This window comes from Anabas testudineus, chromosome 6 (assembly GCF_900324465.2).
Source record: "Anabas testudineus chromosome 6, fAnaTes1.2, whole genome shotgun sequence".
NCBI lineage: Eukaryota > Metazoa > Chordata > Actinopteri > Anabantiformes > Anabantidae > Anabas > Anabas testudineus.
Genome location: NC_046615.1, coordinates 22,318,487 through 22,443,642, shown reverse-complemented (window position 1 = coordinate 22,443,642; position 125,156 = coordinate 22,318,487). Strand labels below are relative to the sequence as shown.

The window sequence follows — 125,156 nt, the reverse complement described above, 5'->3', positions numbered from 1 at the left end:
TGTCTCTCTCTCTGTCTCTCTGTCTCTCTCTCTGTCTCTCTGTCTCTCTCTCTGTCTCTCTGTCTCTCTCTCTCTGTCTCTCTCTCCGACTGACGTCGCATCAGTTTCAATAACGTGTCTCCCGGTAAATCTGTCCACAGGCGAAACGGGGAAAGATGAAGGTGTGTGTGTGTGTGTGTGTGTGTGTGTGTGTGTGTGTGTGTGTGTGTGTGTGTGTGTGTGTGTGTGTGTGTGTGTGTGTGGTCCTCTATGACTCTCCTCATTCACCAACCTTGGACTGATGGTCCAGCAGCGGACGGTCTTGAGGTCACGGAGAGGATGTTCACTGAACTCTAAGGTCCAGTGAAGTGTGTTCAGGTTCAACCCTGGAGCTCAACACTGAAGGTTGAATGTTGAACCCTGAGGGAACATTTGTTATTACTATTAATCTTTTTTAAATCTACTGCTCAGACCAGAAGTCTGAGTGTTGTTAGATGACGACTCTGTAAGATTTGAGTTCATGCCTTAAAGCACTGCCTAAGTAGTCTAAATATAGACACCGAACATACAGACACTAGACGAGCTGGTGAACACTGTAAAACATTACGCAGCTAATGATCCAGATAGATTCATAAGGAGGAGAACAAAGTCCAAAGAACCAACTGGCTGTTGATGGAGACGTCGGAGGATGACAGCAGCAGCAGTGTGTCAGCTCTGCAGCCCCCTGCTCTCCTCTCTGAATGAATCCATCCGGCTGATTGATCGTTCAGCTTCAGAGGCTCCAGGTTATGTTCAGACTCTTATCAAAGCTCTCAGCAGCTCTCCATCCGTCAGATAGACTCCATCACCACTGCCCTATTGCTCTGATGTGGATCTGTCTCCGTCAGGTCATGCTCTCTGGGCCTGTGGCGGCGGTGATTATTGCTGATGTTTTCCTGCCATTGATTAGCTTTCCACAGAGCCGTCAGTCAGCGGCCGGAGGCGTCGTGTGGGACGAGTCTTCAGAGAGAGATCAACACAAACACTGTCAGGACTCATCTGGTGTCTGCACCAGCACAGGAAATGAAAACTGTCCATTTGACGGGATTGAGAGTCGGGGTGAAGACAGTTCAGTCCGAACAGACAGAGTCTGAAATCGACACCTGACAAATAACTGTGACCAAACTCTCAACACACAGAGGAAGCTGAATCCAAAAGTCAGTTTGTTACTGTCTGAAGTTAATGTAAAGCAGCCGTCTGGATCTCTGTGGGTCCAGGACATGTTTAGTCTGGATTAGAACCTTTACTGACCACATCTGGTCAAAAGCTGCAAAGTCATAGTTGCTTTACCAGGATTAAGCAGTATACAGAGGTAATGTTCTCCATGATTTATATTAGTATTTCACAAACAGACACACACTGGCAGTTTTGTCAGAGGACGGCGTTCATATCCCACCAACAAGTAAATCACACTCACTGGCACAAGTCCCAGTGCATTGTGTGTGAGCATATGGAGCAGGTCGTAAATGCAGATAGAAGAGTATTAAAACAGACATACGACACAAAATCATGTCCCATTTAGTTTGTGATGAATGACGATGATGGTATTTTGGATCTTTGTCAAACAACTAGCTCAGACACAACATGTAGTGTCTGAGCTGGTGTAGTGCGTTTCTGCTTTTTGCTGGCCTTGTATACAACATGTTGCTGACGGTAGGCTGCAGCAGGAGGACAATCCTGCAACATGCATGTTATTGCATAAAGATGTTCCTTAATCCCCTGTGAAGGTTGGTAGGTGATGGGTCTGTTGTTTCTCCTCCAGTGTAGTTGGAAGACAAACGTGATGATTGATCGAGTAAATAAAATAGAATCCTGCCTGTGTGAAAGGACTAAATGTCACAAGTCAGGGTGTTAAACTAAGTTCCACTAATCCGTATAGTAAGTAACGACAAGTTCTATGACTTGATATTTAACCAACTGATGACGTTTGATGTTTGGTAGAGTTTGTAAGTTGCATGTACTAAAGTTTTCGCAGCACAACCAGTCGAGGAAACAAATGTGAATGAAGTAACCGTAATGACATTAACACCATTACTGTACAGCTTCTCACTGGTTTTCAGACAATTGATTTCTCCTCCTCATTCTGCTGTTTGCAGAACAAACACTTTGTTTTTTTTTCCAAACATGCATGAATGGAGAGAAGTGTCTCGACTTTCTCTGGTGAAGTGTAAACCCCATTAAAATCCCTCTGGGGGTCCGTGTGTTTATTTCATGGAAATCAGCTCCATGCGTTCATTGCCATCAAAACTCCTTCAGATTGTGTAACAATGATTTTCAGCAGGCGTGAAGGAAGCAGAGGAAACACTTCAATCAGCATGAAACAGATGCAAATTGACAAACACACACAAAGAAAAGTGCAGACAATCAACAGGAACGACACGGCTGACTGTCTCCACTCTGAGCCTACCTGCTGTCAGACGTCTGCCTGAAGCTTCTGCATGTTTCTCTCTCAACGTGTTTGATTGATTTCAGCAGTAAATGTGAAGATGAAGCTTCTGACGTGGAGGTGGTCCTTTAGAAATGTTAGTCACATGTAAAGTCACTATTCTGCCATGGAGACTCTGCAGTCACACAGACCTGTTTATCTCGTTCTAAAAACCTTCACATGCCTGTTCATCTGTTTCGAACTATCTTTGGTAAAGATTTACTGAAATGAGCATGTTTCTGGACACTTTGACATTAAAGATCATTGTTCACATCCAGTCTGGTCTCTTTTAAACGGACTTTAACCACAGAGGTGGAAACACTTTTGGTTATTCAGTTGTAAGGTAGAGAGTACGGTATTTGGGGCATCTGTGGTTCCAGGCGTTTTTCCCAGAACTTTCCCACAAGAGATCAGAGTTCGACTAGTTTAAACCAATCATCTGTTGCTGTTATGAAAACCAGTCACACAACAAAGGCCGTGTGAAGTCATATTTAAAGCAGAAAAGCTGTTCTATCCATGTTTATTCTGCTAACCCAGATTAGTGATTCATCCCAGTCAAATCACCAGCTGCCATTTCTGTACCATTGTACAAGACAACAGCCACCATGACACCAAAAGGGGGCAATTTCAAGAGATGCCTTCATATGTGGGGCAGATTTAAAACCAATGTTGGGCTGAGAAAAATCAGCTATAGACGGTTGAGTTATTAATAAAAGCATGAACAGCTGTTTGCTAAAAAGTGAGGAAAGTTGACGGTTAAAGAAGTTGTTGAAGCGTTTAGTGAAAGACAAAGAAAAGAAACATGCAGCGAAGTTTGAGCTCCTTCAGATACTTAATGTGGTGCCTTGAGAGACTCTGTGCTCTGCATAGCAATGACAAGAACAGAAAGTAAATATCAGAATGAATGTGGATGAAATGTGCTCAGGGCTGACATTAGGCCAGTTTCATTCAGTGCATGTTTCTCATTTATAGGAACATTAAACTTATTTCTGCTCTCTCTCTCTCTGTCACCACTAATGGAGCAACTGAAGCGGTCGACAGTCTTGTTCTCGTCCACATGTTGTTTAAGTCCTAGCTTCGTTTTACAGCCGTAATACGAGCCTGTTGAATTCACTGCGTGTTTTCAGATAGTTTGTTAAAAATACCATCTCTCATCTTTACTGCAGGCAGAACTGGAAATGAACCATTTAACGCACAGTTAAGTTTCTCTGCAGAAGACAGAAAGGTCACAAGAATAAAAGAGTTTAATTTTAACTGCGTCTTCAGTAGATACAGGGTGAGAGAAAACACTTATTACTTTTTCTGGAGTCAGTCATCTCTCCACATGTGGCTGCGCTGCAGTTTGCACATGTCATTTCATAATTTCTCTGTCAACCAAAAAAAAATATTTCATCTGCAGATCATTTCTCTGAGTGTGCAGATTATTTAGTCTGCTGTGATTCTCATACACTGTCATAAAATGTGTCACTCTGCCGTCATGTTTAATCACTGATATTTAAGTTTTTACTGCTGCTGTCGGAGGCTCGTTTGTCACTCACACACACTAACAGCTGCCCAATATTGATATAATGCTTCTTAACTACAGAAAATGAAATCGTCAGCCAATATAAGTATTGCTGGTTATGATCGGTGTAAGATAGGTTTGCTTTTTATATTAATAAATAAGTATTACCAAACACAGCAAACCTTTGGACCACAGGACTTATATTTGCTGATGATGCTCTTCTGTTTATATGTATTACTATACTATTACTATAACATTATTACCTGGACTTTGTATCAAGGGGTTTGTTTAATAAAGTCTGTCTGACCAGGATATTTGCGTTCTAATATGCAGCTCATGTCTATACATATCTATGTCTAGATATGTATAGATATCTATAGATATGTATAGGTTCCAGTGCACATCTGAAAGCAGCTACAGGTTAACCTTAGCAGTTAAAGGAAGCCCCTCTGCCCACCTCCTGACCCTGCCCCTCTGCTGCGTCCCTTCTTATTAGCTAATCACCACATTATTCAGCCAGTGTCTCTTAAGGTTCTGCTGCTGCTGGATTTATGGTCTGGCTTTAAGTCAGAGGTAGTGCAGCACATTAGGCTGATCACAGCGGCCTGTGTGGAATTATTACACTCACTTTACTGCACAGTAGGAGGATTAATTAAAGGGAACACAGAGGTGCTACATCACCAGGCCGTCACTTCATTTCCCACAGCAGGAACAGAGGATACACAACACTGTGTGAGGCTGCTGCCCTCACTATACATAAAGTACCACAAACAATACGCTTTACTGCAATTCCACTATGGTTTCAAACGTCAGAATTCATATTTCAGTACAGTTCTGCTGAATGGTATAACACATCTGCCTTAGTGCAATATGTTAAACATAAAAGTAAAAGTCAGATGTATTTTTATGCAGACAGAAGTGGTAAATAAGCCACTTAATGAAAACATTAGGTCAACGGTTGTTAAAATCTCTTCTACAATAATAGGACATAATAATAATCAGGTGTTCTTTCTTTTCGTAGTGGTCATAAAGAGATTGCTTCCTAAATCCTTTCAGTGAAAGTGATGGGGCCTCTACAGTCCTTCTGCACAGAAATAAATTAATATTTATAGAAAGCAATCTCTTCATGGCCACATCTGCAGCCTTTGACACAGTCAACCACCAGATTCATTCTACAGTTTTTGATTTGAGCATCACTGGTGCAGCTCTGGCCTGGCCTACTTGTCTGGACGCACCTTCAAGGTTTCTGGACAGGGGCAGGGTTCTAACTCTCACTGCCTCTCCACTGGCATGCCGCAGGGCTCAGTTCTTGGTCCTCTACTCTTTCCCATCTATACTACATCCCTAGGATCCATCATCCAGTCGCATTTTCCTATCATTCCAACACACAGTTCTTCCTGTCATTTCCACCAGATGACTCCACAGTCTCACTACGCATCTCTGCATGCCTTACATCGCTGCCTGGATAAGAGAGAGGCATCTTTCTATCACATAACATGTAATCACCCATATGAGGATGGGTTCCCTGTTGAGTCTGGTTCCTCTCAAGGTTTCTTCCTGTTGCCTTCTCTGGGAGTTTTTCTTGCCACCGTCGCCCTCGGCTTGCTCATCAGGGACAATCTGATTGTTATGATTCATACACATTCACTGTTCATGTAAACTTCCATAGTTTCTTTGGTTGTGTAAAGCTGCTTTGCGACAGTGTCAATTTTAAAAAGCTCTTTACAAATAAAATTGAATTTTGCGCACACACATTTTTGTCGTCCAAGCCAAAATAAAATTACTGACGAGGTTACCAGCTGCATCATCAAATCCTTCCAGATGATCCAAAATGCAGCAGCACGTCTCATTTTTATTTTTCAGCCAAAAAGGAAACACGTTACACCACTTTTCAGATCTTTATAATTATCTTCAGATTTTTAATTAGCTCCACCTTTTCTGTCTTGTTATTAATCAGTGGACAAAAACCTGCTACAGTAGAGAAAAACAATGCTGATGAGAGTTGATTTTGCTGCATCACATGTTGGATAAACAATTATTCTCGATCCATCTGTTGAAAATATTGAAAGTCCAAACAATTCAGTGAACTATAATATCAGTTTAAATAGAAACTGTTCACAAACCATCTGGAAACTAAATATTAATGGGTTGATGTTGTGTAATGTTGCAGATCAGATCATCTGAGCAATATGAAGAACTCTTTGACTCTAGACTTCACTGCCTCTTTTATTGACCCCCACCACAGCTCTTGTATTCAAAAACAGATGTGTTGCATTAATCTCCAGAAAGAATTATTATTGGTGTGAGAGAGAGACATCTTCATAGCTCTGATGGGTAATGAGCTGTTCTGTTCCACAGAGTCTTTTTCTTTGATTTGTAAAAACTCATTTTGTTTATTAGAATTGATCCAGAAACACTTGTATTAAAAATTAAAAAATAAATACTAAAGAAATCACATTTCACTTCATGTGATTTCTTAGGATCTCCATCATAAACACTCCACTGTCTGCTCCTGTGTCAAAGTGTCGTCCAGCAGCTGAAGCAGTTCTGTGCAGATGTGATCACCAGTGACCAGTTTTCTGTCCAGCTTGATCTCGACTTGTGCTGATCTGAGACTTACATAGTGAACAATAGCAGATTTAGGAGCCAGGTGCTGCAGTGTCACGTGATCTAAGATCTGATTGGTTCTGGACCCTTTGTCAAATGAGACGCGGAGTTTCTTAAAATAACATCTGCACAGATGTGGAACCCTGACAGAATATAAATATCATGAACATGAATATCTAGTCCCATTCTGATTGTTTTACACTTAGTTTCACTCTCTATCAAATAAATAACAGATTTATTTAATGTGTTTGACATCACAACTAGATTGTTCTCATGGTGGACAATGGGTTTAAAGTACCTGAAAGTCCAGGTGTAAAAAACTTGTACATCACGTCCAGCAAAGCACAGAGTCAGCAAACGTGTTCATTCTTTCACACACTGGGGGTCATGCTCACATCCACGTGTTAACATATATCTTCACTCTGCAGCTTTTTTTTCCCTGCAGGATGTTAGATGACGCTCCCTGGCAGCTCAATCATCAGAAGACGAGCAGTAAACAAAAGAGCAATAAGAACCCTGCTGTGATAAGACTTTGATTCATCCTGTTCTCTTATCGCCTGCTTTTCCGAATCACCTACAGGCCTTATTTTCACCAACACACATCGACACTTCCTCATTCCAGTTATCTGACAGAGTTTACAGACAATGCAGAAGGGAAGACTGGAACAGGTGGTGCATCACGTGGATTAAAGACACACTTCACATTACACATGCTGCATGGAAACAATAAGGCCCAGTTGGAAATCAGGTAAAAACAGCAATAGAAGAACTGTTTTCACATTAAGGTGCACGTGAAAAGGGATAAAAATAAACTTTGAAAGATACCCACTTGATGTAGCATAGCGGGACTAAGTTTTATAAGATTCTCAGATGAACTTTGCACAGAACAATGGCTGTAGACTGTGGCCCAGATTTCACACAGTGTACTGTGGGTGAAATCTGAAAAGCCGTGTTTAATGAAAAGAGGGAGCTGGAGCAACCAAGAGCTACTGTGACGGTTACAGTGCATTAAAACCTCAGTGTCAAAATAAGAGCAGCTATATCTTTTTTATTTATTTTTTATTTTGTTATGTGCTTTTGTAAGAGTTCAACACAGGAGGAAAGGATGACTCAGTCAAACTGTGTGAATCTTGATTAAATAAAGATACAAAATCTATTTATTATAATTAAATAAATGCCTAAATATATTACCTGTATCTGTTTCTTTCATGTTTAGTGACTTTCTTTTTTATTTCAAAGGTCTCATATCATTTTCCTTTTACCATGTGATTTGTCCGACAGGTCTCCTGAATGTGTTTATTAGTTTTTAGATAATTTTCCCATACGTTTCATAATTAAAGTGTCTCTATTTTAACTTATTGCAAAACTCAAAGTGACACTAAATGAAAGTGCCAGTGTCGTTCTTGTTTCTTGGTACTGTGCTCCCACTCTCTGAAGATGCCTGGGATTCTGCGGCACAGGAACAACCCCCCCTCCCATTTCATTTTAGCAACATTAAATATTTAGGCATCAATATTTCCTCCAGACTGTCTGAGCTTTTCAGTCTCAACTACAGACAAAAAACTGACAGACAATGACACAGTATGTGACTTTGGACCAAACGTCCACTTTCACTCATGGGACACATCGCTACAGTTCTCTCGTCTATTTCTGACTCTGACAGAGGAAAGAGGTGTAAAGTCAAACCAAATCACCATTAACACCATGTAGACACACCCCAATCTGGTACCTTTAAAACTTCACACGGCTGCACATCAGAAATCTTAAAACATGTAACATATGTCACTGGACAAATCTTCCTACATAATACACAACTGTATAGAAACTAGCTACTACACACAAAAGTAGTGAACAGTATCAGCTTTCAGTGACTGTCTACATAAACCAGCTGCATGAACCTGCACCGTGGTTTTACAGACTCGTCTTAGATTTAATCAGCTGCAGCCTCATATTTCTTCAGCACAGAAAGTGCAGCTCATTACACAGATTAATTCATAGGAAGGTTACAAATGAGCTATATTTTTTATTTCTAAATGAAGACAGCTATTCAAAATTCAAAAAATGAATCCTGCAGTACACCTGCAGGTTAAAAAGCTAAAAGATAATTCTTCTTTTAAACGACAGCTTCATCACTGCAAAACAATAAAGCACATTTACAGAATCCAGAATTCAAAGCTACGACCTACAGGTTAAATAGAAATTCTTGATTCTTGATTCTTGATTTTTTGTATGTTTTTTTTTTTTTTTTTAAATTGGAACGTTTAAGAAAAGTGTCACCAATACGAAAAGGGGGGGGGCAAAATATATAGAACAATGGAAGCACAAACACCATGGAAAATATTTACCATAACAACATTACTGTTTAAATGTTATATATATTGCATATTATAAGTTATTATGTGTGATATTTTATTTAGAATGAATTTAACAATTTACATGTAATGTATGCTGTATTATGTATTGTATGTGTTTTTATCATGTGGACAGCTCGACTTGTATCTGGATGATGATTTATGTTTATCTATGTATAGATTGTTTAAACTGTGTTAACTAATTTCCTCAGTAAAATGTGATAAATAACATTATAACATTTGGTTAGTATAGCACACTTGGCTTCCACCTCCACTCTTTCAGCAAATTGACTTCAATTAACCAAATTTTTCTTTTTAATTTTAGTTTTATACATAAAAATTATACTAATGTAAGATGGAAATAAATCGAAATATGACCAGTGTACGAAGTGAAAAACAGTGAATTAAGACACAGTATGATCTGAGAATAAAAGCTCCTGCTGTTATAGCTGTTGTTCTCTGAGTTTCAGGACAAACTCGGCTTCATTTTCTCAATATAACTTGTCAGTTACCTGCTGCTGCTGTTCCTGCTGTTTCTGATCCTCCGCAGTCTGACCACAGTTGGTGGATCTGTGGTAGTCGCTGCTTTCGACTTGTTTCTCAGCCAGAGTCAGGTGATAGAGACGAGATACTGTCAGCACACAAAGTCTTTGTATGAATCCAGTCTGCTAAACAACAGCAACAATTTTATTTAATGTTATTTACAGTCAGGAAACTCCTGGTGTTGATTCTGATTGAGAGAACTGCTCATATGTGCACTGCTTCCTCCAAACATTCACCCCTGACCTCAAACTGTTCAAATTCCTGCTTTAATAAGATATCAGAACAAATGTCAGCGTGGATTAACTCATATAAGATCAGAACTGAAGAAGGCAGAAGGCAAAGTTTACGTGAGTGAGGCAGAAAATAAAGTTCAACAAAAGAAAAAAACATGGAGTGATAAACAGTCAGACTGATGAATAAATAACGTCATGAATCCAGATGTTTGCTGCTGGATTGTTAAAGACAAACACTCGTAACAGCAGCAGTGAACAAAGCAGCGAGCGCTTGTTTAGCTTTTGCTTCACTCTGCACAGCTGCTGTTAGTTTCCTCTTTACTTGTTTTCTCCAGGTTCTCTGATTTATTCTGTATTTGAATTAAAGAGGTTTGAAAACATCTTAATTTTCCTGAAATGTTATTTTTACATTAATTTACATTTATCATTATTTTTCAGGCTCAATGTTCTGTTTATACTTGGCCACAAATGACCTCAACTAAGAACCTCAATGAACCTGCATCACTTGTGATGTGAAGACAGGAAATGTCTAATCAAACAGTTAAATGTGAAAACATTGGAACATGATGAGAATAAAACATGGAACAAAATAAAAGTAATGACCATGAAATACAGAAACAAACATAACATATATACATCAACAAATGACCCCAGTGCATGCTGGGATGTACCTAAACTGGGTAAATTAGGATTAAAAATGGGATCATGGTGTTCAAATGAGGATATTATCTGATGTCATGTCAGTGATCAAGAAATAATAGTGTGGATCTAAATGTTTTTAGAAGCTAATGTAGAAAATTTCACATTTCTGTTCCAATAAAATAATTAAACTCAAAAACTCAGTAGACAGAATAATCTTAAAGTACGCAGTGATGGAGAGTGATGTGTGGCGCTCACACTGATTTCTACTGTAGTTGAACCAACCTGGATTTGAACCCAAAACAGCTGATTGAAAACACGTCATTTAATCAGTTGAGCTATCAGGAAGTGTGAATATGAGCCTTTTAAATAAATATTCATTAAATATTTAGCAGAAATCATCAGACGTAAATTATGGGACTTTCCGAATTTCCAAATTCTCAAACTAGAACTTAACTAACTATAAATGTTGTCGTATAAATAATCTGATCTAATCTAATAAATCTAATAATCTAATAAATTGTGTCTTTTTCTGAAAGATAAAAACAACTCAAGATTTGAAGACACCACCTCAGCTTCATCAAACCACTGAACCACAGCTACTTGTTTGAGTAGAGGAAGAAGAGGAGGAGCTGATCAGAATGAACCTCCAGTCTGAGTTTGTCAGTGTGAATCTGAGTTCTTTTCTCGTCTGAACTTTCTGCTCCTTCAGTCTGATCTTCTTTCTCTCTCTGCTCATTTCTCAGCGCTGAAGATGGTCCCGCGGGGAAGGACACCGACCAGCAACATGGAGACGTGGGATCAAACCTCGTCTGGGATGAACAGAGGTAGGTGAAGATGTGTGAGTGTGATGAGTGAATGTGACTTAAAAAACCCGGCATTTCCGCGATTTCGTCAACTCGCTTGCGTACGCTTCGTTCAACGCGTGAATTTCCATCGTGGACCAATTTCAATCAACAATCATCTGGACGACACTGAACTTCAAGAAGTAAGAGGTGGTAAGAAAAAGCTAGTTGGCTCAACAAACCACCTAGCTTTTACTTTACTGACCAAGCTTTCTTTTTCTGCTGTAGTAAGTTACCCACTGAACCCAAGCTGTTCAGGCTGTGGGTCTGTTCACCTTACACCTTTGAAAGTCTCTGTAGACCTGTAGAGTGTCCAGTGGGGACACCGACCAGCAACAAGCAGACGTGAGACAAACAGAGGTATGTGACGTGAAGTGTGATGAGTGAACATGACTGAAAAACATTTACGCTATTTCTCCAACTTGCTTGCGTACATTTAATTTAAGGTGTAAATTACAATCATCATTCATCAGGAGGCAACTGAGCTTCAAGGACAGGACAAGAAGAGCTGGCTCAGCAGTTAACAACAATTTTCTCTTAACTTGCTGTGATGTAGTAGTGTTTCAAGGTCCAAACGTAAATGTTAATTTACTCATATAAATAGTTAATGATGATGTTTATGTGTTGGCTGGATGTTAAATTACTTGATAAGGTGATAACATGTCACATGTTGTGTTTACAGACTGTTCCCACGTTGATTCATTCAACGCAGGTTCAGGATAAATCCATTCCTGATCAAAATCCTGGATGTACTTCGTCTATCTTTTTCCTGGATTCAGGCTTTCTGCCTCCCTGCTGAGCAGCTGCAGGAGCTTCTAAAAGCTGCAGAAATCCCCACAGAAAAACAAAAAGCAGGAAGACGAGACATGGACCACTTCTCAAATTCACATTAATCACAGAAGGAGGGAATGGTGCTCCAAATACTGATAAGTCGCTCTGTGCGTCAGTACACGAGCCTGTTTTAACATGTAACCTTGATAAAAATGTATCATTAGAGATGGCACTATCTGTAATTTCACTTAGTTTCACTTTTCAGATAATCAGATGATCCTGTAGGATCAGTTTGATGATGCAACTGCACCAGCACCAGTGTTTACCAGCAGAGCTCCAAAGATCCATCACTGATACTGACTGATTGGTCTGCCGTGTCGCCTCCTGGCGCTCTAAACAGCAGCTTCCAGCAGTCAGATAACAACCGTCATCGTCTCAGGAGCAGCAGCAGAAATAGCAGAGCCATTATCCTGCTGTGTGTTATCAGGGATGGATGAGGAGGCAGGATATCAGCTCCTAATCTCCCCCTGCCGCTGTCTGTCGTATGCACCGCCGAAGAAAATGGATTCTTCACACTCACCGCCAAAACATTCCTCCTCCATCTTTCTCTCCTGGCTAACAGTTTGCTGAAAAATTAAACATTGGCAGGAAAGAGAAAGAGTGGAGTTCTCTGACCACAAACAAACAATCAGTCTGACTTTTAATTAAATGAAACAAATTCCTCTGCTTGCAGGAGGAGAAGGAGTTTCAAATGATGCACGGGTCTGTCAACGAGCCGCACACACAGTACGAGCTTCATCAAGGGGAGTTCAATCTAACTGTAGTATATAAAGGTAAGGAGAGGGCTGTCAAGTGAAGTAAAAAAGAAATGTTTCATAGCTCGCAGGAATGAGCAAAACAGAAGCAGGACAGAAGGAGGTGGTGTTCTTCTAACTGGTCAAAGTGGCAGCAACATCAAGAAGAAGTTGAAGCAGGTGAAGGTTGAAAAGGTTCCAGTGGTGGAAGGAGCAGCGCCAGCAGATCCCAGGAACAACAGAAGAACGCCCTGTCCATAAGAGTGCAGAACAACTGCACAGAACCCTCACACTCCCAGGTCTTGATGGAGCATCTGAGACTGAGGAAGAGATGTACAGCACCCATAGAGCAGTTAGACATTTAAATGAATTCCAGTAACTCATTAAACATGGTTTATAATTTCAGTAAAAAAAACTTTTCATAAATTTCTTTCTGAAAGAAACTAATTTAAAAACAGACTTCAAATGCTGCCAAGGATGAAATGAACGAACGAATCATTGGTGTGTGAACTGTTTTGTCATCCTGCAGGTTCGGATCCATAAATGCTGAAAACTGGAGAAAAGAAAGCCGAGAGAAGAGACTGTGTGCAGGTGATGTGAGGGGTCGTCCACAGAGGTTTATAGAAATGTCAAAGAGGAGGAGACGCGCGAGGTGAAGATAACCAACAAAGACACAGATGGCAGCAGGTTTGTGACCTTTGAACGCTTCAGAGAACGTCAGAGTGAAGATGTGAGAGTCTCTGTAAAGCTTTAAGTGTTGTCTTTATCAGCACATCAGTCCAAAACACTTTTCTTTTCTCTCTGCTGACTTTGTGCTGGAGCTGAAGAGTTAAGGAACTCAGCAGCATCTCACCACATCTGATCACGTAGAGTTTAATGTGCTCTGCTGAGCAACGAAAGAATCAACTAGTCTGCAAACTAATGTGATCAGTGCACCTTTCCAAGATGGTTGAAGGATGATGTTCATTCTTAAATTAGAGAAAGAAAAAACGACTGAGCTTTTTCATAGACTGTCTTTACCTGCACACCTGTCTCCTATCTCCTTATTATCCAGCTCTCACACCTTCAGCCATCTCACCTGTTTCCTGTTCACTAATCAACCTCACAAATTCCCAAACAGCCTGTTTAATCTTATTATCTATTCTCCTGCCTGATGTTGAACTTTACTTTCTTCTTTACTTTTTACTTTACTTTTACCTTTTACTCATCTGTTTGGTTGAGCACCATCCTCTGACCTCACCTATTATTCCTGCCTGTTCATAATAGGTCTTCTTGTGTTTATTTTAATGAACATAGCATTACATGTCTCCTCAGCCTATGAACAGTGAACTATATCTAACATATTCAACTAAATAAAAACTAAAGACATACCTCATACACGTCTCTCTATTTTGGTTTCTGATACTCTTTAGAACCTGATAACAATGATTTACACATCAAAAGGCTTATTGTTCCTGTTATTTTTATTATTTAATTTCAAAAGTGAATTTTCTGAACTCATTAACTTGGTCAGAGCTTTTTTAGCACAGATTGTTGCAGCATGGTGTAGCCTGTTGGGGCTTTATTGAAGACCTGGCTGCTTTGTGCTTGTTCTCTTTCCTTTTCCTTTCTCTTTTTGTTTGCTAGCTCTCGACTCCTTGTGCAGCTCTCCCAGGTTCTTAAATTTGCTTAGCTTGACGGACTTCTTAAGGCTGAGGTCATCGCTGTTGCTTGTCCACATTTTCTTCCCATAGTTTTCCTTTCTAGTCAACTTTACACATAAGGCAGGAGTCATCATCTGTCCTGCTGTTCAGTCACACTGATTTTATTAAAATGCATTTTTCTTCAATTGGAAACTAGAATTGGTCAAAACTGAAACTATATGTTCAAAACTCTTTACAGTCTGCATTTCAAACATGTATTTCAGCTAAACATCAAGTCTTTCTCACCAACAAACCACGTCACACATCAAGCACTGATACTCTCAGTACACTGAACTACAAAATACTAACAACAGAGAGCATTACACAAAAAGATCTGTACTAAATCATTTTACATGTCTGTTATATTCTGTAAGTTCTTAAACTTTAGAAAATAAAGTGTGTTGAGATGACTCCTGTTGTGATTCGGTGCTATTTAAAGAAACTGCAGTTAATTAAATTCTGTTTTGATAGTGCTTTAAACTGTTTTTAACAAAGTATATTAGAATTTGAACAATGTGCTGCTGACTGAGAAAGGAGCTCATGAATTTTGGTAAAAAGCAACGAAAAGCGACACACATACAGTTTGCTCTACATGAACTTCTGTTTTCTGACTGTGTGAAGAGTTTTGACCAATGTTTGTTAGCTACTGAAAAAAACTAATTAGTTAATTGAATATTAAATATTCCTTTCAGGAGGAAAACTGATTTTGTATTTTGAATGAGTGGAAAGTGAATCAGCTTTCTACAGTTTCAAGTTAGGATGATCTATGTGAACTTCACTGGACTGGGTGTGGATGGGACTCTGTAGGAGTAACAGTCTGTCTGCCTGTTTGCAGCTTTGATGATTTTATTTATGAGGTTTCAAGTCGTGAAGAGCACATGAAAATCAACAGTGTGTGTGTGATGGAAACTAACAGAAAGGATCAATTATAAAAGACTGAGTGAGCGCCTCGCTCACACATCCACAAGACTTTTCCTCCCTCCAGTTTAGTTTATTGACCTCAGTGTGGTGAACTCCTCATTGATCCATCACTTCTTACACACCTCCTCCTCCTACACCTCCTTCTTCTTTTTCTTCTCTGTCCCAGGATGAAAGAGCAGCATGTACATAAGTATTTAATGTTCATTTCAAAATGAAATCCTCCTGACAGAAGCTGCAGTAAAGGCAGTTTGACTGATGCAAACTGAATAATGCACAGACACACTTTCTATTATCCGTCCTCTCCCCTTCACTTTGCTCTGTTTAAATAAAGAGCGTGTGATGAAGATGATGGGCCTCAGCACCACTGTCAATGTTATCAAGCTATTTGGTGGCTGTTCTCACTTGTTATTAGGACAGTAGATGCCTGTTACTATGGTTACTATAATAAATGTGAAGTTTACCAGGTTCATAAAGTGGCAGCTGAGTGTACTGTGTCTGTACATTCAAGAGTCTACAGAGACGGAGTGGATGAATTGGACAAACAGGCAGCAACATGCAGCCTCAAAAGTATTAAAATGACTGTACTGTTTAGATCTATATATACAAGTATGAGTTAGTTATCAGACAAAATGAACCTGCACACCTCTGTATTGATCCTGCTCTTACCACCATCAGTCATATCATCTGTAAAGATTAGCGAGCTTCTGGCCCAGTCCATGACCCTACCTCCACCATACTTCACATATGAGCTTCTGTGGTTTGGATCATGAGCACATGATGGCCTTTCAATCACTTTGAGGTTAGTCTTAGTCTCATGAATCCACAAAGGTTTTGTGGCTCATTTCCAACTTTGCTTTCTGATTATTCCTGCATTTTTCGATATGACTTATTTTTCTCTTAGTTTTTCATTTGTTGTTTGATTCTTTTTTTTACATTAAACATGGTCGTGACAAGTTAAACTCAAAATGTCTACACTGTACAACAAAATAAAATACTAAAAAACTTATACAATACTTATTTTTTTCTTAAATCTGTAATGTTTTTGCTGTTTCAAACCCTCTGAGTGTGCATGATAAGCTCAGCTGATTTTCCAATCTTTGTTACCAGTTGTGGAATTATTACTGAGATCATTTCCTTAAATACAGTAATAGTAATCTAAAAATACTCCACTTCACCAGGGAGAAAAGCAGCAGTTTAGAAAAGCAGTTCAGAGTCTGTGGCTCAACTGTGTAAATTCTTTCATTTTAGTTTTTTTTTTGTTTGTTTGTTTGTTTTGTTTTTTCCGGTGTTAATTTATTATTATTATGAACTATTTCCAAATAGCCTAATTACACAAAGTTTTGAACTCCACTAGAGACTAAATGAAACACAGTTGCTTCCACTCTAAACTAGGCTAATTACCTCTCACCATGACTAGATGCAGCCACTGCCTTAATTATGTAGGATAAACTAAATCTTGTTAGTATTATGTCACCAAAACTGATATTTCAGTTTTAGGAAATGGCTTCTAAATATAAAAATCAAAAAGTATTTTGTTATACATATACTACATACATATACATATACTATATACTGTATATACTACGACCTAATGGTGCCTCCTGAGTTTTAGTGTTTGGATTAGCTTGTTTGTTGTATATATTCTACTGCTGTAGATTAAGGATAGCACTCATTTTATCTTCTTTATAAACTGTTGTTGGTCGCAGCGCTCTGTCAAGTCTCCTATTTATTTCTGCAGAGGGACTTTTGTAACTGCAATGGTCCAATTAGACTGAAAGTCAGAGGAGATGTATTATGTCAGTCTTTTCAACGATAACTCCTTTATGGCAGCCCTTCTTCTTTTTGTTGAGAATTTCACACAGAGTCAGAGGTCAGCAGGTAGAGTGCTTTTAAAGGGATTACATGTAGCAGGATGTTACTTCTGACCTCCAACAGAGACGAACATGAAGATTTCTTTCCGCTGTCTGGCCTGAAAAACTGTCTCAGAGCTCTTCACCACCGGCTGCCTGACCTTGACGACAAAAACCTTCCACTACTACTGCTACCTGGAGAAAAGGCCGCCTCTCACCCACAGAGCGCTCTTGGCGCTGATGGTAATTGGATCCTGGTCTTCCTCTGCCCCCCCCTCCCTCGTTCCTCTCTGTTCTCACTGCTGGAGGTGTCATCATCAGCACTCTAATAAGGCGAAGGCCACGAGCGCCTTCAGCGCATCATTATTCACACTAATGACTTCCTGTAGGTCTGAACACACTCTGCTCTTCGCTTACAGGACGAGTTGTATCTGCACACATGGAGCAGGGCCACGTTTAAAAGACTCCGGTCATCAGACACTAACAAAGTCCCAGTTCTGCCGTCCAGCGACGAAACGCAGCCACAGCACGGGTGATTATTTACAACACTGGAGAAGTATTTTTATGTAGACAAACAGAAATGATTCAGAAACCCTGTTGTTACAGGGTTTTGATGGAGGTGATGTAAAATGACCACATTAACATTAAGTTACTGTATGTCTTTAATTTATTTACTGTAATAGTTTTGTCCTGTTTTTACCTATTTTTGATGTCGAGCAAATAGCTTATTTATAACATATACAATTAATTTCACAATATTGTATTTTTATTTTTGGTATATTTATTGATATTCATTTTTTTATATATAGCCATGTACCTACCTGTGCCTTTTTTGTATCTACTTTTTGTGTTTTGACATCTGATGTTGCTCCATTCAGCGTAGTGCAACATCTTACTTTAGCATGTTAAGATGCTAATATTTACTAATTATGGATCAACGTTAGTAGAATGGGAAGAATTTATAAGAACATAATCACAGCCCAGATAATTAGGTACTTTTGATGTGTTTTTTAAATTAGCTAATTACATCAGAGCCAATCAGATAGTGAACACTTCACAGAAGTAAATCTACTGTACGAGACTTTCACTTAATCAGAAAACACCACTTAGAGTTGCTTTTTTATTTTTCAAATCATTCAGCCCTTGTTTCTGTAGTAGAGGTGTTTTAGGTTCGTTCTTGTATTTCATATTCAATTGTATGTCCTCAGCGTATAAACTGAGTCTGGGTCTGATGCTGTGAACCAGAATCTCTCCTCCATCAGTATCACGTTGTCGAGCTTCAGACAGTCTGTCAGTAAATCACTGCTGTTTGAAACAAGCCGCTCTGTTCTGTGTCAAACTGTCTGTCGAGTGTTTCCTCCACAAAGCGCAAGTAGCACAGCTTGAATATGAAGTGGAGAAGACCCACTGATGTCTTAAAGAGCAGTTTTCTGTCAGAGAGGAAGAGGAGATGCTCAGCGGGAGTCTGACGACTCTCCAGAGACTGACAGATGTCTTCATTTCAGAAACCAAGAAGAACTCATGTTGTTAAATTCACACTTCGACGTGACAGGAAAACTGGGAGGTCGCCTGATGCAGAGGATGAATTCATTTCATTCTTTTCATTACGCTCTGCAGAGGTGGAGGTTTCCATCCAGACATTGTGCAAATGTTTAACAGATTTCTGGAAAATCTGCAAGAGAAAATACAAATGAATGTTTGTGTCCATGCACAACAATGATGCAGATAATAGATTTATGAGGACGACCTGAACCGTGACTAGAAAGCCACGTGGAAAAGCTAATGAAAGGCAAAATCCAAGCTAGTTTCAGCTATTACTTGAGGACGATTACCTCCTTGATCCACACAGATGGGACGTTTTTGATTCTTGCACCAAAGCTGGAGCATGTTGCTCTCAACTTCACGAGGTTACACTGGTAACCAAACACAACTGGTCCATCAGGTGTGTGTTTCCTGTTGTGAAGGATCATCAAATAATAGACGTATATAAAAAAACGGTGCAGTGGAAAACGTGCTGACAGTGGGATGTTAAACATGTCTGAGAGAAACTCTGAAACATCTTGTGAAAGTGGCAGTTGACGTCTTTTTCCTCTCTGCGTTTTGTGTCCTTGCTCGTTTACTGACATCAGGATGTATGTGTTTAGAAAGGAGCACAGACTGGGTGCAATCTCAGCCCGTCATCTTGAATTCGCTGTCGGCCTATTTCCTCTCCTCAATACCGTCTGACCGACACTATCTAACCTGTCAACACACACACACACACACACTCAGAGATATATACATTAAAATCAGTTTATCAAATGGTACTTTACCATTTGTAGCTGTGATCAGATGAGAAGACAGAAAAAGAAGATGCTGATGGTTGGTTGAGGATACATTTAAAGTGATTTCATATCATTCCTGTAGACAGCTGCCATTTTAAGTGCCTCTTGTCCAGTTACAACACAGATGTGATAAAATCCACTTCTGTTTACAACCAGAACACATGTTCTCCTCTTTCTTTAACAACAGCTCCCTTATACCCACAAATTTGATAAAACTTTCTCACCCTAAGAAGGACTGTCCAAGCTTAGCAGGCTGTCACAATCCAATTTGGTTTGCTGCATTCAGGGACAGTAGAGTATGGCGCATCTGTGTTGTGAGGCTTTCAGGGCGAGGAAAGTGTGTAGGACATCTGTGTTTTAAAAAGCCACCATCTCTGAAAACATTTAAAAAAGCCAAGTTGTTAGTTTTGCTCTGTCCTCTAGTTCTGTTTGTGTCTCTACTTCCAGTTTTGTAGTTTGACATTTCCTCATTTTCTGTTTTCCGTTTTCTTTTGGAACCATTGTTGCCCCAATCTAAAAAAAGTTATTTCTCTATGGCCTCCTTTTCTCTGGTCTGCAATGAGTCCACCATTTTGAGATTAGAGTATTTCTGCACAATTTACACAAATCAGCATCACGGTAAATGTGCCGTAAGGGCAGTTTTTTAACCGTTGCCCCTCAGCCAAATGTGAAATTAGCCACTGAAACAGAATCAAAAACAATAAAACCCAGAACATACAGGAAAGGGCAAACAAAAACATGACACAGTCAAACAGAGCAAAAGATTGAGTCGATTGATCACATTTAAAACTAGTGGAGTTCCTCTCGGCAGCATCAGTGGAGGACGACTGCAGGACGAGCTCTTATGTGTGTTCAAGCATCTCATTGTCTCGCTGCATTGTTCCTGAGCTGCGACGCCTCGTCGACACACATACAGTGTGTTTAATCATGCAGAGTGTTTAATCAGAGCGTGTGCTGTCTATTTATAATTCATCCTCGATGTCTGTTTGAGAATTCATGCCGGCTTGTTTCTGCTTTAACATTTGCTGTAATGTCACAGGTTTAATACAGGGGCCAAACTGAGGCAGTTAGCATGTGCCAGTGCAGGTTTGAGTCATCTTCCATTATTTACCCATTCATAAGGAGAAAAGCATGTTCCCCTCTTCACAGCTGTCACGTTGCATTTAACTTTTGGTTTCTTCATGTCTGTTTCCTCCAAAGTCATCTCGTCTGCACTGTGAGTTGGAAACGGAACAGATTCCCACAGAGCCCCCAGCAGCACCTGGAGAGTGAAACGATGCTCAGTGAGTGTTTTTATGTGAATATTCAGAGGAAAGACAGTCTGAACATGTCTGAGAGATTAAATCTGTTCAGCTGCTGAGCTGATAAAACAGAAAAAAGTGCTATAGCAGGGTTACAGCTCCTATAAAACAATTACAGTGGCAAGAAAAAGTATGTGAACCTTTTTCAAATGTCATGGTTTTCTGCATTAATTTCTCATAAAACATGATCTCAACTTCATCTAAGTCAAGAGTACTAACAAATATATTGTATCTAAAGTAATAACATTACATCACAAATCATCTTCCCCTCAATCACTGCCCCCTGCTAGTTCAGTGTTTTACCTACTGTAGATTCATGAACACAGGTGTTAGCCAGTTTTAATGATGCCTTCAAATTGTTGTCTGTCATTCTGGGTTGTTTCTTTACCTCATTGATGAGTGTTTGTTGTGCTCTTGGGGTCATTTTGACTGGCCACCTACTTTTTGGTAGATTCCCAAAGTGTCTCCATTTGTAGATTGTTTAACTGTAGACTGCGGAAAGTATTTGACATCACTTTGTAACCCCAGTTTTATCTTATATCTTCACACATCAGCTGAAAATCCATTTCATTCAAACCTGCACTCTGCAGAACGTTCTACCTGTTACTGTGTTTTAAAGGTGCTGATGTCTACATTTCATTGCCCCCTCGTTACAGACTCTAAAACTGCTTGTTTGCTTCATTAAAACCTTCCCTGCTGTGTGTTTGGGTCCTCTGCCCTTTTGACTTGTACCCTGAAAAATTGCAACTTAAAGTTAAAGTTGGACTCAGCTTCATGTTGAAATCTGAATTCATGACTAATTTAAAAACACTTCTGTGTGTCAGTGTCGCACCTTGTTACTAGACAAGTAAGAAGAAAGGGGCAGAATCAGGTGAAAGCAAACAATCACTACCAACGTAGAGGAGTGCAGTGACAGGACAGGATACAGTGACCACTGGACTGCACTCTGACCAGTCTGCAGCTGCTCAGCCCCATACACAGCGAGCTGTGACACACTGTGTACCCAACACTAAATGTTTCCCACGCTGACCCTTGTCCAGGTGGTGTTAGTGTGGTGGCTGGTTGGTGCATAGACCGAGTGCCTGATAAGCTGACTTGGTCATGTGACAGTGGTGATGGGAAAGTGTCTGCAATCACAGATGATCAGTGCCAGAGGGTAAATTAACACTAAAATACTTTAGAAAAACCAAACCAGGACCTGCCATCTTTGCCCCACAGCTTCAGGTTCACAGTGTACAGGTCACTAAGCTCCTTTAGTGTCTGCAGCCGTATGTTGAGGCCTGTTATCAACTTATTCCATGTTGTCGTCTTACTGAGTTACAGGTTTTACACTGACATGGAATCAAACACTACACTGCAGGTACTGTAGGTGGTAACAGCTCAACAAAGAGGTGCAAATGAAGCCTGATTTTCTTTTTTCACATGTTTTCAGCCGCTGTGTTGCTTGTCCTCATGCTGCTGGACTTTCAGCCTGTAACTGACCATAGGTTCCTGTGAAACATGTTCCTTTGAATTTTTAGGTCTTTTCCAGTTTTGCCATGTAATTAACATCTTTACCTGTTACATGGAGATTTTAAATTGTTGCACTTGGGCCACATTTTTTGCATGTAGGTCTAGTTTTAGCTGAGATTGTCCACACATAGTCACTGACATAGTGACATTTCAGTGATCAACAACATCAGTGGTGATGTTGTTGCTGAAGTGTTTCAGTGAATCTGATCTGTCACTGTTGTTGGTATGTGTCATCCAACGGCCTCTGTCTCCGTCAGACTGAGACCAAACAGCTTTTATATTCTTTCTCCCAACCGCATCCTCATTAGTGCTTCATATAGGAGTCCTGTTGGCAAGGTCACCGTTGTCACGGCAACGCTTCGCTGACAGGACGATGCTGAGAAGACAGAGTCGAGACCTATCACAGCAACATCAGCAACGTCAGGAGATAAAAAAAATCCACTGAGAGAGAAAACAACTTCATGTTGAGAAGATTGCAGCCCTGAGGGGAGGAGGAGCGAGATTCGAGGGGTGGTGGTGGTTTCTGGAGGGTGGAGGGTGGAGGGTGGTTACAGTGTTTAGATCCATGTCCTGTTTTATCAGTCTCAGCAGTTTGAGTCTGAACTTTATCACACAGTGTCTCTGCACACTGAGCAGAGCTGTGCAGACGTCCTGTGGATGACGTTCTGTGGAACTCCTGTGGAACCTGGTTCAGGTCTCATTATGACTGTTTCTTATCATTTGTGATCATTTCCTGTCTAATTATGTCTTTGACTAGTTTTCACATCTTTCTAGGAGTTCCACTCTCTGTGGTTGTGCAGCTCTTTGTAGTTATTCTGGGTCAACTCTGCTAACAGTCTTTACAAACTCTAAAAACCTTCTGAATTATTGATCAGCACCCAGTGTTTTTCCCCGTCAGCTGTGGTTTCGACTTATATCAGATCAATATATTTCAGACCACACAGTCACTCAGCTGCAGCATGGCCAAACTCAGCTGCTCAGTGATTTATCACAGGGCTTCACCTGTGAAGTTCACAGCAGGTACTTTTATATTTTAGATCTTTATTCAGGGGGTGTAGCTGCAGATCCATAGTTCAAGTGTTGGCAGGAGTGGAAAGAGCTGCTGTTAAAGCGTTTTAACCCACTCTTTATTATTACAGAAACAAATGACAAACAGTTATGACAGATAATAATAATAATAAACCCACTCACAGCAAGGTTCTGGGCTTAAACCTTACACAGTCCAAAGACTCTAAATTGCTCATTCATTTATTGGAAAACAGCTCAACCCTTTCAAAATAATTATTAGCCGCTCATTAACATAAACAGTTGGCAACCGCAGCAGAAAACTGCTTTTTCTGCTTACTTTCCTTTCAAAGGAGAGATGTTGTGGATATTAAGATGTAGGAACTGAACACAGACCGACTCCAAATGTTCATGTGTTGTTTCATGTGCTGTTTGATTCATGCTCTGCAGACAGACAGGAAGTTCACTGTGTGTTTCTGTGGCGGCGGCGCACAGGGGAAGCCTGGCGTCCTTAAGTGGGGAGTGTCAGAGTCATCATGTGTGATGTGAGATGGTTTGTCACATATTCATTTGTGCTTACTTGTTACCATCATATCAAACATTGATGAAACACAAAGGATGATGGGAAAGGAGAAAGACCGCTTAACACTACTGGATCAGATGGAAGTGACGACAATGATGGCGACTAGGAAGAGGCAGAGAAGACACGATGATGATGACAGAGCTGAAGAGATGCAGTGAGAGAGAGACTGAGTTGGTTCATATCAGTTCAGTTCATTTATATAATGTCAAATCACAACTAAAGTCGCCTCAATACACTTTACACAGTAAGTTTAAGACCCAGCAAATCCACCTCGAGCATCACTAGGCGACAGTGGAGAGGAGAAGGAAACCAGCAAACCAGGCTCATGGTGCGCTGCCTTCTGCCTCGACCAGCGACAACAGTTGGTCTAATTCAGCTTTATCAAGACTCCTTTTATTGTTTCCTATAGTATGTAATATAATATTTTGGTAAACAACGCAATGATGCAAAACTACAAGACACAATAAGCAACAAAAATGATTAAAGAGGGCTTCAAAAAACTACAAAGAGAAGCAAAAAGATGAAAAAGACATGCAAACAACTACAAATAGACTCATAGGAACAAAATGACTATGAGACACATGTCACCACTACAAAGAGAAGCACAACCACTACAAATAGACACAAACACTGAAGAGCTACTGTAAAAAGACAATAACAAAGATTTGTGTCTCTTTCAGTCTGTGTCCACATGATGCATCATGTGGGTGAATTTAGTCTTGGTTTAAACCCGACTGTCAGAAGATGTTAACGTAGTAATTTCTCTGCTGTGGATTAGGAACACAAACATGCTGACAGTCATTACTCCCTGTTTCTTTTTAAACATTCAAATATTAATGCTACTACATTATCATCAAAGCTTTTAAAGGTTGCTACAGTGGGGAATCTGAAACCTACCAAAGCTACTCACCTGTTGTTGCTGTGGCTGATGTGCAGACTGTAATTTGTCCTGTATGATTGACTTTTGTTGCATGTGCAGATGTTTTCATTGACAACATCTGGGACAAAGCGATCAGCCCGACAGCCGCTGCAGAAATTTATGATGCTCATCATCCAGTCAGCAGCAGAAAACACATCACTTTTATGCGGGGTGCCATTAATATGACTGTTATTCAGGGATTTATGGGTCCATCTTGCAGCGGCTGTTTGTCGCTGCACGTCGTAAAACATACCTCAGTGTAATAACCTGCATAAGATGTTTAACAGCACACAGTAAAACCCTACACGTGTTTGAGATGCTATTTTCAGGCATCCATCTTCTGAGTGTCTGACAGAATACATGGGAGTTTTTCATCAATAAGGCTCTAACAGCTCCTGCTACAGTACCAGGGGCACTTTCACGCTTCTAGTCTGTTTTCTGCGTCAGTCAACACTCTACTTTAAAACAGAGTAAACTACTGTTGGATGGTTTTAAAACAGGACATACTGGTTTAATTAGGTTTGGATGTAGGTGACTGACATTTATATGATAGTTTATGGGACAACAGAGGAGGAAATGTGAGTGAGGGGACTTTAACTTGGCTACTGAGTTCAATTATAAAGCAACAGAGCTAATTATAAAAGGCATTTTATATAATACGATGTTTATTATGTATAATAAGGGTGTTGGTCACCTTCTGAACTGGCACTGGTCTTCCTGTTGTTAATCATGTGTTGATGTGACTCAGGTAAATATCTGCAAGCTATCCACTGACTGAGAGCAGGAACCTGGATCCGATTGTTGGACGCTAACTCAGGATCCAATTCAGAAACTACTGAGCTCATTTACAGGTGCAGATGTCTGCAGGGTCCGACTGCAGCACTCATCGATGCGTTATATTAGGATGGAAAACGCTACCCGATGGGTCACAGGAAACACTTTTCTCATCACCATCTCTCTGTTTTCATGGCTCCCAGTGTAAAAACCTGTTAGGAGAACATGCTTACAATGACTAAGTGTTGCATGAATGAGATTTAGACCAGGATTCATTTGGGTTAAACTGAGTTTAGGCAAACTTGGAAGGGATTTCTGTCAGATTAGACTCAGTCCAGACCCGGTTTAGTACAGGTTGGACTATGTTTCTATGAGGTTAAACTAGATTTGGGCCCAATTAGACTGAGTCTTGGTTTGATTAGACCAGTTTAATGTTGTCTTAAACAACATTAAACTGTTTAACAACCGGGTTTAGACAATATTAGACGGGGTTTATGAAAAATAAGAATTAGTCCAGGTTAAACTGAATTATATCCCAGATTAAAATGGGTGTGCACCAGATTAGAGTTTATTCAAACTATTGCAGACTGGTTTTAAGGCAGATAAGATTGGGTTTAACTCACTTTGGACTAGGTTTACACCAGGTTTAGCTGGATTTGGACACATCTTTAAACACATTACACTGGGTTTAGATCAAGTTAGGGTAGTGTTAAACCACATTGGACTGTTTTAAGATGACAGCAGACTGACTTTAGATCACATTACACAGTTAATTATACTAAACTAGTCTGGATTTGAACAGGTTAGAGTGGGTATACACCTGATTAGACTAGGTTTAGAGCAGGTTAAATTGGATTAGGTCACATTAAAGTAATTATAAACCACAGCAGCCTGGTTTTACACCAGATTAGACTGGGTTCAGACCAAGTTACGCTGGATTTACACCCAAGTAGACTGGAATTGCACCAGGTTTATATCAGAGGTTTGCACCAGGTTAAGTAGACTGAGTTTTGGCTGGTTTACTGTTGTAAAGTCTTAAACCTTCTTGAACTATTTGTTGATCATATTAAACAGGGTTTAAACCAAATTAGCCTGGGTTTAGAACAGGTTGGAAGGGTTTACTGAATTTGGTTCTAGTGCTGGAAAACAGAAAAATGTCTCATTCCATCTTTTCACATATTCTGATCAGGGAACTCACGAGGAATAACTCCACGGCCGTCTCTGTGTAACCAAGCAACTCTGTGTTTTTGAAAAGTTCAAGTGAAACACGTTGGAGGGATCAGTATTTATTAAAAATCTGATTCTGTCTGTCAAATGGAATGACTTCATTTGTTCAGCAGAGTGTGGGTTTGAGAACACAGAGTTCAGTCCAACTTTAAAAAGTGTAGAAGTCCATGTTTTGTCTTTCAGATGTTGTTGGCTACCCGTCTCTCATTATGGACGCTGAAGGACGTGTAAGTGACCTGAACATTAATCACTAATAACTGGAGACATATTAATTACAGACAGACAAAATGTTCCTGAATCACAGAGAGAGTCAAACACACCTTATTTCTCTTTGTTTTTTCATCTCAGACAGCATTTAGTGTTTGGAGGATCTGTGTGTGTGCTGGAAGCTGCTGAACACGTCCCGCGTGGCAGCGATCACACTGAAGCATTACTAGAAATGTCGGTTTGAATAATAAACTCTGACAGATGTTGTTTGGGGTTTCGGAGGTCTGTGTGCACCTAACAACAGGGACTAAACTGCTTTTAGACATTCATTCATCTGTCTGTTGCCACTAGTGTTTATTTAAATATCAGTTATCTCTTGGATTTAAAAAAAAAGGTGAAATTGATGCTGTCAAATGTAAAACATGTTATTTTCTGTGTTCCACATTTGTTGTGATGAAATATTTTCATTTAATATGTTACATAGTACATATATGTGTAGAAGCATAAATACACACACACACACACACACACACATTTTAAAGTAGTCTAAACCCTAGCCAAAGTCTACTTTGGCCTAAATTAGTCTTAATCTTACATGAACTAAATTCAAGTTATTATTTATATCCAATCTGATCTGGACTAAATTCAGTTTAACCTGATGTGCATCTTATCTAAAGTGGTTGAAACCCACTATAACCTGTTACAAACCCAATCTAATGTTGTTTTAATTTGTGTTAATCTTGACTAAACAGTTCAACCTGGTCTAATCTAGAATATGGTCACAACTGAATTTAATCCAGCCGGAGCCCACTGTAATTTGGATTTATCCAATTTACCCTGGTATAAACCAAATCTCATCTAAACCTATCTGACAGTAGTGATTTCTAAATGCTGCTCTAAACCCTGGTTAATCTTTATCAAAACCCAGTTAAACTTGGTCTAAATACGGTCTAATGGGACCAAAACTCAATCCAGTTTGGCCTAAACCAAATTTATCCAGATTTAATTCCAGTCTAAATTTAATTTAATTTGTCTAAACCTACTCTAATAATCCCGTAAACCCAGTCTCGAATCGAACCACTCACCCTGGGACTCGTAGACAACTGCTCTACCACCTGAGCTACTGCCGCCCCACAGTTTCTAAGTTTGCTGCTCTCAGCTGCCAAACTCTGAGGTGGAGACAATTCATTTTAAAGTGGAGCAGAAACTCTTTGATCCAATAAATCACAGTGTGAACTAAATGTTTCATGTGATGGTTTTCAACATGTTGCACTGCAATCAGAGCTGTGGCCTTGAAGAAACTTTCAAAAGCACAAGGTGTTTTATTGCAGGTGGAGGACGCAGCGTCTCCAGGCAGCGCACACGTCCCCGTGAAAAGATTCTGATAGAAATGTCAATGTTCGCCTTCACTGCTCCACCTTCAATCTGTGTCTGGACACCACGCCGATATCACCGCCTCGGCTCGGCTGTCTATCACACCTGGCAGGGATATTATTGTTCTGACGTAGGTGGAGAGCAGTCGTTGTGATGACAGATGAGGCGCTGTGATCAGAGGAAAAAAATCAGGCCTGGAGAAATGAAAGGCTGCACTGTGTGCATGTCAGAGATGAACAACTGTCTGCTGCAAGACGCTTCACAACAGTTAAGAGGAAGGTTTGAACTCAAACTGCAGAAACACAGTTTGAAATGTCGGCATAAGAACTGTCAGACTTTAAACAGAACTTTTCACCTCAACAACACAGACAGACAGTTGAGAGCAAACTCGTGTAAAGGTCCTTTAAGGCCGTCTGACAAGCTGCTTAACACACCTTTCCAATGTGGTAATGCAGATTTAATAAGAATCAGAAGCAATGCATGTTCACCCGATCTATCCGGGATATCTGTCAATACGAGCTCAAACCTTTTTATTTTTCACGTCACAGCATATAAACATGCATCAACTTTACACTTTTAAGTCTCATATTTATTTACTGTGACACTTTGCACACAGTGTTTGTGTCTGTTCAGTTTCTATGTGAAGGGAGACGGTGTGGGGATGTGGTGGAGGTGAGTTGGGTGCTCGGACAGGTGAGGTTAGAGTGTTTCAGAAGACAAACGAGGCCTTTGTGGAATCTGCTGAGTGGTGCATTTCCAGGGTTGACCTCTGAACCCAAGCATCCATCCCATAAATACATCCCTGCACGTCCTCTCTTTCTGCTGTTGACTCCTACAGATGAACAATCAGAAATGTTAAATGCATTCCTGTTACATGAATAGGTGCATTATGAAATACTGTTATTATTAATTAGTAACAGTAGTAGTAGTAGTAGTAGTAGTAGTAGTAGTAGTACATGTTTGTGTGAACACTTGTGTTGTTTTGTCATCTAAAAACTCTCCTTCATCAAGGTCGTCCCAAAAACTTGCTGCAATCATCATCACTAACAAACTGCTTCAATTTCAATAAATAAATAAATATTAAAAAATAAAAAAAACAGCTTTGTCTGCATAAAAATAACATGATATTAAACTTAAACGGCTGAACCCAGAATAGACTCACACACACCAACACTCCAACACACACCTTCTCTGGCTGTTAGCAGTAAATAAATAAAGGAAATGAGCACAGAGAGCTCATTAATATCAGTGAAGGTGAGCAGCTAACAGCCCCTGGAGGCTGCTGCTGTTTATACAGGAAATAAATGGAGAGCGTTGACAAAGTGCACGGCTGTAACATTACACTATAGTATATAGTAAACCTACACTGGAGCTCTTCCACCTGCATGGATAGAGGCCTTCACCCCCAGCAGCAGGACTGCTCTGACGCTCCAGGTGCTGACAGAGGATTTAAGCCAATCGTTATATCACTTTCACTGCTTGAGGTTTGTGTGAGTGCGTCCACTGGGCGTTGAGTCTCATACGGACTGAACTCACAACCTCAAAACCTCCAAACAGGCCTGGAACACCTTTGAGCTGCTCGCTATTAGACCCTTATTTCCTAAAACCTCATTTCCATGTTGCACAGAATTCCTGCAAGGCCTTGAACCTCCAGAGCAGTTCTCTCTCGCCATGAGACATCTGAAGTGGCTCCGGTGACATCTGACTCTTGGACATCAAACCCTGCAGCGTCCAACTCCCAGAACTAACTTACCACCAAATGCTCAGTCTGTTCCTGATGAAACACAATTCAGAGTGTTTGAATTCAGGTGAGGACATTTTAAGTATAAAAACTTGACTGAGGATCAAAACCCCAACTTCAGGGCTTTTTTCCTGTCATTCCACAGCTTCACAGAGTCGATCCACTGAGCCAACATGACCCAACAAAGGCAGCCTGGAGAGCACCAAAAGGAAAGAGTGATTAAAAACTGTAACACTTTAATATAGACTTCCATTCTCTGCATAGTAAAATCTCTTTAAGTTATTGTTCTCCTTCACGTCAGCTTACATTTCAAGCTTTTAACACTTTACTTTGGACAGTGAAGCATTTCTTTGAAACTCAAATTGAGTTGAACCAATTATATAAGAAATTCAAGGGTGGTATCAGACAGTATCAGTCAGCGGACCAATCCTGAGAGATAACTTCAGCTTTTTTTAACCTGCTGTATTTTACTTTAAAGTGGGTCTGGAAACTCTGTGCTAGTGTTAATTCAATGTACAGCCACATGCAGTAAGTGCAGTGTCCTGCGTTCAAACTGAAAGGGGACCTATGCTGCACGCCGTAACGCTTCTCTTCTGCTTCTTCATTATGATCTGTCAAATAAAGGATGCAAATTTAAAAATGCCCTAAAACACAGACTTTTGAGGTTTTTGGTTCAATCCATAGTAAATTTTGAAGGTGAAAGATTCAAGGCCCCTAACAAAGGTGTCTCTGAGCAAAGAGTACACTCTGAACATGTTGGCAGTCTATACTATATAATAAAACCACAGTAAAACTACAAACACACATACAAAAGACAGAGAAGGAGGGAAAAACACTGAATTTGGACAGTATTTCTAGTCTGGACTGACTCGGAGCACAGGTCTGATGCTACACTTTATTCATCTGAGGGATCCACACTGAGCTGAGCTGATCCCGCATAAGTCTGGATGTAACCTCAGTGCCACAGCTTTGATCTGCCTCCATCCCAGCTGGGAGTGCTTCAGCATGGCTGTGAGCAATGCTGACAAGGAGATCATGTGTTAAAATCCAGTTAAATGCACATTCAGTGTAGAAGTTACTGTTACTGGTGTTAAATAACGTATGTGCATAAGGTCAATGCATCAATAATGCAAATGTTGATCAAATGTCAGAAAACGGTAATAATCATAATCTGCATGTTCTCATCTAAAATCTAAATAATGGATCTAAAATGATTTGATGTATGTGGGTTTTCTTAACCAATTCAAAGAGAGATTATTAAAGTTTTAAACAAGCCTTCTCATCCAGATCGAAAATGACATGATGCATTTTAATTCTGATTAATCTGTTATTTTGATTGAAGGAATAAAATAATCTTAATGAGAATAAAATAGCAGCAGCTTTCATTGTCAGTATGCAGGTATGTTTGTTACATCATTGTAAACTCGGGATTCGTGTGTAACTGTGATGAAGAACAATACAGCAGGAGTAGTGGGAAAACTGTTAACAGAGCATCAAAGAGCCAAGTTTGTGTCACACTCAGTCACTCGTTAATCAGTTCTGACTTGCAGATTGTGTTAGAGTCAATACTCGAGGCGTAATTACCTCTGAGAAATGGATTTCTTTGAAAACTCAGGCCTGACTTTCACAATGTTTGCATTGTGCTCCAAAAAATGAAAAGATGAAAACCTCAGGAACTCAAACAAACACAGACGCCTCCCGTCAGCCTCGAGTCAGTTTTAGTGTTCAATAGAGTATTTCAACAACTGTGAGGTGTTTGCTCTTTGGTGCAGAGCTTCTCGACTGACTTCACTGCATCTCCAATTATCCAGAAAAAAAGAACCAGTGGTCTGAGACTATGCTAATTAGTTTATTGAGCGGTGTGTGATCAATAAGCAGCTCCACCATCCCCCTCATCTGTTTTAATTAGAGAGAGAAGAGAATACACAAAGGAAAAACAAAAATATCCTTCTAGGAACTTCATGGTTGTTTTTGTTCTGTTGAAGAATCATTACCAAACGATATCAGTGCTAACTGTGTATGTGCAGCGGTTTTAGTACAAGCTTCCTTCCTGTTGATGCTACATGTTTCCTTCCAGCTTCTAGCTCAGGGAAACACAAAGAAGCACTTTAATTCAAAAACACGTCTTATCTTTAGATACACTTTGATTTTTATCACCTCTTCTAGTGTAATCATGTCTCCTACAAATTGTGTTTCTATAAAACTAAATTGCAAATATTTCTTTTTATTGACAATTAACTTTAAGAGAAGTTGCAAATATTTTAAAACTGAATTATTTAATGTTAGTTTCACCTCACAGTGAGTTTTTTGTGACTATACTGTGTTTGTTATGGTTATTTTTAGGTTAAGGTCAGGGAACGATGGAGGTCTGGTTAAAAAATAACTAGTGGTGTCATAAGATAAGTGATCGCAAATGAGAAGATGCTTTTTCTGTGTCATGTGAATGTGAAAGTCGTGATACTCGCTGTGGCCACTGTGCCAAAAATTGTTTGTTGAGTCCAACTTTGTTCCTGCCGCTTTCCGATATTTTACTGCCACTCTCTCTGTTCTGGGACATACTGTATGACCTTTGACCTTCAGTGTGAGTGGTGCAGTATCAGAGCCAGAGTCGAGGTTTATCTCAGATCAGTCGCTGGACGGTATTTTGGTGCCACGCAGGGACAGCTGCTCTCCACCTCCATCGTCCATTTTAGCTGACATCACCTGAGTGGACACAGCTGGAGAGCCTGTGTCATCATGCATCACAGTGAGGATTGTTTTCTATATATAATCCTGACCTCCACCCTCCTCCTCCTCCTCCACCTCCTCCTCGCCATCGAGCCTCCTCGTTCCCTCACCACAGCCTGAGCATCATAGGCAGCAGCATCCATCACGGGCCGGAGAGGAGCTTCCTGTCGGACTCATCTGTCTCTGCTCATCATCTCTCTGGGGAGGAGAGGACGACTGTTGGCTGGGCCACCTCAAACCCAGGGGTCACAGGGTCAAACTCAACAACAGAGGTGGCAGACATACACACACCCAACACTCAAAAAGTGCACGTATTCGTCTAAAAAACAATTCCACTACAAGTTGTTTACACAAGTTCGAGTACCTAGTACATCCTCTAAAATGCCAGCTGCCACTGAAATCAACAACTGGGCGGCACAGGGGTGTAGTGGTACTGTCACCTCACAGCAAGAAGGGTCAAGGGTCAAATCAACGAGTTCTTTCTATGTGGAGTTTCCATGTTTTCGATGTGTCTGTGTAGGTTTTAGACATGGGGTTAAGGTCGGGGTTAGGGAAAGGCTTATTAGTGTCAGCTGTGTGATAGACGGGTGACCAGTCCAGGGTGTACCCCATCTGGGATAGCCCCCAGCACCCCTGTGACCCCTAACAGGAAAAGCTGTTACGATGATGAAAGGATGAATGGACTAAAATAAATGTGAAAATAGAGTTCAGATTTCTTTGACAATGTAATTGTAATTGATAAAATAAATAAATAAATGATAAAGGACAATAATAGAAAAATAATAGGAAAAAGTAACTAAAGCTATAAAAATAAATGTAGTGTAGTAAAAGTAACATAAAATGGAAAGTGACTTAAACTCGTACTCAAGTACTTTACCTACTTACTGCCTCTGCTCAACAGGACCTTCAAAATAAAAGTCTTTAACAATCTTCACTGATTAACTTTAGTCTCGGTCCCAGTGAGGACTTTATTCTAGTCCGGTTCAGAAAACCAGTGGATTTCTTTTTACAACCAAATACATTCAACCAAACACAGAGTGTGTTTTACAAGTTTTTACTATTTATTATTTTGCCCTTGGCAAAGACAAAGACACTTCTGTGTCTGTTCACTGGAGGTTTAATGTTTGGAAGAGAACTTATAGAGTAAAATTACACTCAAAGAAAATCTGGTCGGCAGCATCAGAGAGTCGAACAGGAAGTCCAGTTGAATCAGGACAAAGACAGACCACAGACAAACAGGCTGAATGTCAAGGGTTGTGTTTGTCGAGGCAGAAAATTACATTTCTAACAATGCAGAAACACAGAGAGAGAGTCTTTTGAGGTTTTTACATTAAATGAATCCCATTCAGAGCAAAAAATACTCATCTGCTTTTCATATCATGTCAGTAATCATCATGCTGAAACCTGGATCAGGATCAGCATATAAACCTTGATTCAGTGTTTTCCTGCCTCCTGCAATAACACAAAAACGATGGGTTTAATTAAATAAACCTGGCAGAAAATCAGCACAATTGGATTAGGTTTGCTGGGTTCAGATCCAGTTAAAGGTTAGAAAACAGTTTGTATTAGTCCAAATTAAACCTACAACACTAAAACATCAATTTATTTCAAAGTAAAAATGAATCAGATCTGAAGCTCCACACACATAGAGCACGGTGTGTGCAGCAGCAGCTCCCCCTTCTGTCTCTGAATCCAGTTAAAGTGAAGTAGGAGCGGGAACAGCTCATAGTGGACAGTAAAAAGGTGTTTCACTGCCGTTTGAGGACATTTTTAATGGGTCACTTTGTAATTGTGATTGTATTTGTTACTATTTTTAGATGTTACAAAGCAATTAACTACTTCATAAATCAAATCAAATAATGACAGGATTAATCCACAAGCAAAAATAATATTTTTTTGCAGTTTTATATAGTATATAAAGTAAATTAAATTAGTGCCATATCAACCCACACCAGTAAAATGCAGTTCCCACATGACTGCATCAGTGATTATAATCTAAGCGTTTCATGCATGATAGTTTAACAGTCACAGGGGACATTATGGAGCACAGCCCCGAGAGTTACATAAGAAAACATATGCAAATAGACAAAAGACAGGCAAATTTAAAAAAACATATTACAATAAAACAACACAGGCACAACATTTAGGAAAATGAAGCAGATACAGAAAACACAAGCAAATACAGAAATGTGCTGCAAAAGAGAAAACATACGTGTTTTAGCCCTGCTGTTTTTTCTAAATGGTGGAAAAATGTTTCTTAATTTAACTTTTACTTTCAACAGAGAATTTCAATATGGTATTAGCAATTTTATTAATGTAAAGAATCTGAATACGTTCTCATCTATGACTCTTTTACAGTGTTGATAATGAAAATGCAGGATCACTACACTCATCAGGATTCAGCCTCTGTGCATCTTGGACGGTAAAAACATAAAATGACACGATAAGACATAAAACTGCTCCGTGATCAGCCCTCATTTAATCACAGGTGAGAACTAATTAACCCCCAAACAATAACTAATTACACAGAGGAGGAGGAGCCCAGGGATCTGGGCTCCTCCTCCTCCTCTGTGACGCCATCACGTACACAGCGGCAGACGTCACAGATTCCTGATGCTTTCAGGATCAATAGAAAAATAGAATAAAATAGACAGCTCAATCCATTAAATGTCTGGTATGGTTGTATAAAGCAGGGTAGTAAAATACTCTACATACTACGTAAGAAATGTCATAAGTAAGAAGTAGTAAGAAGTGCAGTAATTAATTAAAACATTTTTTCCCAAAATAGTGATATTAAGACATGTAGAATATTCGACGCTTACTGGCGGCACCTGAAGGCCTCCTTTGGCCCCTCCTACATCCGGTAAGAAACCGCTATCCGTCCTCGGAGCTCCGGACGAACCGCTACACGGACCCGCTCACAAACCTCCGCGGGGTTGTCGACGCTTGTTTTCGGGGTTTGTGGGCCGTCGGTAAACTCGGGGAGAACATGCCCGGGCAGAGGTAACCGTCCCCGCGCTACTGCTGCCTCCTCAGCCGGCTGAAGGACATAGCGGGACGGAGAGCCGCAGATGGAGAGGCCGGGCAGGCTGCTGCTGGTGTCCGAGCTCCGCGTCAGAAACGCCGCGTACAATGTGAGCCTGAGCCGGTCCCTGCTCACCTGGAAGAGACGCGTTTCCAGCCCGGTGTACCACCCGTTCAGACCCAGTAAGACCCGGGGAATGTGTCTGTCCGCCTCCGCCTGTGTGTCTGTGTCTGTCTGTTTGTCTGTGTGCGTGTACGTCGGCCTTGAACGCACCGCGGCAGCCCGTGTGATAAACAAAGGACAGAAGTGAGACTGAGGTGAAGTTGGTCTGAATCAGTCTGAGGTCGATTAGTTAGATAATGAACTGTGAATGTTCAGGACAGGACATCATATGGGCTTTAATAATAATAATAATATGATAATGATATGATATGTCAACTGTCGGACTCACAACATGTGGAGGTCACCGTGAGGCTGCAGGCAGAAGAAAAGGCACGAACCAAACCTCATGCAATTTTCTGACAAGTCTGGAAAAGACATTTCCTGCTCATTAAAAGTTTTATATTTCATCTGCTGTACAAAGCTACTACAGAATGTCCTGTCTGGCCTGTTGGTTGTAGTTATAGTCAACTCGTTTGGATGTTTTTAGGAAGCTTGTGTCTATTTAACAGCAGTATTTCCTGTTTTTCATTAGGGTCCAGTCGTGGACAGATTATTAGACAACACTGGACATACACATGTGAAAACGTCTCCCTCCCCACAAAACAACTCCAAACACTGCATTTGTATTGTTTGTGCCTCTTTGTGGCTGTAGTCCTATTCACTCTGGGCATTTTGTCGTGAATCTCTGTGGTTGTTCTGAGTCATGTTACAGTGATTTGCTCGTTTGGTCTCTTTGCAGTGGTCTTATTTGGTTCTTTGTGGTATGTTTGAGTCTCTGTGGTGGCTTTTTGGATCTTTGTCGTGCATGCCTTTGTGAGTTTTTGTAGTATTGTCTCTTTGGTTTCTCTTAAAAATCTCATTATGACCTTTGCAGCTGTTTTATTCTCTGTGTCCTCGTTGTCTCTGTGCTTCTTTTGCGTCTTTGTGGTGGTTTGCATGTTTGGCATCTCTTTCTCTTTGTGGTTGTTCATCGTCTCGTGTTTGTGGTTCTGTGTCTTTTTGCAGTGGTTTATGTGGCTCTTTAGTTTGTCTTTAGTTTTGTAACTTATATGTTTATGTAGTTTCAGTATTCGGCCATTTTGCTTCAGTTCATCGTCTGTTTCTCTGACACAAACCGCTCCCTGCACCAGCCAGTGGCAGAAAATAACAGTTTTGATTCAACTACTATAATTTAACCAGCTATAATCAACATTTTTTTAACTATGGCTACTTTTATGTGAAATTCCTTGCAGCTGTGTGGAGCTTTTTCTGTTTGCTCTGTGTTTTCCATCCACCTTAGTGTTTGCACATTCATGTCTTAAGCAGAAGTGAGCGGCTTTGCTTCCATTTCATAAATGACTTTAATACTGTACACTACCTGACAAAGTTAGAGCGTAGCTGGTAAAGAAAGGAAAGAAAGAATTGAATTGAATTGAATTAAAGAAAGTGGAACATTTAGCAGCTAAAAAATGACTGTTGTCAATGACTGAATGTTTTTGCTTTGGAGGCACTAAAGAGTTCAAAGAAGTGAATTTATGCACTTAACATTAATCAGGTGAGCACAGCTCAGTTCATGTTCCTCTGTGTGAAGTCAGCAGTTTGTTCAGCTGTTTTTACCATTACCTTGTAATTTCTGTCGTGTGTTTCAGTGATCATTCAGTTCGGACAGACATTCAATTAGTCTTTACTTCTATTCCCACAGTGGACCTGTATCAGTCACTGTACTCCTCCTGTTTGTGTACCAGCAACAGAGAAACCCAGCAGCTGCTCATACCAAGCTTTTGTATCCTCCGTCTGCCATGTCACAATGAAAACTAACTCTGTTTGCATCTGATCATCACTGGAGCACATGTTGAATATAAACCAGTGTGATCCTGCTGCTGTGGTCCTGGACAAACTCAGCTTCATTAAGTTTTTCCTTTTAAAAACATTCATTTGTGACTAAATTGTGTTGTTAGAAATCAAGCAGGCCGGCATGTTTACATCCCCAAACCTCAGTATGTGGATTAAGATCGAGTGAAAAATGTGCGACAGACTTAGTATTAGTAGTTATTTCAATGTACAAAGTCACATTAAACGTTCTGCTGCATGGTTTGTCTTCATCTTTAGACTGTACAACAACTGTAGAGTAAAACACATGCTGGGGACGCGTTGTCCTGCCCCATCACATGTCATTTGTTTAGGACGCCCTGGCCCTGGTGCATTCAGTCCACAGTTGCAGGTCTGGTGATTAAACAGTTCATGTGCAGGTGTGTGTGTGAGCTGTGTTCAGGAAATGAAGAAACATGATTTGAATATTCAAAGCAGCAGAGCAGAGACAAGAGATCACACAGACGCTTTAATCTTTAATCTTTAGATCATGAGATCACAGTTTGTTGGAACAACAGCATTTGAACGTCTATCTTGGGGATTTTAGTTGTGTTCCTGAATATCTTCACCTGTTTTCTGTTATATTTTGAAACACACTTCATCTCTTCTTGCATTAATGAATCATCACCTAACATTGCCTTTGTGAACCACAACACCTGAGATTATGTTGTTGTGGGGTGTGAGCAGGTTGAAGCTTCTTTCTGTTTCCCCTGGTTACAGTTGTTAATTACCTTCATAGCTTTGTTTTTCTGTTCTCATGGTCAAAACAGAAATACCTCCTTGGTGTGTAAACCTACAACAGAGAGCAGAGTGGGTTTGTTTTGTGTGTAATTGTGTTTAAGTTCTGCGTCTCTACCGTCCAAAGACATATTCACATCACAGGGTGTTGCTGCCACAGGTCTGTCTCTGGACTTTACATTAAGAAAGTAGCACTGTGTTCATATCGAAGGCAAAGCATGAGTTGACAGCGCTAATGAAGCATTTGGGGACAGTACAGAGTGTAGGTCATCTGTGTTGTGAGGCATTCAGGGCAGCGATCAGAACCCAGTGTTGTTTTAGTGTTGTTTTAGTGTTGTTTAAATAAAACTAGCACCAAAAAGCAAAACGCGTCTTATTATTTAAGTGTTAAGTTGAATTCTTACTCATCTGAGGAACCTTTACTGCAATTTGTTTTGTTCTGGGGTTTCGAACTATGGAGGAGTTTTATAAAACTGACAGTATTCAACACTCTGGGGTTAAGTAGAGCCGGAGCCCGTGAGAGCTGAGCTCCATCGTCTGAAGTAACACAGTCTTGCCCACTGTGTGTGTGTGTGTAGACATTCTTTCATACTGACTAAACAAAGCTTCTTTTTTTGACTGTATCAAATTACTGCATCCGTCACATAGCAGCAGGATCAATTTGTGTCTTCAAACTGTGCACAAATTATGCGACTGGCACAGCAGTGTTAACATGATTTATTATTTAAACTTTGTGCTGTGACTTACTGTGTGAATCTGCAACACTAAAACATCATTGTCACTAGTCAACTACACTGTACTGAAGAAATAAAACCTAAAAAACTGTAGTTGGTGATCTTCCTCTCAGCCTCTCTGGATAAGGACCTAACTCCCAGTAAATCCTAATTTAACCCCTGGAAATGCTGAGTACAATGCAGATGTTTCCTCCTCTGCTCTGTGCAGTGTTTGGTAACTGTCTGGTTCTCCTGCAGGGTTTTGTGTTCCTTCCTTCTCTCGTCGACCAGACTCAGGTAGGAGTCATGTTTCCCCACAATGCATTGTGCCACCTCCACCTGCTGACTGCAGGTGTAGTGATTGTGTTTCTGTGTTTAATGGCTGAACCATGACCTCTGTGTGCTTTGAGACCCAGCCATGCGTTTTGTTCCAAAATGATGAAAATGTATAAGTTGAGCCTCAAGAATCAACAGGTGTACCTGTCCCTGTCCAAATTCCAGACTACTGTCATACTTCTACCATTATTTTCAATTTCATAAAAAGAAAAAAACATATTTTGGAATAAAACCTGTTTGTGAGACGTCAGTAGACTTGGTTTAGTCTGTCCTCTTCTTCGTTCCTGGTCCGGTGTTTGATGTGTCGTTTGGCTTTGAGCAGCTCGTGCTGCTGCTGCTATTACTCTTTGTCAGGTGAACATCTCATGTCTCTGTGTTAAATATGCAGCTGGAGATGTGATGTTGTTGGACTAGTGTTGGACTAGCTTAGCACAGCTCCAGTAGCAAACTCTCCTAAAACCTGAGCCCAGCTAGGAAGGATAGCTAAGCTAATGTTAGACCATAGCTGTTGTGCTGAGCACGTGGGCGACCTTTGAGTTGAAAAGAGTCAAAATACATATACAACAGTGTCGTCTGCATAAAAGTGGATCTTACAAGTTTGTGTAGAGTGTAAATAGTCGTGCCCAGCACTCACGTTTCGGGGACTGTTGAAACACGCCATGCCAGCCGTCTGACCTGATTCAGCCTCTGTGATGCCTTCAGGTGTAAACAGAGCAGCAGGAAAGTGATGATGGTTGTCGTCATCACAGCTTCACAGTCCAGGTGTCGCATTATGTGTCATGTTTCATCTGCATTGAAAGTTGATCTGCACGTCGGTTTTCTCTCAGGGTTAACTCTGTGACACAGGTGTGAGAATCATGTGCTGAACAGGTAACTGATGGAGAGAGTAACATTATTGAACTGAATTTACATGATAAATAAAAATTTACATGATAAATAAAAAACTTTATTTGACAACTTTTTCAAAAGATAAAAAGGTACTAGCAATTGTCATGAAGTTTTTTTTATTTAAGCGTCTGCGGACAGTGTAGGAAACTTATTATTTATTACATTGCAAATGCCTTAAAAATCATAATATGTTATCCGTGACTCCTACACAAGTAAAATCCTAATGGATCTTTTTTCTGTAGTTGATAAATCAGTTTGGCTGTGTGAGTTGTGGTGATTTCTTTACCCTATGTTTTAGCTCAGACATTCAAAACCAGAAACTACTCAACTCAATCCACCCATATGGAACCCATTGGTTATAAATTCATGTCTTATTTTTCAGACAACTGCTGGTTTCACTTCATTTCTTTCTAATGTCATGTGAAATCTTCTGCGTCACATAAAGGTGGTTTTATTGTAGTCACATTGACAAAAACCTGAAACTGTAAGAAAACTGACTGGACAGTGCACAAGAGGCAGCAGCTGCATTGTAAAGCTAACAAACTGTATTGATGTGTGTTGTTCAGGTGTGTGTCACAGTGTGTCAGTGTCAGAGATCATCTCTGTCAGAGAAGAGGATGAGGAGAACAGCAGCAGAGGAAGAGACGATGGCAGTTGGAAAAAGATCAAGGAGAGAGAAGGAAAGAACTGCAGGCAGGCCTTCACAGGTAAACAACCAGCAGCTCCTTAATACACCTGAACAGGCAGTTAACGCACCTGAAACTACTTGTAAAGGTAAAAATGAAGAGATGTAGTAAACGACAAAAAAAACAACAAAAAACATCTGTTAACACATCTGGGAAAACCCACACATTAATCACATTTTGAAAAACATCTGGAGATCAGTGAACACACCTTTTTAAAACACCTGGAAATATATTAAACACACATCAAAACAGACCTGCAAAAAAACACTTTATTTATTAAGAGCTTAAAAAAGTCTGTGAACTCACTTTGAAAAACACCTGGAAATATAATAAACACACCTCAAAACAGACCTGGAAACGGAGTCAACACTATTTATTTATTGATTTACAACTTTAAAAAGTCTGTGAACACACCTTTAAAACACCTGGAAATACACTAATGACTGAATTAATAATTCACTTAAATTATCACTTAACATATGTGAAACACTTCCTGTACTTCTTCACAATAAAAGCATTCCATTGGCTCCTGTGGGAAACGACTAATCAATCGGTTTATGATTCACTCTTTATTACCTCATAAATCAATTATCAAGTGATCAATTTGACGTGTGTGTGTTTGTTTCAGTGATGTATGTGGAGAGGTGTCGGCAGCACCGCTGGCGGTGTGCCGAGGTCACCTTCACGTGTTCGGACGTAGCACTGTGTCAACGCTGGGTCAGCAGCATCAGAGAGCAGCTCGTCACAATCAGTATGACTTCACAACAACACACACTAACCAACACACGTCATTACAGGAAACTGTGATTAACGCTGTTATTGCTGTTTGCAGCCAGCAGACCCAAACACCTGCTGGTCTACATCAATCCGTACGGGGGGAAGCGTCAGGGCAAACGCATCTACGAGCAGAAGGTGGCTCCACTTTTCGCCCAGGCTGGCATCTCCACAGACGTCATCGGTAAATCTGTCAAAATTCACCTCTTGCTCTCCAAATTCCTGTGTCTGGAATTCTACATCTAAAATGTGTTGGTGTGTGTGTTGGGACAGTGACGGAGTATGCCAATCATGCGAGGGATCACCTGAGGACGGAGGCAGAGCTGAAAAATTTTGATGGGTGAGTTTTAATTTTCTGTTATTATTCACTGTTCCACACATTCAGGAAATCCTACAGGTTAGTCAGCTCCTGCTAACATTTCACTTTGACCTCTGCTCAGCGTGGTGTGTGTCGGAGGAGACGGTATGTTCAGTGAGATCATCCATGGGCTGATCTGGAGGACGCAGATCGACGACGGCGTAGATACAAACTGTCCAGATGAGACGCTGTTGCCCTGCTCACTCCGCATTGGGATCATTCCTGCAGGTCAGAAACACTGATGACTCCGAGGTCTTTAAGCAGGTTGTGGAGCTCCTCGAGAGAAGCGTCAGTCATCCATCCATCCGTCCTGTTGCCATTGTTACCTATATTCATTAATTTTGTTGACTGTCTGTGTTTATCCAGCACTTTTAAACTGCTCTTACCACACATACTTATATTGTACATATATTTATTTTAGGGCAAACACGGCTAAAGGTTTAAAAATGTTTTTAGCATTTTCAAAGAAAATATAAATATAATAAATACGTTATATATCATAGAAAAGCTGAACACAGCTCAGATTTCCAGGTTATTGTATTGATATTTAATTGAATCAGGGAGTATTAATATTCAGGAGACGCCACACAACAGTTTATTCACTGGACATATAGACTCACAAAGGTTAATATAGCTTCAGGTGTGACTTTAATAGACTCATAGGGGACGACAGAATGGAGAGCTGTATTCTTGTAAATGCAGGTCCTGACTGTGTCCTCATTTCTCAGTTTGTTCAGTTTGTCTGTGTCCTTTGTGTTTTCTGTTGTTCTGCTTAAATGCTCTATAAATACATGCAGTCATCAGGGTGACATTAATTCTCTGTGCAGCAGTGGAGAGGCAGCGGCTCACCTGGTTAATTAATGACTACCCTGATTGCTGCAGGTGTTAGTATGTATGTGATGAATGTGTAATTTCCAAATGTTGTATTTGAACAGAAAACGTTTCTGAACATAAATATAATAGTTTTCTCAGGAATATAAGTTCGACCTCACTTGAATCTTTCTGCACTATTAAACATAAGTCGTTCTAAATGAGTGAATGTTTGTTTGTTTCAGGTTCAACTGACTGTATCTGCTTCGCCACTGTGGGCACCAACGACCCTGTAACCTCTGCACTGCACATCATAGTGGGTCAGTCATATGTTCTCACTACAAATCAGTAATAACAGGAATCATTTCAGGAGTGGAACAGGGTATACAAAGGACACGCTTGTGAATAAAGGAATTGTGTTTGTGCTTCGATGGTGAGATTTACAATTTGACAGGTTGCTAATACAAGGAAGAAGGACAAAATAAAACAACCCAGTTCCATCATAACGGAAACTTTAAAATGTGTAGATTACAAATAATATTTAATTATGAATACGTTTGGATTTGCACGGTTGTTCTAACAAAACATAAGGAATCACATGTTTCATCACTCTGTTTAATTATGGCTCCTTTAAGAACTTATAGAAAAACATCTCTTGTCATCAGCAGATTGTCAAAAGCTTCCAACAGTAGGTGGCACTGCAACACAGTTTTCAGGATGATATTATTCACATCGTTGTTTGTTTAATTATATTGTTCAGGAGATTCTCAGCCAATAGACGTTTGCTCCGTCCATCATAACAACACGTTTCTGCGATACTCCGTCTCCCTGCTGGGATACGGCTTCTACGGTGATGTGTTAACTGACAGTGAGAGGAAAAGATGGATGGGACCGGCCAGATATGACTTCTCAGGTAGAAAAACAGACATATGAGTGCATTCTAATACTGAAGAACACTTTGAAACCTGGTGAAAATCATCTTTTCTGTTTTAAGTTTAATTATGAACTTTTACTTGCGATGAATCAGAGATAATGTTGATCACTCAGTCAGCCCCATTTATTTATCATGTGTCATGTGTGAACTACTGAACTTTCACGTGGATGTTTTGTGTTCTCCAGGTGTGAAGATGTTTCTGACTCATCATTACTATGAAGGAACAGTGTCCTACTTGCCAGCCAGAGGCATCGTGGGAACCCCGCGAGATGCCACCAGATGTCGATCAGGGTGAGACAGCGGCTGTGCAGATGTTACAGTGTGTTTTTTAGAAAGGGAAAAAGCTAATGGTTCAAAACTAAAACTTTTGAGTGTGTTCTTTCAATTTAGTTAGTAAGAATAGCTAGGTTTGTAGGATTATGGTAGCTATATAAACTAGAGATAGATAAACTTGCTCGATTAAGGTTAACTAACATGTTAGTCAGACAAGGTTAATCTGAATGAGTTTCTTTCCCGTTTACTTTAGCAACTGCAACTATGTTCAGCTAATGGTTCTGTGTTGCAGCTAAAACATCTGGTTCTGGTTAAACTTTTTGTTTGTTTTCTGTAAATTTCCAGCTGTGTGGTTTGTCAGCACAACGGGCAGCTATATTCAGAGAGAGACGAGCAGAATGAGATGGATGAAGCATCAGACAGTGGTGAGTCCAACAAACCATCATCCAGCTCTAACAAGCCAGAGTCAAGTCAAATGTTTAAGTGATTCAGTATGTTCTGTGATGGAAGTTAAATTTCTTGTCTCTCATTGCCCAGCGTTTCCTTTCCTTAATGGTCTGTGATCGGTCTATGCTCCTATAGCCAGATACTGCTGGATGTACTGGAGTGTATTCATAGTTGTGGTCTCAATATCAACGTTTTCATCAGTGAAAGCCAAACTCCTCAAAGAGGGAAAAGTTTGGCAGCAGAAAGAGAGAGAGGTCAGATCTGTCTTTTTGTTTCAGAGAATGACAGCGAGTGGAGGACAGTTCGAGGGAAGTTCCTGGCTATAAATGCTGCAAGTATGAGCTGTGCTTGTCCTCGCAGCCCCAAAGGCCTCTCACCTGCTGCTCACCTGGCCAACGGCACCACTGACCTCATCCTGGTCCGAAAATGTTCCCGCTTTGACTTCCTCAGGCACCTCCTCCGACACACCAGCAAAGACGACCAGGTGTGACACAGGGCAAGGATGCTAAACGAGTTGGTGCTGCAACTTGTTATTGTCGTGACTGTGATTAATTTCTTTGCTGATTTCTGATTTCTCATTTCCTGTTCGACCAGTTTGACCTGACCTTTGTTGAGGTGCACCGCGTGCGGCGTTTCCGCTTCACTCCACGTCACTGCCAGAGCGACTCAGACCTGGAGTTGGACCTGCAGGAGAGCAGCAAACGGCAGATCTTCAGCCAGATCTGTCGAGACCACCCGGCTTGTGGTTGCACTCCCACCTACAGCAGCTGGAACTGCGACGGCGAGATCCTGACGCACACAGCTATCGACGTCAGGTACCAGTCTCTGACAGTCTTTTATTTTGTTATTATCAACTATTGACTCTGGTAAAATGTATTTTACACCTTCTCCTTCTTGTCTTCCCCAGAGTGCACTGCCAGTTGATCAAGCTATTTGCACGAGGCATTGAAGAGCCAGCAGTGTTCGAGGATGTCGCCAACCCGTGTGCAATATAGGCCCACTCCTCCATTCATCCCTATCACACACTGGAGTCTTCCTGTTTCCAGCCGCCGTCTACATCACTGCTGTCATCACTGTCATGCAACACTCATTGAATTCTTCATGAGACTTGACAGGATCTGCTGTGAAAAACCTTCGGGTTCTGGTTTCTAAAAGTCTGAAACATTGTCCCCTGAAAAACGGCTTTTAATGTTTGTAGAATCAGGAAATTACAGATTCACCCTCAGATTTTGGAATTGTTGTGGAGGACGCTGTCGGTGTTTTGGTGTGAACAGCGGAGTGGTTGTGAGGTGTCTGGCACCTGGTTTAGTTTTAACATTTAGTTCCCGTCTTGAATCGGAGACCCTGTGTTGTTAAATAATCCTCTGATCTTGCCCTAATTCTCCTGAGGTTAAAAATGTTGCCTGAAATAACCACACGATGTGTGACCCAGCAGCTGCTGTAGGAGAAAAGGGGCAGAGACATTGTCTGCTATGCTCTTTGTGTGAATGGGCTGCAGGCTTAATATCAGACTTCCTTTGGAACATGTGAGTGTTTTGACCAGACCAGAGGACTGTGGACATCTAGACTGTCTCATTGCTGTTTGAACTGTGACTCAGTCACACTAGTGTGTGAACTTGTCTCAGTCTTGTAGGTGCCTGCATTTGGACTTTTTCCTTCTCCTGAGTTGATCTTATTGTCTGTCTTGATCTTATGAGCATATTTTACGTGCATAAACTTGTGTGAGTGTTTTGAGTGGGTGTTGTTGTGAGTTTCCAGGATGTGAGTCGTCGCGACGTCATGGGTATGTTACAGTCTCAGCTGGCCTCGTTCGTGTTTAGCAGACCAGAGAGGCTGTTATTTGATATTAGAGGTCTTGACTTGACCACCTTTGGACTCTACTTTGACTAGAAACTATTCTTCTACTTTGACTTTGACTTCACCTACCAGTTACCCTCACCTGGCTCACCTCACTAATATGCACTAGAAGCTCATGACTTTGTCTTCGCCTTGATCTAATGTGTAGATTAGTTTGATTTGTGGTGGCATCTTTCCACATTCTTTTAGTGCAGTAGTGCTTAAGTCTGGCCCTTTTCTCCCATTTCAGACGATTCTCTGCCCTGTGGACGTGATGCAGACCTACTACAAAGGAAAAACAATTGTATTTATTTAGCATTTACATAGAATAGAAAGTGTTACAGACGTTGTAGCTTATTTGCACTTTTTAAGTAGTTTTGTTGTTTTTAAATACTCAGTATATCCTGGATATGAAATTACGCTATGTTACATGTTTTAACAGATACCAGACACCTGACATTCATCAAACACATCCATTAGAATTGCCTCCAGCGTTCTGTGTTCCTGTCTTTTCCCAGGAACACCTGAACTTAATCGTAGCTGTCAAATTATATTTTTACATATTTTTATTTCCACCAAATTTAGAAAAAAGAAAACTGTGACACACCTTAAATTTCAGTTCTAGTGAAGAAAATTGTGTCAGTCAGGCTGGTCGTGACTGAGGAACTTCAACAGTTTTTAATCTTTCATCTCTTCTCAATATGCAACAAAGGAAACCAACGTGTTTTACAGCTTTAACAGAAGCGTTTCACATAAACTGTGCAGGTACTCTGTCTTCAACATGAGCCGGAGTTGTAGCTGTAACTTCAACTGAGTTCTCAACTCATCTGTTGGGTAATTTTTGTTTTACAAAACCTCAGGTTAATCATATGAACCTTCCATAAATTAAATGGTATTCAGACAACACAAGCATATTTTTAGTGATTTCCAGCAGCCGTTTGGTGAAAAGGTCTGGATGAATTGATGTTCCTGTTGGTCCTAAAGTTGTAGGTTGGCGTTAAGCTCAGGGTTCTGTGCAGGTCATCAAGGTTCTTTGACAGCAAACCATATTTTCCTTTAGGACCTGCTGCAATTATGGGAGTAAATATGCCGAGAAAACAAAGGGCCCCAAATGTCCTTTCAGTCAAACTTGGAGGGCCTAGACCAAACCAGCAAAACAGACCCAGAACAAAGAGACAGTAAATGATGTGGTTCCCAGCCTGGGGATCAGGACAACACTTTAGCTAGTTTAATAAGACGGGAACCTTCAAGCACTTAGAAATTGAATTTACTCTTCACGATTATTTGTATTTTCTCTTGTGACCATCTGAGTTTTCCTGTAGCTCCATCATCAGGTGAAATGTTTCATTCATTAGCACTTTTATGACCAAATACTTGCACAGTTAGTGACATTCCCATCAGCCTCAGCTTCACATCGTAGGGCTAAACATGAGGATGTTGGCATTGTCATTATAAACTTTGATCTCATAACATCATCTCAGTGTGCTTAAGCACAACCTCACAGAGCCACTAGCATGTTTGCAGACTAGTGTTTGGTTGTGGATAGGTTTGTGTTAGATTAGTGCAGATTAAACAGTCTAGTCTGATTTGCTCACTACCAGTAGACCTATGCAAACTGATGAGAGGTCACAGGCCCGAAAGGTTGGGAACCACAAGTGTTTATCCACAAACATGTTGTATGTAGCTCAACAACCAAACAAACTATGTACACGAGTCCATAAAACCACCAATTATGAGTTCAGTTGTATTCGTGGAAGTTTATATTATGATGTAAAGTTTTGTGAAGCGGCTCTTTTAAAGTCCAGTGTTGATAATCAACCATCTGATCCCACTGATCTGTTCTGTTGTAGAGCCTCTTTCAGGTCTCAGTCTTCAACATGGACTGTGGAGCTTCCACAGGACCTTGAAAACATAGATTAAATAACAACCTGAGGCTCCAGCAGTGATTTGGAAAACTACCCCGAGATCAACCGGACAGGAGGTTGAGTCTCAGCACTGGACTGTGGCTGTAGGTCTGTGTGTTTGTTTCCTCCTTACTGACCTCGAGCTGGACTCAAGCTGAAGGTAGACAGACCAGTCACCTTTCAGCTCTCTCGTGATCTTAATCTGACCAAATACTGGGCTTTAATAATGTAGCTACCTGTGTTTGTGACAGTTGTAGCTCAAGGTCTTCACAGGTTCACAGCAAAACCCCTGAAACTGGAAAATTCAGTTTTAAGACATGAACACGAACAGAAACGGATCAGAGTCGAGTTATTACACTTAGTCTAGTGGATGTGATGGATGTAAGTGTTTGTAGCAGCATGATGCTGCATCACTGTGTATTTACCAACCTCGGTTCCTAGTTAACTTGTGAAGATCTTCAGCTGCATGTTTCATGCTGATTTATCTCTGACCATCATATTAATGTACAATCGGCATGTGGTGTTGTGTTGAAACACATTTTGACCAAATGTGTTAAACTTGTGCACAAAGAGGTCGACTGACCAGAGATGGCTTAAGTGGATTTTCAATTAGGAGAGGAAAAAATTATTTATTTACATTTAGCTGGTTGTAATTGTTAAGAAATGTGTTTGTGCTTTAGTACTAAAGTAGATTTTGTGCCTGGTCAAACCAGAAAGTGTCTAAATCATTTGCATGTGGTAATCACTTGGGAAGCTAACCGCTAACATGCTATTTATCCACAGACATAAAAGCCCAGTTAGCAAAGTAGTAACGAACCAGACGGTCTGAGAACTCTTTAACTAGAGTTAGTTAACTGTTTTCTACCACTTTGGTCTCAGAATTGATGTTCTGAAGATTTATTTTTATCCTTGAATCCGTCTGCAGCAGAGGAGTTAAATCACTTTACAGTGTTTAAGGTTTAAGACCTTACAAATACAACTGTAAAGAATTATATCGATGTATATTGCGGCCATCTGCCTCTCCAGAAAGCTGGAATGAAAGGATTTCACAGCAAAATGTCAACGATAAACTTATTTACTGTACCTACGGTATTTTGAGCTGGTTTATTATAAAATGTTCCTGATATAAATTCTGGTTTGACCTGGACTTTGGAGTCAAATATGTAAAAACCTAGGATTTAGAATTTATCCTGTTTATCTTTCTGTTAAATCACGTAGTCTAGTCCCATTTTAAAGCCTCTCCTTCCAACTTTCTACACTGTAGTTGAACCTAACACTGAAAACTAGTTTGATTTGAATCAGTCGACCTCTGGCTGTAATCTGAGCTGAAACTCACTTTTAACTTCTGCTGTAGCTGTCTATCAGGAATAAAAACATATTCAACAATTTGTTGGTGTACAAAACATTATTCTCCACATGAGACCATTGAAAGGACAGTTCTGTATTATACTTAAAAGCCAAAAAAAAACTTTTTAAAATATGATGAATAGAAATTAAATAAAACTGTGGCTCATTCAGGCTGAACTTATCATCTAATTAAATATCAGTAAGGGGGGGGGGGACAAAACCTTTTAACGCTCCAACTCTGAAAACAGTCCTGACGGAGCCGACAGCAGCAGAGATCGCAGTAATAAAATAATATCAATGTGTGTCCAAGGATTAATGCCCTCAATCGATGTGTGGGAACAAACAGCAGGCAGCTCTCACAGGTGATTAGGACTCATTAAGGAAGTCACATCCAATCATTTCATTAATATTTCAGGAAGTGAACAAACTGGAAAATCTGACTCCAAACTCATTCTGTTGACACAGTAAATAATCAGAGCAATAAAGCCAGAGGGAAGTCCGATGGAGGGTCGATACCTGAGGGGGTACAAAAGCCAGAGGCCTGCACCCTCATCCCCAATCTGCAGGTCTGATCCGGTCTCTGAGCAGGATCCATCCAGGTGAGTGTCTGGTAAGAGAATTTAATAGAGTTCTTTAGTTGTGACTCATTTGTTTTTACCAACCTTTATTGTTTAAAGTTGTATTTTCTGGATAATTATAAATGTGTTTTACTTTAAAGAAGTAAACTAAAGTTCTACTTCTTTATTTTTAATTGGATGCTATTAATATCTGCCACAGACAAGTGATGTTTTATTCACATTATTACTAATATTTTTTGAATGATTCTCATATGAACAACCTTTTTTGAAGTGTTGGGTTGAGTACAGAAGTATTAGATTCCATTAATCATTTGTGCTGATGGTTTTAACAATCGCATCTCAGACAGCTGTATGAGACAAATGCAGCTACACTGAGGTGGTTTTGTGAGGGTTGAAAAAAGATGCACAAATAATTTATTTGTTAAACGTTGCTTTGATTTATGTGCGAATGATTGTCTTTGGGTGAAGTTGCAGATTTTGATCTTTTACAAAAAACTCGAATGGTTGAAATGATTTGAAGTTGATTATTTGGATTAGATGAGTAGATCTGATCCAACAACTTCATGTTCAGTTTGTCTCCTTAGGAAATCATCATCATCCTCATCCTCATCCTCATGATGCCGTCCATGTGTGTGACTCAGGTGTTTCTCCTGCTGGCTCTCGTCCACCTCACCACATCACTTCCTGTCAGGTACCATTTGATTTCTGCTAAAAACCGATGGTTGAATAAAAATGTGTAAAGATTTATGACTTTATTCATTTATTAAATGATTTCATTCATAGAATTGACCTTGTGCATGAAATGTGTCATATAAATAAACCTGTCTTCTCTCTGAATGTGTCATGTATCTTCCTGCTACGTGACCTCAGGGATGATGATGAAGTGGAGAGTTTCCTGACTGAGATCCAACACCTGAATGCACCATTTTCACTGTCGCGGATTAACTCTGCAGACACTCTGCTTGAAGCCAGACTCAGGTACGTCTACACCAAAATGATTAATGAATAACCTCATGGTGCAAAGCACCTGTAGGCACGAATGCTTTTAAATTGCACTGTGGCTGTTATTGTTATATCACTGCCTCTGAGGCTGATGCCGCTACAGAGAAGGATTCAGTGAGTCTACAGCTCTCTTTTGAGCTTGATAGTGAGTTTTAGCTCAGTGTTTAGTGTCCAGATCACAACTTTAATGCTTTTTTTCAATGATCCCATTTAGCAGCCAGACAATTTCCTTCAGGAGCTGCTAGAGACCAAAGTTAGTTTGATTGATAAAGTGCACTCAAACCTGGCTAAGGAATGAATGATAACGATAATGTGGAAGTAAGAAACTGTAACTGTATATTCACCACATGAATTTAAATAGACATCAAGACATCAACAAAATTGTGCTTCATACTGTTATGTACATGGTTACTGTCTGTCTAGCTGTATTTTGTCATATATCATATATTCTCATTCATGTGTGTGAATGGTTTTAAACTTTCCTCTATCTTCCTCATATTACAATGCTGGTTATTGATGTGATTATGTTTCAGGCAGCTGCTGTCTGCAGGACTGGACCGCAGGAGGCAGCTGGGAGACATCGAGTTCTCCAACAAATATGCAGAGTACCTGCGATCTAAAGCCAAACACAGCTCGTTCTGCGCCTTCCTGCGCCGCATGCAGAGCGTCAAGAAGAGGTGCGAGACTTCAGACACTCAATAACAACAGTGATAAAAGACACTGATGCTGTAAACTGAAGGGTGCAACAACCACTGGAGAGTTTCACATATCAGTCTGTTCAGAGGCCAAAATTTAAAGAAGACAAGAAAAATCAAGTCTAGGTCAAGTTTTCCACAGCACTAATTCCATCAGTATAAGAACATAGTCATGATTAGGCTTTTAGTTTTAACCTCCATTGATGGTGTAAGCATTATAAAAACATGTTGCTATACTGAGGAGTTATGGCAGCAGTGTGTGACTGTCTCCATGTTTTTTGTCCACAGTGGTGTTGTAGGAGACACGGAGAGAGTGAACCTGCTGATGAAACAAAACATGTGTCCGTCCGTCTACAGCAACTGGCCGACCGACCTGTAGAAGGACAAACGTGCTGCTGATGTTAATAATGAAGAAATAAAGCTCTTTGTATGCAGCTGTTATGATATTTAATGTGCAAACGCAGCTATCTTTGTTATTAAAATAAGTTTTATGAAGTCCTGTAATGTGTTTTATAACTGTGTTTTACATTTACTCACACCTTCACTTTTTCCACATTTTATCGTTGTAGTTCTACTTTTAAATCAGTAAAACAGCCAATATTAACTTGTCCCATTGATCTACATGTAATGAACCATGATAGTGAAAACATGTTCTTATGTTAATTTATTAAAAATCAAAAACAGAACTCTTTCTTTCACAAAACTCTTCAAACTTTTTGCAGCTGTAAAACATTCACTTTAATAATTGGACTTTGGCCTCAGAATGATCATTGACTCAAAACATTGACTTTCTGTCATTCGATGGTTCAACTAATGGTTTCAGTCATTCTAACACTGAAGATGAGTTCAATACTTAATGCGTCACATTTTAAAAGCTCCTCTCGTTTTATGTAAAGTAAAGTAACTAGTGACTGTCAGATGCAGTATAACATTAAGTAACATTAGTCCTGTGTGTCAGTAGCATGTTGTTTATCTAGTTCAAATGCTAATAATCATTAGAAAACTCTTTGTCCGTTATGTTTGTCACTGTTAATTTTTATATCGCTGCATCAAATGACGATGTGATGAAGCTACAGATAAGAATCTGCTGCTCCTTCAGTTTTACATAGTTTATAGTGAGTTTCAGCTCAATATTTTGTGTCCAGATCAGAACTTTAGTGCTTTGTTTCACTGTTGGTTCTGATTTCTCTGCTCAGAAACAAACACCGAACAGATACAGTGAGAGACTGGGTGGTAAACAAAGTGAGGAATTGGTGGAGACCAAAAACAGAGTGAGTGTTGGAGTTAGATTGATCAAGATGCCACAAACCCGACTCTGAATGAATGTTCTGTACTTACTGTATGTTCTTCAAATCAACTGAAGAGGTGAGGATGTGTCAGTAGTTTGTTGGCGTCTAGTTTCTGTTGCTCCCAAGTGGCCTAAAAATAAATAAAAATAGATTTTACAGATTGTAGACCTCAAATTTGGACTGAAGAGTTTTTGAGTAACCTCCATGAACTTCCCACCACTGGAGGTTACCAATAAACACCTTAATCGAAACGTCTCTAAAAGCTGGATAAGAAGGTTTAAATGACATTTGGGACGTTCTTAAGTGGTGGTTCAGATATCAGTAAGTATCCCACTGGGATCTAAAGATTGGACATTCACACCTTAGTTTTTCTTCCTTTCCTGTATTTGTGTGTTTGTCCCGTTGTTGTTGTCAACCATAAATGCAAATCAGGAAACGTGGACAACTGATAAGGATGAAGGAGGTTTGATGAGAAGATCATAAAACACTTAAATTATAGAAAACTTATGCGATTATTAATTCTTTACAATTTGCTTTAACTTATAATCCCAAGTAAAACTAATTTAAATAAGACATGAAGTCACAAAAGAACATTAGAACAAAATCATTATATGACTTCCCAGCAAACAGATGTGTTTGTTATGTTTTTATAGGGGGAAAAGTCCACTGCTGCCATAAAGCCACGCAGATAAGCTCCAGCAAAGACGGACGAAGATCAGTTCTGACAGGACGGACGGAGAGATGGACGTCTTTAATTCACATTTCATTTTGAAAACGTCTCTCATCTTTCTATTTTTGATTCTGCTTCAAACATCCACTGAGGCCCAGAGTGAGTACTGAACTCTGCTGATTTACCTGAGGCTCATTTGTTTTATCTGACGGACGGTGTCTCAGTCACCTTACAGAGAATAATGGGTTCATTAACAGTCTGCGAATGGTACAGGTGCTAAAAAGACACAGTTTGAATTTAGACACATTTTATAAAGCTGGAAACAAAACATGAGGAAGCGCTCAGGTAGTCGGACACCGAAACCTTCCAACAGGCCAAAAAGTGAAGGGGTGGAGCCAGTTACTGTACTTTAACTGTACATTTATAAACAGTTTAGAAACTTTAATACGTGATCTATGGGTGATACAGAAACATTAATACATAATGTAATAATCCTTCTCCTGTGTACACTTGTAGGTGGCTGTATAACTGTATAGATAATATGTACAGGTAATAATTGATAATATGTATAAATCACAGATGTAATATTGGAAAAGTTCTACTTGTTGTACATAATAAATAATGTTACATTGGCTGAAACTAGATTATAGTGTGTCATAAAGCACTGACAGTACTACATGTTTATACACTGCTAATAAATTCTAACTAGGGTGTAGACAGAACCAGCAGCTAATGCCAATAACTTAATGGTTCCTATTCCTTAGATTAAAAAAAACATGACTCAGGAACAAGTCAGTGACTTATTGTTCTCTATACTATCTGGAATTGTAACTGTAATTATAGACCTAATTATTCCTACTGGGTTCCCTCATGCTTTCACCAGTATACCATGGAAAAGGTGATAAATTATAGCTGGATGTGACTTAATCTGATCCACAAGATTAGTCAAATAAACTCTAAGCTGAGTGCCTCGTAGTATAGACTGAAGTTCTGGGGTTGGCCCAATTCAATGAAAAGGTATAAAGAAATAACAAATAGTCAGCGATATCTCAATGTTTCAGTTTATTATTTAACTTTAGCTTCTTCCTGCTCAGAACAACTTACTGGCAAAGAATTATGCTCATAACTCTGAAAGAATCCTTCAACAGAAACAATGTAATGAACGAGGCTAGGGGTGGGCGGCCATTTGCCTCGATCAGTTTCCTCAGATCAGACAATGTGGTCAGGGAAGAGGTCGAGTAACAACCAGGTGCCACCAGCAGATAGGACGTGGACCACGTAACCTCCTCTGAAAACATGAAGACCTGGAAGCAGGACTGACTAAACAAAGACTGAGAGAGACATGAATGTTGATCTTAACATACAGAGAACTACAGAGTTTCCATTTATTATTTCACCATGATTCACAGTTTTATTTGAAGAACTACTCACTCTCAAATGTTCCCTTTCCTAAAAAAAAAAGCTTTTAAAGAACTGGGGGAAACAGATTTTTGTGCTTTAGTTAGGTTTAGACTGAAGTTTCAGGCAAACAGGCCAACCTCCATATTTTCTAGTGGAAGAAAACTGATGTGCTTAAACGTTGAACTGTCTCTATAATTATGTCAAATGTGCTTTTCTTCACTCCAACAGTCTGTACAGCTAGACAAGACATCAGCATTCCAGAAAACAATGAGGTGGGTGCTGTTGTGGAGACGATCACTGTCGAACCAGACGTGACCCTCGCGTTCAATCCGGATACAGCTGCCCTCCCATTCAGGCTGGAAGGAAACCAGTTGATAGCTACAGAAAGGTTTGACTATGAGGTAACTAACTGGAATAATCTGAGCATCCACGTCTTCATTCAGAATTCAAGTCTCACTGGTGATCATGACTCGTGTTTTGTTTTCAGACCACAAAAACCTACATAGTCAACATCATCTGCTCTCAGACATCCACTAGCAGCGAGGTAAAACTGTTTTCATATACTACACTGATAATCCTACGCAGATATGTCCACTAGATGCTGGGTGTATAGCTGCTTTGCCATGTAACCCTCAACATAAATTATCTACTCACAGCTGAATTAAAAAATATATGACATGTCGTTGTTCCAGGTGAGCCTGTGCATGTTCTTAAAAACATTTGTACAGTTGCTTGATGGGATCGTGTCGGCTCTTCAGAAATCTTTCAAGTGTTTTTTACTTGTTCTTGAGTGCAAACAGTGCTTTCATAAGTTCTCCAGGATTTTAAGAAGGTAGTACAGGTACTGCACGAGAATATCCAGATGTGTGGGGGGAATCTCTGAATGATTGAGGAGGTTGTAGCTTCTTGATCAGGTTGTAAATGTGCTTTTGGTTCTTGTTGAGATTGTGAAATCACATAAAAAGGTTAAACGGGGGCTTGAAGATTTTCTATATGTAGTTGAGGTTCTGACGGGTACAATGGTTGTTGAACATGTGAAGGCTCTTGAAAAAATTATTAAGTTCCTGTAAGATTGTATAGATACTTAAAGAGGTTCTACAGATACTCCATAGCTTGTCAAGGAACTCATACTGCACAGGGCTTGAGAGGTTCTTGAAGTGTTCTGCTGGTGTGTAAGGAGGTTCTGCAGGTGCTTGTAGTGGTTTCACCAGTTTGGAAATTAGAGCTTTACCTTCTCAGCTTTACCTGCAGCTTTACCTTCTCTGTCTTTTGATATTCTTCATACTATTAAATTTGTAATCAATAATCAGGAGCAAAACAAATGTTTCAACAACACTTGTCTCTTTGTTTCCAGTTGAAACTCATTATTATTGTATTTGTGACCAATGTGAATGACAACCCTCCAGTCTTCGATCAGGACGTCTACCGTGTTGTTGTCAGTGAGGTAAGAGTCCCATTTTCATCTTTCATGATCATGGTTCATTTTTTGTTCTCTCCTATTTTTCTTGAACTTTACAAAAGCAGCATTTGTTTTGTTTTGTTGTGTTTTTTGTGCCACAGATGTCTCCTGTAGACACGGTTGTTGGCAGTTTCCCTGCTAAAGATTTGGACACCTCTCAGCTCTACTACACGCTGACGTCTGAATCTGTAAGACCTCGTCTTTATTACAGCCTAGCTTAGCACAAAGTCTGGAAGCAGGTGGAAAGTGCTACCTCCTAAGGCAAATCTCAACACTGTTCTTGTCTGATTTCTGCAGAACGACTTTAAACTGAGGGCAGTTACGGTATCAGAGGTCCTTGTTAACAAACTCCTCGAATACGACAAAGTAAAAAATGTCCAACTAGTGCTCTACGCTCAGGTGAGTACTGCTCACTGCTGCTGCTAAACACTGATTTATTTAAATGGTCTTGGCAAAAACATCTTTTCTTCTTCTTTCTTCAGCTGCTTATTATGAGTCATGGGATCCAAAGCACACTCTGTTAAAGTTAGAGAGGTGTTATGGATTGACCACTGGGGTGAATTGGATTTATTCCACTGGTAAAAAGTTATAGTGTCCATTTCTGCAGAATCCAAATTCCATGACAGTCATGGGGTCATGTCAGTCAAATCTGATCACAGCCCAAATGAAGAAGATCTAACATCCAAACATACAGTACAATATTTTTTCCCACAAACTTTGATTATTACACATTTATCACTTTCATGATTATTTAACATTATAGTGAAACACTTCAAGGACTTTTAATAAAAGTATTTGTTTAACGTTTTGTCTAAAGTTGAGTAAAGAAAACCCGTTTGAGGCTACCCTCAGTTCAGATGTCCAATGACTCTATCTGGATCGTACTGAGAGAATGAGCTGTTGTTTGTCATTTATTTTCAGGACACACCATTGGCATCAGAGGGTGAGATTTCATTCACTGCCACCACTACAATCATGGTCTCCATCACAGACAGGGACGACAGACCACCGTGGTTCCAGCCCTGCACAAAGTATGATGTGGGGGGCACCTTGGTCTGCCAGAGCTCCGGCTACACAGGCAGAGTCAACCAAAATGAACAAGAGGTGGGTCAGTTCTAACGTTGGAACAGTTGATCTGTCTGTTCCAAGTCTGGTGCTGACATCAATAAGCTTTAACACTGGAGAACCCAGAGTCATTGGTTCAAACCTCAGTTAATCTGGGCTGCATGTCAAACTGTCCTGAACCAAACGCTGAAGTAGTAGACCCTTGAATGTAGCAGCTGTCCAGAACAATTTCCCTGTGGCAGACCTGGTTATTTCTGTTATTGGAAAGCTTTATAATCTGACAACCACTGTGTTTCCAGACTGAAGCTTTAATACAGCCTGTGAACTTCTCTCCTCTGCAGGCTGGAGTGTTAGAGTTGAAACCAGGACCTCTTTATGCCATCGATGGAGACTCTGGGATAAACGAAGAAATGTCTTATTCAATTCTGAGCGGTAAGCAGCTTAGATTATAACAAGGTGGTTCGTTCTCCACTGTGACCGCCACATTAATAAGTTGTTGACTGTTGTTGCTTTAGGAAACGATGACAATCTGTTTGAGATCAACCCAAACACAGGGAACATCACCATGCTGAAGCCGGTTACTACACTGGAGCCAATCACTTTGACAGTAATGGTAAAAACAGGACATTCAGTATCCAGTTCATTTAAATGATGGTGTATTTGTGTGTAACATGTATCACAAACACACAAAATTAACTAAATGTAGTTGGCTTTAATGTAGAGCCACAAAACATAGATACTACTATCACTGAACTATCTCAATCCACGCCCTCAGTTTTTGTTATTGTGAAGTTAAACATTCATTACATGTAATGTTAAGTTTGGCCTGATCTAATATTTGTAGAGTTCATTAAACTGAAAGTTATACTCCTCTGTAAATCTAAGATCTATATTCTCCTTCTCTTCCTGCTTCTTCAAATAGAAAGTAACCTATCACTGAACATGTTAACAGCCCATTGAAATTGAAGGTCACAAGTTAAAATGGCCAGAGCCATGTACTGGTTGTATGAAGTAGATGCATAATATAGAAACAACTGAGTATGAGTGTCGCATACAGTTTTACAATGTTTTCATAAACACCGTCTAGTGAAATTACACTAGATTAAAACTGATGTTATCACTGAACGCCAGTGAAGAGGAGATGATCTTTGGGCCATCAATAATTTACCACCATGTTTAAATCATGGTATTAATGTACTTTTCCCCCAGGCGGCGCAGAAGGTAAACAGTTATCAGTTTACCACCACCAGCGTCATAATCAGTGTTCAGGTGAAGAGCCTCCACCGTCCACAGTTTGAGAGCCCTGCGTATGAAGCCATCCTCACTGGAGTGGGCTCCATGGCCATGGACCTGAACAACAAAGATAAGCCTCTGGTGATTCTCGCCACAGACGATGACTACACCGAGGTAAAATGCTCAAGAATTTAATGGAAGCTTGATGATAAACTCCTGGTTTATTACATATTACAGTTGTAGGGACCTTAGTATTAGTACTAAACTACTGTGCATTTTTACAAAGTTTGTTCAAAGTTCGTCACTTCGTCACTCTAAATATACCTTGTTGTGAAGTAAATGCTGCTGTTTAACTGCATAGTAGCAGATTTCTATATTTGCTGTCTGCCTGGTGTTCAGCACTGTCCTTTTTATGTGTGTTCAAACAGGGCGTCAATCCCTACATCTCCTACTCCATTGATGGAAGCAATGATTTCAACATCATTAATGGCCACTTGTTCATGACTAAAGCTCTGCCAGACTCTTCATTATCCCTGACAGTGAGTTAACAAATCTAATAAACGTGACTAACTAATAGATCATTTTCAATCCAAGCACTCATCTCAGTTCAAACTTTCAGGTGGTGGCGACAGACACATCAAACGATGAATCGGCCACAGCTCCACTCTCAGTGACGGTGACTTCAGGTAGGCAGGAAATCCTGAACATGATCAATAAACACATGCAAACACGACTACCAAAATGAAGAGTCTGTAGGTTGTAACATATAGTGCTAGTCAGCTCCTGAGCTCTCCAGACAAAAAGATCCACTGGTTTTGCTATATTCTGACACTGTTGTCATATCAGTCATGTTTCTGAATTGTTGAAACAGTTCTCACAGCGACACAGTCCTGTGGTTGGTCCACTTTGATGCTACTGTTAACCGCAACCGCAAAAGATCATTTGAATGTGGACGTAGGGATTTTCATGCATTGTCACTGCATCTGTTTGGAGCACAATGTTAACATTTACATTTTGAAATCTTTTGGTTGATGCTTTTATTCAAAGTGACTTGCATGTAAGGTCCAGACCAAGCAAAAACGTTGTGTTCAGTTTTGCGAGATGTGGGTGATATTTAGAAGATTTTTTTATTTCAAAATGAATTGGGGAAGCGTTTTACAGACGTAATTGATGTGAATTTCTCTCGTACTACCAACCAACTACCAACTTCTCAGACCATCCTACCACCTTGTTCTCTTGAGGGCATGCAGATTTGCCTTTTTTCAACATCAGAGAGATCAGACCATACCTTTCGGACTATAAAAGACTACCTCGATGTCTTCCTGTCAAACCCCATTTCATTTTTGTTCTGCCTAAAAGGACACGTTAGATTAGATTTTCAGATCTCTCCACTAGCTTCCTGTAACTGCCTGCCCCAGGTTCAATGTTCTGACCTATACCTACAAAGTGGTCAAACTAACAGCACTGGCCTACCTGAACTCCCTCATCCTGCTCTAAAATCTCTTTCACTCACTATGCTCTGCAAGGAAATGACGTCTGGTGGTCCTCTCTGAAACAACTCTTTCCAAAGCACTTTACTTTAAATTTTATCTCCCTGTCTAAGTTATTTACTTTGTTCCTCACTTCTAGGTCGCTTTGGATAAAAGCTTCTGCCAAATAACTAAATGTAAATGTATTAAGAAAATCCACAATCTGCCGCTGACCTTAAACAGATGCTGTGAGTGCCAGAATCCAACAAAAGAGTCTCAAATCTCCACGTTGTATTTCATATTTCAGATTAATGGTGAACATATGCCCATACTGTATGTTCCCCACAAAAAAGATTTAAGATTGCAGTTCAGATGTATAGATACATCATTTTTTGGATCTGTGGTTGGCTTTCTTCTCTATGAAAAGGTCTGAACTGCCACCAAAGAGACACAAAAAGTCAACCAGCTAGCTTGAGTATGTACGGTACTGTCAGGTCCACTAGCTGATTGCAGGTTAATGCAAATAAATCAATTCACTCTTTGCATCAGTCTCAAGCACCTTGAGGTTCAGGTCAAACAAGGACATGCAACCATGCAAGTTTCAAAGTGTGCTCTCCTCCCAGGTCTCACCACCACCAGTTTGCCTCTGAGCACTACAGATATTATGACCACGACATCCGTAGAGGAATCCACCACCGACAGCACCGCCTCAACTACCATCTCCACCACTAGTTCCAGTATGTCCACTGAAGGCAGTGTTTCAACCATTAATCCCACTTTGACCAGTGAAGGAAGCTCCACTGCCAGCACAGTTTACCCTCCCGCAGGTGGCCACACAGTTCTTGCAGTTGCTTCTGTCATAGTCAATATTGCCCCTTTTAGAGAATTAAGCAACCATTACAAGACCGATCATAGGCAAATTACCAAAACGTACAACTCTGCACATTAATAAAAAAAACTAAGTGAGGGACACGTGGAAAGCCCTTAGAGAAGGTCAATATACAAGAATCTATTTTTAAATTGCTGCTTTTAACATGTTTAAGAGCCAGAAAAGGTTTCTTGTTGACATTCAAAGTGACCAACCACAGAGCAAAAAACCCACATTTGAAAAGATGCAATTAGTGATGTCTCTCACATCTGCTGGTGGACTAACTTCTAGGCTGTTAACTCGACTTTCCTTATGTACTTGTCCTTGTACAAATTAATTGTGAATTTATTAGATGATTGTCAAAAAACAGTCAAATTGCAAATCTGAGTCAGCAATATTTTACTGAAATTCACATTCTTTCTTCTCTAGTCTAACTAAAAGGTTAGGACTAACAGCGCCATCCCATAGTAAGGGATGTTTTTTAAGCTTTGAAAAGGTTTGGGTAAAATGACTAAAGATGTTTGGGAAAATAGTTCTGTTTTAGGTCCCAAATAGTTGTTTTGTACAGTTTGAACAGAGATTGCATGTATTTGATGATCTGTGTTGTGCAGTGATCACACCATCTGGTGGCTACGGTGCTGCAGACATGGCAGCAATCGGTGCGACCCTGGGAGTGCTGCTGTTTATCTGTCTGGTGGTCATTGGGGTGCTTGTTTACCGCATGCTGAAGGAGAAAGGGGACTGGAAGAAGATCAACGAAGCGAGCATGTTTCAAAGCTCTGTAAGTGCAATGATTAATTAATTAGGTTCTTTCTGGACAACAGCTCAAAAGTCAGAAATTAACAGTCTAATGTCAAAAAGGTTTTGCAAACCTGTTGGCGTAGACTAAACCTCAACAGGCAGCAATTTTAATTAGTTCCCTAGACTACCATCATTAAGTAGTGATCCTAGCTGTGTGACACTGAACTAGCCTAAATTTGGTTAGCAGAAATACAACTTTGTTAACTTCTAGACATTATTTATAAGTTTCTATGCCCATAACTTAATTAAGTTTCTTGAAACGTTAGCAACAAGTTTGGTAAACTAAGTGGTTTCCCTCTCCCTGACAATACTGTCCTTCCACAGCTGGGTCAAGGTTCAAGTGGTAATAAGGAGGGCATCCAGTACACCAATGAGGGATTCAATGATGATGAAGATGGAGGCAGCATAGGCTCCCATGGTCCAGCAGGGGGAAGTACAATGGCCGGTGAAGACCCACGAAAAGTAGCGGCAGACTTGCGACTCAAAGAGGCCATTGGGAGGTCTTCGGCTTCATTGCACGCCCATCTGCCTGATGACACTAGCCAGGATGGCTCAGATAAGGCAGACAGCGAAAAAGATGTGAAACCCATCCTAACCAAAGAGAGACGTATGGAGGAGGGATACAAGGCGGTGTGGTTTAAAGAGGACATTGATCCCAACGCAAAACAGGAGGTGGTCATCATTCCAGACAGCAGAGAGGATGATAGTGAGGATGAAGATGAGGAACAGCGGGCAGATCTAGATAGTGGACTTGGGGTAAAGATGGAGGATCCTTCAGAGGACACAGACAGTGATGACATGATGACCTCTGATCTGTGAGAGGAGTCAAACAAACAAAGATGTAACAGGAACCACCCATAATAAAATCTAATGATGCTGTACTGGCTGTCAGGCCTCTAACACGCGACCTTATGAGATATTGAACTGAATGCACCTTTACAAATTATTCCTGTAAATACGTAATGTATTGTAATTATTGTACAGCAACCTGATTGAAGATATTTACCATGTATGCAGAGTTTGAGACGCCTGAAGAAAATTTCATTCACCAGTGTAAGTTGTACTTTGGGTTAATGATTTACTGGTTGTGTTGGTTACACATCGTGTCATATAAACAGGTGGTAAAAAAACTAAAACACGTCATCACACATTACTTTCTCTGATAACATAACCCTCCCTGTTCACTTGGGATTGTAAAACATTGACTGAAACAAACTCTGAACTTTCATTAAAGACTTTAGTCGTTATTTGCACATGTTGAACTTCATAGAGTAGAAACTGGATCAAATAAGAACATCAATCAACATTTAAAGTAATAAACTCTTAAACTGCAGAATATGTTGGTTTATATGTCAACCTTTATTGTCAGGTTGTTTATTGTCTGAAATGTGACACTAATCTAAATAATCATCAGAATATTTCGGTGCACGGAAAATAAGAAAAACAAGATGGTTTTCCAATGTTGACACTTGATTTTACTTAAAAATGTACATCACAATTTACCAGAAATATTGTCATTAAAAACTGTACACCTATTTGTACAATGATACAGTTTAAAAATAAGAGTTGATGTAAACGAGGAAAATAACACAAAACCTCAGAAGTCAAACAAACTGAGGAAAAGTGAGGCTATATTCACAAAACATATTAAAGCAGAAAGAACAGAACTGAGCAGTTTTTGTAGGAATTACGGAATTTGATGTTTGCACAAATTCAGTTAAATCTGAAGAAGCTTGGCAGTTTGTGGTGATGTTGAAACCATTTACAATAAAAAACTAGATCTGACAAAAAAAGAAAAGAACAGAATTCATAATGAAGGCCTGTAATGTGAATGTAGCCCAAAAGGTACAGCAAAGAAAGTAAGGAAATGCAAAAGTCTGAAGGCAACAAGGCATTAACGACTTCCATCAATACTGAAAAATTAAAACAGTTAAAATATTAGTGAAAGAATTGGCAGTACAAGATTTGACTGATATAATATTACAAACTTAAGAAGTAAACTGCTTACAGAAAATTAATAATTCAGATAATCAAGCAAAGAATTTCAGGTTCTCAAATGTAGGGATTTTCAGCCTTATTTAATCTGGTGTCTTTGGCTTTTTTTTAAGCTGAAGCTAAAACAAGATGTTTCGTGCCATTAGTGGGGATTTTCCACTATTTTCTGATTTGTAGACCAAATGAACCAATTCAAAAACTAATTTGTAAATCAGTCAATAATGAAAATAATCATTCATGTGCAACTCTAAAAAACTGAGTCAATTTGAGAAATAAAAAAAGAAAAAATGATGATGGCAGATTTTAAACTGACAGATAATTCACTGCATTACTCTACAGAAAAAACTAAAATCCACAGTTAGAGACCGGCGGCAGAAACAGGCACCATTTTAAAAAAGGACATACTGTAGCAGTGTTTTGACTGGCAGGTTGATCAGGATGTAAGAAATGTCATTTGATTATTAAGTGTGACAAAAGTGGAGAAAATAATGAATAGTTTGTGCCATCTAATGAACCAAACATGCATATTTATGGATGTTTATATTATTTTAGTAGTAGTATTATTATAGGTGTTTAATACAAATAGCTCATTTACAATGCAGAGCACTAATTATTTATTTCAGAACAGCAAAATTTTCAGCTTTGAAATAAAGTTAAACTAAAAAGATAACGGAAATAATGGCAAAAGTTATTTTGTGGTTTTAATTTAAATAGCCTTAACATAGCCATTTAGCTTTGAGCTAGGTGATGACAGTGTAGGGTCGCAGTGTACGTCATCGATTATGAAAGAACAGTAAAGCTAAAGCAATCCTGAATAAAATATTAGATAAACACCGGTATTTTTAGCTTTTACATGAGACAAACAAAAAGCTAAAGATGGGAATAATTTAGTCATTTACATGTTAAACATTGTCGGTAACATCACATTAAAACAAACACACTGTAATGTTAACTGTAAGGCTGAGCAGTAAAATACAAACTAATATAAATTAGTTTTTCAAAGTTCTCGAAGACATAAATGTAAATTAATGAGATTTAAACGTGCATCAGTTTTAATACTGTAGAAATCTGTAGGTGTGACGTGTTACCATGTTCTGAATACAGAGTGAATTCAGCACATCGTGTAGTAAACCTTCCAGTGTAGAATACAGTATATAAAGACAAGCTCCACCCAAATATCACTTGTATTTTTCTTTTCACCCAGAGCCACATATACATCACTCTATACCGATAACCTGAGAATTCAGTTTTTCTCTGTTTTATATCATTGTAAACTAGTTTTCATTGGACAAAATAATTAAAGGCATCGTCTCGAGCAGCAGTTCCCAAACCCAGTCCTCAGGCCCCTTACGCTGCCTGTTTTCCAACTCTCACTGACCTACTGCTGGTTACCTGGACCAGGTGTGTTCAGTCAATCAGACTGGAAGATACCATCTCAGAGTGTGGAGTAGGGGGAGACAATGTGAATAGGTATCGACCAACTTGTGTGACTGAATCAGCAGTGACGTGATCCTTCAAGGCTGAGTTTAGGAGCCACTGGTTTAGTAAAAGATTATCCTCATTATTAAAAAAATTTAATTAGTTGTAATAGTAAACAACATAATTACTACCAGGACTCTCCAATGTCGGGTATTTTTAAATGCTAGATAGATTCCTGATTGCTATTGTGGTGTTGTAGTAGTAGTAGTAGTAGTACTGCATCCTCGGTGCTGTGCACATGCATAACTAATTGTACTAAAGTTTAATTTTATAGTTTTAAAACTGAATATTCAGTTTACAGTGATATTTAAAACTGAAAAAGTGGCAAATTATCACACTAATAAAGGTGAAACCACAGAATGACTTGTGACAATGTGTAGTAAACATTCAAGTGTAATATAAATTTCTATAAGGTAAACGGAAATGACAGCCTGCAGTCTGACATGGAGGACTGATGAGCTGTAGGTGACAGTAGTGATAAAATTCATCTTACTTTGTGATTGTAAACCAGCACTTTGCTTAGCAATTTGCCTGCAGGCATTTTCACATTTAAAGCCTTAGCATCAAGGATCATGCTTCTGAACCACTGAGGGGCTTTTAATGTGAAACTTTCACGCAGGAAGTGTAGCGTTTCAGTGACAGCAGCTTAATTATGGTCAAAAAATGGTAAATACCACAGAAATGAACCTGAATAAGAATATGAAAGTGTTTTCAGCAGTGATGAGTATATATGTGACAGCTCTTAACCTTATGTAGTACAGATAGTATTCTGACTGTAGTACAGATAGTATTCTGACTGTAGTACAGATAGTATTCTTACTGTAGTACAGATAGTATTCTGACTGTAGTACATTTTGAATGATTTGATTTGAATTAACCCTCGAGATTGATCTGTAGAGCTGAATTGGTTGAATCAGACATGAAATCAGTGATTGGCGGGAATCACCTCCTGTGATATTTAACTACTGTAACGCCATTGAATTAATTAGATTGATGACGGGATGAGGAGCAGCTGTTTTTAGAAAGTGAAACAGTTCTAGTGTTTGTGTGAAGGCAGCCATGAAAAGGTGCTCCTACGTCTCTGGGCTGGCGGCTGTAGCGATCACCATCATTTTCCTGTACTGGGAGTAGATGGCGTCAAAGGCCTCGTCCCTGTGGATCATTGCACCGAACACCATCGGCTGCAACAGAACAGAGAGGAGAGAACACTGTCAGCTGAAAACAATACCACAAAGGTAAATATGCAATACACATATGCATACGTCAGATCACTGCCTTCATCCAGCACATACCTTTTGGGTGGTTGGTGTTGCTATGGAGATACCCATTCCAGATCCAGGTAGCACTGACAAAACTTTGTACTGTGAAGGACGGAAAAACCACACATGAAATCCACTGATAATAGAATATAAAAGTTTATACTGGATCCAGGATATAGAGGTGGTGAAGAACAGGGAGGAGCAAATATTTAAAGATTTAGAGATTATTGTTTATTATTATGGATTCAAAAGAAGAGCGACGTTTGATGTACACGTGTCTCTGCAAACCTTCTGTATGTCTTTGATTTCGGTCAGTTTGATGACTTTGTTCCTCTTGGTGGATCCAGACCTGGAGCTGGAGCTCTCAAAACACAGGTAACTGAGGAGATGGAGGAACAAGCAACAGAAACAGGTTCACAGTCAGTGAGAGCTGGTGATTAAAAACCTAACATGTCCATTCTAAATAGGATGAAGGGACACCATGATGTAAACGGTTATGGAGCTCTAACTAAGCTCTTGTCAAGGTCTGGTCTAAGGGTTTCAGGGTTGTTGCTTTTTCCATAGTATCAATATTTTCAACAATCAACAATTTTATGCTTTTACCATTTTTCTTCATGTTATATTATCATTAGTGCTGAAAGAGGCTTGTTAGAGTCATTTATACAGTAAAATACCAGAGACCAGTAATAATTGCAGCTTCTGACTGGTTAAAAGCTCTAACAAGCTGCTGTACTCATTACTTAGTTTTGGAGATTAAGAGCCCTGAGACCTAGTTTTTGACCGTCTGCTGTTTGTTTCAAATATTAAATATAATTTTTCTTTTCACATTTAAATCTTTTAACGACAATACACAAACCAATAACTACTCAACTTAAGACATTCATTATGTGCATGTTAACACTCTATTCACTGTTCTTTTCATCTTTTAAATGTAAAGTCTAAATTAATTTAGACATCATCTGTTCCCTCAGCTGTAAAATTATCTATGAATTAAAGTTACTTCTCGGTGACGTAGAGGACTCCGTGGCGAATGTAGTCCGACGGCGTCTTCTTGTCTCTGTTGATGAGACAGCAGCGCCAGCCGTTCACACACTCTGCAACAACAGCACAGTTATTAAAACACAACACACCAAGTCCCTCATACATAATTTTATAATTTCATGCCCAGATTATTTCATGCTTGTGTCCCCGCCAAGATCAGAAGCACCAGAAATATTAATATTGATCATGGTTTCAATGCTTCACTCATTCTGCATATACTGTATTTCATGGTTAAGAGCATCTTATCAGGCTTGTCCCTCCCTCCTGCAGTTCCTCACCCACCTGCCAGAGGGTGCTCACTCTCCGACAGATTGAAGACCTCGTGAAAAGCTCCTCTCTTGGTGCTGTAATATCGTCCTCCATCCTCGTCCCTGTTCAGACCCGGAGGAGCTGCAGCACCGAGGTTCCCCCGACTCCCCACGGCTTGAACCTGAACATGTGGACAGACGCATTAACCAATCAGCAATAGGTGAAGAGCTCACGACAACTCACCTGTCCAAATGCGTCCTCAGTGTGGTCGTAGAGGTAAAAAGTCCTGCAGCTTAAAAACTGCATTATTTCTACAAAGATGAGAAAACGTGGAGGAAAATCTGAAGGAGGTCCTCAAAACAATCCAAAATCAGCCTGAAAAGATGTAATAATCTTCCAAATTGCTGTGTAAAGTGTGACTAATCATCTGATATTAGCTCATCTCACACTCTCTCTTCTCTGTACATATGTTAGTTGCTGTTTTTTAAGGGAATCTTATGCAGCATGTTTACTAAATTCACAGGTTGTGGGAAGAAAATTAACACTGGCTGATATATTATTATGTGGAAATAAGGAACTAGAGGAAAGATGCTGAGGTCACTTAAATCTAAAGAGGAGCAGGAAGAAGTTTTAACTAACACAAGACTACAGTATCTCTACTGATCTGAGAGCAGCAGCTGAGACTGATCAACAGCTCAGATGACAACATTTCTACCTCCAGTAAAAACTACTGAGGAGCCAAAACCTTATCACCACACACAGGAGAAGTGAATTGCTCATAACTACGATGGTTTTCGAGGTCGTGGACAAACGAGGTGGTGGGTGAACGTTTGTATAGTTATGCTGCTGAATGCACTGTAGGAGAAATGGGCAGTGGTGGATCTGAACTGGAATCTGGTCTCTTATCACTACGGTCTATGAGGAAACTGTCTGTAGAGCGTCAGTGTCATGCAACAGTTCCACCCTGGACACCTTCAGAGGTCATGTTTTAACATCATATGATAGCATATCAGGATGGTCATAATGTTTTGGCTCATCTCGAGTGTAAATATAAATAAAACACACACACACACACACACACACAGCAGGATCCTACCTGTTCACACTCAGACAGCTGAGAGAGAAAAACAAAGCAGCTCAGAGAACTGAACCTCGAAAGAGCAGAGACCAGCAACCGGGACTGGTTTTGATTTCTGTTCTTAACAGGACAGTAGGTAGAGGTCCAGCTTGTACAACTTGTGTCCTCCACAGAACTCAGACGTTTTAGTTTTGAATCAGTGGCTGAAGATGCGACGCTGAAGTTCTTCTGTTTCTTTGTAAAGGTCTAAGAACGACCGCATGATGTGAAACTAAACTACAGAATTGTACTTTACAGTAACTCCAGTCTTGTGCAGTACTTGTTGTGTGTTTTCTGATATTTTCTTGTGAAGTACAAAGTCAAACGCAGACAGATGACGAGAAATGAGAGACGGAAGATGGACTGACTCAGACCAGCTCTGTGGTCTGTGTGCTGCAGATTCTGATGTACAGTATGTGGGAGTGTGGACTAACCCGTCTGCTCACTGTGGTGTGGCTGCGCTCCTTCAGCTGCAGGTCGGTCGGTAGGTTGGTCCAGATGATGTAGGGGGTGTCGAAGCGCTGCCTCAGTTTGGGACAACTCTTGAGGATGAAGTCGATGATGAAGAACTTTATACCTGCATACACACCTGAGGGAGGAGAGACGGAGGAGGACACAGCACGAAACTCACTCACTGTTCGTTCATCCTCAGTGAGATGATGGTTGAAGTTCTGATCCAGTCACTTTACTAAAACGTACCTATGATGAATCCCAGCAGTTTGTACGGCAGCAGGCAGGACGAGATGAAGGCCACCCACAGACCAACGTAGAGCTTCTGCGTCAACTCGGGTCGAACCCACATGAACAGACTTCACACACAAATATATATTTTATTATCTACATGTGGATAATCTGTGCTGTCCGACTGTGTGTGCAGGTAAACTCACTTCTTTATTTTCTCCAGGATGTTGGCCATCTTGCCGAACAGATTCTGTGATGACAAAACAAAAGCACACACGTCATGTGCTGTTCTCCTTCTAGAACGTTAGAGTGTGAATTCATCCTATGTCCGTCTGTCCAGAGAGTTAGTGTCTGTTTCTTAACATCTGTCTTTATCATCTCACTTTAATGTTCTTCATGTCACTTTTTAAAGTAATAAGCTGTTTAAATTTAAACACAGGTCTACATCATCATCAGGGAGGTGCTGGTCATGACGTAGCCTCTCGAGCCTCCGACTCTCCGTCATGTCTCACCTGAGCTCTCTGAGCCACATCCAGAACCAGCTGGAACTTCTCTGACACAGTCAGGTCTTCTTTAGAAGGTTCCTGGAAAAACAGAGGACTGACAACTGTAAATCAGGTGATGTCACCTCAGCACCATCCACTAAAATCAGATATGAAACATTCATCAAACCCCTTTTACAGTACATGCAGTGATGCAGCTTGTTCAGCAGGTGAAGCTGTTTATCTTTCTGTTCACCTGTCCAGGTAAGCTATAGAAAAAACAACCACTTGATAAGTGAAGTGCCTGGAAGAGGAGATATTTCTCACCGGGGGTTCGGAGATGTCTGGTACGATGCTCCACTGGATCCTCCAGCCTCTGAGAGCACGTTGGGAAACATACAGAGAATTTCACATTTCAAATCACGACGTTCCTGTCGAGACTCATATTCACACTGAAACTTCTCTACTGTGAAGTTGTTGTGTGTGTTTTTTTAAATCACTGTTATTGGATCTAAAAAGTCTGATTAGGGTCAGTATTAAAATTTAAATCTCACACCAACTCTCTTTCCTGTGTCAACGAGTCATTTTAAACTAGACTGGTAGGTACAGTAGGTACCTCTGCATGTGCAAGCGTCCACTCTCTTCTAGCTTTTCCTCTCTGTAGCTTTTATCACTGTTTCATGATATTAAAACAAAACCATAGAATAAAATAATGCATCAGCTCGGCACGATCATATCAGGTCATTGCTGCCACCCACCACATTTTCTGATCCAACACTCTTAAAAGAACAAAATGCCATTAAAAGACTGTGAAAGGCCTTGAAGTGTAATGAATGTAAAAAACTAGATGTGGTTAAGAGAATGAGCTGGGAGAGAAAACTGTGCGATGACAACCTGGATGGAGGTGAACTCGTTAGTTCAGAGACACCATCTATTGTTGAATTTCATAAATTTGGGAGATGTGGAAAAAAGTCGGTTTAATCTGTTGAGTCTGTTGTTCATGTGTTTTGATTGTAGCTGTGTTTGGTCGATCGTGGGGGAACTGACTTGGCTATAAGGTAATTCAAGGAGAGGCGGAGGATGGCGAGGAACAGGAACATGGGGATGACCCAGCCTCTCCACGCTGCGTACATGTAGACCTAAAAATAAAACACACACACACATAAAGTGAGTTGATGACAAGATGTAAATTCAGTTCAGTTGTTCATTCTTTTCTTTGGTGTCGCTGCGTCGTCACATCCACACAGATCACTAAAGAAAAACATACTGTGTTTTCATCACAGTTCATTCAAATCAGACTTCAGTAGATCGCTGGCTGCTGAACATCAGTGTGTGTGTGTGTGTGTGTGTGTGTGTGTGTGTGGACTCACGATGAAGGCGATGGCCGACGTGTACACTGAGTACCAGCTGGATAAGGCAGAGAGGTTCCTCATGAAGTTGGTCACGGGTCTGAATCCTCGTTCTGGAAACAACAACAGACTGAGAACAAAGAAAACATCTGGGGATTCACCACATCTGGCTAATGAGCTGCTATCACCCTCTAATGTCTACTGTATGTGTGTGTGTTGCATCAATTTACACTGAGAATCTTTGTTGAGATACTCACTGAGCCGTCTCATGTTTTCTGTCAACCTGTGGATCACAAACCAGACCATAGAATCATACAGTGTTTTCATGTGCACCTTTGATTCCTGAGGTTGTATCAACTATACTTTATATTAAGCCTCACCTCCTGGCACTTAGCGGCTCCTCCGTCTCCACTGTGTTCTCCTCCGGTTGGAAGCGGAAGTCTTCAATATGAACGCCAAAACGCTCATAAAGCCGTTTCAGGAAGTTGTTGGACAGAGAATCATCCTGTTTGTCTGAGGAGAGGAAACCAACATGTTAACATTTGACCTCCCTTCCTACAAGTTTATAAACTAAGCTCTGTGCCTTCTAAAACCTAAAAAAAAAGACAGACTCGGGTGAATCAACTGTTCAACACGCTCAGAGCACAAATTCCAGTGCGATGATGCTGAAGCAGGATGAGTCACTACTGCTGCAACAACACTGAACTGTTTCTGCCCAAACTATGGAGCACGTGGCAGGTTTGTCAAGGTAAAAGGTGCCGTCTAACATTTGATCTCATGAGTGGGACGACCGCTACAACACACTACTTCTCTCATGAAGTGAGAATGAGCCGTTACTGCACCACTGATAGTGACTTCAAACTAGCGGAGGAAACCGTCCATGTTGTGCCTCTGAAAAGATTATTGCAAACTTTCTGAAAACCTTCTCTCACCGGCCGTCATGGAACCACTGACTCACGGACAGTTCACGGACGACCGCTCGACCAACCCTAAGTCTGTCGCTCTGTTCTATACACATCTAATACCCTCCGTAGCCTGATTTGTGATAAATAACATGCCATGCAATAACAAGCCTTTCACATTTTGTTAGTCCTGCTGACAACAACTGCCAAGGCTCATGTGTAATGTAGTACACATGTCAAATCAGAAGCAGAATATATTAGCTGAAAATGTAGAGAATTATTTAGTAAGAATATAACTTTCACTAATTTGAGATGCAAAGTTCCAGGTACATGAGGCTCAGACACAATACTGGACTGGTACGACCATGAATTACTCATTTAAAAGATGCAGAACAACATGGAGAGAAGGTTTGGTTGATGTTCAGGACGTGTACCTGATAATGTGACCAGACCGAGTTTATTTGTTTACAGAAAAACTCTCAGCTGCTCTCACTTTGCACTTTGCAGTTCTTCTACTTAAAGGTGAGCATGTTTGTTCAGCTCACCTGTGCTGCTGCCTGCAGGTGAAGGAGAGGGCGGGGTTTTAGGTGTCCGTGAAGGTGAGTCTTCAAGTCTGAAGTTTCCAGAGGACAGAAACAATGAGCCCAGACAGTAAACCCAGAGAAACGAGCTGCTCTGCCTGTTTCAAATGAAGTTTTACTACCTGGATTTCAGGGCGTCGTTGACCTTCTGCTCCAGGTCGATGCGTCTGCAGCGCTCCTTCTCCAGCTCCTGCTTCAGTGCGTCCACGTTGGACTCCTCTTTAAGTTTCCTCAGCTCCTCCTCTGAAACACACAGACGGTGACAAAACAGGTATTCTAACATTCAGCACCCGGACAATGACAACGGTGAGAACAGTTCAAGTTATTTCTATTAAAAACCACATGAGACACAGATTATTAATCAGATTAGAGTCGTTTTAAATGTCCTAATGCTTCACTGCAGAATAAATGCTATCACCTGTTTTATAATTGTTAGATAATGCTGCTGCCTGGTGAAGAACCACTGAAATGAGTAAACACCGTCTGGTGAATCCAGGTGCTTCTGATGGTGACAGATGACGAATAACGAAGGTGGTCACACGCTCTTCTACCCTAATTTATTTATATAGCTGATGTTTCAGCCATAGCTGCTTCCTGCGAGACAGAGCAGGCGTAGGGTCCCAACATCTGCCTTCTCTTCTGTTTTTATATCTATTTAATTAACAGAAACAACAGCTAATTTAGGTTAATAACATTTCACTCTTATAAATACTATATAATACGAGACAGTGTCCTCGTGTGCCACAGCGTGTGTCAGATGGTGTCTGCACGGTTATTAATAGCTGTGTGTGTTACATAAAACAGACGGGCAGATATTGACGGATTACCCAGCATGCTATTGTGCTGTGCAGCGTTTGAGCCATGTTGACCGAACAGTCAATCAACACGTGCACAGCGAGCGCGGATTAAAGGGTGGAAGAAAAGTGAAGTCATAACTGATTTGACTAATTTGTTTATTACTCATCTTACTTCCTGTTTGTCAGCGTCCGTGTGACATTTTTAGGAACAGTGGTGACAAAGAATAAACGATCACTCAGGTAACTCAGTCACCTGGCACAGCTGCTCATGATGAGCTGTTTTAAAGTAAAGCTGAGAGCTTGAAATCTGCCACCACGCCGCACCACGGTTCCTTCTGTGGAACTGTTGAATATAATCCTGGTAATTCATATTTCCTGTATATATATATATATATATATATATATATATATATATGTTTCCACTAATGATCAGAATGTAGAAGTCGGTTTAACTGCATCTTATCATAAATCTGTCCTTTGAGTTTAGTTTAGTTCTTCTTCTGCTAAACTGCAAACACTGTTTTTGCAGCAAATGTATTCGTACTCTGATTATTTGGTAAAAAGGAAAGTGAGGAGGTGGCTCAGGAGGATGGATGTGACCGATATGATTGAATAAATTCTCTGAACTCACGTAGGAAGTGTTTCTCCAACAAAGCAATTTCTAGATGACCTTTGACCTCGTTCAGGTCTGTTCTCGAGTCGTCTTGTAGAGGTGCCGAAAACGATCCCAGACCGGCCTGAGAGGTAAACAGACAGACAGACAGACAGACAGACAGACAGACAGACAGACAGACAGACAGACAGACAGACAGACAGAGACAGACAGACAGACAGACAGACAGACAGACAGACAGACAGACAGACAGACAGACAGAGACAGACAGACAGACAGACAGACAGACAGACAGACAGATACAGACAGACAGACAGACAGACAGACAGGTACATGCACAGGTTAAGGTCACAGGTGGACGTTACTTTTAAAGAAGTAAATAAATATACATACTAACTGCATCAGCATTCTACTACAGGTCAGAGGAAAAAGATCAGATTTACTTTTCTTTTAAACTTTTAAAAGTTTAAAAGAAAAAATTATTTTAACTTTAATTGTGAAATATTTGACAAAAACAATCAATATTTGAATGAAGAATAACAATAAGAATAAGAATAGATCCTTTGTTAAACCTCCAAAGATCAGGGCTAAAAGACTTTTACTACACACTGAAGACGACTTCATGAGCACAAACACAGAGGCCAGAACACAACAAACTGCAAACTTATCATCAGCAGGAAGAATAAGAAAGACGGAACCCTAAGGATTTAGGGGCTGATGAGACCAGGATTCAAAACGTGGCAGAAGAAAGGATCTGATCCAAACCAGTAGAGAGGTAGTAGTAGGTTCAGGGCTTGGTGCTTCTGGAACAGGGTCACTGATCTTACTGATGAATTCAGAGGTACTGAAACACTTTGTCTGCTACGTCATCCAGCAGGTTAATGACCCAACACACAGCATCAACTCAACACAGGACTTGGATCAGCCGACCTTAACACAACACGTGTGTTTCACCTGTGGGAGAGGGAAGTGCCATCTCCTGCTGTGTTTAACGTATCTAGGTGCACATAAAATAAAATGTTGACATCTACCTCCATTATTTAACCTAAATCCAAATCGGAATCAGACAGCAGACGTTTCCAGGAGGGACAATAAGGTGACAACACAGCTCAGACACATGGACACGCTTGTTGTTAAAGGGAATCATGAAGTTTTGGGTCACATGATCATTTTATGATTGTTTATCTGGCACCATTTCTGTATTCCTTCCCCCGACTGACACTCCCAACACTTTATCTCTGAGTTTTAAAGTCTAAACATTGGCTGGGCTGAACCGAGACAGCAGCTGGAGGATGATCAGTCTTTAACCAAACAGATAAGATCAACAGGAAACAGACTGAGCAAACACGACCGCTGGGGAGCAGGAAGGGGAGAAACATCCCAGCAACAAGAACTCTGGAGGAACTGCAGCTTTTAAAGCACGTCTGTTTTGTCTTGGTGGCTCTCTCTATCAATCCCCTCAGTCCTGGTATCATTTCACTTATTGCAGTAATAAACATGCACTTTAGTCCAGTTGTAATGAACCAGTATCCAGCCTCAGTCAAACCAGCACTTACAACAACACTTATGTTTCTTTTTAAGCTCTTCATCACAGATCTGACAGGTGTGTTTTACTACCTGAGCATCACTCTGCTGCTCTCCGTCCACCTCCCTCTGCTCCTCCGGCTCTCTGACGGGGATTTGAGGTTTCATCTGGACCTCCTCGGAGCATTCTGTATCGGACGTGTTGGGCGACTCAGGTTGATCCAGAAACTCGTCCCGTCTATGGCCTCGGAAACGGATTTTGTCCAGACGCTTCCTCATGGTGGACGGTTTGTTTCCGGCCTCTATATGAACATGACCGATGATGGAGCTGCAGAGACAAAGAAAACACTGTGGTCAGTCCACCACAAAGGTCCAAAATGTTGTCATGTTCCCCACAGGATGAACCTCACTGACTTTGGTGATTTCTTTTCATTTTTATTGAAATACTTTTGCTATTGCACGGATTGATTAAATATTCAAATATGCAGTCATGGTCCCACAGCATCATAACTACGAACTTTACGTTCGAGTGCGTCAGGTCAAAACTCTAATGTCCAATATTTAATTTCATGACCCAATATTACGGCTGAACAATCAATTTTCACATTGATATTTGTAATTTAACAGAATACAACTTTCTACCTGTGCATATGAACTTCACACGAAGTGAGTGCACAAAGAAAAATCTAAGAAACAAACAAGCTGCAAACACAGAGGACAGCTGACCATCACTGAAAAGTTCGAATCAACACATTGTCATAAAATGTGATCTGATCTTCATCTAAGTCAACAGTATTAACAAAAATAATGTGTCTAAAATAATAATAATAAAATAATTCTGATCTTTAATGTCTTTATTGTGAAAAAAAACATAAAAATGTTATAGTGCTAGTGGAAAACTAGCACTTATTGTCTTGACTTCAATGAAGATCAGATCAGATTTTATGACAAATTAATGCAGAAAATCATTAAACTGCTAAAAGTTCACATACTTATCTACCGTATCTGTCACTTTTCAGTGACAGTCAGACAAAATCCAAATCTGTGCAGCACAACTCGCAGGTTTCATTGGACAGACTGTTTTCACTGTATGAGAACTGCTGCAGCCTCCAACAGTAAATCACCTGTAGACATGAAACCAGCCGACCCAGAGTGACGGGTGTTGTTTACTGTAGGTGACATTAGTCCAGCTGCTGGAAACAGCTGCACAGCTGGAATCTGTGACACTAAGCAGTAATAATGTTTAATATTTTACTACATTTTCAAATTACCACTCCCAATTTGGACCTGATGACGATGCTGCCAGGTTTTCACCAAGTAATTCACCGTGCAAATATAATAACGCAGTAACTTCATGGAAATCCGTCCAACAGTTGCTCAAACCACTGATGTGAGCCTCATGGTGAAGAAGCACCACTAGGGTCAGCTGAGTTCTTCCTCTGGGGAACATGATGTGCCGATCCAGGTTGTAAAAGTTGAACTTTTTCCACTGAATATGCAAAAATGTTTGACCTGCTGGTTGAAGCGTCCCGTTTGTGCTTCTCCATGTCGCCGCAGAACGAACATGAATTCACAAAATCTGCTGAGAAATAGTCCAAATCTAAACACACAGTCTCCACAGGCTGTCGAGGTGCCGGCGGTTGACTGTTGAGGACTGAAGGTGTGTTCAGCCTCTGAGCTGTCTGACTGGTCGGACTGCTCCTCATAAATAAAAAAAAAAAACAGTCTGATTCTCTACCTGTGTGACTCAGACACAGGTAGAGACTCAGTACAGGAACGACTGACTGTTTAATGACTGCATGAAAACAAAAGTTCATGTTCATCGCTGTCGGCTCAATGACTGATGACGTCTGTCTGATTCTCTACCTGCACACAGCTGACTGATCAGGACCTGCAGACTTCACAACAAAGACAACGAAGTGGCTGAATTCAGGATGAGTTGTTCAAAGTCTAAAGGTCCAAATATTGGTTCCTCTGGAGAATTAAATATTTCCTCATGTGTCAGTTTGATTATTATAAGGAGTGTTCAGCTGCGCTGCTTAAATACATCAATATTTGCTCTAGCATTACTAAAAGAATTTAATCTTATCACTTAGTGATAAGTAAATAGAAAGAAGGCGATTACAGTGTCTACAAACATCTTCCTGTGAATAAATATCCAAATTAAATTTAACAGCATGGTGGAAACATTATTCCCAACTCCTCATTCCTGTCAAATCCCATGAAACCCTGATGATAAAACAGTCATTTGTGTCCATCAACCTGAATCCAGTGAAGCACAGAGACAAAGTTTTAGATTATAAACAATAAAAACGTGGATTTTTAAAAACCTATTTAAATTGATATACCATCGATGACTGCACATTTTAATCCTGTATATTTAATTAACTGAAACATTAACAATTAAAATCAGTTCTCAGATTGTTTATGTTGATCCTGTCGCAGGTCGGTCAGTACAGGTGAGTACAGGTGAGGTCCTGGTGTCACAGTCAGAGGATCTACAGGAACAGGTCCAGATCAGAACCACCTGTCCAGCTCACAGCAGCGGGATAAGGAGGCTGTGAAGGAAGGGACGGGGCAGGGAAGGAGTCTCACCGTGAACCGAAGCCGAAGCCGAAGCGCTGTCCCCCCGCGCTCCGAACCGGACTCTCCTCTTCTCAGAACCGCTCCAGACCAAACGCCCAAACCTGCTCCACAGAGTTGATCCAGATGTGACTGTTCAGGGGTGAAGCCGGACCGGACCGGACCGAGGCGTCTCACCTGACACAATGAGCGCAGCTGGGTGACCAGCTGACGAGGACGTGACGTCATCACGCTGCGCTCTTAAAGCGAACGTCAGGTTTCCCCACAGGCGGAACTAAAGCGCGGAGTCTGTGTTTCTGGGGGGAACTTCTCAGTACTTTGACTCAGTTTGGCTCCGCTGAACTTGCAGCGCTGCAGAAAAGTGAAATCACGGTGAGGAGCTCGACAGATTGGTCCCAGCTGCGAGGCGGACATGGTCTCCACGGTCCAGAACACGGACGTGACGCAGGTAGGACTCACCTGCATGAAGGTTGAAGTCAGTAGGACTTTGTCATCTCTAAAGACAGTGATGCAGGTCAGGTCACAACCACTGAGCTCACGTTTTCAACCAGATTACATTCAAATAATCCATTTAAACATTATCGTCCACTTAGTTCTTTGCATTTAAGTTTACAAACCTTCTGTCTCAGTGAGAGAGGATAGAAACTAACAAAAATTAATGCATAGTATGTTTAATGTTTGCCGAATTATTGACCGAGTCCTATTTATCGACAAACAATCTCAAATCATGTGTTAGAAATTACTAAAGTTCACCAAATATCAACGATAAAAGAAAATTGCACATTTTATAATGGAGATTCAGACCGTAGAAGATGAGGAAGTGTCTGCACAACAAACATCTTTAAAGAGTGAGAGAATGTTTTCTCATATACAAAAAAAAGTGTGTGTGTGTGTGTGTGTGTGTGTGTGTGTGTGTGTGTGTGTGTGTGTGTGTGTGTGTGTGTGTGTGTGTGTGTGCGCAGAGACCAGGTTATTTTAGTCATAATGTAATGTAAAGTTCCAAACTGGTTTTATGTTGGTGTTTGTTGATTTTCTGCAGGTTCTGTGTGGGTGGTGGAAAGTAACTGAGTACATTCTGTTCAGATACTGTATTTTAGGTACATTTTATTTGTGTTTACATTCTCTTTTACTCTATATTTCTATTTTTGTTACTTTAATGTCTACTTTATTTCATAGTTTCTCATTAATAATAATAAATACAGTGAATTGAGTGTATTATTATGTCCAGCAGTGTATTTAAAAAGTACAGAAATTTACAGTGTTCTGCATCAATACGTAAAATCTGGTAAACATTGACCATATTTTCATGTAAAATTTGTTGTACACATGCAGAGTATCACTACATTCTAGTATTTCTACGTATGCTGTTTTTCTTAATGTCAGGTAAAAAGGGCAGATGAAGATGTAGTTTCTGTTTCTCCTCTGCAGAAAGACGCTGAGCGTGCAGTGGTCATTGCAGTAACGTCTCATGCAGTGTTTGAATTTGGAGCTGATGGAGATGAGGCGTACGAAGTGGGCGTCGCTTTCCCCCTGATGCAGGTTAAACGTTAATTTAAAACTTTTAACAATTGTTGTTTTTGTTGGTGTTTAGAATTCTGATTAGCAGCTTAGATCCTGTAAGTTCCCGCATACTATCCACTAGAGCTCGGCTTTGATAAAAGATGCACTTCCTTTGTTCGCCTAAGTAACTGAAGGAAATCTAGAAATACAAATGTCTAAATTAGTGTCTTAATCATGTGGATTTGAGTCATAACTATGAGGTTTATGACCTTAAAAAACTGGTTCGACATCCATTAAAGGTGAAAGTCATCAAAGGAAATTTACAGATGATCTTAATTCATATTTCTGTTTTTGTTTTGTTTTTTCTTTTCAGGCACTGAAGAGAGTGAATGAATGTCTGCTGAAGGAAAATCCTACTGAGTCGCTGTTGTTTGACGTCGTCCTGGTCACTACTGACAGCCAACAGCAGCAACAGAGCTCCCGGATCATCAGCAGCACCAGACATTACGGTAATTTACCTATAAACACCAGACATTACGGTAATTTACCTATCAACAGCAGACATTACGGTAATTTACCTATCAACAGCAGACATTACGGTAATTTACCTATCAGCAGCAGACATTACGGTAATTTAAACGTTCAGCACACAGATTACAGCTGATGAGTTTTGGATTTGTTGCTGGTGTTGACGTGTTGCTGTTCTGTTGCAGGACTTGACGTCAGCAGGTTTTGTTTTTCCAGTGAAGAGGATTTTGTGGAGAGTTTACTGCAACATAAAGTTCAACTCTTCCTTTCAACAGACAGAAACGAGACGTCACAGGCATCACAGAGAGGTCGGGAACTTTCTTTATTTGTTATTTATTAGAACCTGACGAGAACCTTCACACCCAACACAGTAACAATAATCTAAAGCTAAATAAGAGACGCAGACGTGTCTGTGAGTGGAGAGAGCTCAGTATCAAACCTCCAGCTGCAGAAAGATAAAAAAAACCAAGAAACTAGTGACTGCAGCATAAAAACTAACTAAAATACTCTCAGTGCTCTAAGTGAAGCAATTTAATTCTCAAAGTATTAACACTAACTTATATATAATATACTTAATTTAATTTAATTTTAACTATAAATCTCTATCTACTGATGTGAAACATTTTCTCCTGAAAGGTCAGAGGATGTTTTACTAATAACTGATTATTGATCAGTGTGATGTTAGAAGATAAATCCTGCTTCTTGTCGTCGGTCCAGGTGTTCCTTCTGCGCTGCTGGACCAGCACACAGCTTCATGTTCATCAGAACAACTCAGAGTCTTGTTCTGTGGAGACTCCATCGTCCAGCCTGACACCGGCCCAACGCCGGCGAGCCGACAGGCCGCTCAGGTGCAAACAGCAACGTCCTGCTGATGCTTAGTTTTTTATTCTGACAGAGCTGTAAAATCTGCTGCAGTCAGGGGCACTTGATCTTTAACGGGTAATTCTCGTTCTTCCTCTGCAGGGTTTCTCTGCACAGCTTGGTGAGATGCGACGGGCGTTCGGCATGCTCGACAGCCCTCTCAGCTTCATCCTGGTGACGTCGCGCGGCGGCCGGGAGAGCTGTAGCAGCGCCCTGCAGACGCTGCGCTCCCGCGGCATAAGTGTGGATGAGGCGTACTGCCTGGCAGGGGCCCCACGGGGGCCCATCTTATCCCTGCTCCGTCCTCACTTCCTGCTCAGTGACGGCTTCAGCGGGCCGGAGGAGTGACGTGACGGACAAACAAAAACTTTAACATTGTCCTGAAAACAAGCTGCCGAACTCTGAGACTTGACCTCCGAGTTAAAGGGTCGATCACTGACCCTACATGATCACCACTGGACGATTGTAATAAAGGGAAAACGACTCCATGTGATTTCCTGATGCTTTTGTTTTGTGATGGGGGAGATTCATGGTGTGTGTGTGTGTGTGTGTGTGTGTGTACATGCTGGGACAAAAGAATATGCAAAGAGAATTTGTGTATTTAAATAATTTTGTGTTGCTTTCCTGATTTTGTTCTCCAGTTAGACAGAAAGAATGATGTTTGCTGATGTTCTTACATATTTTTCTTCATGAATAAAGAGTTTAAGTAAGAACACTTTGTAAAATAACTCTCTGTTAGGTGCAGCTGTACGATCTGAGGCAGCTCATTTACTCTGTGTCCTTGTGAAGCTTCAAATGTCCTCACATTCTCAGATTATGTTTAGTCTGCATGAACATTTTGTTCATCATCACTGCTCCAGTGTTCCTGGAGAGGCCTCTGGATGTGAGAGAGACTTGTTGGGGTTCTAGTGCTGATTGATGAGATTCATGGAGTCCTTGATAACCTTTCATAGATAGTAAATGTAATCAGAGCTACAGCTTGAGACAGGGTGCACCTGTGAACCAGGTTCATGTGATCTAGTTTAAACAGACGCAGGCTGACGATGTGGTCGTGGATTTCTGTCGGTCTCGATTCGTCTAAATGACCTGGAAGAGAAAACACTTAGTTTTCATTTAGTCGGGTGATTAATTCTGATTAATTTCTGGCATCATTAGCTCTGCCTGCTGAACACAAACACATCTTTAATTTCAGAATTAAAGCTGCAGGATGTCTGATCAAGACTGTGTTTACTGATTTAATCTTTTTATTTCTTTAGTCTATGTTTAGGGGTCCTTCAGGTCTCAGCCACTGTGTCCTGCAGAGGTTTGCAATGGTTTCTACCAACAAGGATCCAAAGGTTCTTGATATGTCACAGATTCTTAGTGTCCCAGCAGTGGCTCAGAAAAGTCTCTGCATGTGTTGGTAAAAATATCATGAAACTTACAGAATTGATCTTTGTTCGTCTTTTCTCTGCTCTCAGCTACAGGCAGGAAGGTCAGGGATAGACGGACGTGACGAGGAGGAGGTTGATGAAGCACCTGTTGGATCCTGGAGAAAACTGAGGTGAAGCACAGTGGGAACATGTCGGCAATAAAATGTAATGAAGAAGTGTGTGAAAGATTTTTTGTAATGCAGATTATGAAAGAATATGTGGCTCACTGAGCAGAACTGCAAGAGAAAAATGTGGCACTGGTGATTATTCCATCACATCTTTATTCATAAAAAATTCAAAATTATACTAAAGTAAAGTCAAAGTAGCTCTGCTCAGTCTCATGAGGCAGGATTTGGAATACAGTCCAAGTGTCTCCACACAAAAGTTACTAGCTACCAACCAAACTCTGTAGTATTTTCAAAGGATTTTAAGAAATTGAAGAACTTCACATTTTTTCTTATTAATTTCACTTTGTAATTAGATTTTCTGTAAAAAGGGAAAACGATGTATTTTACAACCTCACAAAAAAAAACAATTTTCATCTGTAACATCTCATTGCACATTGTTTCCTCGCAGTGATTACAATTATAGAAATTACCCCTCTGAAAAATAATTTCATATGTCCTCTGAAGTAAGAAATCACTTCCACTGATGAAGGAAAACATGAAAAATACCAATATTTTCCTTTATAACAGAACCACATTCAACAATCAGAGCACACTCCTTTTATTGTTTAACTTCTGTCTCTAAAAACTTTGGATCTAGTAAAACATTAGAAAACATTTAGCAGCAGTTTAAAGCCCTGATCAGCTTCTCCAAACACCCCAACAACTGCGTACAGATCAGATGTCACTTTGCAAATGTCACTGTCACTCTGTCAGTCATTAACACAGAGTTTGTTTGGTTTTTTTTTTTTTTTGGTATAAATTAAACTAACTGGAGGAAATGGTTCATGATTTCACTGTAATTCTAATGTTTCCTTGTTTTACATGAATCCAGATGTTGCTGCTGTCTGAGGGGGGGTCCTCCTCTCTGCCCCCTGCCCTGCAGCTTCCTTCAGCCTAGTTTAACTCACTCCTTCACTCTACACTGCAAAAAGTGTCCCACGACATGTTTTCAGCTCCAGATCTTTCCAGGGTTTTTATTCTGAAGCTTCAATCACACAGTGTCACTGAGGATCTTCTACAGGTAATATGATGAGATTTAATTTATAGAACATTAATGCATCATAACGGACTACATTAAGAGGTTTTACATCTGCAATGATTAAGAGATTTAAAGCAGGACAAACAGACCAATCAACTGGGATCTCCTAGACAATAAGCTTTCCAAATACAAATTAAAAGTTCAATAATAATAATGAGGTATTTTTTTGTTTAACTACTTTAAGTAGGCTGTGTTTTCATGTGACTGTTTCACTTAAAATCCTTTAACTAGTCACAGTCAGTATTAAAGGTCCATTAACCCCCATTTAGCAGCTTCTGTTTCTCTGTTACGCTTCTTGTTCTCTGCAGCACTCAGATCAACGTCCTCTCTCATTTGGTTTCAATGATTCTAACTGATAAACAGAGTTGTGGGTATATTTTTTGCAGTGGTCGCTTCTTTCTCTCTCTCTCAAACACACACACACACACACACACAAAATGAACAGACAGACAGATGGAAAAACTGTCTCCTGCTGGAGCTCAAGGACTGAAGGGCACCGTAAAGCGAATCTGATAAGCGGCTTTAATCGGCTCATTTGGCCCCGGTGGCCTTTAGTAGGCTCCAGGTAAACGCATCGGGGCGGAGAAAACCCGCAGGCTGAGACACTCACCTGTCTGACCGATCTGAGACGCTCCAGATGGTCTTGAACCCCACAGCGTGACCTTTAAACTGAGGATTCTTGGATTTTCTTCCACAGTTTTCTAATAATTTGAGGATTTTAATGCGCCTTTGATCAAACTGCTCCTGTTTTATTTGAGGTGTTTCTCGATATAAATGCTCTTTATCAAGGCCACAGCCGGACTTTACCAACATGAGTTTAATATTTGTTGTATAAACAGTGTAAAGATGTGTTTCACTGTGTGAATGAGATCGAATCTCGCCTGGTTCCTTCTGTTCCTTCTGCGTAAAGTGCGCGTCAGAGCGCTCTGGAGCTGCACACTGAAGTCCGGTAGAGTCTGATTCGAGTCTACCCGACACCATGATGAGACCACAGAACGAGGACCAGAGTACATCCCAGCCCTCATGAGAATCCGGTGGCCACATTGCGGTGGCTCAGACCGGGACGCAGCGGAGGAGCCGCGGTGGAGATGGCGGCCAACCTGAGCGCGGCGGCGGCGCCGGAGGAAGAAGGACATAACCTGCCGGCTCTGGTGTTCGGGATTCTGCTGATCGTGGTGATCATCTGCGGGAACCTGTTGGTGTGTCTGAGTGTGCTCACCGAGAAGGCGCTGAAGACCACCACCAACTACTTCATCGTCAGTCTGGCGGTGGCGGATCTGATGCTCGCGGTGCTCGTGCTGCCGCTGTTCGTCTACTCGGAGGTGAGTTTGACTGAACCACACGAGCTGTGCAGACATCAAACCTTAGCTGAGACACTTTTTACCTAAACTCACAGCTCCTGCTGCCCCTGAATGTTTCAGATACAGATGCAGACGTAAGGATTGCAGTAATAAATTAAATACCTTTAATTAAAACAGCCTTAATTTAATTTTAATTTGCTCCTGAAACACAATAAAACCTTTAATCTGAAACGGAGGTATCAGAATGTGTTAGTTTATTTCTAAAATCCAGAACCAACCACCTTTAAAACACGTTAATTTAAAAAAGTCCTAATTGATAATAAGGGGTTCTCAAGAGGTGCATGAGGTTCTCCTTAGGTCACACAGAGGTTGGACTGATGTCATGTGTTGCATCTCCCAAATCTGCAGCATCACTGATGGTTTTTAAGGGTTAACATCTTATAATTAACACACAGCATCAAAATGACCAATGATTTTCCAAATGAAAACCTGGGGTTATTTAAAGTATAAATTAAGGGATGGTTTTATGTACAACTAAAAATCAACTTCAAACATGTTAATGAACTATTAAACCCTTTAATTCATTACCACTAATTTATCCATTAATTATCCTCTTCAATCCTCTTTAAAGAAAGAACGGGCAGCAAGCTCTTTGATTTAATGAAACTGTGGTTAAACATTGACCAACAGGTCAACGCTGAGCTGCACATTAATAGATTAATTTGTTTAACGAAGCATCCTAAAGGGCGACCTGCTCATCTGGGTTTATAAGACCTGAGAAGAAAAAAAACTACAATGAGCTTAAAAAATAAAAAGTGTGTGAACCTATTGGATTGACCTGGTTTTCTGCACTGATGTGTTTAAGCTAACAGTTCACATACAGTTACAGTCTTTCACCCATTAAACATCCAAAGTGCTTGTGGAGTGTTTAATAAACACACGTGACGTTGTTCTTTGATAAACGCATTTGCAGTGTGTTTTTATTTACATATATTTTTATTTTTAATGCATCACTGTCTGTGTTTTGCTGCACCTAAGTGTTGCTGACCTGCATCAGGTTGCAATGACGTCTATGTGTGAAATTCTGTGAACTGTCCCTTTAACCATCTGACCCCCAGGAGACCTGGCAAAGCCCCGCCCCTGGTGTGACGTCAGAAGGATCAGCTGCAGAGTGAAAACAAACACTCAGCTCTCACATTTCATGTGATTTATTCTAATTTCATCTGTTGTGAATATAAAAACTGACTCTTTTCTCCTGTTTTATTTCACTTCTCATTTCACTTGATGTATTTTCTTCACCTCACTTGGTACCAGTGTCACAAAACACTTCCTCCTACAATCAGTCAGTCATTGTTGATCAGAGTTCAGAGAACAGTGTGTACATTCCTGCTGAAGCCGTCTTTCTTCCTGAGGCCACAGGTCAGCTGAAGAGCCCCGCAGTCACAATCACTCCTCTTCTGGAGGCACAGTTTGTTCCTGAATAACGTGTTGAGCTCTATAAACATCACTGTTTATGAATGCACAGAGTAACTTTAGATAATGCTGCAGAAAAGCTGAAGAGTAAAGTAGTAAATGAACGTTGGTGAACAGACGGAGTGTGTTTCAGTTCCAGGACGGAGTGTGGACCCTCAGCACCACCATCTGTGATGGGCTGATGACCATGGACGTGATGCTGTGCACCGCCTCCATCTTCAACCTCTGTGCCATCAGCATCGACAGGTCAGTGCTCACCTGTCAAGAACAGGACTCAATTCATCAGTGGAGTCACTTTTGATGCTTTTACAGCAACAGGTTGATCTTGAGAGTTGCTGACAAGCAGAAAGAAATTCCATGAATGTGTTAATTAAATGCAATTAAAGCTGATTCTATGTGATTGTAATTTAATTATAATCCCCTTAAGATTTAACAGTTAATCTTAAGGGGAACACGAATGTCTGCATCACATGTTATGACAATAAAACAGTTGATAGATACGATTTTTACTACATAGTGAAAAATCAAGGATCATCAGAGTCCGTTAGATTCCTCGTCTGGGAACAATTAACAGGATGAACTGAGACTGTGCTGCACTGCGAGTGATGACAGTCAGGATTTTTATGAAATTGAGATACAGGAAAGTCTGAAACTGGTCTCTGTTAGGGGTTTAAAATCCATATGCTCATCTAGACCATGTTAAAAATGTTTCACCAGAGCTGCATTTATGATGAACGCAGTGATGCAGATAATTCAACCGCAGCTTTACAGCCAAACAAACTCGACGCAGAGATAACTCAGTAAAGTTGATTAAAAATCACTTGTAACTCACAGACTCATAACCTTCAATCAGCCTCAGGTCAGGGTCATCAGTGGCCAATCAGCTGCCTAATCAAAACAACGCCCTGAGCGGTCTGTCAGAGACTCCCTGCTGAGGGGTTCAGGTCTGCGTCTGGTCCTCACAGTTCGCTCTGATGTGAAAATATGATGATGACCTTCAGTCGTTTTCCTGTAAAAGCTCCAAAAGAAGAAAAACCAGAGCAGACAGAACGATCTGAAGGATGTGTCTGCAGCGATGAATTGCCTGCTTCGCTTTGCGCTCATTAGTTTGACTCTATGAGATTATCTGAACCTTTAGTTGATCCTGAGAGATGAAACTTGGAGCTGGCAGCTTCTCTAAACTGATGTCGCATCTCTGGAAAACATGATTACATCAGAGACTGATGGAGGCAGAGCAGCTAACGTGGACGGATGGTGATGATCTGAAGCTTTTTGAAGCAGTCTGCAGCAGTTAGAGGTCTAACTGGACGACGGCGTCTAAATAATTCAACAGCCGGGGCAGGAAACAGATCCTGAAGGTCTGCAGAGAGTCCACCTGCTGCTGTCCACAGAAATCTTCCGGTCTCAATTCACGTTTGATGGATTTGAGAGCAAACTGACTGTTGACCTGCTGTCATTCATGGATGGATTATTGAACAGCGGGGTCACAAGGCACTCTAAATGAAGTGACTCTGACATGAATGTCTTGTTGGAAAGTCAAAGAGGTCGTTCTAAAGTGTGAATGTCTCCTCATTGTTTAGTTTTTCATTCTGATCTGCTTCCAGCACCAAACTGCAACATGATGAATTCTTGTTTTTATCAGTCTCATCATGTGATGGAGAACATATTTAGATAGTACACTTAAGTAAAAGCAGAAATTTAAAGCATAATTAAAAATAGATCTTCATTACTAGTGAAATACTTGCATTGTTTTGCAACATTACTACCTGTAAAACATTTCATTGTGCAGAAAAGTTTCACATTAATATATTTTAAGATATTAATCTGAATGATAACTGAAGCTGTCAAATATATGAATTAGATTAAAAATGACAAGACCTCTCCTCATATGTAAAATACACTGGTATTACATAAAACAGCACTTATGTAAATGTAGTCCTGCCACTGATCTGTTCTCCTCTACAAGAAATATTCTGTGAAGGAAGTGTAATCTGTGTTCTCCAGTAAGATCCTGATGTGCAGGTACAGATTTCAACAACAGCAGCACTTCTTAATCACAAGTAACCTGCGAAACATGGGAGTTGAACTGAATTCCACTTATTTTTATTAACTGTAAATTGGTTTGCTAATTAAAACTTTTATCTTCATATCTCTCCTATTTATCAGATTTAATGTATTTCTATTTTGAACACACAAGATAATCACTCATGATGTTCATCACAGTTCACTGTACTTTACCACAGCTGATGTCAAGGATTTTTATTTTTAATTTTTATTCACAGTACCTTGTTGTAAGAGCTCAACAATACTTGAACAAACTAACATCACCATAAATTAAATTGTCGTTGTAAAGGTTCTACCAGGCCTCTGCTGCAGCCTCCAGTTCCTGCTTGTTTCTGGGGTCTTGATTGTAAAAGTGTTTCTCTCTTGTTGCAGGTTCATAGCTGTGTTGATCCCTCTCAACTACAACAGGAAGCATGTGGACCTGCGACAGGCAGTCCTGCTGTCAGCCACCTGGATCCTGGCCCTGGCCGTGGCCTCGCCCGTCATGTTCGGCATTAACAATGTGCCGGGTCGTGACCCTAGTGAGTGCAAACTGGAGAACGACGACTACGTCCTCTACTCGTCCGTGTGCTCCTTCTTCATCCCTTGTCCCATCATGCTGATGCTCTACTGTGGCATGTTCCGTGGCCTGCGGCGCTGGGAGGAAGCACGTAAGGCCAAACTGAGGAACAGCATCATGGCCTGCCGCAAACTGCAGGAGGCTGCTGCCTCACTCCCTCCACTGGCTTCACTTCCGCCACCTCTTCCACCAATCATAGAGCGGGAACTGACGGATACTCCGGATGAGCCATCCACCATCCCGTCCCCAGACCAGCCCTACAACTCATCAGAGTTCAAGGATGCTCCTGTGCCAGCAGTGAGCTTCGCAGATATCAAGTTTAACCCCGACCCTCACAGGAGAAAGCGAGCCAAGATCAACAGCCGGGAGAGGAAGGCCATGCAGGTTCTTCCTGTCGTTGTGGGTGAGTTTACTTACATGTCACTCACATCACTACCACATGAGGCTGGATTAGGAAGAAGAGCAGGAATGACAAGATCCCAACTCCAACAACAACTGAAGAACAATTTCTGAAACTCATCTCATTAAGTTGTCAGTCGTGGGCCCAAAGCAACAGCTTCACCAACTTCCCTCTGAGATGCACAGAAACACGAAACAACCTTAAAAAGTCAAAACTCCAGAAATGTTTGATGCACTGAGATCTGGGAGACCAACGTGCAGTGATGTGCCGTATGGTTTCATTCATGATGTATCATGATAATTCCTCTTCATGATAAGAGTTTGTCAAAGACGTGGATTGAGGCAAATGATAAAACAGGGTTATGTTGTTGCTGTGAAGGAAATGTCTCACTCGTATTGCATTTTTTAACAGGTAACTTCAGGTACCTGAACGTCTCACCTCTACCTCTGATGTCTGTTCAGAGGTACTGAGACGTCATTTAGAAAAGCTCGGCCTATTAATAGCAGCCAGAGTTGCTTCTAATGCGTAGAACACTTCACTTTAGCACACAGCAGCTAATCCTGCTCCTTAATCTGAAATCCAATTATTGCATAAAGCTCAGTCTGACACAGTTCTCAGGGTGCAGGTGATTCTCTGCTTCATTAGCTCACCTGAAAGGTGTGCTGATAGTCTGGACTGGATACTATGAGCAAGATGTAATGTAGATATAAAGACAGTCAGATGAAATAATGCAGTGGCTAACTTTCTAGTTTTTACCTGGGAGGTTCTTACAGCTCTGTCCACCCACTGTCACTTCTACTACTACTGAGCTACTGGCTGCTACTAGTGTGATGTGATGTCACCTCTGCAGGTACATCGGTAATTTAAGTCGGTTAGTTAACTCAGGCTACAAAGAACATTGTTTGGCTACGGTCCCTAAATGAAAACAGAGGACGATGATGAAGACGGAGTAAACTGACACTAATGTTCCTCATGGCCAGAACAGAGGTGAAAGCCATTTGTGAATCTCTGCTTCCTGGTAAAGAGTGGTAGTAGATAAATAGGTATTGAAGGTATTTAATCAGAGAGGAAGTGAATGTGTGTTTTATTGTTATGAGGTCAGTTGGTAGACGGGCTAGTAGATAGGTACATTACATATACATATATACATTACATTTTAAGGAGTTAAAAAGCTAAATTCAGATTTCGATGGTTCTGTCCTACTGTAGACAAACTCCTCTGGCCTCTGATCCTTCTTATCCTCCTGTTTCAGGTGCCTTCCTGTTCTGCTGGACTCCCTTCTTTGTCCTCCACACGATGCGAGCTCGCTGTCAGCGCTGCCACGTCCCACCGGCCCTGATGAGTGTGGTGACGTGGCTCGGCTACGTCAACAGTGCCCTGAATCCTGTCATCTACACAGTCTTTAACACAGAATTCAGGAACTTCTTCAAAAAGTTTCTGCACCGCTGCTGTTCCGCCTGACGAGGATAACGCTGCTGTTGCACAGATGGTTTTTAAATGCACAGATACAAAAGACACTACTGTTAATTTACTTTGACACTGTTTCCTTCCTCTGTGAGGTTTTTATTTTTCTATATGTGATGACAGCAAAGTTTGTTTGAGCTTTATGTACTCTGAGGAACAAAATGTACAGAGGATAGGCAACCAACAAGAACTGATTTTATATGATGAAATTCATCTTTTCAGAATAAAGGTTTTGACAAAAAATGGAGATTCACATCTATTTTTACTAGTAGGGGTTCTATCCCAATACATGGATCTGAATGTCATCTGAAGGTGAAGGTTTGGTCAATAAAGTCTGAGATGACAAACTCTGTCTCATCTCAAACGTCTCATCCTGGGAGGAGCGATGGAGGTGGAGGTGCACTTCACTGTCACCAAGAAACAGCAGACATTGGAGCGCCGTTGGGACTGAGCCGCAGCACAATCAAATGTCATCGTGTCTGAGATGATTCATCAGGAGTCCCTCTGACAGATCACCTGACTGCTGACTGTCAGAGATATCAAAAATAAAACGAACAGCTGACAGAGATTAAACACAGATGACTTAATGAAATGCACCTTTGATGGGATTCCTGCAGGTGGAACAATGTTTTTATATCTAAGACACTTATGGGTTAAAAGTAAAAATCTCCACTTCATTAATAAATTAACTTAAACATTAAATAAACATCTGAGGAGATGAATGAAGACAGGCCAGTATTGTGCTGCTGTACAGGCAAACAACAGTACTGCTGTTGGAAAACAAAGACAGAACAAGACACCTGAGCTCTGATACCACAATACCATTATTAACAGACAACAACTGATCTCTAAAGGCCAGAAAACCCATTTTATGTTCTTCAACTGCCATTATGGCAAATTAACAGAAAAAAAATTAAAGCACAAACTGGACGTGTCCAGATTTTTTCTCATTTCTAACTGAACAACAGCTCTGGTTTCCTGCAGAGATGCCATTCATCCTATTTCTGTCAAGCACTACACAAACTGCAGTAATAATAATTAAGGCAGATCTGGATTTTGAACACTCAACTTTCTGTGTAAAAATAGAAAATCACAGAAAAAAACAAAGATATGCATCATCTTTAAGAAAGTCTGAAACTGTTCACTTGTTAAAACAACACTGGGCCACAAATAGTGTTTAACCCAAAGTAAAAACCTTTCAAATGATAATGTGAATCACTAACAAAATGCCACAACAGACAGGCACTGACATCGAATGGGTTGTTAATTTAATAGATATCGTTGATTTTTTTTTTATATGTTTGATCTTTATTTAACCAAGATCTGTATGTTAGGTAATTGTTTCAACAAAAAGAGTCCCTGAGGGAGGATCAGTTCCTCTACCGTCCACTTGTACAGAAGTGAATCATACCCCCCAACGTCTCTGCTAATTCAACATCAACACAGATTTTGTTCAGCTCTCAGGAGACCAGAGACCTTTTTTCTCCTGCTGGTGTCAAAATAAATTTCACAATAAAAGTTCCAGTGAGGAGTTTTTGAGTGTTCTTCATAGAACCACTTGTCTGCTGCAGGTGATGACCTCAGGGTCTGCTACACCTTCATTTCACCTTGTCCATGTCGATGGCTGTGACTGGCTCCTCCTCCTGGACAGCCACACCTTCTGTTGACTGGCAGCAGGTGTGCTGATGATCCTTCCAGTCCTGCAGAAACAAAGACCATTTATGTTCATTAGTGGGAGCCATGTTCTGCACGATGTACCACGAAAGTCGCAGGTAAATATCCTCTTAAGATACTTTCACAAAGCTACAGAAAACATGTTTATTAAGAAACTTATAAGCCAAGCGACAAGGTATAGGTTGACCTAAATGCTAGAACTGAAATTATGTTCCTTAAATGAATTTACACAATAAGTGTACAGTGACTGTTTAATGCAGATGTGTACTAGAGAAATGATCTTTTAAATGTTCAGACTGTGTTTAATGTCAGATACAGTTGAATTATCAAGCCACTATTTTCAAATATCAAATGTGTAGCACAGTTGATAAAATGTCTACAGTGTTTTTATCTGGTCTCTTTCTCTATTACTTAAATACATTAGGCAAAATATCTCATTCACCCTCTTTGTAAATTAAAAACAGATGACTGTTTTGTTGAGGTGAGCGTTACCTTTCTCTGACAGAAGGTGGAGCAGTAGTTGACTTTGTGACACCCGGTACACTCACTCATGGCCACCCGACCACAGTTTACACACATTTGCTGTAGAGTCAACATCGGAGAACACATGATGACACAGCAGAATGAAACATGAAACATGAATGAAAACTGTTTTCAATCCGGTTACAAACTTCTCCAGACAACGTCAGATGCCGTTGGAGAGTAAATATTACCGACTCGTACGTCACATCTAACTTTAGCTTCTGTTCTAAACATCTGAGATAGCAGAACAGATAACACAGATCAGATTTTGGGAAGAGTGTGTATGTGGGTCATACATTGATGATGATCTCGGTAATGTCAGAGCTTCTCTTTGCCTCGGAGTCGTCCGGCTGCTGAAACGAGATCTGGTTGTGGAACGACTGATTGAGGCCACACTGAAAACCCACACAAACATATATCTTGTTAATCCTTTTACATCTAATCATCCTATGTAATAACTGAATCTTGTTAATAGTGCTTATATAATTTTTAGACTGTGTGTGTGTTCTCACCTCCTTGCGGCCCCCCTGACCTTTGACCCCTGCAGTGTCCCCTGCAGAGTTTTTGGCCTGTTCGATCAGAGCCTTCAGCTGCTGGACGTTGGTCAGCAGCGTGTTGGCCAGCTCCTCCAGATACAGCCATGTGTTCTTCTGCCCCTCACTCACCACCGACGCTACCCCACCCACAGGCCCCACTTCCAGCCCACTCACCAGCCCCGCTGACGGAGACGCCACAGATGTCACGGCCATCTTGGCCTGAACTGGCTGAGGAGTCACAGCTAATGCTGGCAACGCTGTCAGCACTGAGGGAGAGAAGACAAACAAAGTTTTTAGCAAAGTATTGTTTTCATCAACTCTAGAAAAAATAAAATGCAGGACAGATGTTGGACAAATACCCGGAATAAGTGATTATGATGGACGGTACCTGCTGTACTGGCAAACACCTCACTCTGTGCTGAGCCCTCCGTTATGATGGCAGCAGTGGCGGCTGCGGTGGCATCGCCTGTTGGGGCTCGGTCAAAGGTCAAGGTGCCGGAGGTGGTGAACTGTCCTGCTGGGGACACAGTGACTGTGTCCAAACAGACATGTTTGAACAGTCAGTCACTACTGAAGACAAAGTTTAAATGTTCACACCACAAAGGTGATTGAAGGACCAGAACTTTGTCCTACTTGTGTCTCAAATGTCTTAAAATCTGTGATGCTCAACTACAAACTGTTTTCTGCTGTGTGACACAGAGGCAGCACCGCTCCACTGGTCTCAAATCAGAATGAGTTCACCTGACGTACGTGTGGTCCCTGGGGTCAGCGTTATGTTTTTAGTGGCAGGAAGTTCCTTTTTCGGGGGAATGACCAAAGGCTCTGTGTCCTTCTTCCGTCTCTTGTACGGGACGAAGAGGCGGACTGGACCGGTCTGAACCGAGCAGAGAAGAGGCCGATAAATTTAACACAAAATCCAATAACCTTAATATCAAAGACAATAAATTTGAAAACAACTGATTTATGTAGTTTTTTTAACTTAAAGCCTCAGTAGCTTTTTTTCACCATATAAATAATGAATAGAGCTGTGTATTGATATGTATCATGATACAGTGGTTATGATTGAATATATTGTGATATATAAGCAAGGTGGAATATTTAATTACATTTTAGGGAACCAAAATGTAAAAACCAGTTTCACACTACAGGTTAAACCATGCAAAATATGAGGACGTGGAGACAGAAATATACAAAATAATTTACCATGCTGATGTTTTCTGCTGCCAGAGAGTCTCCATCCTTTGAACACTAGAGAGGAAAAGAGAGAGAGAGAGAGAGACGCTTAAAACAACTAATTTGTCTGAACCTCTGTAATTCTGTGTGTGTAACTGATCATGTTTCTTCAATTTATCAATTTACCCTTTATTTAATCAGATATCCAAAATGACAGGAACCTTTGTGTCCCAGAGCTATTCTTCAGTCTCTTTGTTCAGTGCAACAAATCAAACCAATTCAGTTAGAATGATAGATAAACAAAGAGAAAATCAGTCTGGAAAACTGGAACCAGAGACCGTGACGCCACAGAAGATGGATGCCTAATAGTCCAAACACTGCCTCAAACCACCCCCCCTATTAAATAAACATAACGGTCTGCCTTTCTTTCTTTTCAGTAATAAAGAACAGAGTTTTCCTGTTATATTCTGAGCACAAGAGTCTTATATAAGTGAATCCAGAAACTCCAGCTACCTCAGATATCCGAACATTATCTCGACAAAGTATAACTTTGTGAATCTACATAGAAAAAAAGTTGAATCTACTCTACATGAACTGTAATTCCATGTTTTGGTCATTAATTATCCTGCATGAGGTCCTGCAGACTCACCGCTGTCAGGTCATCACAGCAGGCTGCACAGGTGCAGGAGGCAGCGTGTGGGTTCAGGATACACTCCTATACATGCACAAAACAAGTAAGGTTTAACTTCAGACAGAATTTAACTGTGTTCATACTGAAGAAGTGCTTTGTACTGCTCTGCTGCAGTATTAGTGTAGGTATAAATAATTATTAGTAGTACGCAGTAGTACCTGTATGAGGCAGAGCAGAGGTCTGCCAGCGTATCTGATGCTCCTCTTCCAGTCTTTGCTGCTCGCCCTTCCAGCCAGAGCTTCAAACTCTGTGGGAGTGAACCACTGCTGGCTGTGTTTGATGCAACGCCCTTTACCCCCTGAACACAACACAACACAACACAGCACAACACACTGTCAGTGTAGGTATTAACACAAATAAACATAGAACTAGAACATAGTGGTGAAGTGAGTTTATTAATTAACAATCTAATTCAAATAGTTTGAGGTGACTGATAGGTCCCACTACATGCTTCTTTCTAAGACAGCTAGAGTCTCTGGAAGCAGAAAACATTCATTTGGTGCAGATAAACATGACAGGCTTTCTTCTTTAATATTAATAGTAAAAATAGAGAATATTTTATTTCAAAAGCACATGTTGACTGAAATGCCGTGCAGTTTTCTTAGATTGAAAAACATGTTGGGAACAGAGGAGCTTTCAGTGCAGAATTAGTTTAGTAGTAAACTAATTTACTAATCCTTCTGTGTGATCACCTGATCCCAGTCGGTTCTTGTAGAGGACTCCGCTAGTGTTCCTGCAGCGGACCGGCAGCTCATTGTTGTAGACTGAGGGGTCCCAGTTGTACTTGGAGCAAGAGTCTTTGTCCTGGGGCGGGGTCAGTGGTGTCGGTGGAGTCTGCGGGCCTATGGCACCCACAGTGGGACAAAACAGGCAGAGATTAGCCTCAGAAACAAACAACGGGTTCACTATGGACACCTCAGACACAGTAACACACACATGTACATACCAGGTCCTATGGTGGTGGCAGACTTAAGTCCAGCCTCAACAATGCTGCCATCAGTGTGAACCACAATCAGAGTGGCCTTCTGGGTACTTAGTCCTTCACCTAGCTGGAGTGTGGTCCTTCCAGTCTGTACCATGTGAACATATGCACAGTATAAACGCCTACAAAAAAAACGGCCCCATGGGAGGAGGTACCACGCTTTACCAGAAGCACAGCAGCTGACTCTTCACCATCATAATAAAGAAATAAAGTTATATTGGAAGTCTATAGAAGAATTTCTAGTAGTATCTGTGTTATTCAGACTCTGGTTTCTCTTATTGAGTTTCTTTCTTTTTACTTTTTACACAGGTCAGTAGTTATTTATAAGGTTGGTCACGCTAATGAATATTATAGAAAGCTAATAGAAAACAGACACTCAGCTCAAACAAAGAGAATATGCAGCTCTTTGGAACTCTACAGACATGTGAAATACCAGTAAGCATGTGTAGTAGTGTGTGTTGATCTACCAGAACGTGTTCAGGGAGGCTTCCTGACGTGGCGACGGTCGTAGTGAAAACATTGTCCTCTGCAGCCTGAACGTCCCCGACTGTCACTGAAGTCACCTCTGATCAATACATAGATGTTCACATGTTATATTATCAAACTGGAGGGTTAGGATGACAGCACATGGTGATACACAGCACAACATGGGAATAAATAAATATCTGCTGATTCAGAGGATGTTTTCTGTTAATCTATAACATGTGAATGAGAGAGGAGACTCACTAGTTAAACCATTTTATCTATAATTATTCAGTAGACTTCACAATAATGAAAATTACAAAGAGCAACATTCTTAGAATCTCACATTAATTAACAAAGACATAACTGTTAGAGGATTATTAATATTATTATAAGGTTCTGTGTAAACTAATATATTTTACAGCCAGATTAGAAGTCCTGATGCTCAGTTTGCCCTGGCCAAACTACTTTGTATTTTTGACATTTTTATGCATTTAAAGTAAAAAAGGAACATTGATAGGCTGTTCATTAATTAGCTGGACCTTTTTGGAAAAATACAAACCACTCTTCAATTGTTCGGCGTGCATAGAATTTATCAACCAAAACTCATCGAAGTAAACACGAACTTAACAACAGTAAACTAGCTGTAACTTCACAGATGTGATGAGAAAACCCCTAACTAAATGTTTACATTTGATCAGGTTTAGTTGTTGTTTATTTATCTGCATTTGCCGAATTTAAACACCTATTATACAATAGTAAATCGTAAAGCTGTGTGGAGTATGGGCAATTATTAGATTAAAAATACTTAAACTGTCTAATAATTGAATGAAGTTTGGCGACATAGGCGCAGTAGCATCGTCTAACAACAAACGCACAGCAGCTACGATGGTTCACGTATTGTTGACGGGTTCTGCTGTTGCATGTGAGAATCGATCCTAATTTACTGTAGGAGCAGAAAATAAAGTCCCAAATTCTGCAGGTAATTCACATTTTAACTCCACTTTGTGTTTTAGCGCCACCCCGCACCGCAGCGGCCTGCAGCCGGCTACTAGCTACAACCCGCCTTGCCTGCAAAAGCCGCCTCGGCCTCGTCAGGGTTCGGTAGGGACTCGGCTGCCATGTCGATGTTTCCCGGTTCCGCCATCACGGCCATCGTGGCGACTTCGGCCTCCGACTCGGTCTCCGAGCCCGCTCCCTCCACCTGCGGCCCGAGGGGCGGTTCATCCAGCCCGAGCGCCTTCGTCGCCGAGTCCGCTTCGTCCATTCTTCCGTGGAACGACAACAGCCGAATGCGACCGAGCAGCAGCGGGACAGAACGAGGTCCGAGAGCAGCCGAGCCTCGTCCGACCCGGAGCAGAACCGAAAATACGAAACGCGTTTGACGATGATGGATGAAAATCAACAGTGTTTCGTCCAAAGTTGGCGGAAACGTCAAAGAATCAGACGAGTTGATCCAGAGAGAGGAAGTCTGCCGCACTGTCTCAGGAAAGGGATGCACCGAAGACTGCCGAGAAAACACGAAGCGACACACAGCGGCCGAAACACACATAGGCCCCAGAAACAGCACAGTGTTAGAGAACAGAACAGATGTTTTCTCTGTTCAGTTATTTGAATTAGTATTATTATTATTATTATTATTATTATTATTATTAGTCCCAAAAACTTGAGAGCTACTACCTGAATACCAACACACGCAGTATGTGGAAGGCCCTGAAGCAGGTCAATCCTCACAAAGCTGCAGGATCAGATGGTGTTTCCCCTGAAAGCCTGTGGGGACCAACTAGCATATGTGCATGCAGACATCTTCAGGTAGTAGTCCCTTGCATTTTTTTAAAATCCACTATTATCCACTACCTGTCCCTAAGACATCAGACACATCCAGCCTGATGTGATATACTTTAGGCCAGTGGCGCTCACACCAGTCGCCATGAAGTGCTTAGAGAAACTGGTCGTCAGAACCATTAAGCACATGGTTCCGGACACTGTAGACCCTCTCCAGTTTGCCTACTGCCCCAACAGATCAGTGGACCCTGCAGAAGCTTGGTGAACAACATTTTTGTCTATGGAGAGAATGATCTCATCCTCACTTATGTTGGACTGTGGCTCAATCTACTTTTACAGCAAAAACTCTCTTCTATGTGACAGCCAAGTCCTGTGTGCTCGTTTATGAAGGAATAGGAGAAGAGATTTCGGTCTCAGGTTATATGTTTATTTAACAATCAATTAATAAAGTAAATGAATATTAGAAGCAAAATGAATAAAGCATACAGAGCTCTGGGTCTTGATCTTCCTATCCCTGACAAACAACAAGGTGTGTATCAGTTCACAAAGTCTGACTCTCTATCTGTCCCTGACCCAGTCTTTTTCTACACAACAATACAATCATTTGCATAAACATTTGCACGTTCTCCATCCTGGTTGGTCCACACGTCTGACTCCCTCAACTTTCTCGTCCACCTCAGCGCTATTTGACTCCTTCACCTTCACCATCCTCCGTCATTGGTCCAACTGTTGCTCTCCCCTCTGTTGTTATCAGATTCCTTGTAGCTGTAGCCTTTTTATCCTCAGCTCTCGTTCCCAGTGATAAATCCTGGGCTCTGAAATCATAATAAAAAAGACACCTTGTGCCTCGGCCCCCTCCATACCAAGTCACTCCCTTGCCTTGCAGCTTAATTGCAAACAGCTTTCTCATAACATTTATCATATTGTTATCAGTGGTTTTCTGCATGGCGATCTTCTCTGCCCTCTGAGTGTTTTCTCCATTCCCTTACAGCATTTTAAATTTCCCCTATGCATACATATATTGTTCCTTGAGGTGGTCAACATTCTTTCCATTTCCCAATAGTATTAATGGTTAATCATAAATGCTGCCTTTGCATACAATCCGTGTCCCTTGATGGTTATCGTATATAACATTCGTGCATACCATTCTGGTCTCTATGGTGAACAGCAAATAATGCTTGTGCATATGAGTCATGTCTTAGATGAAACATGCTATTCAACTATTAATGTTAGATAAATGTAACTTAAAGTATTAATCTACTACTACTGTTGAATGAGTACAAGTTAAAACATTGGTTAAGCATCACACCATATCATATATTTACAAGTCCCCCTTTTGGTCTCATTAAAATGAGACCAACAATGTATGTTCACACCACATCTTCCTCCTCAGCGTCACCATCAGCCTCCTCCCGTCCATCTTTAGTGCCACCATCACTGCCTTCATCTGTGCCATCTGTTAGGGCGGAGGACTCTTCTTATCAATGGCAGTGAATCTTTCAAACAGAGATCAAATACAGGGGATACAACAACATCCACACAATGCCAATGCAGTTATCATACCAACCTCTTCTGTACATGGTTCCTTCGGAACAAGTCTTGCTAACACAGGCATTAGGACACAAGTATAGAGCGTAATCCCTCCATTTCTGTGGATCATTTCCACACTTAATCATTCCGCATAAGTCAAACTGGAATGTGACCTTAGTTCCCTCAGTGTAATTTAGTTCAATTCCCCCATAAGTTCTGAGACATTAATCAGTTGGATGATGTACTTCCCTTTTTTCTGTTTCATCCTTCAGATCCCACGTCTGTGTGTTTGTCACTGGTGGATGATTTCCACAGCAACAATGATGTGATCACTGCAACAGAAGTCAGCAAACAAATTCCAAACCACCACCTGTTCACATTTCACATACATGATTATTGTCATGAAATCACAAATATACAAAATGATTTAAGTAATAATAAAAACAAACTCGTATGTCCCTCTTTATCTTCTGGAATAGCAAATTACCTTCCTTGTTTCACCAGCTAACACATTAAAACTCTTACTTCTTAAGCTAAGCAATGTATTCTTTGTCGTCACTAGCTTTGCAGGGTTTTACTTTTTTTATTTCGTTCTTGTTTTCTCTGAGGCAGCTTCAACTGCGGCTGAACTAATTTCAGCCTCTAAACAACTCCCTATCCACCTGACTCTCTCCTCTAATCTGTTCCAAGGTCCTGGTTGGATGATCTGCAGCAGCATTATGGCTCCAGTGGCACCAGTTGTCTGCTTTTCCTTGTAGTCTCTTCCTCTTAATATTGTTAATTCTTAGTAGACTTCAAGGAAGGACTCAGTGTGATGAACCATCTCAGTTTAATACGTACATGCCGGCATGGAGAAAACACCACAATCATCTAACTGTCTTCTGCTCTACCTCTCTCTAACCCTCATACTTATACTTCTCAGGGCCCCCTCCACATAACATTCCTAAGGAACTAGTTATATGTGTACCATAAGGAAAACATAAATTTCTTCTACACATAGGCTGAATGTTTATACCATAAATTCCCACTACAGGTCTGTGTTTTTCACTCGTGACTTTGTGACCCAGAACTCCTTACTCCTTACTCTTACCCATGTCCTATCTGTGAACCCTTATCCTGTCCGGTATCTCCTATCATCTTTCATACTAAAGTTGCTCTTTTCTCCTACATCTCACTGCGTGTGATGTCCTGTCACTTTACTTTGTAGGGCCTGTCCACCTGTGCTCTGACAACTTTCTCTAGATCACCTTCAGCAGTACCCAGTCCGTGTTGGGCGGCTTCTGGTCCTCGAAGTTTCCTCCTTCTGCTGTGACCTGTTTTGAAAAGACTGACACCAAAGCCGTTAGTTGGTCATAATATGGTTTGTACTTTAGAAGAATCTCCTCCTCCTTTGTGATCCGTATTCTGGCTCCTGTGATACCTGTGATAGAGTTTACTGAGCTTCAGATTGACATCAGCACTAAGGGTAGGGCATCCACACAGCTCGGTTTAGTTTGTGCACACACCTTCCTTATTTTCCCTTTGATAGACTGAATTATTCTCTCCACCTTTCCCTGTGACTGGGGGTGTCATACCGTCCCAAACACATGTTTCAGTCCTAAAACTGTTTCAACCGCCTGCAGGTCTTTGTTCTTTAAATGTGTCTGACCTGACTTTTCTTGGAAAACCATGCGTTGGTATGTATTGATGAGGAATTTTATTACTGTTTTTGCATCTTCTTTCTTTGCAGGTACTGCTTTTGGCCAGCCAGAAGATACCTGTATCCATTCACTCTCTCCAGCATGTCAGTGCAGTCAATTATAATTTTCTGACCTGGAAATGTTGGTAAAAAAATGGTCCTTTACGTGGCTTCACTGTGGCTCTAATATTATATTCTGTGCATATCTTACATTCTCTTATGTGATTTTCAATCATCGCTGGTAAAAACGGATGCCACCAATGTGTGAGATGCCTCTGCATCTGCACTTTGCCACAATGCGTTAACCCATGGCCTTCCTGTAACACAGAAGCTATCAAAGCTGGGGGTAACACAGGTCTACCGTCCGGTGACCTCCACAATCCTTCTGATTCAAGAAGTTCCTGAGGAGAGGCTTTCTGCTGCTCTTTTATCAACAAATTTACATCACAAGCTGGGAGCAAGTCATACACTGTTTTTCCTGCCTGTATCATCATGTACTGGGCTGTGTATCCTGCTGCTTTCTTTGTTTCCAAATCTGCCTGCTGATTCCCTTTGGCTACTGTTGTCTCTGTTTTGTCATGACCTCTGCACTTTATTACTGCTACTTCTTCTTTAGGCTTCATTAGCGCTTCAACAAGCCGCTTGATGTCTTTCTCATGTTTGATTGGTGTCTTTGCTGCTATCAAAAATTCTGCTCTGATCCATTGACTGAGTTCTACTTGTATTGCTCCTACGACATACGCAGAGTCTATGTAGATGTTCACCCTTTTCCCTTCTGACCATTCTAATGCAGCTATCATCCCCTGTAGTTCAGCTAGCTGTGCTGACTATTTCCCTGTGACTGTCCCTGTCACTATTTCTTCAAATCACATATGTGTGACTCCCCTTCCCCATGTTGTCTGCCATGTTGATACCTTCATGTGTGAACGTTATGCGTGGTGCATTTAAGATTTTCTCCAGTCTTGTCCGTCTTAGTAAGGTCATTGTGAATGCTGTTGAGTTCACATAAGCCAATATGCTATGTGTTGTCAGTACTGTTAATGCATGCCCCATGACTATGTGTGCTACTTTCTGCAAAACTTTGGCCACCCCTGCTGCATGTCTTGTGCATGGTGGGTGTCTGTCTTCTGTCGGGTCTAGTGTGACAATTGCATACATCAGTACTTGCCTACCTTCCCCTTCTTTCTGAAAATGAACACCATTTACTGTGTGTGATTTTCCAGAAACATCCAGGTAAAATGGTTCTTTGTACTCAGGGGCTGCCAAATTAGCTGCATGTGTAAGAGATTGTTTTAAGGAGATGAAACTGTTCTCTGTCTCTGTTGTCCACTGTAATGGGGCTGATACATTTCTCATCCCCTGTTCATTAACCATAGTCCTTAGTGGGTGTGTGAGCTCCCCTTATGATGCATTGAACTGTCTGATGTACCCTGTCAAACCCAGAAATGAGAGCATGTCTTTAACTGTGACGGGTTTGACGTGGTGTAGGATTGAGGATCTATGAGATGGAGATGGGTGTGTTCCAGCTAGATTGTGAGGGTTCTAACACCCCTGCTGCCAACAATCCCTCGATGGTGTCTGCAATCCCTGCCTCTGCCTCAGGTTTAAGAGTGTATTGTATAGCCAGATAGGAGTGTAATCTGTTAGCTCAAACAAGATGGGATCTACATGTGCGCAGTGTCCAACGTCCGTTGGGTCTGCTGACCATAATGCTTCAGGAAGACTGTTGGATGATCAGTTTTCTCTCTGCCATGAAATCTCTCAATCTGTCTATGTTCTAACAGCACTTTGTCAGTTGTTCTGTGTATAATCCTGTAAACTTTGTGAGATGGTGAATACTGTAAACCAGGTAATTGGGTCCAGACACAGTCTGTCAGTGCCATTAGATGTTTACACATTGGTCCAAGATCTTTGGCTTGATGCTAAGCATGTATTGCTAATGTCACATGAGGCAAAGCCTCGTTAGTCATTTCATACCACTCCATTTGTTCTGATGTTAATTCAACAGCAGCCGCCACACCCTAATTTCCCACTAGAATACAGCAACAGGATATGTCCCACTGTGTCCCCTCTATTTCTTCATAGAGAGCGTGTTGATAAATTTCATTCTCATTTCTATCATAATACAGAGTGACAGGGGGGTCTGTGGGAGGAGAGTAAGGATGTAGCATTTGAACCCAGGGTCGCCACTGGAAATACAGAGTCTGTATGCCGTTGCTTTGTTTGCTTTCAAGTTCCAAGAGGCCCCAGTATATGTCTGCCCATAATCCTTCAGCTCTGGGCGAAACATCAGCTGACAATAACATCTGAATGCTGGATTGAACTATTGACACAGAAGAGTTCACAGAGTACCCATTGGGAAAAGTCACAGTCAATCCCTCCGTTCCACACAGAACCGAAGCTCCACATTTCACCAACAAGTCTCTTCCCATCAAATTAACTGGACATCAATAGTCATATCCCTGACCATCTTCTATGGTCTGGGGATGCTGTCCATGTGGTGTCACTGCTGCATGGGGTGCTTGAAAAGGTGAAGCCATCTGATAACTTTGAGGCTGACCTTGTTGACCATATCCACCTCTGGCTGGAGCTGGACGTCCCCTGAGTCCCCACAGTTCAGGACAATCCTTTTTCCAATGTCCAGGCTGGCCACATCTGAAGCATGTGATTGGCCGACCCCCGGCTCCTCCGCGACCCCTGCCTCTACCTCTCACACCTCCTGTCACACCTGTAAATCTCCCTCTATAACGAGGTTGTGGTATCCACTCAGGTACTGGATTTAAATCCATGCTATAAATTTCTAATTTATAGCTTATAAAATTGTTGATAGGTTGTGTTTGCGGCTGTTGAACCACCTGATTGGCTGACCTCTGACTTTTTTTCTTAGCATTGTTAACTTTTCTTCTAGCCTCCTCTAACTGGAGCTTAAGGAGCTCCACCTGTGCTGACTCCGTGCTCAGCTTATCCTCTTCCTGTTTAGCTTTGTGTCTCTTCATGTGGTGTATCAAATGTTTCTCCCACTTCTCGGTAGAGCATCCAAGGATGTCTGGGTTGCTGTCCATGGCTTCTTTTACTGCCTTGGGCATCCCAGCCATAACAGCGTTTCGAAATAGTGTGGTCTGTAACTGCCCTGAACCTGGGTGGCTTCCTGCAGTGTCTGTCCAAATGCCTTTGCATCTGTTCAAAAATGCTGACATGTCTTCTCCTTCTTTAATGGAGAAAGTCAGTGAAAGCATTGCTCCAAGGGAAGTAGGGAATTTATCCCGCATGGCTTTCCCTACAGCTGTGGCTTGTCTAGTGAATGGTTCTGAGTCTGGTAAAGTGTTAGTGCCTGCAGCAATCTCAATCTGTTCTATGTCGCACATAGCCAATTGTTGACCCAATAGTGCTCTCCAATCTCCCATTTCTAATTTATAGCCTAGTGTGTGTTGACAAAATTTCTCCATCCAGGGTCCTCCCCCCTCTGTGGGAGGGGGCATTTTATCCAGGATGCAATACATGTCTGTGAACAAAGGTTGATACATGGCCTTCATCTGAGTCCCCTTGTATATTAGTGGCATCTTTGTATATCTACTGGGTGTCTGCAGCTTTTCTCTGTGTCTTAAATTATATCTGTGTTCTTGATCAGCTTCTGGTGTGGCGCCATCTCGTGTGTGTCTGGTTAACGCCCCTACAAATGTAACTGGATATGTTTCATCCTCTCCCTCGTCATAACTTCTGCCCATTCCTGCATATGCATCTTCCTCTGGACCTCCCTCAGCACCTCCTGCTCTCAGTTTTTCCTCTCTACGTTCCCTTAGCTGTCTGTCCCCGAATCCATACACTATTGCTGTCTCACCGCCCTGTGATTGGCTACCTACCCCTGTCGATCCTCTGTAGGGGGTGGAGTGTGCTCCTGGACCTGTCTGGTGTGTGTGCATCTCTTGCTCTGCCCCTTCTGTGTGTTCAATCATAGCTAGACTTGTCTCTCTGGCTTCTCTCACCCTCCGTGCAGCTTCTTTTGTCAAACTTTCTACTTCTAGAATTCCCTCTTGTACTTCTTTCTGTAACTCTTCTTTAGCTCTCCTGTACTCATCTGCCCCTATTTCTGTTGTGTCCATCACTCCGTCTCTAATATACATTAAAGGCATTTGTGGTGGGAGATATGTGGGTGGCTGTACTTCAGGTATTTTAGGGTTCAATGATGGCGATGGTTCTGCTTTTTCTTTTTCAATCTTGTTCTCTTTAGCTGACTCTTTATCCATTACTTGTTTATGGTTAACTTCTACTGCCATACAGGCCAAAGTCATGTTATGCAAACAAGTTCTCCTCCGTTCTTTTTCCTTTCCCTCTTTGTTCCAATTTCTTTTCAACAACACAGTCCCTTTCTCATTCTCCCAATACTCATCTGCCTCTTTCTTAGCCTTTCTTTCTGCTCTTCCTAAGAACAACGGTAACCTCTTTTTTTCCTCATCCTCTGGAACCTCGTTCCACGACTGTAAATCCTTCCATGCTTCATCATACTCTTTCATCACAGTGTCTTCCTCTCCTTTAGAAAGACCTGCCAACAACTGATATCTAGTGCTCTGCCATTGTTGTGCAACAGTTAACATCACATCACGATCACAACCACCAAACTCTTCACACTCTCGATCAAATTCCCCTTCCATTGCATATATGTCTATGCCCTCTCAGTGTCCAGCTGTTTGTATCACACGTTTGTTCCAAGTAACTAACCTAATCAGAGATTAAGTTTTCCACTACTGACTATTTCTCACTGAGACACGATGTCTGCTTTCGACTGAGACACCTCTGAATTTCTACCACCCACCCAACCAATCAAGAATTTGTCACTAGCTTTTAATCACAATGTTAATATATCATAAGCGTTTCAGACACAGTTGTATTCAACACAATATATCAAACACAAGCTTTTACACAGCGTATTAAAAACAGGCTTTTAACACAGCATATCAGCACAAACACAGCATCTCAAACACAACATATCAATACCAACACTCTTGAACTCAAACCTTTGTTCACCACCAATTTGAACTCATCACAAGCTCTTTATACATATGTAGGCTGCTTCAGCGCTGTAGAAACATAAGATGACACACAACATGTAATAATGGGCCGAATTCTGTGAGCGCAGCTTTTATGAGTTCCAGCTTAAAGGACTTTAAACCTCCTCACTTGGAGTGTCAAACTCTCTGAGGCCAACCTGGTGCGTTTACGGAGCCTCAAACCCGAAGGAGTTTAAACCTGACCTCTTTGACTGCGCAGGTCTATTTAATGAGTACTTTATCCCACAGGTCTTTCAACCCACCGTGCGACTTTAACTTTAACTTGTTTCAGAATTATATATTCTCAGGGTTTCCAACCTGTTCTGGAGTCGGTGCTTTCTGAGGAATTTCACCTCCAGGACTTTAAACCTGTGCACTTTTATTTCAATGCTTTATTCATTTACTAGAACTAGGGTGCTTGAAGTATAATGACAACACACAAATTTGGTATAGCCAATAGCAGAACTTTGATAAAACAGGTGTCTGCTTACCTTTTTGATTGGGCGCCCACTTGATGTTGTCACCACACCACAGTCATCTGCTGTCTCTTTCTTTTTCTGCTTTAACCGTCACCTCCTCCGTCTTTACTTCATCACATCGGGGTCACCAAATTGTCGGTCTGTGGCTCAGTCTACTAGCAAAAACTCTCTTCTATGTGAAGCCAAGTCCTGCGTGTAAATTAATATTAGAAGCAAAATGAATAAAGCATACAGAGCTCTGGGTCTAGATCTTCCTATCCCTGACAAACAATAAGGTGTGTCAGTTCACAAAGTCTGACTCTCTATCTGTCCCTGACCCAGTCTTTTTCTACACAACAATACAGTCATTTGCATAAACATGTGAATTCTCCATCCTGGTTGGTCCACAGGTCGCTATCTGACTCCTTCACCTTCACCATCCTCCGTCATTGGTCCAACTGTTGCTCTCCTGTCTGTTGTTATTGGATTCCTTGTAGCTGTAGCCTTTCATCCTCAGCTCTCGTTCACAGTGATAAATCCTGGGCTCTGAAATCATGATAAAAAAGACACCTTGTGCCTCGGCCCCCTCCATAGAGTTGATATATACATTTCCGTGTAAGGCCATGTAACCATTTAGGATGAGGACGGTATGCACGGGATCCATAGATTGCCCTGCATGGTACCATAGCAGGAAAGGAGCCAGGCATGCAGGGTTCGTGTTTGGATGATAATCAAAACAGATAAGAGAATGCTGGGTTGATAATCAAAACAGGTTAGGGAGTGCAGGGTGGTCATCTCAGGAAATAAGACATACGTATAGGTACAATTTATGGTTAGACATGAAACTGTTGAAGCAGAGAGAGGATCTTCTCACGAACAACCACTGATAACAACATGACGGATGTTATGTGGAAGCAGTTTGCAATTAAGTTGCAAGGCAAGGGAGTAACTAGGTATGAAGGAGACCAGAACACAAGGTGTCTTTGTGTTATGTTTTCAGAAAAACATAATTCATCGTGGGAAACGTGCTCTGAGGATGAGGAACCTGATAACAGCAGATGAGGGAGCAACGTGGAGCAATGGCTGAGGATGATGAAGGTCAAGGAGTCGGATGAGCGCTGAGGTGGACCTATGGATTAACCAGGATGAAGAATGTACAAATGTTCATGCAAATGATTGTAATCTTGTGTATAAGAAGACTGGGTCACGGAGAGTCAGACGTCAGACTTCGTGAACTGACACACACTTTGTTGTATTAATGGTTAATCGTAAATGCCGCCTGTACATACAATCCTTGTCCCTTGATAGTTATCGTATATAACATTCGTGCATACCATTCTGGTCTCTATGGTGAACAGCAAATAATGCTTGTGCATATGAGTCATGTCTTAGATGAAACATGCTATTCAACTATTAATGTTAGATAAATGTAACTTAAAGTATTAATCTACTACTACTGTTGAATGAGTACAATCTAAAACATTGGTTACTGTCTGGTATAGTAATACCACACAGACAGGGAGGAAGGCTCTTCGAAGAGTCATAAAGACTGCAACAGTTTATTTCCTGCCACAGTGAGCAACATGAAGTCCTATATACCTTGACTCTCTGTTTAAGCATAATTGGAAAATAAAAGCCTTATGACTTATTTAAACCACAATACACAGTTCTGTTTCAGATTTTTATTCCCGATTTGTGCCCTTGTGTTGGGATATACAATGGACACAAATATAAAGATAATATTAATAACATTTAAACAGAGTTGTAATCTCCTTGAAAGATGCAGCCCCTAAATGCCTAAAGAATGACAGTAACTGTGACTAATTTGAATATAAAACTGTTTCTGTTGAAATGACACTGCTGTTATATTGTTGAAGTCTGGCAGAAGCTTTTATTGAATGGTAATTTAGTTATAAAAATAAAATATATTTATTTGTAATATTATTATGGAATGTACACATTTCTGAAGATTATAAACCTTTTATAAATTATTGTCAGTATACCTCACACAATGCTTTAAATCACATAGATGGTGCAATTATCCCCAATAAGTGCCACAATTAAAACCATTTATTGCATATATATATTAATAATAATGTCAAACACCTGCTGTAGCTGTTGCAGAGCAGACAGCTGGAATGGCAACACAGAGAAAGAAAATGCTTTTCAATCTCTCCCCGTCTCTTTCCCTAACTGAATATAGAAAAAAAGACATAATGTAATGAATAAAATATCCCTGGAAACCATAAACTGAACAGGTCCCAATATGTAATACACAAGGAAAAATCAGTAACTGAGAAGACACGCTGAAAGAAGACTGCTCATCAAGCTACAGTAAAACAACTGAACACTGGGGTTTCAACCTTCTATTTAACAGAACTGCATTTTTTAGTATGCTGTGCGAGTATTTGCCCTTTATCTCTTGCAACTCAACTCAGTTTTATTAGATCTTTACTATTTGTTTCCATAATACCATGTAAAATCTTAACCTTCGTTCCCAATTCCACACTACATACAAATTGGCTGAAATTTGGTGTTATACATCTGTTTTAAGTGTTTTTGCTGTTTGAATATGAAACATCTTTTAAAACCCTTCAGACAAATAATAAAATACAGTGCATGTCACATTTTCATCGGGCTAGTCAGCCTAAAAACTGACACTCAGCTCAATTGTCATGACTTGTATGTTTGGGGCATGTTTGTCTTGATTGACAGGTTCATCAACCTATCATACTCAGCTGTGCTGGGCATCACTCTTCACCTGAGCTGCACTCAGGCTCTTTCTGCCTGTACTAGGACTTCCTTGCTTGCAATAGAAAGCGCCCATGGTAACGTGGCATCCAGGCATGTTTTTGTAGAGACTCCAGGATCTTTGGCACCGCCGTGATTCCAAGTGTTTCTGACACCTGTCGCTGGTCAGTTCATCATTTCAATAAAAATATTTCCTGTCTACTTCCTCTTTATTTCCTCAGCTTCATGCAGGAGTTAATTTGAATCAGATGTGATGTCAGTGTCTAAGGTCTGATCTGTTTTTAGGAACCAGCTCCTGGCTGTACCGGTTTTCCCATCAGCGCTGTACCCTGGAGACCAGGTAGTAGAGCAGAAAAAAGACCAGGACCAACCCAACGGACACATAGCAAAGGATGCGGCGGTTGTCTCTGCCGGATCGAACCATGGTGGAGAAACGCTTTACACTGCCGGTCAGCAGGCCTGTTGCGCTCAGGAAGTTAGAATCCTGAAAGGAAGAGGGAAGATGACTGATTGTGGAGGTAAATTGATTTAATAAATTCTCTCTTTCCAATAACATGGCATATAAATACCATTGTAATAAAGACAAAGTCTTTATTATATTATATTTTCTGTATTCTTCATACATCAGATGGACTCACCATGTTGTCCAGATATTCGTTCTGATCATCAGCTTCTCTGTCAATGTCATACGCCAGCTGTCAGAAACAGAGACAGACAGGCTAATCTTAAACTTGAGTTTATATTAGTGACATAAAATCAACCTTTGCATCATTTCAGTGTCAAACTACAGAGTATTAAAGACAGAATATTAAAGCATCAGTGCTCTACTTCATACAAGTGTGCAGACTGTTGTGATGAATGAGTCTGAACAGATTTAGTATTTATTTATATTATGTATTTATTTGGCAACTGATGATTAACTCTTCGTTTTAACTCACAGATTTCAGTCTGGAAACCTTGGTGGCCAAGTTTTCAGCCAGACGCTTATTTTCAGCATCCAGCATGTCGTCCACAGAGCCATGGCCTGTAAACGCACAGATACTCTGGATTAGAAGTAAAACAGCAGTGACTGCACATAGACATAGACACTCATTATGTAGTGGTGGGAAACTAGTTATGAATATATTCCTGAGGTTCTGTATGTAGATTAATGCGTTTAACATGCAAATGTAAAATTGATGAAAAATTGTGAGGCTTGTGTAAAACTGGTTTATTTAATACATCAACAGAGACAATATGCATATTTATACATCATAATTGATGAAACAGCCAATTAATAATAAAGGTGCCAAGGTTGTTTAGGCAAACAGCTGTAAAATCAGTAATGCAATGAGCCTAGTTTTAGACATTTTTGACCGTGCTCTAGTCAGACATTTACATTCCTGTAACATCGTTGACAATACACTTATTATGAGTTAAATATATAATTTGTACATTAAAATAATTCAATTAACAATAAATTAAAACAGGACGTCTCTTCCTCGGTCCACGTACAACGGGGTTTCCTAATCTCAGTTTTCGCAGCAGGGGTTTTAGCTCTTATTTCAAATGATTAACGGTAATTTAACTTCCTGTTAATCCGCCGTTAAAGGTAGGTGCTACTTAGCTTTAATCAGATTTATTCACAACCAACGATAATATATATAATTATTTTTGAAGGATTTAATGGGTTATGAGTTCAGTTAACACAGTCACAAAGTAAACAGAGTCAAGGGCGCCACCTAAAGGAAATGCAGTGGCACCAGTAAGCTAGCCAATATAGCAGTTAGCTAACTAGCTATAAAACTAGCTGCTCGCTAAAGAAACAGAGTTATAATAACAGTCATAGATGCGTATTATTAAACACCACAAACGACAATGACAAAAATGATGTAGTCTACAGTGTGATAATAGCTCACTGAAATGTCCTGAGGTGACGTTAGCTAGGTTAACTAACGCGTTAACGTTAACGTCTGCTAGCTAAGTACTGCCACTCCACCGTGTCAGTAACGTCAGTTCCTTTTACCTCTTGTAGTTGATGCTAAACATTTCCACTGAATATCAAATGCAGAACTTTTAGCTAAGATAGTAGTCGTTTATGTTGGGGGCGTCACCACAGAAGATACAGACCACTGACTAACGTTATTCTTATTCTTTTTTAGTTTTTACACGCAAGTTTTCTTTTAGTACTTTAAGCTAGCACTGTTTGTCAGTTAACGCTAATGAAAGCAGCACTTCTTCTTCGTAATGCTAACTCGATAGTGGGTTAACCAACTCTGGATAGGTGCTAAATTACAGACGAAATATTAGCTACACTGTTATGAACTGACCCAACTGTTCCGTTCATAGTAGTGTAGCGTTAGGTTAACGTGAGATTAATGTTAGGACATAAGTAACGTTACCTAACGCTAAACTTCTCATCTAGTTAGCCTGCTAGCTAAGCTTCAGCCTTGTTTTCGGTGGAGTAGCCGAAGTGGCCCAAGTGGAGTAACTAACGTTACAGATCCAGACACTGAGCATATTCTTAGTCTGACTAATCGTTTAGGTTATACATCCCATCATTCACCTGTAACGTTAGCGTTAGTTCTGTACTGCTGGATACGCTTAATAACAAAATATTTACAAGTGAATACGTGTCAAAAACGATACCTCTATTCCAGTCAGCCATGATGGCGAGTGACGTTAAAATCAGCTGTGTGCCGGTTTGATCAATTGATAGATGCACGTCACCACGGTTACACCCCTTTTTTTATTTTTAATGTTTTTGTTTCCGTGACATTCAGCCAGCACTTGTGTTGTTAAAACAGCCAGTGCTGTTCTGAAGATATTTCTAGTTTCTCCCAAGATTCTGGAACCACTAGGATAAAAATATACAATATTATCCATCTATACATTTTCTAAACCGCTTGTCCACTGAAGGGTCACGCCTATTTATGCCTATTGTGTTGTACGCACCTTTTATGACAAATAAGCAAAATAATAATGGGATGTTTCCTCCAGTAGTGAAATGCGTCAGATAAGAGATTTCTAGAGTCAATGGAGCACTGTGTGCGTTCTGTGTAAAGTGTGTTGACTATGTCTGACCACTGGATGGTAGCATTACACAAAGACATAACACTAACTGGACAACTGATCCAAAGTAAACATGCAGTGCTGACTGAACCATTTTCCCCAGAATAATTAGCAAGGAGGTGCATTTCACATTTCACATACTTTAATCTTCAGGATAAGTTTATTATTTGAATGTTAACAGTCTTTGTCTAAATTAGGTGAGAGATAAGTATATATTAGATAAATAATAATAAATAATACATTTGCATCACTCATGTTGCAGCATCCAGAACTTTGTCGGGTTGTTGGTTGTATAGCAGTCTGGCCGGTGTCACTTTGTGTCAACTGATGCACACTAACGGGACAGTACATTACTATTGCTCAGATTTGTGTTTGTGTCTGGAACAAAAGAAAATGGGCAGATTGGCAGATGCATCTTTAATCAACAATCAGTATGTTAACTCACACTATGTGTTTTAATGGGTCTTTCTGCACATGCAGAAAATAACCAAAATTTCAGATAATCTGGGAGAAGGACTGTTGATTACTGATTACTGATTTAGATGTTGCTAAGGGATGCAAACTGGTTTTGAGGGTGTTTTCTTTGTAGTTGCTTGGTTAATATGTGGTCTGTGTGTGCAGACCTGGTATGTATAGGTCTGGTGTGTCACTCTGCAACAGCAGCAATCTCTCTGGCACTCACTGAAGCCACAGATTGTCTAATTAGATTAAGCAAGGCTTTCCTCAGATAATCATTTAGCCAGCTTCTGTTTTTTCCAATGGATCGCTGATTGTGACTGGGAGCTTCCTGAAGGTCATACTGAATTTCTAAAGAAAAGGCTGGTTTTGTGAGTAAACTGTGGTCTTGGAGCAGGTCTGCAGACTACTAGTTGAGGACCTGTGGCTGGGTTATGGGCTGTGTCTGGAGCTGTGTGTGTGACTCTGCTCAGAGTAATTGGACTGCCACTATTGTCGGCTGATGCTAACAGAAGGCGATGGGGGAAGTTTCTGTAAGTAAATTCTTGCTTCTCCTCACTACTGCAGTAATGAAGGTGCAGTGATGTTTTATCAGAAATTAATGGTTCTGGTCAAATTTTCTGTGTAAAACCTTGTTGTTTCTTCTGTGTGGTAGGTGGCTACTACGTTTATTTAACTCTTTCACATAGCTATATTTTGTGTTCATGAACTACTGTGATGTTTTGCCCATGGGATATAAGTAAATTCTGGCGTAGATTATCTAATTGCAGCTTCTTTCACTTGAAGGGTTACGGCTTGTGTGCTGTGGACTTTTGTAGATTGAGTCTGTGTTTAAGGAGTGATGGTTGAAATCATTAGAAAGGTTTCAGTTGTGTACAAAGTCATATACAGCAATAGAATTGTCATGGCTTTTTTTTTCAGCCTGTTCAATTCTAGCTCAATTCTTTCTCTTCTTCAGCCTTAAACCGCCTGCATCTTTCTTGCCCAGATTAAGCCTCGGCTGACTGATTGACACAGATTACATCTAAAGGCACAGAGGTCACAACCTGTGAAGAACAAATATAAAAGCTTTCAGCACACACATCAACATACACAATGCACTACACAGATATGTAATGTATTCAGACTCCCAGTAAATCAGCAGTAAAATGATTATTCTTTTTCCATAAATTGGTAGAGAACATATATTGTGTTCTGATGAATAGAGCCACATTAAACACTTACAGTATTTATTTAATGTCATTTGTTCTTCAAACTAATTTTTCTGAAGTCTGTAGTTTAAAACAAACATTTACACATTTTTTCTGCAATGTATGACAGTTGTTTTTATCACTTAATAGATGAATCTAAATGTAATATAGCCATTCATATGCATTTACATTTAGCAGACACTTTTATCCAAAGTACAGGGTGACTTAGAAGACAAAGGCAGACAGTGTAGGCGTAAGGGGATCTTGCCTAAGGAGCCTTACTGGAGGTAGGCCACAGCCGACATTTGAATCCTGTCTCCTGCATAAAGGGTGGTGATGCTACCACTACGCTATCCAGCCGCCATTCATCATTTTATCCTACTTTATGTGTGTATTGATACAGGCAGAAATATTAACTATATTGATAATAAAATTATTTATAATCAGTAAACCTTTGCATAACTGTTAAATTCAATCAGCTGTTGTAATTTGTTTTACCATGAGGTCTATTAAAAATTGTGGTCTATCTGTCCCCCTGTAGTCAGAGAGTCCCCGCAAGGCCAGATTTGCACCTCAGGCCAACCACTGAGTCTGAGTTTTTCAGGAAGGCCTCTGTTGAGTCCCAGAGGAAAGAGACATGGCCAATAATTCTTTTCGTGGGTCAAAACATGGCCGACGTGGAGAGGCCAACCATGAGACAGAGTTTAGTTGCTCACTCATGGAGCTTCGCTCACTCATGGAGCTTCGAGGACCGGAGGCACTGAGCAGGATTAAGGAGTGTTACAGAGACGTTAATGGACTGTGTGCCAGACTGCGGACCTCACCTGTTGAAGGTAAATATGTTCATAAACTCTGTCTCTGTTTTGTTTGCAGATTCTATTTCTATTTCCAAAGCAACAGAGCCTAAACATGTGTGCAGAGTATCACCAAACCACAAATGTGAATCTAAAACTGAACTTTAGTTTCATCACATTCGGTTTGATGCTTCACTGTAAATCCAGATGGATTTCAGTCAGATTGACTAGGGTATGTAATGGTGATTTAGACACCTTTACCAGTCACTCTCAGACCCCTTTACCTGGCAAGGATACACATAAAAGAGGACATATTTAATTTACATTGTATTTTGGTTTGGCTTGAGTTGAGACTGTCTGAGACTGTTGCCTGTGTGATGGTCAAAGTTTCCTGTGACCTGCAGCCTCTGGTGATCCTGCACTGCTTTCACACATTTCAGACAAACACTATGTTCCAATGCTGCATTCAGAGCTCAATAAATGTATGTAGATGATTCATATTAGTGGTTGTCTTGTTTGTGGAGCAGTTTCAGTGATGAGAAATAAGAATAATATAAGGTTTGATAATGTTTTTAGAAAGAAGCCATTTAACAGTTAGTTGAGATTCTCATCAACAATGACATAGGGGGTAACTTCTGCTGCAAAAGTAAGCACTGTCTGTGGGTCATGGGAAGGTGGCGTTGCAAGTTCCAACTATGCCGACAGTTATGCATGGATGGTCCAGCCCTACACATTTATGCTATATCCAAGACCTATGGCAAATTTTGGGTGTGTGTCCTGGCAGCCTGGATTTTCAAAGTCTAAAGTGCCATTATAACCCATTACTAATCGGTTAACAATAAAGTAAAATTATCCTAGATTTATTAATTACAAGTCAAAGATGTTCTTTTTAGCAGACACATTTCTAAAAACATTTTTATTCCACTAACTCTTTTCTGTATGTTGGCTGAGACTGCTACTGGCAAGATTTTCAGAATAAAATTACGCTTGACAATAACAAACAAGAAAGCACTGGTTGATTTACATTATACTAGTAGTGCACAATAGCAACTGCTGTTGGTACATCACAGAAGGTGGGAAAAAGTAGTTAATATTTCTTATATATATATTCTCCACTGTTCATCACAAGCTCTGCTAATGTTACGAGCTTAATTTACCTATTTGAAGAGCTAATGTTAGATTCTTGGCATTTAGTCAAAAGCTATTTACGATGCACTCTGTAGCACCACCGTGGCATTCAGTTTAGTGTTTAAATGTGTTTAAGACAGCTATTGTAAGGCAGATTCTCTATGTGAATAAAAATGGTATAGTGGACTGGGTTGGACCATTCTACTATTCCATGATCCACAGTCGTTACCCTCTCAGAAAATTACACTGTGTTTTTAAAAGGTTACTGATCATTTGACTAGTATTGGTGTGGATGGTGACCTTCTTAAGCTAATTTATTCTATTAAAATAATTAATAAAATAAATAAATCTAAGTGTCAGGGCCCTTCTTTGTTTTACTATTTTCTTCCCTCAGTGTCGATGCTAAGCCTCAAAGTCTGATCAGCTATAGCCATGCCTTATTGCTTCGTAAAGTTCTGATGATGTGGCGATTCAGTAGTTCTCATGCTGACCTATAGACAGGGGCTCAATTTGTCTTATATGTCTGCCCTTTGACATTTTCTTCTTCATCATTAATTAATTTGGTCCATCTTGAATGCACTCAGAAAACACCTTTCGACTCCTGCTGACAGAGAAAAGTAAAATGTCAGCAGCAACTTGAAATCAGTGAAAAAGTGGATTTGTTCTTCAGTGTTTAAAACATGGAAGGATGAAGCATGATCTTGTATGAACAGATCCAACTCATTTTTATGTCAGGCTCAGAGAAGGGCATTAAGATTGATACTGTCTTTGTCTCCCACTGCAGGTTTAGATGGAAACCCTGAGGATATCAACAGAAGAAAACAGGAGTTTGGAAAGAATGTCATTCCTCCTAAAAAGCCTAAAACCTTTGTGCAGTTAGTGTGGGAAGCCCTGCAGGATGTCACACTTATCATACTGGAAGTAGCAGCCATCATTTCACTGGGCCTGTCTTTTTATCATGCACCAGAAACTAAGAAACAGAGTGAGTTTATCTTTTTATTTTCAGCAGCAGTCTGATTTTGAAATTTTGAATGTACAGAACACAGCTGTGGGTCAACAGTGTTGTAAAAAGAAGATTACTAGTAAACAGTAAAAGTTAAATCTGCTGTCTGAGGTCCAGGTGCAGCTGGTGCAGATTCAGCAGGGCCTTTTATTTGTACCTCCAAAGCACTGTAGCTACTGTGCATGTCCTGAGATGGCATTATAAAACTAAGGCTGTGTTCAGAAAGAATTTCACTGCAGCCCTTCTGATTCATTTGAATTGGGAAAGTGCATTAGGCTCCAAAAATTGTCACCATGGGAATTGTGTAACACATATCTAATGTGTCATCATCTCGCAGGATTCTGTTTGGGCCTGTCATATAGAAGTAAGCACACAGTTGTAAAATTCCTCTGTCAGAAATGCTTGCTTCAATACCCCAGTGCATCAGTCATAGTTTTGACAGTGTCTGTCAGTCCCAGCTGTCAGTCATAGAGAGACACATATTTACCTTTTTAAAAACTTTATTTCACATGTACTACAGCTAAAATTGAGATGCAGTGTTTATGACCTACATCAAAGCCAGAGTATTGTCATCAGCAAAACAAGGGTTAGAGGTCACATCCTGTAAGGCTGCACTGTTTTAGTGTGTGTACAATCAGAAACATTTAACTATCACATATGATCAGAAAACAAAAAGTTAGGTCTGCGTTGTTTCTGTTCAGACTGTGGCAGAGCGGTTGGTGGAGTGGATGACGAAGGCGAGGCCCAGGCTGGATGGATCGAAGGTGCTGCTATTCTGCTGTCTGTTGTGTGTGTGGTCCTGGTGACAGCCTTCAATGACTGGAGCAAAGAAAAACAGTTTCGTAGTTTGCAGTGTCGCATTGAACAGGAGCAGAAGTTCACTGTTGTCCGAGGGGGGCAGGTGATCCAGATCAATGTGTCTGAACTCGTTGTTGGAGACATTGCACAAGTCAAATATGGTGAGAAAACAGAAATGATTCACATATCTATAGCAGAGCTAACTGCTGGTTTAAAGACAAGTTTACACATTTTTAACCTGATTGAAATATGCAGCTTTCCTGATACTGTCTGAGATATGCACCAAGGACCCAACACAGTTGATAATGTGAACTGTGACAATTAATATGAAATGTCTGGTCAGATGCATAAACTTTTGACACCTTTGAAAAAGAAATGTAATAAAAACATTTGTATTTATTTCTTATGTCATAAGAAGTATTTTTGGTGTCAATACCGTTCTGTTCCCACAGTGGTGCAACATAAAATGAGTATGTATCATCTCTCTCTAATAATGTTTAAATCATCACTAAAAAGACACAGAAACTTCCCCAACATGTTTCTAGTGTCGTCAGTGGCTTGGTATGGTAATGCAAAAAACAGAACTGTTAAAATTATATGGTATTCTTCTAGATAGTATTCTTTTTGTGGTGGTCAACAATTAACAGTTTAGTCTGTCATTGCATGACTGACAGATGATGCAATAATTGATACATTATACATTGATGACATTATAACCTGATGAGGGTGACCCTTGTGTTTTAGGTGACCTTCTCCCTGCTGATGGTGTTCTGATTCAGGGAAACGATCTGAAGATTGATGAGAGCTCTTTGACCGGAGAGTCAGATCATGTCAAGAAGAGTGTTGAAAAAGACCCCATGTTGCTGTCAGGTGCTTTGCTATGTTCCGTTCACATCAAAATACACCAAAGTTCAGTGTGACCTGAGCTTTTATTGTCAGTTCTTCTAATGCTAGTTCTCCACAGTTAAATCTGCAGTCTAAACATCTTCCTACATGGAAAGAATATAACTTTAAACCACCTCAATTTTTATATGTCCATTTTTCAACAGAAAATTGTTGCATTGTGGGCTGGGTGAGAACTAAGTGGCTTCTTCTTTTGGGGGTTTATCAGCTTGCTCTCTGACCTCTTCTATTGAGTCTGTTTTATTTACAGACTTGAAGAACAAATTTAATATCAAAAAGACATATACAAATTATGCTGTGTTTACAGAGAGGATAGAAATAACAATGATAAAGTTTGGTGTCTTTCCTAGGTACCCATGTGATGGAGGGCTCTGGCAAAATGGTGGTCACTGCTGTTGGTGTAAACTCTCAGACTGGCATCATCTTCACACTGCTCGGTGCCAGTGAGGACGGTGATGTTGAAGCTGAGAAGGAGAAGAAGAAGAAAGACAAGAAAGATGATAAGCTGAAAAAGAAAGAGAAGAAGGATAAGAAAAGTAATGGTATGTTCACACATCAGATACAGTGTCGTTGGCAGTGTTTGCAATAAAATAGATACCTGAGACAGTTATAGTTACCTTTTCCACTGTATAGTTTCAAATGTTCAAATGGCTCGCCCCACACCTTTGGGATGTTGGTATAGTGGGTTCCGGTGTTAGACTAGCTAATGTATTTATTCTTATATTATTTTGTCTCAAGTAATTCTTTATTCGTGTTTGAAGTATAACTAGCAACGTCTGCATGATTTCTAATTACAGGTAAAAAAAATGACAACGCCAAGAAAGGTGAGTATTATGTGAGTTATCATAATGTATGAATGTGTATCCTAATTAAAGTGGTTTTCGTGGGAACACAGTGTGAACTTAATCAAACCCAGCTACAAGGTTTACTGAGCGTGTTTGAGCAAAACTACTTAGTCACCTGTATCACCACACATTTGTTGCAAATGTCTCCTTTCAAACTTCCACAAACACACGTTCAAATTTGGCATAAAGAGAAAAATAACTGACCAATTTCCCCAAGTAGCTTAGCTTGGTTTATAAATAAATAATGTTTATTATACACAGAGTCATTGAATCCAAACACATGTCAATCAAAAATATATAGTGTTATACAGTTAGTTAAAGTAAGTTAAAAATTCTGCACATCTTATGTTCGTATCTTGTTAGGTTCAGATGTCAATCAGACATCAGAACCCCTTGGTCAGTTCATGTTTCCTGGTCCGTAACTTGTTCTCATTGATTCATTGTGGTCTCACAATGTATAATATCTGTCCCTGTGGCTGGAGCAGCAGCAGGTGCTCCTGACTCTGTTGATGGTGATTAGGACCAAGCAGATTATTGGCTTAAGCTCAGCTTTCTTCTCCTGCCTGCTGCTGCTGCCTGCCTGTCCACTAATAACCTCATGACTGACCTGAGATCAGCACACACACACATATACACACACACACACACACACATCTGCAGATACCCTCACTCTCTGTCATGGATCTTGTGTCAGTTGACTCAATTTGTAGTGTCTTTCATTGTTACTTCAGTGAGCTAGTTGGAACAAAGATGATTCAGTCAAGTTGGCTGGTTACTTAGTAAGTTGGTTAGTTAACCAGCAGACCCACTCTGGCTTCTATAGCGTATGGAGTTAACCAACACAACACAATAAACCCAGAGTGAGATTAGAGGAACACTATCAGCTTGTTGACAGATCGCATCATGTCTCTGTCCTCAGTTGGTCATCCTGTTAAACACTATGACTGACTATTACATACTGTGACTCTGTTATCGCAGATTACACAAAATACTGATAATTTGTCTAATGATAAAATTTTAGCTTAATTATTCACAGGTCTCTCTATGTTTGATAGATACTCAAATCATCATCGGCAGCTTCTATTCTGTAAAAAATGAAAATTGTACTATATTGAATTATAGTATATTATGGCACATTATAGCATAGGATCTTCATGTATTCCTCTTGTCTCATTAAATTCAGTCAAATATGTATTTCCAAAGCACTAATTCTAATCTGTTCCTGGATACACCAATGCCGATAGCAGTAACCAGGTATCGGTTAGGCAGGGTAAGCATAAGAAGGTCTTGCCTAAGGGCCCCTACTGGAGCCACAGCTTGGATTCAAACCCCGCATGGAGTGTGTTGATCTTAACACTACACTATCCAGACGCAACTTTTTGATGATTTGCATTGAATCACTTGAATGTTTTCTGGATTTCCCATGTCCTCTGTAGGGAAAAGCAAGGATGAAGCCAATGTAGAGATGCAGCCCCTCAATAATGATGGAGAACCAGAGAGGAAAAAGCTACCAAAAAAAGAGAAGTCTGTCCTCCAGGGGAAGCTGACTAAACTTGCAGTGCAGATTGGCAAAGCAGGTACAAATAGACAATCGAATAAATGTGTATGTGAGTGTTGCAGTGAAGCTCCTTCAGTCCACATGTTCCACAATGAAGTCAAGTAAAGGCAAAACAGCGTAGTGGACATGAAGGCTAACTGGCTCAGAACAAGAAACATGTCCTGTTATTAATCTCCAGCTCCTTTCATATCTTAAAGTGTGTCACTGCTTACTGTGCAATGTTTGTTGATCTTGTTGCATCTAACTTGGACCTGATCTCTCGATAGAAATCTACAAATGTATCTACAACCTATCTACCAAGGTTCAGAACCAATTTTTGATCCGGTCCAGAGCCATTCTATTCATGTTGCACAAAGGCAGTCTTCATGTTCCCTCTTTTTAAAGACTTGTTTCAGCCCTTTGACCTGTTGCTCTACTGTATACGTCATATATTCAGATCACACAGAGACATGCAGAGCTCAAGTTCAAGTTTACAGCTGAAAGTAACTCTTTATCTCTCTGTCTGTGTCTCAGGTCTCTTCATGTCAGTTATAACCGTTTTAATTCTCGTCACTCGCTTCCTGATCGATATCTTCTGGATTCAAGGAGTTCACTGGTCCAAACATTGTCTGCCAATCTACATCCAGTACATGGTCAAATTCTTCATCATTGGTGTGACAGTGCTGGTGGTGGCTGTGCCTGAAGGCCTTCCTCTGGCTGTCACCATCTCTTTGGCCTATTCAGTCAAGGTTTGTTTGTATACAGCCAACAGACCTTGTTGATCCTCAACATATAGTAAATTGCCTATCTGTAGATAGACCAAAGCAGCCTGAATATACTCAGATCATGTTCCTAAACCTTCTTACTTTGCATATGATTTTACAAATTCTAAATAATATTAATTTTTGTTTTGCATTTAGTGTAGTCAATACTGTAATGTGTAATATGTATTAAATAACAGTTTAATATTTGGAGCACTAAGTTAGAAAACTTAGATATTGCTCTTCTCCTTTTCTGTCAGAAAATGATGAAGGATAACAATCTAGTCCGCCACCTGGATGCCTGTGAGACAATGGGCAACGCTACAGCCATCTGCTCAGACAAGACCGGCACACTTACTATGAACCGCATGACAGTTGTACAGGCGTATATTGCAGGATGCTGCTACAAAAAAGTCCCAGAGCCGGACCAGCTCCCTGCCAAGATCCTGGACTTGCTTGTCCTGGGCATTGGGGTCAACTGCGCTTACACCTCTAAGATTATGGTGAGCTGTAAAAATAGCTGTCCATTCAGGAAGCTATGTGAGTTAAGCATTTGGCTGAGAGAGGAGTCTTGAGAAGCAACAGCTCAGGACTCAACTGATCCTTGAGTTACTTCAGTTTCTCTATGTACGACCTTGGGATGCTCACTGTACTGTATTGCCTTATCCTCTAATTATGTTTAGCATAAGCTATGATATAGCAGGGTTGGTGAATAGTTATTAGTTATATGTTATTAAACATGTAGTTTATCCACATTTAGCTTTTTTTGATTTATTTATGACCTGTATAAAGTAAACTGAGGATACTGTAGACTACTAGAAGTCTAATAAAGTCTAGTACAAGGCGAGTAGAATTTGGTTTCATGTCCACAGAACCTTCAGTGTTAAATACTGAACACTCTGTTTTGTGTTTGTTATAAGTTAACATCCTTTCTGCTGCTGCTGCCTTCTGTAGCCTCCAGAGAAGGAGGGTGGTCTACCTCGCCAGGTGGGAAATAAGACTGAATGTGCCTTATTGGGATTCACCCTTGACCTGCATCGAGACTACCAGACCATCCGCAATGAAATTCCAGAAGAGAAACTGTTTAAGGTCTACACTTTCAACTCTGTGAGGAAGTCCATGAGCACCGTGCTAAAGAACTCTGATGGCAGCTATCGAATGTTCAGCAAGGGGGCTGCTGAGCTCCTGCTTAAGAAGTATGTTTACTGCTGGAGATGACAGTTCTGTGCTCAGTGAGATGATTATCAAACAATTCTAAAGGTGTAACAGTACACAAAAATCACATACCTTGGGTTTAAAGTAAACATGAACAGTTTCTATATTCTGTGGGCCACTTAGGTTTGATGTGATGGCCAGTCACTGTTGTGTACTGTAGTACACAAGTAATTCTGGATCAATTGTGATGGCTACAGCCTTGCTTTATACAAGTTGTGGAAAACAGCAACTTTAGTTTGCTTAAAAAATGTTCTGTCTAAAATGTGGACAAGAAATTTCGTA

General features: G+C 40.5%; 8 protein-coding genes across 14 annotated transcripts in view; 5 read left to right on the top strand and 3 right to left on the bottom strand.

The window, feature by feature from the left end:
• The first annotated feature begins 35,709 nt into the window (after positions 1–35,709).
• LOC113165633 (ceramide kinase-like) lies at positions 35,710–49,997 on the top strand. The gene is made up of 13 exons (XM_026365308.1): positions 35,710–36,084; positions 41,154–41,294; positions 41,902–42,024; positions 42,106–42,231; positions 42,321–42,387; positions 42,488–42,633; positions 43,461–43,535; positions 43,976–44,128; positions 44,335–44,440; positions 44,768–44,847; positions 45,148–45,353; positions 45,464–45,684; positions 45,777–49,997. Exons 1-13 carry the CDS (start codon positions 35,949–35,951, stop codon positions 45,862–45,864), a joined length of 1,668 nt encoding a protein of 555 aa, XP_026221093.1. The 5' UTR covers positions 35,710–35,948; the 3' UTR covers positions 45,865–49,997.
• A 4,522-nt stretch (positions 49,998–54,519) lies between these two features.
• LOC113165749 (cadherin-related family member 5-like) lies at positions 54,520–63,505 on the top strand. The gene is made up of 15 exons (XM_026365457.1): positions 54,520–54,535; positions 55,820–55,992; positions 56,079–56,135; positions 56,946–57,035; positions 57,152–57,238; positions 57,348–57,449; positions 57,972–58,154; positions 58,457–58,547; positions 58,631–58,728; positions 59,325–59,522; positions 59,777–59,887; positions 59,968–60,034; positions 61,441–61,644; positions 62,297–62,466; positions 62,811–63,505. Exons 1-15 carry the CDS (start codon positions 54,520–54,522, stop codon positions 63,303–63,305), a joined length of 2,142 nt encoding a protein of 713 aa, XP_026221242.1. The 3' UTR covers positions 63,306–63,505.
• A 440-nt stretch (positions 63,506–63,945) lies between these two features.
• LOC113166280 (GRAM domain-containing protein 4-like) lies at positions 63,946–79,336 on the bottom strand. Of its 3 annotated transcripts, none has more exons than XM_026366339.1 (19): positions 79,151–79,336; positions 76,649–76,883; positions 75,050–75,179; positions 73,744–73,864; positions 73,586–73,653; positions 72,519–72,651; positions 72,396–72,421; positions 72,160–72,251; positions 71,837–71,928; positions 71,117–71,165; positions 70,820–70,891; positions 70,514–70,557; positions 70,326–70,435; positions 70,061–70,215; positions 68,543–68,690; positions 68,220–68,313; positions 67,508–67,598; positions 67,253–67,321; positions 63,946–67,141 (listed from the first exon to the last, which is right to left on the bottom strand). In XM_026366339.1, the coding sequence occupies exons 2-19, from the start codon at positions 76,832–76,834 to the stop codon at positions 67,034–67,036; spliced, it is 1,788 nt and encodes a 595-aa protein (XP_026222124.1). In that variant the 5' UTR covers positions 76,835–76,883; positions 79,151–79,336; the 3' UTR covers positions 63,946–67,033. The 3 variants fall into 3 exon arrangements, with proteins under 3 accessions (XP_026222124.1, XP_026222122.1, XP_026222123.1); XM_026366337.1 differs by lacking the exon at positions 79,151–79,336 and adding an exon at positions 78,068–78,241; XM_026366338.1 differs by lacking the exon at positions 79,151–79,336 and adding an exon at positions 78,068–78,239 and having other exon boundaries at positions 75,050–75,155.
• Positions 79,337–79,411: 75 nt separating this feature from the next.
• LOC113166287 (cytosolic 5'-nucleotidase 1A-like) lies at positions 79,412–82,979 on the top strand. Of its 3 annotated transcripts, XM_026366349.1 has the most exons (7): positions 79,412–79,586; positions 80,178–80,235; positions 80,567–80,677; positions 81,012–81,147; positions 81,352–81,474; positions 81,884–82,014; positions 82,130–82,978. In XM_026366349.1, exons 3-7 carry the CDS (start codon positions 80,672–80,674, stop codon positions 82,373–82,375), a joined length of 642 nt encoding a protein of 213 aa, XP_026222134.1. In that variant the 5' UTR covers positions 79,412–79,586; positions 80,178–80,235; positions 80,567–80,671; the 3' UTR covers positions 82,376–82,978. The 3 variants fall into 3 exon arrangements, with proteins under 3 accessions (XP_026222134.1, XP_026222132.1, XP_026222133.1); XM_026366347.1 differs by lacking the exon at positions 80,178–80,235 and having other exon boundaries at positions 79,413–79,652; positions 82,130–82,979; XM_026366348.1 differs by lacking the exon at positions 80,178–80,235 and having other exon boundaries at positions 79,419–79,586; positions 82,130–82,976.
• Positions 82,980–85,733: 2,754 nt separating this feature from the next.
• Positions 85,734–92,920, top strand: LOC113166283 (D(4) dopamine receptor-like). Its single transcript, XM_026366342.1, has 4 exons — positions 85,734–85,967; positions 87,553–87,665; positions 89,856–90,445; positions 91,695–92,920. The coding sequence occupies exons 1-4, from the start codon at positions 85,734–85,736 to the stop codon at positions 91,901–91,903; spliced, it is 1,146 nt and encodes a 381-aa protein (XP_026222127.1). The 3' UTR covers positions 91,904–92,920.
• On the bottom strand, positions 91,984–99,433 carry LOC113166281 (deformed epidermal autoregulatory factor 1 homolog). Its single transcript, XM_026366340.2, has 13 exons — positions 99,018–99,433; positions 97,952–98,049; positions 97,449–97,572; positions 97,195–97,344; positions 96,661–96,800; positions 96,461–96,526; positions 95,842–95,886; positions 95,389–95,512; positions 95,027–95,170; positions 94,615–94,904; positions 94,399–94,497; positions 94,073–94,162; positions 91,984–93,606 (listed from the first exon to the last, which is right to left on the bottom strand). The coding sequence occupies exons 1-13, from the start codon at positions 99,211–99,213 to the stop codon at positions 93,505–93,507; spliced, it is 1,668 nt and encodes a 555-aa protein (XP_026222125.1). The 5' UTR covers positions 99,214–99,433; the 3' UTR covers positions 91,984–93,504.
• Positions 99,434–110,098: 10,665 nt separating this feature from the next.
• LOC113166300 (BET1-like protein) lies at positions 110,099–113,902 on the bottom strand. Of its 2 annotated transcripts, XM_026366368.1 has the most exons (4): positions 113,822–113,902; positions 112,132–112,217; positions 111,832–111,888; positions 110,100–111,677 (listed from the first exon to the last, which is right to left on the bottom strand). In XM_026366368.1, exons 1-4 carry the CDS (start codon positions 113,838–113,840, stop codon positions 111,510–111,512), a joined length of 330 nt encoding a protein of 109 aa, XP_026222153.1. In that variant the 5' UTR covers positions 113,841–113,902; the 3' UTR covers positions 110,100–111,509. The 2 variants fall into 2 exon arrangements, with proteins under 2 accessions (XP_026222152.1, XP_026222153.1); XM_026366367.1 differs by lacking the exon at positions 113,822–113,902 and having other exon boundaries at positions 110,099–111,677; positions 112,132–113,811.
• Positions 113,903–116,481: 2,579 nt separating this feature from the next.
• LOC113166302 (plasma membrane calcium-transporting ATPase 1-like) overlaps positions 116,482–125,156 on the top strand; it is a 16,641-nt gene continuing 7,966 nt past the window's right edge. Inside the window, exons 1-10 of one of the 2 annotated variants that reach the window (XM_026366370.1) lie at positions 116,496–116,723; positions 118,597–118,794; positions 119,517–119,774; positions 120,358–120,483; positions 120,867–121,058; positions 121,314–121,340; positions 122,798–122,938; positions 123,433–123,647; positions 123,920–124,162; positions 124,614–124,855. In XM_026366370.1, the coding sequence (XP_026222155.1) occupies positions 116,528–116,723; positions 118,597–118,794; positions 119,517–119,774; positions 120,358–120,483; positions 120,867–121,058; positions 121,314–121,340; positions 122,798–122,938; positions 123,433–123,647; positions 123,920–124,162; positions 124,614–124,855 (1,838 nt within the window). In that variant the 5' untranslated portion in view covers positions 116,496–116,527. Of the gene's footprint in view, positions 116,724–118,596; positions 118,795–119,516; positions 119,775–120,357; positions 120,484–120,866; positions 121,059–121,313; positions 121,341–122,797; positions 122,939–123,432; positions 123,648–123,919; positions 124,163–124,613; positions 124,856–125,156 lie in introns of both variants that reach the window. The other variant, XM_026366371.1, reaches the window with a different exon arrangement.

Excerpts from the sequence above, each read along its gene's own strand:
- LOC113165633 (XM_026365308.1), top strand. The coding sequence starts at position 35,949 with ATGGAGAGGCCGGGCAGGCTGCTGCTGGTGTCCGAGCTCCGCGTCAGA. Across the intron at positions 44,129-44,334 it reads GGCCAGATATGACTTCTCAG|GTGTGAAGATGTTTCTGACT; the intron begins GTAGAAAAACAG and ends TGTGTTCTCCAG. Across the intron at positions 44,848-45,147 it reads GGATGAAGCATCAGACAGTG|AGAATGACAGCGAGTGGAGG; the intron begins GTGAGTCCAACA and ends TTTTTGTTTCAG.
- LOC113165749 (XM_026365457.1), top strand. Across the intron at positions 58,155-58,456 it reads TCAACCAAAATGAACAAGAG|GCTGGAGTGTTAGAGTTGAA; the intron begins GTGGGTCAGTTC and ends TCTCCTCTGCAG. Across the intron at positions 59,888-59,967 it reads ACTCTTCATTATCCCTGACA|GTGGTGGCGACAGACACATC; the intron begins GTGAGTTAACAA and ends TCAAACTTTCAG.
- LOC113166280 (XM_026366337.1), bottom strand. The coding sequence starts at position 78,102 with ATGGAGAAGCACAAACGGGACGCTTCAACCAGCAG. Across the intron at positions 72,652-73,585 it reads ACCTGCAGGCAGCAGCACAG|ACAAACAGGATGATTCTCTG; the intron begins GTGAGCTGAACA and ends TCCTCTCCTCAG. Across the intron at positions 67,599-68,219 it reads GTCCTCTACGTCACCGAGAA|TTACCTGTGTTTTGAGAGCT; the intron begins GTAACTTTAATT and ends CCATCTCCTCAG.
- LOC113166287 (XM_026366347.1), top strand. The coding sequence starts at position 79,551 with ATGGTCTCCACGGTCCAGAACACGGACGTGACGCAGGTAGGACTCACC. Across the intron at positions 79,653-80,566 it reads CTCTAAAGACAGTGATGCAG|AAAGACGCTGAGCGTGCAGT; the intron begins GTCAGGTCACAA and ends TCTCCTCTGCAG. Across the intron at positions 82,015-82,129 it reads CGAGCCGACAGGCCGCTCAG|GGTTTCTCTGCACAGCTTGG; the intron begins GTGCAAACAGCA and ends CTTCCTCTGCAG.
- LOC113166283 (XM_026366342.1), top strand. The coding sequence starts at position 85,734 with ATGGCGGCCAACCTGAGCGCGGCGGCGGCGCCGGAGGAAGAAGGACAT. Across the intron at positions 85,968-87,552 it reads CGCTGTTCGTCTACTCGGAG|TTCCAGGACGGAGTGTGGAC; the intron begins GTGAGTTTGACT and ends AGTGTGTTTCAG. Across the intron at positions 90,446-91,694 it reads GGTTCTTCCTGTCGTTGTGG|GTGCCTTCCTGTTCTGCTGG; the intron begins GTGAGTTTACTT and ends CTCCTGTTTCAG.
- LOC113166281 (XM_026366340.2), bottom strand. The coding sequence starts at position 99,213 with ATGGACGAAGCGGACTCGGCGACGAAGGCGCTCGGGCTGGATGAACCG. Across the intron at positions 95,887-96,460 it reads GCTGTGATGACCTGACAGCG|TGTTCAAAGGATGGAGACTC; the intron begins GTGAGTCTGCAG and ends TTTCCTCTCTAG. Across the intron at positions 94,905-95,026 it reads GGTGTTTGCCAGTACAGCAG|TGCTGACAGCGTTGCCAGCA; the intron begins GTACCGTCCATC and ends TCTCTCCCTCAG.
- LOC113166300 (XM_026366367.1), bottom strand. The coding sequence starts at position 112,356 with ATGTTAAACGCATTAATCTACATACAGAACCTCAGGAATATATTCATA. Across the intron at positions 111,889-112,131 it reads AGGTTTCCAGACTGAAATCT|CTGGCGTATGACATTGACAG; the intron begins GTGAGTTAAAAC and ends TGTTTCTGACAG. Across the intron at positions 111,678-111,831 it reads ACGAATATCTGGACAACATG|GATTCTAACTTCCTGAGCGC; the intron begins GTGAGTCCATCT and ends TCTTCCTTTCAG.